The sequence below is a fragment of the Eumetopias jubatus genome, unplaced genomic scaffold (assembly GCF_037043125.1).
Source record: "Eumetopias jubatus isolate StellerSeaLion01/CBP00866 unplaced genomic scaffold, mEumJub1_p1.0 scaffold_6, whole genome shotgun sequence".
Taxonomy (NCBI): Eukaryota; Metazoa; Chordata; class Mammalia; order Carnivora; family Otariidae; genus Eumetopias; species Eumetopias jubatus.
In genome coordinates, this window is record NW_028274812.1 from 98207077 (window position 1) to 98310985 (window position 103909).

Below are 103909 nucleotides of genomic sequence, written 5' to 3' on the forward strand. Positions count from 1 at the left end.
CAGCCCTCTAAGAACTTAGAGATAAAGGGGAAAGACTGCCTTCGTAGAGTTAAACTATTATTGTGTGCAGATATTCAAGATGAGCTAAAAAAAGAGAAACTAGGGCACCTGGGTGGCTCAGTCGGTTAAGTGTCTGCCTTTGCCTCAGGTCATGATCCCGAGGGTCCTGGGATCGAGCCCTGCCTCAGGCTCCCTGCTCAGTGGGGAGCCTGCTTCTCCCTCTCCCACTCCCCCTGCTTGTGTTCCCTCTCTCGCTGTGTCTCTCTGTCAAATAAAAAAATAAAAATCTTAAAAAGAAAAGATTTTATTTATCTATTTATGTGAAAGAGACAGAGTGAGAGAGAGATCACGAGCAGGGGGTTGGGGTAGAGGGAGAAGCAGACTCCCCGCTGAGCAGGGAGCCTGAGGCAGGGCTCGATCCCAGGACCCTCGGGATCATGACCTGAGGCAAAGGCAGACACTTAACCGACTGAGCCACCCAGGTGCCCCAAATAAATAAAATCTAAAAAAGAGAGAAACTGTCTTCCAGGGTGGAAAAGTGGTTTCCAGGGAAAATATTTACATAATTTAAGAAGGAAAGTTGTCAATCGGAGACTGAACTGTCAGCAAGAGGAACATCATCATCATCACCTTCATTGTCAAAGTAAGGGGTAAGCTTTGTTGAGCTCAGACTATAGGATAAATATTCTTAATTATCACAATCTGTTGAGGGAGTTCCCATTATGTCCTTTTGCTTAGAAGGAAATTCAGTCTCCAAAATCCACACTCCTAACAATTATGATGTATTACAGGGATTGGCAAATGTTATCTGTAAAGCATCAGATAATAAATATTTTAGGGCTATGGTCTCTGGAAATTTCTCAAGTGTGCTGTTGGAGCAAGAAAGAAGCCAGATACAGCATGTAAATGCAGGTGGTGGCTGTGTTCCAATAAAACTTTGTGAATATATTTATTTATATTTGAAATTTGAATTTCATATATTTTTCATGTGTTATGAAATATTCCTATTTTTATTTTTTCCAAACATTTAACAGTGTAAACACTATTTCTTACTCGGGGATTTACCAAAACAGACATCGGGAGAGGTTTGGCCGGAGCCCTCGTTTGCAGGTCTCTAGTATATTACTGACCAACTTTAAAAAAGTAATCATAGACTCCCAACTTGTCAGTGTCCTTTCAAGTGCAGTCCCAAGGACGGGGAATCTTTCCACTGGACTAGTCTACGTGGACATGGACACATTAATACTTAATTAACTTAATTATTAAATTAACTTAATATCTAGTATCTACTGAAGACTAATCAGGTACCAAGGCAACACTGGTCTTTCTTTAGAATGACCCATGTCATCTTCATAGAAACTCCATGAAGTAGTTACCTGAACTTATAGATGAAGAAATGAGCCACAGAGAAGTTAAGTAGCATGTCCAAGGTCACAGAGCTAGGTTGTGTTGAGTGGGGATTTGAATTTGGGTAGCCATACATTAGCCTTCTAGTGAACATTCCGGTCTCCTATGCAGTTTAGTTATTCTGCATCTTCCCCAGAAGGTGTCTCTGGTCCTTGCAAAGGACCTTGCAAAGGTCCTATCTGGCCATTAGGCAATTAGGTGATAGACTTTCCTTCAAATAATTCCTCCTGGGAATATCCAGACAGAGCTGTGCTTACCAAACTTTCAGATTGGTGCCCCTGACATTCTCCCTTTCAATCTCTTTATTTCAATCTCTGGTTAAAGAACCCCCTACACCACCCCAGGCCCCGTCTCAGCTTCCAACCCTTGCCCGGTCCAGGACTTCTCAGTCCGGGGCAGCCACTTTCTGTGACCCCTGCTCAGCCTACCAGGCGCGCCCACATGTCCATTACATCACAGGGAGCCTACTCCTAGACACCTTCCCAAAACACACACAAGTGTGACAGATGATATTGACGTCATTCATAAATATATGTGAGGTTCTGGGGGTCCAGAGCCAACGGCCAAGAAAGAATTCTTGAGATGTCTTTGGTGCAAAATGGGTGGCTTAGCACGGGGACAGGACCCACGGGCAAAACAACTGGTAGCTTAGCCACCCAGGCTGGTAGGGAAGCCAGTTATGCAGGCCGCACCCAAGGTGGTGCAGAAACAGGAGGAGGGGGACAGGAAGGCAGAAGAGGCAAAGTGCTGCCAGAAGGCAGAGAAAGGGTTCCCGGTTCTAGAGCTCAGCAGCTCCAACAGAGGGGCAGACACCATGTTTTCCTGCCAACAAAAGGAAATAGTCCACGTCGGGCCAGAGAAGACGGGGAAGTTCCCTGAAACAAAGGGAGTTTTGGCAGCTGCTCGGGAATATTCCTTCAAGTTCCCGACCTGAAATAGACTAACCAGAGACCGTTGGTTCCAATTATAGCCATTAGCCCGAGAAATGAGTGAGGGAGAAGCCCCCACATACCACTAGAGTAACCTGGTCTATTAGGAGGAACACAGGGAGGGAGAGAGAGACAAAGACTCCCCATTGCTAGGGAGTGTTTCCTGTGTTTCCTCCAACCTGGGTTTATTCGGAGGAGGCCTATTTAGATAATTATCCAATACATCAGGAGGGAGTTGACTGGTCTGGTTACAACCAAGCACATTCTGCAAGAGGCCCTTACGTCCCAGTCCTGATTTAAAGCCCTGAAAGCCTGGGATGGACCTAGGGCACCTCCATCTATTGGCCTTGTTTCCTGTAGAAGAGATTAACAGATAAATCCTATTGAGGCCATGCAGTACCTTTCTTAAATTTTGCAGTCCTAATTGTTTCCAGTGGGTTAAAAGCCATCCCAAGGGAGAGTCCTGGGGGACTGAAGAGAGAAGGCCCATTACCAAGACAACCCCCCACCCCCCAACTCCTGGGTGGCATCCCATGTGCAGGATTATGTCAGAGGTTCCTGGTGTCAACGCGACCTGAGGCGTCCCTTGAATGAAATCACTATGATCACCGCCTGCCGTAAAGGCCCTATAGGAGGGAGACCTGCCCTCTCCCCGCTTCCCCATCACATTCTAGACTACGATGGGTGCTGGCGTATTGGACTAAGTTTGCCTTGGTGTGAAGGCCCGTCCGTGAAGGTCACACTGTGCCTTCACTTGCCCCGCTGAAGGCCACATAGAACTGGCTGTTTTTAACCCATGGAATACACCAGAGAAGTTTTCCAAGAGGAAAGTATCCAATTTTGTAACTTAGGTAGAGGACATTGACAGAAAACAGTTAAAGATGGAAATCCATCGTGGTCTAAGGGACATTCCAACACATGTAGTCCTTACAGCCAACTTCCCTAGGAAACGGTCCCAGGTTGGGTTTTTAATTCAATCGGGTACTAGTTCCAGCCATTTCCAGGTGGAGGTCCCGCGGCAGGAAGCGGCTAGACCAGGGATGTGGAGGGGATCACATTAGATCTATGAGGAGGAAACCTCACACGGGAGTCTTAAGACTGGCAGCCGTCCTGGTCATTTAGGTGGCTGTCCCGTGCCCAGACAGAAAACTTTGTATAAGAACAGAAATAAAGAGAGGGCATCAAGTTCCTGGATCTAATTACCATTCCAGCCAGGGGACTAACTTCCAGCCAAAAGGCAGGCTTTTTCCTCCCCGTAGAGTAGCCATGGGCTCGAGGATCGCAGCCTGAGCAATTGACATGAAGGTGTTCCAATAAGACCATAGTCCTTGAGGAGCCCCTGGAATGAGAGTAAAGGGAGAGCAAAGGACTCACCAAGTTTGCACCGAAGCTCAGGGTCCAGATGAAAAGACTGGAAGCCCACGTTGGAGCGCCAAATGATGTAGTTTTTGTATATAGGTGAGGTTGGGTGGGGTCCAGAACTGACAGCCAAGAAAGAATTCTTGAGACTTCTTCAGTGCAAAAAGGTGGTTTTATTAAGGTACGGGGACAGGACCTGTGGGCAGAAAGAGGGGCAGCTACCTGCGGCCCCCTCGTGCCCCGGGATTATGAGGAGCAAATGATCATATGCTTTGGGGTTGGGGGAAGTAAAGATATGGGAAGTTCCAAAAGGATCTTCATATGCTAAAGACACAGGATACCAGAGGCCTTGCAGTTTGTCAAACCAAGGTTGCTTTTCCCTCTAGGCAAGGTATTAACGCTAAGACAGTTAGGATCTTCCTGGAGGAACATTATATTCTGCCCGCCTCAAGTATTTGTCAATGGACTGCAGGTTATAAGGACGTCTAATTTTATCTACATTTCCTTCTGCCTTTGTTTCCCACATCAATATGTGTGAGCAGAAGGTTTATAGATGCTTTTTTTCCTGTTTCTATTTCTCAAACTTTCTCTGAATTGGTTACACTATTTTATAATTTAAAATCAAAAAAATTGGGCGCGTGCGTGGCTCAGTTGGTTAAGTGACTGCCTTCGGCTCAGGTCATGATCCTCAAGTCCCGGGATCGAGTCCCACGTCGGCTCCCTGCTCGGCAGGGAGTCTGCTTCTCCCTCTGACCCTCTTCCCTCTCGTGCTCTCTATCTCTCATATAAATAAATAAAACCTTTTAAAAAAATAAAAAAAATAAAATCAAAAAAACTTTTGAAGTTAGGCTAAGTTATTACTAGGTGAGGGATGACATCATTCTATGCTCATTTTTTGTACAGAGCCTTCCCGGGTTTTGCCATTATTGAGTACCACCTGCGTTATTACATACTTAATAACTTCTATTAAATTTACTCATATTCTTAAGAAGTTAAATAAATACATCTTAAAGAAAATCCCACGTGACATAAAATGGAAAATGCATCTGCCACAAATATAAAGTCACTAAAAGTAAATACAGCAGAAATAAAACAATATTCTCCAGTCTGCTTTAATGCTATTGTGGCTGGAGGCTGGGATCCTTTGTTAAAAGGGTAATTAGCAAGTGTTAGGGATCTTCTCTTTTACTTAATCAGTATGATTGAAGGAGCATTAAGTCATTGTTAATTAATACAATGGCCCTCCTATCTTTTATTGGCTCCATTTGCACTTTAATGAAGTAATCTCAGAGACAATACCTTGGTTGAAGGGGAAAGAATTCTCTCGAAGTTGTCTCTCAGATGGAGAGGACTGGTGGGGGTGGAAGGGGTCTGCGTGTGCGCACAGTAGGGTTAAGTTGAGTGAGCAGGTGGCCTTTTCCTGAAGGTCATGCATTCGATGACGACACACTACATTGTCTGCTCTTGGACACAGGCTCCACAGGCAGGGATTAAGGTACAGAGGTGACAGAGCCCTTATTCCCAGGCCTGGGTCTTTCAAGTCCTCTGCAAAGGCCTGACCACAGCTCCATGGCTATTCCTACAAATATTCACAGAGGGGAAAGCATGCATGTCTCTCTCTTTCTACTGGAAGCAAACTGGAGAGCAAACAAAGCTCCCCAGAAGTCAACTCCCTGCAACACTGGAGTTGCAGCTTTTTTCCCCTTTCGCTTTATTCTTTGCTCATCGCTGCACTTGCTGGTGTTACCGGACTCGGGTCCTTGGACCCAGCAAAGCTAGAAACGAGGCTGGACCCCAAATTTGAAAGCACAGGCGAGGCTTCATTGCGACTTATGCTCGAGTACAAGAGGGGCAGCAGGTTGACTCCGCGGACAGGTCAGGGAGAGTTTTTTAAAGAAACTTGGGTGGGGGGCGCCTGGGTGGCTTAGTCGGTTAAGCGTCCGCCTTCGGCTCAGGTCATGATGCCAGGGTCCTGGGGTCAAGCCCCGTGTTGGGCTCCCTGCTCAGTGGGAAGCCTGCTTCTCCCTCTCCCTTGGCTCCTTCTCCCACTCGCACGCTCTCTCTCTCTCTCTCTCAAATAAATAAAATAATCTTTAAAAGAAAAGGAAGGAAGGAAGGAAGGAAGGAAAAAAAAGGGTGCCGTCTAAGCATGTAAAGGTGGGAATTTATTGGCACCTTGCACTTCAAGGTCATGGTCTTTGAGTCTAATTAATGTGTCTAATTAACATGTTAAATCTCCACCCCTAGGCGTGATTTCTAATATTATAATGAGGGGGAGAGTCGGTGAAAGTTCAGGACTAGGGTTCATCTTGGTGCAGACTGGTTGGGACTGGTCCGGGTTTGCTCCTTAGCTGGTGCTTTCCTTTGCAAAAAAAGTGGTATTACAGCCGGCGGGCTGCAGGGAGTTTTTCCCGTGTTCAGGAGCTTGTGCCCAAGGTCCCCTACTGGCTCACTGTCACTACTTACATCTGAAGATTTAAGAGCACATAAATCTATTAACATGTAGTAAAAGGAGCTCTAGATTTGGAAGCAGGGAACCTGGGATCTGACCCTCTTTTCAACCCTCCTTTGCTGTCTGATTACCATGAGCGATTTATCCCATCACAGATCATATCTCTTCTTCAGTAAATCTTCAAGTCTCTTCCCCGTTGTCTGAATGGATTAGCCTCAGAGGGCCGCAGTTAGCTCCTGTGGAAGATGAAAACCGTAATACCTATCCGGTCGTGGAAGTCCAGGGTCTGGACGAGGTCAGCTCTTGCACCCACCAGTTTGATGACCACAGAATCTTACGAATCAGAGAAAACCAGCCATAAGCTGGTGCCTCATTCCTGAGCACGAGCTATACCAACGTTTGAGCAAGTGGCAGCCAAGAGGACGGTTATTTACAGAAAACCACTAAGCACGATAAGGATGCTGAAGATCATTTTTACCGAGTACGGTCACACCTCAGAAATACTGCAGATTCAGTACCAGACCACGGCAATAAAGTAAATATCTCAATAAAGCGAGCCAAAGGAGTGTTTTGGTTTTCTGGTACATGTAAAAGTTATGTTTACACTATTCTGTAGTCCATTAAGTTTGCAAAAGCATTAGATCTAAAAAAAAAAAAAGCCCATAACATAATTAAGAAGTATTGCTAAAAAATGCTAACCATTTTCTGAGGTTTCAGGGAGTCATAATCACTGATCACAGAGAGCGCCATAACAAATGTAATAATAATTAAAAAGTTTGTGGGGCACCTGGCTCACTGAGTCAGAAGAGCATATGACTTGATCTTAGGGTCATGAGCCCCACTTCATGTGTAGAGATTACTATAAATAAATAAATAAATGAAAAAACTTTTTATTTTATTTATTTTTTTAAAGATTTCTGTATTTATTTATTTGACAGAGAGAGAGCACGAGCACAAGTAGGCAGAGCAGCAGGCAGAGGGAGAGGGAGAAGCTGGCTCCCCACTGAGCAGAGAGCCTGATACGGGGCTCAATCCTGAGACCCTGGGATCATGACCTGAGCTGAAGGCAGACACTTAACCAACTGAAACACCCAGGCGCCCCTAAAAAAATTTTGAATACTAGGAGAACTACCTGCAATTTGTAAAAAATGCAATTGTCTGGAAAATGCAATAAAGTGCGACACAGTAAGAGTTATGCCTGTATTTACTCCTCACAACAGCGCCATGAATTCATGTCTATCACTACCCCCACTTAAAGGTGTAGAAACCAAGGCACAGACAATCTAGGTCATTGTTCCTAACTCACGATCAATAAGCAGTAGAGAAGATTTTGAACAGAGGCAGTCCAACTCAGGAGCTGTGCTCCTTGCACTAACTAACACACCACCTAGGGAAACAGGAGTAAGAAGATACACAAACCACTGCCTTGCCCTTGAAACCTTGCACCCTAAAGTGTGGGCCGAGGAAGGGGCACAAACACGGACACTAAACCAGGTAGAATGCAGTCAGAGCCCAATAAGGCTATTTATTAGGAGAAAGGGTTCCTTCTGCATGGGGATGTGTAGGCAAGAGCCGGGACTAGAGGGCCCAGGCATCCACATCTGTACAAGTGAATCCCTGGGAGGGAACAGAGAGGGTCAGGCAAACACAGCAGCACGGCTTCCAAAGATGGCTTGATGGTCCCTTTCATGCCTGATCTGCCATGTGTGTTCTGACATTGATCACATTCAACATCCCTAATAGGGGTCGGTGGACAGGGAGCTCCTGATGTGATGGAACAGGAAGCCCACCGCCCTCCTATGGAGGAGTCTTGCCCCTGCCAAATTAATTAAACAGGAAGGTCATTAGACAGCAGTGGTCTCCATTAACAAAACAAAATCTAAGCCTGAAAGTGCCTCCGGGTTACAAAATAGAAACCTAAGGACAGCCAATCACAAGCGGTCAACCAGACTTTAAGCTCTAGCCAATCAATAATTTCCTTGCTTTACTTTTGCCTTTTCTCTATACAAGTCTCTCCCCACCCGTACTAGTAGAGCACTCCTGACCACTTTCAGTTTGGCACTGCCCAGTTATGCCTCCCTTTATCTTTTAATACCCCAAGAATCTAATCATGTCCTCAGAACGAACTTACATGAAATGCAAGAAATAGAGGAGAAAGTTAAATGACTCCCACAAAGGAGGTAAAGAGACAAACCCAAAATATGGAAATGCTTTATAGGAAAACAGACCTGTTTTCTGTAAGTCGATGGCATGGGGGTCAAACACTAAACAGACAGAACCTCATGTAAGGTAGATTCTAGTTCAAAGAAACTGACTGTAGAAAGACACTGTTGAGAGAATCAGGGAAGTCTGAAGATGGGTGATTCAGTAGATTACACCAAGAAAAAGTCATTTAGTCGGGAGTGATAATGGCACTGTGGTTGTATGAGAAAATGTGATGCTGGAGAGATCTATCATGCTTTTAGAGATTTGATACGACTTCAATTACCTTCTTTAAAATACTTGAGCAAGGGGCGCCTGGGTGGCTCAGTCAGTTAAGCCTCTGCCTTTGGCTCAGGTCATGGTCCTGGAGTCTCAGGATCAAGCCTGGCATCCGGCTCCCTGCTCAGCGGGAAGTCCGCTTCTCCCTCTGCCTCTGCCTGCCGCTCCCCCTTCTTGTGCTCGCTCGCGCTCTCTCTCTCTCTGCGTCACGAAAGAAGAAAAAGAAAGAAGAAAGAAAGAAAGAGAGAGAGAGAAAGAAAGAAAGAGTCTTTACAGAAGACACAGCACAATTTTGTTTTTTTTTTTTTTTTTAAAGATTTTTTTTAAATTTATTTATTCATGAGAGACAGAGAGAGAGGCAGAGGGAGAAGCAGGCTTCCTGCTGAGCAGGGAGCACGATGCGGGACTCGATCCCAGGACCCTGGGATCATGACCTGAGCCGAAGGCAGACGCTTAACCATCTGAGCCACCCAGGCACCCGACACAGCACAATTTTGATACTGTTGAATTTTGGCAATGAGTATGGGCAGGGTTACTCTACTAGTCTCTTTCAACCTTTATGTATGTTTCAATATTCATAACTAACAGGAATACATGGAAATCTGTTTGCAAATGTTTATGACAGCCTCATTCATAACTGCTCCAAACTGGAAACAACCCAAACATTCAACAGCAGGTGAATGGATAAACCAACAACCATATGGTGGAATACTGCTCAGCAGTAAAAAGGAATAAAGTACTGATATATGCCACCGCATGGAAGAATTATAAAAGCATTCTGAGCGGAAGGAGCAGGCTGTATATTTATATGACATTTTGGAAAAGATTAAAGGGACAGGAAATTGATCAGTGGTTCACAGGGCCTGGAAGGAGGGTGACTACAGAGGTGAGGGGAATTTTGGGGGGGATAGTCTGTATCAGGGGCGCCTGGGTGGCTCAGTCGGTTAAGTGTCTGCCTTCGGCTCAGATCGTGATCTCAGGGTCCTGGGATCAAGCCCTGAGTCTGGCTCCCTGCTCAGTGGGGAGTCGGCTTCTCCCTCTCCCTCCACCTTTCCCCCACCCCCCACTTAGGCTCTCTCTCTCTCTCTCTCTCGTTCTATCTCTCAAATAAATAAATAAAATCTTTAAAAAAATGTTCTATATCTTGGTGATTACATAACTGTTTACCTTTGTCAAAATTCATAGATCTATGCAACAACAAAAAAAGGGAATTTTACTCCATGTAAATTATACCTTAATAAGCCTGTCTTTAAAAACAAATAAAACTGGATGAGACCCAGAGCTAAAGAAGAGAGGGAGGGACAGAGGGTGGGAGGAGAGGAGGAAGAAGGATACTCTGCAGAGCAGGCTTGGAACCTGGAGACCAAGAAAAACTCCTTGCGAACACTGACCTGTGGAAGGTCATAAGCCCTCTTGAGAACCACCACCTCCCCGTGTCTGTTTCCACAGCCTCAGGGGGAAAAACCAAAAAGATAAATTCTGCCTCCCTTTTCTCCCGGGTTCGTCCTGCTGTGTTTCTGCGTGCTCTCAGCTGTCTCCCCTTCTCCTCGCCTCTTTCAGACTCTTGGGAAGAGAGTCTCATTTCTTCTGGTTTCGGTGCTGGCTGCTGAAAGCAGGGGCTGAAATACTTGATATCACCTTGATATAGAACTAGAATAGCCTGTCCTGGGGAGAAACGGCTAGCAGTGACTCCGAGATTTTTGTTAAAGAATCTGGCGGTATTGATCCAAGTAAATGAAAGAATGGGTAAGTACTGGGCGCCTGGGCGGCTCAGTTGGTTAAGCGACTGCCTTCGGCTCAGGTCATGATCCTGGAGTCCCGGGATCGAGTCCCACATCGGGCTCCCTGCTCAGCAGGGAGTCTGCTTCTCCCTCGGACCCTCTTCCCTCTCGTGCTCTCTGTCTCTCATTCTCTCTCTCTCAAATAAATAAATAAAATCTTAAAAAAAAAAAGAATGGGTAAGTACTGTTGCTGCTGCCAATAGTCTGGCTAAGAAGTGATGAGAAAATATTCAGGAAGAGTTAAGTGGAAAACAGTGGGGTCCCCTTTCCAGCATCCTTCCCAGTTGGTGGAGACTTCTTCCTGATTTTCATTTTGGCAAATAGGTCTCATATCTCACTAGGGGGGGGTGCCCCAGACCCCCTCGGGACACCTCCCAGACAGGGGGAGTTACCTAATCACAACCTGCTTATTTCATCCTAAATTACATTATTAAATCCTTTGTGGAGCTGTCTTTTTCTTGAGAAAGTACATTTGTTAAAGAATGAACGTTGAGGGGCACCTGGGTGGCTCAGTTGGTTGAGCGTCTGCCTTCAGCTCGGGTCGTGATCCCGGGGTCCTGGGATTGAGCCCCACATCCTTGGTCTCCTTGCTCGGTGGGGAGTCTGCTTCTCCGTCTGTGTCCCCCCACTCCGCTCATGTTCTCTCTCTCGCTCTCTCAAGTAAATAAATAAAATCTTAAAAAAAAAAAAGATTTAAGACTGAAAGTTGATTAGTGGTAAAATAATCAACTATCTTGTCTTCCTATGTACACCTTCAATTTTCATAGTTAGTTGCTCATTTCTTGTAACAAGAGTTTTTGGGACTCAAGTAATCGAACTATTTGGATTTTGGAAGTGTTGTTTTCATTTCATATCTTAAATTTTTATTTTTATTTTTAAAGTTTACTTTTTAAATGTCAGAATGGGTGATCTATTCCAATGGGTCAAGAAGTAGGAGGTGTGCCTGGCTGGCTCAGTGGATAGAGCATGTGACTCTTGACCCCAGGGTTCTGAGTTCGAGCCCACATTTTGGTGTAGAGATTACTTAAATAAATGAAAGTAGGAAAAAATTAGAATGAAAGGTTTATCTCCCCATCTACCTAGCTCCCCTTCCTAAGAACAAGTTTCTTTGTAGTCTTCCAGGGATTTTAATGCATATGAATATGAATATTTGCTTACTCCATTTTAAAGTGTAAACTTTCTATCCCTGGAGGAAAAAAGTGCACAAATCATAAGTGATCATCAGCTCAATGTTTTTTTCCTCAAAGCGGACATACTCATGTAACCCTGGATCAACAAAGAAAACTTTACCAGAATCTCAAAACCATATCCAGTCATTAACCAGACTACGGCTCATACCCTCCCACACGCTATCCTAATTTCTACCACCGTAGATTGAATACAGTGTGTATTCCAATGTATCTAGTTCTTTCCTTCAACAGTATGTCTGTGAGACTCAACCATGTTGTTATACGTAGTAGTAGTTGATTTATTTTTGTTACTAAATAGTGTTCCATCTTATAAATAATATACCTCACTTCATCCATTCTACTATGTGTGGACATCTGGATATAGGGCTATAATGAATAGTGTTGCTATAATTGATCCTGTCTTTTATTTTTTTAAGATTTTATTTATTGATTTGTCAGAGAGAGAGAGCGCGCGCACAAGAGGGGGGAGGGGCAGAGGGAGAAGCAGGTTCTCCGCCGAGCAAGGAGGCCTATTGGGAACTCTATCCCATGACCCTGGGATCATGACCTGAGCTGAAGTCAGATGCTTAACCGACTGAACCACCCAGGCCTCCCTCTTTTTTTTTTTTTTATTAAAGATTTTATTTTTTAAGTAATCTCTCAACCCACTGTGGGGTTTAACTCACCACCCCGAGATCAAGAGTTGCAGGCTGGCTCCACCGACTGAGCCAGCCGGGTGACCCATGTTCTTGTCTTTTGGTGAATACCATGCAAGCATTTCTGTTGCATCCCTAGGAACGGACTCGCTGGATCACAGGATGCAGGTATTTGGCTTCCGTATATGTTGGCAAACTGGACCTGCAGTTTATTTATACAACCCATTAGGGCTGTATGCGTTCTAATTGCTCTATCTGCTCAACAATACTTGATGTTGATTAGTTTTTGCATTTTAGTCATGCTTCTGAGTGGTTTCCATACCTTTTCTTAAAGAATAATAGCCATGGAGCGCTTGGGTGGCTGTTGTTAAGCATCTGCCTTCGGCTCAGGTCATGATCCCAGGGTCCTGGGATGGAGCCCGGCATCGGTCTCCCCGCTCCGCGGGAAGCCTGCTTCTCCCTCTCCCACTCCCCCTGCTTGTGTTCCCTCTCTCGCTGTGTATCTCTCTGTCAAATAAATAAATAAAATCTTTCAAAAAAAAAAAAAAAGAATAGCCAAACAACTTTTCACATTTGCAGGTCATTTGGATAGCCTCTTAGTAAATAGGTATTTATTTAGGTTTTCCAACCATTAAAAAAAAAAAAGCTTTTTTTTATTTTATTTTATTAAACTGATCAGTTCTTTACATTCCTGGCTATGAATCCTTTGTTTCTTACATATCTTACAGTTTTTCTGCTCCGTGGCCTCCATCTTACTCACTTAACAGTGTCCTCTGATGAAGAAACATCCTTGGTTATAATGTGGTCCAATTGTAAATTTTATTATTTTGTAGTTAGCACTTTTCATTCCCTGCTTTAAAAATCTTTGCCTTACTGGGGCATCTGGGTGGCTTAGTTGGTTAAGCGTCTGCCTTCAGCTCAGGCTCAGGTCATGATCCCAGGGTCCTAGGATCGAGCCCCCCATCGGGCTCCCAGCTCAGCAGGGAGCCTGCTTCTCCCTCTGCTCCTCCCCCTGCTTGTGCTCTCTCTCTCTCTCTGTCAAATAAATAAATAAAATCTTAAAAAAAAAAACCTTTGCCTTCCCCAAGCTTATGAAGATATTTATGTGTTTCTTCTATTAGCTCAATTGTTTTCTTTTCAATTCTCTAATCTTTCCCAGTTGAGGAGGGGTTTTCCCAAGTTAATTTTTATGTATTTTTTTTAAAGATTTTATTTTATTTATTTACTTGTCAGAGAGACAGAGCACAAGCAGGGGGAGAGGCAGGTAGAGGGAGAAGCAGGCTCCCTGATGAGCAAGGAGCCCAATGCAGGACTCGATCCCAGGAACCTGGGATCAGGGCCCGAGCGGAAGGCAGCTGTTTAACCGACTGAGCCACCCAGGCATCCTGATTTTTATGTATGTTTTAAACTAGGCGTCAAGATTCATTTTTCTTTCCATCCGGTTAACTTAGCACCGTTTTTTGAAAGGGTTGTCTTTTTTTCTACCACGCTACAGCAACACCTTTGTTATAAATCAGTTGCCTGTATGTGTGTGCATTTCTGGACTCTACTCGGTTTTATTGGTCTATTTGCCTTTTGTTGCACCGATAACACAGGGATTTCACTACTGGAGTTTCACAGTAAGTCTCTTTTCCCCAGCTTTACTGAGGTATAATTGATAAATAAAATTGTAAGATATTTAAAGTGTGCAATGTGATGATTTGACATATATTGTATCAATTAGCACATCCATCCTCACATATTCACCTTTCTTTATTTGTTTATTTGGTGAGTGGTGATAACATTTAAGTGCTACTCTCTTAGCAAATTTCAATCATACAACAGAGCATGTTATCCACTGGAGTCGCCATGTTACACATCTGATCGTCAGACTGTATCCATCTTATACTGAAAGTCTGTATGCTTTTACTAGCCTTTCCCTATTTCCCCCACCTCCCAGCCCCTGGCAACCCCTTTTCTACTCTCTGATTCAGTGAATTGAACTTTTTTCCATAATAAGTCTGGATAGCTGATAGTTTAAATCCTTTACCTTTGTTCTGCTTCAGGGTTGCCATGGCTCTACTTGGCCCTTTGCATTTTCATATACATTTTAGAGCAGTTTGTCCCTTTCCCTGATCCCTTTTTAACCTAAATCGTAGCAGAACAAATATATAGGTCTGCATTTGGGGTTTTTTCCACTTACGATATGTCAGAGGTTTTTATATAACTACCTAACGAGCTTCCCTATTTTTTTTTTTGAAAGCTTAATAGTATTCTGTAGGATGGATGAGACATAATTTATTCTATCAACCCCTGTTGAGAGATAGGTTGAGTCCAATCTTTTGCTCTTATTCATACCTCCAATGAAAACATTTAGACTTTGTGTAAATTGTTTTCTTTGGTGGTCATAAACGTAAGTTCAAAGATATTAGTGAATTTTTCTTATTGTCGTTCTACTGGAAATAATAAAATATAACAATACAGGATATGGGGCACCTGGGTGGCTCAGTCATTAAGCGTCTGCCTTTGGCTCAGGTCATGGCCCAGGGTCCTGGGATCGAGCCCCACATCGGGCTCCCTGCTCCGCAGGAAGCCTGCTTCTCCCTCTCTTACTCCCCCTGCTTGTGTTCCCTCTCTCACTGTGTCTCTCTCTGTCAAATAAATAAATAAAATCTTTAAAAAAACAAAAAAGATTAGGTTAGCAAACTTTGAACAGACTTGAAGCAAAAATATTCTCTTGATCCACCGAGGGTCAAAATAAAGATATGTATTAAGGTTCTGATTCAATTAATATTTTCCACATCAAGTATAGAGTGGGCCAGAGCTTAGTTCTTAGATAACTACCCATTTATTTTGCTAAATAAATACTTAATTGTACTTAACCGTGTTTACGAGGTTGAGTGGCTTTAGCTTCTGTTGACTTTTATTTAAAAAAACACAGCGGACACACCAGGATCCTGGGTCCTGGGGCTTCAGTGGAGCTTCACCTTGGTTGAAGGAGTTGCGTAAGCATCTCATCCACAGCCAACTCCTGGAACAGGGGACTGGTTTTGCGTTCCATAGGGTCAGTAATAGACCCAGGCTCATTCCCTTGAGAATCACTTCAATTCTTTTTCAAAAAGTCCGTATTTAACAATTTCAAGGAGCCCTTTAAATGCAATTATCTTAGGCAGGTGGGGCAGTTCAGTCTAAATGGCCCTGACCTGCCCCCCAACCTCCATTCCATTTGGTTATATGACTGCCTATTGTTTTTGCCAAACAAGTAAGCTTGGGAGCAACGAGGAAGAAAGACAGCCAGGGGCTCTCCAGGCCCACTAACGTGTCCTATCTCTCCTTTTCCACAGTGCATTATTAATACAATAACAATGCTTACTTAGTTATCTGCAGCATACGATTTTTAAAAATGCATAATACTAATACCGCTGAATTGATGTTTCTTGTATTTAATTATTAACTAGTAGAGATTCTGCAGTTTTAATGAGAACTAATAGTAACATATGAAACTGTCCTCCTCTCTCCCTACAAATCTTAGGGCCAATTCCAGCCATATCCACCTATTGGAGGGTGAGTGTACCTTCGGGCCCGGCTGTCTGTCGGTTTATCAGGTTCCCCAGACTCCCTCCTCCAGAGCTCCTGATGCAAATTTGAGGGCTCCAGGGCGGAAGTGGGAGGACCTTGAGTTTGGAGTTAGTAGTGGCTTTTCTACTGGTTTTGTCCTGAACTTCTCTTCCAAGTAAGATCATCTTGATCTGGACTCTGGCATTAGGTTCTCCTGAAGGTGAAAGGCAGTGCAAGCCCTAAACAGTTTTCAGACTTGCTAAAATAAAGAAAGCTTCTCTGAGATCATCAGCCTCTCGAGGTCTAGGGAATGTGATCTGTCCAAATTATTTAGGTAACATTTTTTTCTCTATTTTTTCCATCTCCCTTCCCCTCTTTTTTATTCTCCAGCACTTTCCTTTGCCCCAAATCTCCAGTCAGGCCTCATGAAGTTCATCTCCAGTCTCTTCAACAACTTCATCCAGGAAACCTTGAAACCTGACAAAAGTAAGTGATTTGTTATATCTTCACCAAGTGAATTTTTTAAAAAGATTCCTGCCTATTTAAATAATTCCATTTTTTAAAAATAATTTTAAGTTAATGTTATGTAAAGGTGTGAATTATTTTAGGAACAAGTGGAATTATGAGCAAGGGTCCACTCCTGATTTTTCCTTTGCTCTTATTTTGGGAAGTCCTGCTTTGGTTTACAGAAATTTGCTTTCCTTGTGGACTCCAAGAGTGCATCTTGGGTGTGAGTGAACTTGTCATTCTTCGGACCCTCACAAATGGGAACACTGTGGCCAGCCACATGGAACGCTGAAAACAACACTGTCTGTGGGGTGAAAAAAAAGACTGAGGTTCTCAATTTCACTTTCAAACAATAACTTGTGATTCATGCAAGTTACTTAAACTTTTTATACATTGGTATCCTTACAGGTTATCAAAAGATAATTTATTTGACCAAAAATTGACTGATTTGGGCAGCCCCGTACCAGAAGTGTTTAGAAGTGCTCTGCTGACCTGAGTCATTAGAATGGCATATGCAGGAAAAGGGGCTGAAGCAAAGAAAGGAAATTATTTGATTGGCTATCGCTTAAAGCCTAGTTGGCTGTGACTGATTATCTTTAGGTTTTGATTTCCTAACCTCCAGGCAATACAGGCTTAGATTTTTGTCTGCTTCTGCAGGCCACCAAACCATTAGGGCCATTTTGATCCAATGACCTCCTTGTCTGATTAATTTAACAAGGTAAAAATGGAGAGAACACATAACTGTCAAGGTTATTGAAAAATTAAGTAAAAAAAAACAAAGAAGAAATCATCTAGTAAGGAGACATTCAATTCATTCGACAAATATTTACTGAGTCTGTGTTAGTTTCAAGCACTTGGAACTAAATAATTGAGCAAAACTGCAAAAAACTGCCTCGTGCAGTTAACATTCTAGTAAATTGCATAATAAGTAAGTACCTAGGAAAATATGTCAGAAGTTAATAGAGCGATGTCCTATAGTAGAGCAGGGCCGAAGGATCAGAAGATCAAGGTAGGTCACACTGAAGAGGCAACATCTGAGCAGATTGGAAGGTGATAGAGGTTTGCCATGCTACTATATAGGGAAAAGCATGGCAGAGAGAGCCAGCACAAAAGTCCTAAGTGGGAGCAGCCCTGTCTTGTCCCAGAAGCAGCAAGCAGACTGGTGTGTTGTACTGAATCAGGAAGAGACAACAGGAGATGGGGTCAGAGGTGAGGCGTGGGGCGACAGCGAGCTAGATCAAGTAGAGCTTTGTAGGCCATTAAGGGGCTTTGGCTTTTGCTCTGAGTGATATGGGGAGCCACTGGAGGGTTTGAGTGGACTTCCTTTGAAAAATATTTCCTGGCTGGGGCGCCTGGGTGGCTCAGTGGGTTAAGTGTGTCTGCCTTTGGCTCAGGTCATGATTCCAGGGTCCTGGGATCGAGCCCCACGTCGGGCTCCCTGCTCGGCAGGGAGTCTGCTTCTCCCTCTGCCTCTCCCCCTGGCTTGTGATCTTTCTCTCTCACTCACACACACTCTCTCAAATAAATAAATAAAATAAAATAAAAAATTTTTTTTAATTTAAAAAAAAAAAATTAAAAAAAAAAAAGTTTCCTGGCGGCTGAGTGGAGAGGGAGAGTATCAGACAAGGTTGGAAGCAGGGAGAGCTCCCAGGAGAGTTTGCCTCAATCTAGGTGAGTGATGATGAGATAGAGGTGAGGTCAGGTGAGAAATGGTCAGTTGCCAGACAAGTTGTGAAGGCAGAGCCAACAGACGTTCCGACAGATTCTAGGTGGAGTGTGAGAGACGAGTGGTTAAAGTGATGGCAAGGATTTAGGCCTGAAAGGAAGGGCAGGGTTGCCAGTCCCTGGGGGCAGAAAGAAAGGCTGGGGATGGACCCCCGTCTGACGTGCAGACTGCCATGTTGATGTCGCTATGTCCGTTAGATGCTGGCCTGGCCATGCCGGTGGGCAGTTAGATAATGAAGCTCAGTTCTTAGGACGGAGGTCTGGGCTGGGGGGTATGCCTTTGGGAACATTAGCATAAGAGCCTGCAGGAGCCTGCGCAGGAGAGAGCAGGGGTAGGAACAGAGGTCCTGGGGCTGCCGGTGATAAGAGGAACCAGGAAAAGAGATGAGGAAGTGCCCAGGAGGTGGGAGAAAAATCTAGAGGGTATGGTGTCTCCGAAGTAAAGTGAAAAGGAGCTTTGGGGCCGAGAGAGCGATCACCGCGTCCTGCTGCCCACCCACCAGGTAGGAGGCTCTGGGGATCCGCCACAGGTGCACCTTCGCAGTGGCCGTGGGGCCAAGGTGCGCGCAGAGCGATCTTGGTGGAGTGAAAGGCGAAAGTTTAAGTGAGATTTGGGGAAAAAGGAGTGTGGTCTTCACATGCAGATAATTCTTTGGGGATTTTTGCTGTAAATGAGAGCAGTAACCAGTAGGGGCAGAAGGAGGCCAGAAGAGGTTTTGTTTTTTGTTTGTTTGGTTTTGTTGTTGTTTTTTTGTTTTTTGGGTTTTTTTTTTTTTTAAGATTGGAGGAACAACAGCCTTTTGGTACGCTCATAGGCCTGATTTTAGCAGACGGAAAAATTGATGGCAGGGTTGGGTGGAATTAGCAAGGCCATATTCCTGAGTCCGAAGGAGGGATGGGATTAAGTGGTTTTGGTTTGGAGCGCAGCTGGATGAGGGGTCAGCAAACTTTTTTACAAAGGACCAGAAAGTAAATATTTTAGTAGTTGCGGACATACAGTTTCTGTTGCAACTATTCTTCTTGTCTTTAGAGCCGACACACAGCACATAAATGAGTGGGCGTGGCGTGTTCCAATAAAACTTGATTTAGGTTTGCTGAAATGTTAATTTCATATACTTTTCACATGTTACAAAACGTATTCTTGTGATTCCCTGTCCCCCGCCCTAATTATTTAAAAACTAAAAACCGGGCGCCTGGGTGGCTCAGGCTTTAAGCATTTGCCTTCGGCTCAGGTCATCACCCGAGTCTCTGTCTTTCTCAAATAAATAAATAAAATCTAAAAATAAAAATAAAATAAAAATAAATAAATAAAATAAAAACTAAAAACCATCCTTAGCCAGCATGCCGTACAGACGTGGGTAGTGGGCTGGATGGCCCACAGGCCATGGTTTGCCGACCCCCAATCTAGGTGACAGAAGGGAGGTTAACATGGATGAATACAGGGCGCCTGGGTGACTCAGTCGTTAAGCGTCTGCCTTCGGCTCAGGTCATGATCCCAGGGTCCTGGGATGAAGCCCCGCATCGGGCTCCCTGCTCGGCCGGAAGCCTGCTTCTCCCTCTTCCACTCCCCCTGCTTGTGTTCCCCCTCTTGCTGTCTCTCTCTCTGTCAAATAAGTAAATAAAATCTTTAAAAAAAAATGGATGAATACAAATACAGTGGAGATAAAGTGAGGGGAATCCAGGAATTCTCCCAAGGGCTTCGATCTTCTGTTCGGTTGGACCCTGAGAATGAGGAGAGAGAAAGTACAGTACCACAAGCACCTGCATGAATGGGACAGAGTTGTCAGAAAGTTGAGCCTTCCCAAGCTGTGGTCTTGCCAAGGGAGTTTCAAGTAGGAGGAGGCCAAAGAAGCTGCATTTATGTAGGAGAGTGATTATTATGGTTGTTGGGTTGTGAGGTCTAGCAAATAAAACAACAGGACTCCCAGTTACATTTGAATTTCAGGTAAACAACAAATAATGTTTTAGTAGAATAACGTCACACGGTTAGGAGGGAGGGAGAACATAAAGCAGATGAGGGAGTGTTACGGGGGGGGTCATGAGTGGATTGGAGGTTCTAATGTGGGGAAGAATGTTGGAGAGGGTTACTGGGAAGGGGAAGGTAGAATCAAATGCTTGACCTTGAGATTAGGAGCAGTTGCAGCTACTGGTCCTGACAAGGTTCAGGGTTCAGCTATTGGGATAAGCCAGTAGTAGTGGATGGAGGACAAGACCAGTGGGGGTGGCATACTGATGATGCCCTAAGAGGGCTGAAATAATTGTACTCTTCCCATGTATCCAGCACCGTGTTGGGACATGAAATAAAGATTAATCAGTGTTCCAGTCCAGAGTGACATAGAAAGGTCATTTAGAACTGGGTCAGGGAGGCCCTTGAATGTTACGCTAAGAAATTTAGGAACATGGGTTTAAGATCCCTCCCCTATGTTGAGAAATAGTGAAATCAGTACAACTCATCCATTTGACATACCTGAATATGGAGGTTTTAAATATAGACTTGAAACATATTATCTTACAGTATTATATAAACTGGGATTGGATCAACTGCAGTTGGTTCTTAAGTTTTCACAATCTTGTTACTTCTAAAATGAAAGTAATTTAGAAAATACTTTAAGGACTCCCCCCCTACCGCACCCCCCAGCAAGTGAGTAACATCAGACTGAATAGAAAGAGGAAGGTTGAGCTCTTAAAATATGCATTGGACCTGTGGTTGGTGCCTGGAGGTTGTCCTAAGGAGGGGTTAGGGAGGGGCCAGCGTGGGCTGGGTCGTGATCTGAACAGAGGTGTCAGGTCAGACCTTTGAGAAAGGGAAGGAGCCAGCAAGCACTTTTTTGCTAATTAATGTCTCTGTACTGCTTCAGTAAGCACACAGTCCCCCCCCACACCCCACCGTATAGTATGCACAAGCTGTAACTGGGATCTGGAAACTAACTGGAAGTCAGAGGAGACATAGAGAGGCCTTCCAAGGTGCCGGGTTCTCAAGCTACAGTCCGCCCTCCGTAAGATGCTGGCTAAGATGTACGGCCACTGCTTAAGGAAAAGTAAGCTCCACCTCGTTATCCAATCAGAAATGGAAAATGACTGGCTTATTTGCACAACTGGGATAGAGTAAGTTCAGGGGAAGACTGCGCTGTCTGTAGAGAAGCCGAAGCCGCAACCCAACCACATCTATACAGACCCTTATCGGGGACTGGAGGGGATGCCAAAGCCTTCAGTGAAAGGGAACAGGTCAGGCGACGGCTAAAAAGCCCTCTAACCAGGGGCGCCTGGGTGGCTCAGTCAGTTAAGCGTCTGCCTTCTGCTCAGGTCATGAACCCGGGGTCCTGGGACCAGGATCGAGCCCCGCATCCGGGCTCCCTGCTCGCCAGGGAGCCTGCTTCTCCTTCTGACCCTCCCCCCTCTCATGCTCTACACTCTCTCTCATAAGTAGAAGAAAAGCTTTAAAAAAATAAAAAATAAAAAGCCCTCCAACCCAACTCCCAAGGCTCAGTCACAGAAAGCAGAGAGAAGGGGTTTGTGTAGAGCATGTCCTCCGTTCCTAGCAGAGCTCCTGGCACACACAGATCAATAAATACTTGTTGAGTGAGTGAATGAGTACAGAACAACGAAAGACATTCTTTGGAACTTTCTAGGTTCTGTTTGACCACTTAACCAGATATGTGGCCTTGGGCAAGTTAATTAACATCCCTGAGCTTCAATTTCCTCATCTGAATAATGAGACTAGTTCTGGTCAACACCTCCACACCTTTTGCAAAGATGAAATGAGATAGCACTTAACAGTTAAAAGGAGTGATGGGTACCGTTGCCTATAGGAAAAGACATAGGGAGGAGTAGTCACTGTGAGGTGGGAGCAGGTTTTTAGAAATAACTTGAGAATTAAAGGGGGGAGGACTTTTACCATTTTTGGAAATTCTGGAAATTTTCTAGGAGAAAATTTTCCAAGTAAAGGTAGAAAAAAGTATTTGCTTTCTATTACATGTCAACTTGTATGGAAGACAGTGGTACGTATATTACCTGGAAGCAAATCCCTGGAGATAGATAACATCCTGCAAAAATAAAACAAGCATGCAAATAGCAGCAGGTAAACCGGGGAATAAAACTTCAACCAGACTGTCAGATATCAAAACCCCTATTACTGGAGCACCTGACTGGCTCAGTCAGAGCAGGCAATTCTCGATCTCAGGGTTGTGAGTTCGAGCCCCATATTGGGTGTAGACTTGACTTAAAAATAAAATCTAAAAACAAATCCATATTATTTCTGCTACACCAACAATTGAGGCTCAAGTATCTTAGAATGTTAAAGGTAACTTTGGAGGTTTAGTTCAGCCCCCAGTACAGAGCCCACATCTCAGCAAGAGTGACTTCTAGATTGGGGACCATAATGAGATCTCTTAAGACAGTCCCATTCTTTTTGAATGGTGCTGATTATTCAAAGGTTCTTTCCAACAAATTGAAATTAGTCTCTATCCACTTGCCCCACTTTGACACTGGCTCTGGCCTCCAGAGCTGCCCAGAGGAAATCCAGGCCTTGCTGAAGGACATGGGGTCACATCCTTATGGTCACTGTGTTACCACTCCCCATAGCCGTGCACACAGCGGGCACACAAAATGCTTACTGCATTGAACCTATCCTTGCCTTTTCTTGCAATGATTGCTAACAGAGGAAATAGCTTCCGTTTCAGTCACTCCCAAGATGAGAGCTGCTGGTGCACAGTGTGAGATGCTGGCTCCAAGCCCTGACCCGAGAACCCTCACGGGATAAAGTTATGCTCTCCTTAGTTCATTCAGTCAAGAAGCTTTTATTGAGTGCCTACTACATACCAGGCGCTGGGAACATGTCACTCAACAAAATAGGCAGCTGCCCTTGTGGAGCTTTTCTTGTGTGAGAAAATAGAGAATACTTAATGAATATGTGATCTTTTAGAAGGTGATAAGTGCTAGGGGAAAGAAATTGAAGCAGGTAGAAGGAATTGGGAGTGTCAGAATGGGAAGTGTGCTGGTTTCAGTTTAAGTGGGATGGCCATGTAAGTGAAGGCAAGGAGGTGAAAAGGCATCTGTGAGATTATCAGGGGGAAAGAGCAGGGATGGCAGAGGGAACATGGCTGTGCAAAGGTCCTGAGGTGCAAGCCTGCCCAGTGGGCAGGAGCTGAGTCAGCCAGGTGAAGGGGAGCCAGAGGCCCCTCAGAGAAACGTGGGCTCGAGCTGCATTGTCCGCCACGGTGGCCTCTAGCCACGTGTGACTCTCAAGCTCTTGAAATGTGCCTAGTCCAAACTGAGACGTGCTGTATGACTACGTGACCTGCCACATTTCAAAGACTTTGAATGAAAACAAGAACGTAAAAGTTCCCAATTTTTATATGGAGCCCATGGTGAAATAATAATACTTTAGAGATACCCCATTTAAAAATATACTGTTAAAATTCATTTCACCTGTCTTTTTACCTTTTTATTCATGACTACAGAAAATTTTAAATGTCACATGTGGCTCCTATTTCTGTTAGATAGTGCTGGTCATCTATACCTTTCCAAGGACTTTGCTTTTATTCTGATTAAAATGGGGAGCTCTTGGGGAGTTTAGAGCAGAGGAATGACATGGTCTGGCTTTTTGTGAAAGGATCGGTCTGGCTGCTATATTGAGATAAAATTGCAGAAGCTCATGCATGGAAGCAGGGAGACCATGAGGAGGTACTGGCAGTAACTCAGGGGAGGGGTGAGGGTGGCTTAGCCCAGGGTGCTAGTGATGGAGGCGGTGAGATGCGGCTGGGATCTGGATATATTTTGAAGGTGGAGACTGTAGGACTTCCTGCAGGAATAGACGTGGGATATGGGAGAAAGGAAGGAGTCAAAGATGTTTGAATATTTTGGCCTGAGAAACTGGAAGAACGAGGCTGCCATTAACTGAGATAGGAAGACCACGGACAGAGCAGTGGAATATCAGGATATCAATTGGGGTGTCAATTTAATGGTCATGGGGATGTTGAGTAGGCCACTGGATGTGTAAAGTATGGCACTCAAGGGAGAAGTCTGAGCCAGCGGTGTCTATTTGGGAGCTGTAATATCTAAGTGGTATTTAAAGTCAGGAGAGTAGAGGAGCTTGCCAAGGAAGTGAGTTTATGTTTAGAAAAGAAGACCGGGCGACTGGGTGGCTCAGTAGGTTAAGCAGTGGACTCTGGATTTTGGCTCAGGTCATGATCTCAGGGGTCGTCAGATGGAGCCCAGCATCCAGCTCCGTGATGAGCTTGGAGCCTGCTTAATTCTCTCTCTCTTGCCCTCTGCTCACCCCCCACCCCCGCTTGCGCACGTGCACTCTCTCTCTTAAAAAAAAAAGTGCAAGGACTCAGTTTAAGAATAAGACTGGGGAGAAAAGGTGGAAAACAGCAAAGAACTAAGAAAGGCAGAGGAGAAGTCAGATTATGGTGACCTCGGGAGCCAATGAAGACCGTGTTTCCAGGAGAAGCAAGTGACTATGTCAAGTGCTCTCTATAGGTAGAGTTAAGATGAGGACAAAGAGTTGACGGTTGGAGGTAGGTGATGTGCAGGTCAGGAGGACTTTGGAATGGTCTGAACAAAAAACCTGAGAGCAGTGGGTTTAAGGGAGAATGGCGAGGAAGGCCACGAGGGTCCTCGTGGTATTATGGACCTGGGTTTGAAGCCAGAGCGTTTGTTTGAAACAAACACGGGGGCATGTTTCCTTCTGCCACTTTTTGCTGCAATGGGCCAGGACTAGGGTCAGCGGAGAGTGGACTGACCCAGGGCTGTGCTATCTGCAAACGTGTCGAGGCTGTATTCAAGAGAGTGGTCTTAATGATTGCTCCTAGAGTTCGCTCGTTCAAACAGCTATTTGCAGAATGCTCATGGTTGCCACAGCAGCAAGGGACCAAATCTGCGCTTGCGGCTCAGCGCTGCCTCTGGGAGGACCCAGTCTGCACCCGCACTGCTCCCGCGGGGGCCCGACAGGAACCACGGCTGGGGCACCAGATAAGACAGGGCCGCCACCTCCTGGCCGATTGCTGCTACTGCAGACAGGCCAGCCCCCCCCTGCCCCCCCCCCCGCCTCTACGGCCAGCTTCTCGCTGTCCTGGGCTAAAAACAATGACCTGGCCAAAAGCTAGCCCTGGGAGGCCACCTCTGCCTTTCCCCCCACCCCTCAATTTTCCGTTCTCATTCTCAGTATCAAGCAAGGTAATGCCTACGAAGGGATGCTCTTTTCCTGAGAAAGGTTTCCATTTTAGCAGACAACTGTGAATATCGAAAAGCCCTCCCATGGTGGTTAACATAACATAATTAAAAAAAAAAGCCCTCGAGAATCAAGAAAATGAAATAGTCATTGAATTTCAAGTGTCTGTGGAAAACCAACGCAGGGAATATTCGAAATGCAAGGGTTTGCACTGTGACCATCCCTGCCCCCACAGAGAGGCACATACTACCTTGCAGATGGGGCACTATGCTCAGAGTAATCCCAGGCGTGAGTTTTAGTTCCTCAATCAGAATTCATATTTGATGTTTACTGAGACACCATGATGACCTAGGCCCCAAATAATGTACTCATCACCCAGTGGTTTGGTTTAAAAAAAACGTTTTTTCCCCTAAAGATTTCATTTATTTATTTATTTGACACAGAGAGAGAGGCAGCGAGAGAGGGAACACAAGCAGGGGGAGTGGCAGGGGGAGTGGCAGAGGGAGAAGCAGGCTTCCTGTGGAGCAGGGAGCCTGATGCGGGGCTCGACCCCAGGACCCCGGGATCACAACCTCAGCCAAAGGCAGACACTTAACAACTGAGCCACCCAGGCGCCCCTGGCTTAAAAAAACCTTGAATATTCCCCACTTTTCACACATATTTCCTGTCTCGATTAGAAATTTTACAATTACTCCTTTTAGTATAATAGCACTGAAACCTTTAAAAATTAAATAAGTTATCTGACAGGATTGGACAACATGTCAGGCTTTATTTTATTACTGTATCCGATTAGTTACCTGGCAACTGGGCCCAGAAGGAATGGAGCTGCAAGTGGGCAAGCATTTATCAGTTAATTTTAATTTTTATCAGAATAATACCTGCATATAAGTTCAAATAGTAAAAAAGGCTTATGATGAAACACGGCAAATATCTGATCTGCCTTTTCTTTTCTTCCTACCCTTGTACTCATGGAAAATTACCCTTATCTATTTTTGGCAATTTTTCTTAACATTCATCTCTGTGTTTCTGAATAGTATGCTTTTGTGTTTCTCCATTTATCAGTTTCAGATATTACTGATTCATTTCCCCCTCCTCAGATAATTATACAAAGATTTTTGGCTAGTCAGTCGTAGGCATTTACATTTCTTTGGCAAAACATTGTTCATTGCTGAGGTACAATCCTTTATTTTTCCTGGAATTAATAATTGCCTTAGTTTTTGTATTTGCCTCGTTTTCTGTTTACCCTTAATTACTTTACTGAATCTTTGCCACACACTAATTGATAATATTGCAAAGGCACTACTCATTTTTTCTTGTAGTCCTCTGTATTAGCATTCCCCAGGGAAACAGAATAGGGTGTGTGTGTGTGTGTGTGTGTGTGTGTGTGTGTGTGTGTGTGTGTGTGTGTGTGTGTGTGTGTGTGTGTGTGTATGTGTAGGGGGAGAGAGAGATTTCATTTTTAGCAGTTGGCTCATATGATTGTGGAGACTGGCAAATCCAAGATATGTAGGGTGGGCTGGTGGGCCAGACTCAGAGAAGGGTTGATATTGCAGCTCAAGTCTGAATGCAGTCTGGATATAGAATTCCCTCTTGCTCAGAGGACATCATTCCTTTTTCTCTTAAGGCCTACAACTGATTGGATGAGACCCACCTATATTGTATAGGGTAATCTGCTTGACTCAAAGTCTACTGATTTGAACATTAATCTCAGCTGAAAAGTATCTCCTCAGCAACATCCAGACCAGTTTTTAACCAAATATCCAGGATCTTGGACTAGCCAAGTTGATACATTAAAATTAACTAGCCCCCCCCAAAAAAGAAAAGAAAACCAAACACATAAATAAAATTTAACCCTCACAATTGCCTTCCCAGAATCCTCTGCTCATGAATATTGTCTCTGCTCATAATTATGGCCTTCTGCATATCTGCCCCAATGGACTTTTCTTCATTGTTCTCCTGGAACCCTTTCTCATCCAATTACCCCTATTTGGGGGGAGCATATCCTTCAGTAGCTTCCGGTGCACAAGAAGTAAAATTTTAAAGTCTTTGAATGTTTAAAACATTTTTATTCTTCCCTCACATTTGACTGATGTGGCTCACTCTAAAATTCTGGGTTGGAGATGCTTTTCTCTTGGAATTTTGGAGGCATTACTCCATCATCTGCTGATTTTCCAGAGTTGGTACCTTTGAACAATCCAGTAAAATTCTGATTTACCTGCTTTTTCTCTCTGGAAGTGTAAAAATTCCACTGTAAAAGCCTGGACCCTGAGGTCCTGAGCTTTTACAGTGATGTGGCTGGGTAGGGCTTTTTTACTCACCTTGTTGAGCATTCAGCACAACTTTCAGACTGGAGTCTTGTGCCTACCAATGCTGGCTGGAAAAATTTCTTATGTCACTTTGTGGTTTTTTTTCCTCTTTCCTACTTTCAATTATTTATTTTTCTGGTAGGTTCTAATTTTAGTTGGGTAGACTTTCTAATCTGACCCTCTAAGCTTTTGTCCTACTTCTGTTATCTTTCACTTTTTTTTTTTTTTAAGATTTTATTTATTTGACAGAGAGAGACACAGCGAGAGAGGGAACGCAAGCAGGGGGAGTGGGAGAGGGAGAAGCAGACTCCCCGCTGAGCAGGGAGCCGGATGTGGGGCTCGATCCCAGGACCCTGGGATCATGACCTGAGCCGAAGGCAGACGCTTAACGACTGAGCCACCCAGGCACCCCTCTCTTTCACTTGTGATTTAACTTTCTGGTTGGTAACTTCCCTGATTCAGTTTCCTAACTTTTTTTTTTTTTAAGATTTTATTTATTTGACACAGAGATCGCACAAGCAGGGGGAGTGGCAGGCAGAGGGAGAAGCAGGCTCCCCGCAGAGCAGGGGGACCAACTCAGGCCTGATCCCAGGACCCTGGGATCATGACCTGAGCTGAAGGCAAACACTCAACCTACTGAGCCACCTGGGTGCCCCAAGTTTCCTAACTTTTTATGATTTTTTTCATTTTGACTGTTATATTTATATTTCCCAGAGCGCTTTCTTGCTTTTTGATATTTTTTTCTTCTTTTTTTTTTCCTGTAACATCTTGGTTGTTCTATCCTCAGGGACTTCGGGGGCGTAGTAGCAACATCTTCCTGTACTTTCCTTCCTCCATGTCTTGGTTAGTTGGTTGATTTTAAATCTCTTTCATGTTGGAGGCTTTTCCCAAATGTGTAGTCATCCTTGACTCTTCATATTTAAGAGTGAGATCACTTTTTTAAAAGCTGATTTGTAGCTCTATGCATGTAGGTTAAACTTGTAGACTGGTGGATTCTCTTTTAGGGGACTAGTCCTTGAGCTGTCCTTTTTATTATGGAATGCTAAACTGTTTGCACTTCATTTTTCTAAGGCTATTCAATTTCTGCAGGAAAGAAGGGTCATCCATTTCCTACAGCCAGAGTGATATCCCCAAGCATAGGCCTCGTTGCTGATCTTCTAAGGGCAGGGTGGGGAAAAAAGGCTAAGGTCCCCACAGTTAATTAGCTGACTTTTATTTAATCAAGCTAATTTCAGCCTGATGCTCACTTCAACCTTCCCTTATTCTTTACGTCCCCAAGTGGCAAATGTCTCCAAATCCAAAGCCTCGGTTATTCAGTTTCCCAAGAGAACAAATCTCAGCTCTTCTATTGGCTGGGGAGGCATTATTATCTCACCAGTGGATTAAGGAAAACAACCCAACTGCTTGGTACTCGGACAGTCCACCAATGTTTTTGCCTCACTCAAGCCTGGCCTTCCTTAATCCCCGGGGTGTCCGGGCACTAAGCCTGTGAGTCAGTTGGCTTTCTTTTTTCTTCCACAACCACCTCCATTTAAGTTGGAATGTTGTCCCCTTCCTAAGTTGCTTCCCCTGATGTCTACTTTGTCTTTCAAAAAGTCATCAAAATCTCTCTTCTACTGTGTCCTCCTTGCCTCTTTTTGTTGTTATTGTTGTTGTTGTTGTTAATTTTTGCCCTAATATCATTTAAAATTTCTTTACAGGTACTCTAGCAGTGGGATTGGGGAAGGGGAGGGAATAAGTACCTATGAACAATCTACCAGTGTTAGCTAGAAGTTTTAAATAGGCAAGTTTTGATGAAGAGACAGGAGAAAGTGCAGAGGATGGGGCATATCCAGAAAAGGGGCTCAGAGTGTGCATGGTAGGGCTGGATATACAGGCATCTTAAAGGCACTGAGTCCCTGGGTAGAGCTGAGAAAGATACAGTCCAAGGGTTTGCAAGGAGACTGGAGCACTCAAGGGGCAGTAAATCTGACCACTTCATAGCTTTGCTCTAGGTATTCCTACTTGTGCCAACCATCACACTTTTTTTTAACCAGCCATAATACTTTGAATGAACTTTATACCTCTTTTTCTAAACTAAGCTTGAGGATCAGAGAGTAATGTTCTTCCTCTCCAACTTAAGGTACAACCTTACCCTCCCCCACCGCTTTCTGCTGATTTCCTCTCACTGTTGCAGGGTCCTTAACAGAACTCAGGATCATTTCTAATTAAATATATATGTTAGTAGTCCTGCTGTCACACAGACACATCATATTAAAAAAAAAAAAAAAAAGAGGGGCGCCTGGGTGGCTCAGTCGTTAAGCGTCTGCCTTCGGCTCAGGTCATGATCCCAGGGTCCTGGGACGGAGCCCCGCATCGGGCTCCCTGCTCTGCGGGAAGCCTGCTTCTCCCTCTCCCACTCCCCCTGCTTGTGTTCCCTCTCTCGCTGTGTCTCTCTCTGTCAAATAAATAAATAAAAAAGAAAAGAAAAGAAAAAAAGAAAAAGAACTCACCCTGATGGAAAACTGTCATGTTAAGTCATAAGATTAGAAGGATCTTAAGATGTTGCCCAGCTTATATTTCTGTGCTTCAGGGTGAAATGATACTGTACTTAGGAAGTGACTTTTTTTTTTTTTTAAGATTTTATTTGACACAGAGAGACACAGTGAGAGAGGGAACACAAGCAGGGGGAGCGGGAGAGGGAGAAATGGGCTTCCCGCGGAGCAGGGAGCCTGACGTGGGGCTCCATCCCAGGACCCTGGGATCGTGACCTGAGCCGAAGGCAGACGCTTAACGACTGAGCCACCCAGGCGCCCTAGGAAGTGACTAAATGCTCATTCACAACTACTGACAAAGTGGCAGGGGCAGAGGGACAGGGCTGGAGTTGTTGTAAGACCTCTAGGGGTGTCCCTATTCCATGTTGCCTGGTGAGGAGCTAATGGTTGAGATTCTCAGCTTCTTCAGCTACGAAATTACACAAATACCCTGAGTATCTTATAATAAGATTGTTGTAAAATCAAGTGTGATCATTCAGATCAAAATGTTTCCCTAATTGTACACTACATTGATATATCCAAAGATAAGTTCATGGAATTGGCCAGAAACTTTGCTACCTTTTCTGTGGAATGTGAAATTCAATGCAGTACATTCCATGATCTTATGACACTTAGAATTTAGTAACAGTTCTTTATAGAAGAGGGAAAAACAACAAAGACAAAAATCTGGCTTTTTTTTTCTTTTAGTGCTGGAATTTACATCTCAAATCTAAAATAATTCCGTGCATATTTTTCTGATCCATGCCTGCTACCATTGACTCTATTCTGCTTTCTTCTTTGTCTGTGTTGAGTTTCTCCAGCCTTTATTTTTTATTTATTTATTTATTTATTTTTTTGAGTTTCTCCAGCCTTTAAAGCAAGGCTGGGAAAGCTTCAGTGTGGTGGAAATGACCCAAATCTCCACTGGTAGATAAATGTATAAACACAATGTGGTGTATGCACACAATAGAATAGGATTCAGCCTTAAAAAGGAAGGACATGCTGACACCTGCTACAACATGAACCCAGAGGACATCAGGCTAAGTGAAATTAGCCAGTCACAAAAAGACAAATGCTGCATGATTCCACATATATAAGGTACTGAGAATAGTCAAATTCATAGAGATAGAAAGTAGAAGGGTGCTTGACAGGACAGGAAGGGAAGGGGAGTTATTTAATGGGTGTATTTTCAGGTTTGCAAGATATAAAGAGTTTTGGAGATGGATGGTGGTGATGGTTGCACAACAATGTGAATGTATTTAGTGCCACCAAACTGTACTTAAATGGTTAAAGTAGTAAATTTTGTTATGTATATTTAGCCACAATTTAAAAAATAGGAAAAATAAAGCAGCTTAAGTGCATGATAGATGTGTAAATCCAGTAGCATGTCCAGAAATAAAATCAGGTGTGCATGGTTCTCTAGAATCTTTTTTTAAATTTAATTTTATTTATTTATTTGACACAGAGAGAAAGAGAGAGAGAGAGCACAAGCAGGGGGAGTGGCAGGCAAAGGGAGAGGGAGAAGCAGGCTCCCCGCTGAGCAGGGAGCCTAAGTCAGGGCTTGATTCCAGGACCCTAGGATCATGACTTGAGCTGAAGACAGATGCCCAACCAACTGAGCTACCTGGTGCCCCAGTTCTCTAGGCTCTTACATGTCTGCAGCACAATAGTAGGTGTTCAGTACACTTGTGGGGCTTGTGGAATTGCACTGGATTTCTCTGTACCAAGTTTTCAAGTGATTTTTTTTTTTAAGATTTATTTATTTGAGAGAGGGAGCACGGGGGATGGGGAGGAGCAGAGGGAGAGAGAACCTCAAGCCGACTCCCCACTGAGCGAAGAGCCCCACTCGGGGACTGGATCTCACAACCCTGAGATCATGACCAGAGCCGAAATCAAGAGTCGGACGCTCAACCGACTGAGCCTCCCAGGTGCCCCTCAAGTGATTTCAATGAATTGTTTTCAAGGTTAGGTTTTCTGAATAAAGTTTGAAGAAATTTCAAGACAGGTGACTAAAACAGATTTCAAAAAATATCAAGTACCAAATATTACTCTAGAGAAAATGGAAGAATCACAGGCACTCTCAAAAGGAGAGTCCATTTCAGCTGTGTTGTATTGCTTCCAAATGACTGGAATTTTTGGTAAATGGCAGGCCTTCCACTAGAAGGACCTTGGGCAATCATCTGGTCCAGACCATGCCTTCAGGCAGGTAAGATATCATCATCCCATTTCGCAGATGAGGCAATCCTGGTGACCAGAGAGGTGAAGAAACTTAAGTCACACAAGAAGGGAAGGAATGGCGTCCCGAGCTCAGGGATCCTGCCTGCCAGGACCTGTGCTTATTTCTGTGCTGTCACGCTCTGTCTTCCCTAACTCCTCTGGATCCCTGTTTTTCCTACCACATTCTAGAGTTACTATATTAGCCATCCTAATTATTGTGTATAAAGTCTTTGAGTGTCCCAGGCTGTGGCTCTGGGAAAAGGCGGGCAGTTTAAAAGCTTTTCAGAGTTGATATGATAGATATCTGGAATTGAGTCCCAGATTCAGACTCTAAAGACAGGAATCCGTGTGATGGTGGATGAATTGGTTGACCTCTGTGACTCTCAGATTCCTCATCTGTTTAAAAACATGCCTGATTCAGTGTGTTTTTGTGAGTCAATGAGATTTGTTTGTGAAGGTTATTTTGTATGGTATAAAGCAAATGGTTTTTAGGGGTGCCTGGGTGGCTCAGTCGGTTGAACGTCTGACTCTTGATTTCAGCTGAGGTCATGATCTTGGGGTCGTGGGACTGAGCCCCACTAGGGCTTCATGCTCAGTGGGGAGTCTGCTTGAGATTCTCTCTCTCTCTCTCTCTGCCCCTCCCCCTCCCTCACCCCTGCCCAGCTCTCTCTCAAATAAATAAATCTTAAAAAAAAAAAAAAAAAGAACATGGTTTTTAAAGTGTGATCCAGTGAGTCTTGAGGGTACCCCAGACCCTTACAGGAGGTTTACAGAAATTAAAACTATTTTCATGAGTATACTAAGATGTTATTTACCTTTCTTTACTGTAAATCTCTTACAAGTATGCAGTGAGGTTACATGACATCTGCATGTACTGTAACAGATTGAATGCAGAAGCAGATATGAGATGTCCCACTGCTTTCTATTAAGTTAGATATTAGAGATTTGCAAAAAATGTTACTATGACTCATTCTATGAATTTTTGTTTTGAAGATAGTTATTTTTTATAAAAATGGCATTTATGTTAAAATGAAATGGGTTATTATACAGTGGCTAACTGAACATAATAAAAAATACTATATATAAAATATATAAATTAAATATTTATCCTTAAAAAAGGATAGGCTTATTACTATTATTTTACATCAATTAATAAATATTTCCAAAAATTTCAGTTCTAACTTCTAATATGGTAAACATTGACAGATATAACTACATAAACAAAAGCTTTTTGTGAGATTTTCATCATTTCTTTTTTTAATTTATTTTTTTAGTAATCTCTACACCCCACATGGCACTCAAACTCACGACCCTGAGATCAAGACTCACATGTTCTTCTGACTGAGCCAGCCGGGGCCCCAAGATACTCATTATTTCTTTCTTTTCTTTTCTTTTTTTTAATTTTTTTTGACAGAGAGATAGAGAGCACAAGTAGGCAGAGGGAGAGGGAGAAGCAGGCTCTCTCTCCCCTGAGCAGGGAGCCAGACGTGGGGCTCGATCCCAGGACGAGCCAAAGGCAGCCACTTAACCGACTGAGCCACCCAGGCGCTCCATACTCATTATTTCTTAACAGTGTAAAAATATGGATACCTGGGTGGCTCAGTCAGTTAAGCAACTGCCTTTGGCTCTCAGGGTCCTGGGATCGAGCCCTGCATTGGGCTCCTTGCTCAGCGGGGAGCCTGCTTCTCCCTCTGCCTGCTGCTCCTCCCTCTGCCTACCACTCCCCCTGATTGTGCGCCCTCTCTCTCTGACAAATAAATAAAATCTTTAAAAGAAAAAACAGTATAAAAATATTTGAGAACTGCTGCTATAAAGCACTGTACAAATAGTAGATATTTTTACTTTGTATCACTGACTTAAAAAAGAAATACCATGATAAAAAGCTTGCACTTTTCTTATGGGAAATGTAGAAAATTACAAATAAATATAAAAAAGGAAATAAACATTATCAATAGTCCCATAATACAAAGAACAATGGTTACCATTTTTATTGCATTTTTCTCAGTATTTTATTTTTAAATTTGTTTAACTGAGGTATTGTTAACACACGTTTCATTAGTTTCAGGTGTGCAATCAGTATTCTTTCATTACAAATACCTAACCTGTGAGTCTGCTAGGCTTCAGAGTTTTGGTGGCAAGAGTTGAGGCTGTCACGTGCAGGCCTGAGGCCCCACCTGCAGAATCCCAGCTCCGCGCAGTTCTCTCTGGGTGTGTTTTCTTCAAGGACTATCTCATGTGTGCTCGTCACTGAGTCTTCTCAGTTACTACATTCGTCCACCACCTTCTCCCTCCCCTCCTCTGCCCTCTTTGGGGACGAGCTGCTAGAGCGTCCCCAGCCTGCCGCAGGGGGCTACCCCAGTTGCCCAGTCCTTCATCTCCGAATGGGCACAGGTGGGCCCTCCCACTGCCCGTGAGCAAGAGCTCTCAGAGGCAGAGGTGGTGGGTGCTGGGTCAGCTTGCGGTGCTGGGTCAGCTTGCAGTCCTGGGTGCCCGAGAGTCTCGCTATGGTCAGGACCTCCCTCCTCCAGCAGCATTTCGACCTGTGGACGTTGGTGGTGCACAGTTCTACTGAAAGCATCTCTTTCTCCTTATCATGTTACCACCTCCATTCCTGCCACCTTTCTAGTCCTGAGATAGGAGCCCATGAAGGGCTAAGGATGGGGCAGGTCACACTCTGAGTGCGGAATATCACCAGCAACAGCTCCCCCAACCCCGTGACCAAGGTTCAGTATTTTAGAACTTAGTACTTATAGCAGCAGCTTTCAAACTTTTGGGTCTGTTTTCACTCTTCAAAATTAAGAAGAGCCTCCAACAGCTTTTGATTATGTGGTTATACCTACCAGTATTTACTGTGTTAGGAATCAGAACTGAAAATAGTTTGAAATATTTATAAATCCATCTAAAATAGCAGTAACAACTTGTTCCATTTTAACATTTTTTTTAAAGATTTTATTTATTTGACAGAGAGAGAGACAGCAAGAGAGGGAACACAAGCAGGGGGAGTGGGAGAGGGAGAAGCAGGCTTCCCGCGGAGCAGGGAGCCCAATGCGGGGCTCGATCCCAGGACCCTGGGATCATGACCCGCGCCAAAGGCAGACACCTAACGGCTGAGCCACCCAGCGCCCCTCCATTTTATCATAGATCGTAATCCTGCCTTCATTGTTCTGTGACTTTCTTTTTAATCTGTGATTCTTTTCTTGTTAAGATTTTATTTATTTGACAGTGAGAGAGGGAACACAAGCAGGGGGAGTGGGAGAGGGAGAAGCAGACTCCCTGCTGAGCAGGGAGCCCGATGCGGGACTCCATCCCAGGACCCTGGGATCATGACCTGAGCCAAAGGCAGATGCTTAACCGACTAAGCCACCCAGGCGCCCCTATTCTGTGATTCTTAAATTTTAAAAAGTTGGAGTTGATTTCCTTATTTGCAAAATTTTTTAAGAAACAATAGTTTTCTCAGTTCTGACTTTATTCACATTGTTATCAACCTGTAGGACATCCCATTTCTTGCCTTTTAGTACAAAACAGAAGAATAGCAAAATATGTATAGGAAACTGGAAACAATCCACTATTATGAATTTGAGAGCTTATTTGTTTTTTGTTTTTTTCTTTTTGGGGGGGTTGACACTGGGTTCATGGTTGTGACTTTGATATTACATATACATCTGTCAGTCATAGTTTCTATAAGTAAAACAATTCTCAAGACTTAAAGTATAAATATTTTTTTAAAGTAAGCTTTGTGTCCAACGTGGGGCTTGAACACACCACCCTGAGATCAAGAGGTGCATTCTCTACCGACTGTGAGCCATCCAGGCGCCCCTTAAAGTAAATATTTCTAAATTTCACAGTATTTTCCAGAGAACACCATGACATCTGGAGGTTTCCCCACCTGAACCACCAATTAGGGAACACTCAACCATGTCTGTCTTGTCTGCCCAGAGATTTATAAAGAGAAGACTAAGTTAGCCTCTTACTTCTCAGAACAGATGCAGCTCAGAATCCAATTTAAGATGATATAGGGTGGTCTTTAGAACTGAAATACATTATACAGAACTTGGATAGTTCTCCACATGAGAACCACAAATGGCTTAATATTTGAGAAACCCTAAAGGAAAAATCCAAAGTTCAGTTTTACAAAGCACAGAAATAGAGCTTTGAGAAGTCCCTAGATCACTTGCTTTAAGAACTGCATGTATTGGTTAAGGATCTAATTGGGCTGCTGCTGCTGCTGATTCTCTGTGTCCTGTGCATTGACTCAAGAGAGATACTATGAAGCATTTTCTGATTTTAAGGGCTGTCAGACAAGTTCCTTTGGGTGCCTGTCTTTAGAAGGATAAATAAAACGGAGAGTGGTTTATTATGAAATCTGGGCAAAATTTAGGCTTACCTAGGTGGAAGATGTGTCAGTAGATTTTTTTTTTTAAGAATTTTTTTAAGAGTTTATTTATTTATTTGAGAGAGAGAGAGCCCAGAAGTGAGAGGGAGAGGGAGAAGCAGGCTCCCCGCTGAGCAGAGCCCAATGTGGGGCTCGATCCCGGGACTCGTAGATCATGGCCTGAGCCGAAAGCAGACGCTTGACCGACTGAGCCACCCAGGCGCCCCTGTTAGTAGATCTTTAACAGGTGCAAGTTGAAGGACTCAATTCAAAGGAGTGAAAGTGTAAATGGTATTTGTGGATTGCATAATTCCAAAGGAGAAACTGGAGCTGGCCACAGGCTTGCCTGAATCCGGGTCTGTCTCCTTGCTCTCCCTTTGTCCATCTCTCTCTGCTTTTTGCTCCCTTGTTGGTTTCCGGGCTCAGATTCTATCCCATGACAGCAGAGATATGGCCATAGCAGCTCTGAGGCCAGGCTTACAATTTGGCAGCTGAAAGGAACACCTCTGACTTGGGAAATTCCAGGGAAGGACTGTGTAGGTCAGACTGCGTCCTGTGCCAGAAGAAACAGAAAGTTTTGATGGATGGCCTTGGGAAGGGGAGGAGGGACAGCAGTTTCCTTAAAAATGGTGAAGTTAGGAGGCAGGAGGAAGTTGGCACCAGAAAGGGCTGATGTGTCCGATGATTTACTCTGTCATGAAGGGGATGCCTTTTAACGTCACTGTTCTCTAGTTGAGAGATTGGTTACTTCATGATCTTACAAAGATTGAGTTACATAACCCCTCTGTACCTCAGTTTCTCATATTAATATAACTTAATAATGCTGTATTTCATGAGGTAGTTGTGAGGATTAAGTGTTTAGAACAGTGCCTGACACACAATAAGGGTTAAATACATGGCTTAGTTCACAGTATGGGGCCCAGACAATGGGTGGATCTGGGGCCTGGAACATCTCTTGAGCTGAGGGAGTCTATCCGGGAGATGCTGGAAAGTTCATCCATCTAGTATAGTGAGGTGTCTGAAGTCCATGAATTGGAAACCACAGGTGGCAGTCACTCCAGGCAAGCACCTCAGCATTGAAGGTCTGGCATACTTGTTCTGAAGCAGAGCAGTATGATGCCACACTCCCTGGAGCTCTCTAGACATTTGGAAATACAGGGGTAGGAGGTTATGGTTGACATTGTGACTTGGATGTGTTTCTGGCCTTTAGCATCTGGGGAAACAATGTGTTCATGGGACAGTCCTACACAGGGAAGAACTCTCCTTCCTAAAATGCCTAAAGCACCACCACTGATACAAGAAACTAGAATGACCTCAGTAGGCAGGCCCCGGAGTGACAGGGAGTGCAAGAGCAGAGGGACTGAGAAATCCAAGCTTCACTCATTGAGGTCAGTCACCAAGCAATAGGGCCCCTGGGCACCTGGCTTTTAGGGCAAGATTCCTGTCTTCAGGAAGGAGGCAGAGACAGAAAAAAGCAATGCAGAGGTCTGAGTACATAGCAGAGACAAAGACTCCAGACACTGAACAGCCCTGGGCAGGTCATGCAGGACCTCAGCCAGTAGGCTTCGTCAGTTCTACCACCTACATGCTTGTGAGGTACTGTGTCTTTTTTTTTTTTTTTTTTGGTGAGTTACTCTTTCTGTAAGCCCTGATTAACTCCTCAGTAAGGAGAGTATACTAAGGATAGCATCCACCCCATAAGGCTGCTGTAAGGATGGAGTTTTCAGCATGGCACCTGACAACACTGTAAGTGTTCGGCCAAGGAAAGTGGCCATGATGTTGTCATCAATAACAATGACAGAGATCCAATGAGGAGAATTTGGGTAAGAAGGTAGGATGCTGGCCTTACGAAAGCAAAAGTGCTGGTAACCAGTCTGGGACATAACGTCACAGCTCAGAGTGTGGAGACAGCTCCTCAGTTCCTTCCTGTGTCAGAGTAGGGTTGGTGGTTGGGATGAAGAGGGATGTGATGTTGCAGCCGGACCCCAGCAGATCATTGTGTGAGGAGAAGGGAAGTGGAAGATGCCAACTCCTTCAGGAAGGAACCAGCAGCTTAGCTGGGGAACTGGGACTAACACTCACGAATAGTTAAAGGAATAGCCTGTACATGCACTCTTATAATTATGCAAAGTAATATCTATGTTCGGTGATGTATGTAAGGGGAAACAAAAGTCTGAAAGGACGTGACCAAAATGTTCACGGTGGGAATCTCTAGGAGATGAGAACACGAATTTTTTTTTTTTAAATAAGGATTTTATTTATTTATTTTTCAGAGAGAGAGGGAGCACAAGCAGGGGGAGGAGCAGAGGGAGAGGGAGAAGCAGAGGGAGAGGGAGAAGCAGGCTCCCTGCTGAGCAGGGAGCCCAATGCGGGACTCAATCCCGGGACCCCGGGATCATGACCTGAGCCGAAGGCAGATGCCTAACCGACTGAGCCACCCAGGCGCCCCAAGAACAGGAATTTTTTTTTTAAAAGAGTATGAATTCATTTTGTGGTTAGAAAAAAATGTTAGTCCTGAGTGACATAAGACAGCCTATAATTCAGTTGAGAGTTCTGGAATACCACAAAAATGAGAAATCACAGGTTCTAGACTAGTGTGGGAAGATCCATGAGGAGGTGGCATTTGGAGGGTTGCTGACGGATGGACAGGATTTAGACATAGATGGGAGAAGACGCGCTAGAGAGGAGGCCTAAGTGAGTGGATAATCATGACGGGTGTTCCGTGCCAGTTACCAGCTTATTTCCTCTCAGGTCTAAAACCCATTTTTGGCCCTGCTTTGTGATTCTGGAGCTGGACCGTGTAGACCTTTCTCTCTTGCCGGTTGGCACAGTACTTGGCTTTGTCCTGCCACAGCATGTCTGGGGATGTTGAAAGAACTCCCTGCCAAGGAGAGACTACAAGGAGCAGATCAAGATTAGTCAGATAAAGCACCAGAAAATTTTTTCAGGGTCTCAACCTCTAGGCAGAAAAGAAATTCAGTCACGAACTGAAAGACTAGTAAGAAATCTTCTCAACATTGCCAACGATGGTTCAGCAACTGCCTGACAGAGCCATGAGTCTTCCCAAGGCTTTGCCCCCTGACCTGCTGCTCATCCCTTCCTCTGCAGCCTGTCTTCCATGGCCAGGGCCTTCCTGACGGGCGCCCACTTCTCCTAATGATGAGCGCACCACACTTTTCACACTACTTTACCTTTGCCCGCAATATTGCCACTACCTGGAACACCCTCTTCCATTCTTTGATGCCTTGACAAATATCCATTAGTCTGTCAAGAGGCTGATGGGGCATCACGATGCACGTCACGATGGTGAAAGAAGTTTCCCTATATTATCTTCCCTCCAGCTTCATACCTTCCCTTCCCCATTCCTTCTAGACTGCTTCAGTTCCATGCATTAAGTTATCTTTGGCTTATTTAGTGTCTTTGTTCATCTTTTCCGCTACGAAACTTAATGCTTTTTTTTTTTAAGGTTTTATTTATTTATTTGACAGAGAGACACAGCGAGAGAGGGAACCCAAGCAGGGGGAGTGGGAGAGGGAGAAGCAGGCTTCCGGCCGAGTGGGGAGCTCGATGCGGGGCTCGATCCCAGGACCCTGGGATCATGACCTGAGCCGAAGGCAGACGCTTAATGCCTGAGCCACCCACGTGCCCCGAAACTTAATGCTTTAATTCTCCCTTAGATCTCCAGAGCCTATCAGACAGCCTGGAATATAGCATGTGGACTGAACTGACTTGGGAGGATGGTATTATTTGAGGGGATTGGAACACTTAGAATTAGTGGGGGCATCATTGTAGGTGTAGAATAGCATTTTACAGTATTTCTGGTTTAGGAATGTTGGCCATCCAATATCTTTTCCATTAGGTTCCATCAGCATGGTATTTCTCTACCTCTGTTTGCCTCTCTCTTCTCTCATACACAGGCAGGGGTACGTGGTAGGAGAATTAGAATCTACTATTAAATCAATCTGCTTTGGGCTCAACCTATGAAATTCTGAGCAGGAAAACACCTATACCTCCTCATGAAGTTCTTTTTGCAATGTCCATTTCAGTTAAAATCCCCCTTTTTTTCAAAGATTTTATTTATTTATTTATTTGTGAGAGAGAGAGAGAAAGCATAAGCAGGGGGGAGGGGCAGAGGGAGAGGGAGAAGCAGACTCCCCACTGCGCAGGGAGTCCGATGCGGGACTTGATCCCAGGATGCTGGGATCATGACCTGAGTTGAAGGCAGATGCTTAACTGACGGAGCCACCCAGATGCCCCTAAAATCCCCTCTTAACATAAAGGAGGGGAAAGTTCAGAGGTGAACAATAGAATATCCCTCACATTGCTGGCATTCTGGGCTGGTTAAGTGACTCCTTGGATAGCTCTCTCGCCTATCCCAAGCTGAGAGCATCTAGATTTTGATTGGACTTTTGCCAGAGCTCATTAGCATAGTGTACCTTGACCTGGATTAGGGAAATGCAGCGTCTGTGTAGAAAATGACCAGAACCTGCTGGGACCTGAACCAGAGATGAGATTTTTATGACACAGTATTGTCTGCATCTCCATAAGAAGTCAGAAGGTAAGGAAGCCAGAAATCCGCAGGAGAGGCTAGTGTAAGGAATACGCTAATAGTCACCCCATTCCTACAGGGTTTCAGTTCTACTTGGTTCTCTATAGAAATGATAAAATTTGAATACATTTTGGCCCAAGTTGCTTAAAAAAAAAAGGGAAGTCTTTACAAATTAAGTTTTTTGATTCTGGAGGAAAACTGAGTTGTTTATTTTCAAAGGGCTGCATGCAGTCCTTCCTATGTTTTGTTCTTAACTTTCAGGAAATACTAAATTAACGTTTGTTCATTTGGCAACAATTTATAGCCAAGAAAACCAAAAGGGCAATGTAGCTTTTGTGCAGCAAGATTTTTTTATTCCCCTCCCCTTAATTTAAAAACAAAAGAATTATGTCTATGTCGCTTAAAACAATGCTTGGGAATTTTTGAGATGTGAATCTTGTTATTAAAGGTTTTTTGTTTTTTGTTTTGTTTTGTTTTTTTAAAAAAAGATCACTCTGTCCCAATTAGCTGTAACAAGTTTTAGACCATCTGAGTTACTGTTGTTAACGCTCAAAGAGGTAAGTGCATCCAGCTGCTGCCATCAGGTCGATACGTGATCTTTTTTTTTTTTTAAGAATTTTTTATTTATTCATTCGAGACACAGATACAGAGAGAGAGAACATGAGGAGGGGGAGAAGCAGAAGAAAGGGGAGAAGCAGGCTCCCCGCTGAGCAGGGAGCCCGATGCGGGGCTCGATCCCAGGACCCCGGGATCATGAACTGAGCCGAAGGCAGACGCCTCACCATCTGAGCCACCCAGGCGATCTTTGTGTCTCATAGACTTGTAATTGAAATCTGAATTCGGGTCAGTCTGTAAGAGCCTTTCTTTAGCAACTTAATGTCTATTTCCCAAGCGATTTTTGATTTAAAACTCCTGGGGATTTAACCTTGCATGGCAGTGTTTGAAACAAGGGTGATGGACTTCATGCCCTTTGAATCTTTGACCACTAGGTTGTAGGTGAGTGTGGTAGGGGGGATAAGGCACAGAGGGACCCCTAATTAGCTTGTTATCTAATGGTCATTGGTTCAGGTCAGCCGTCTTCTATATTCATATACTTGCCCTCAGATCTCAGAGACTGACAAGTATTAGGGTTTATATAAAGTCAAGTAACTAAGGAATGGGGCCCATGGCACTTCCTCAGCTGGAGACTATTAAACACATAGTTCAAGTTTACTATTAAGTTGTTTTATGTAACATCATTATGTCCCTTGTTTTTACAAGAGCCACCAGCAAATGGAGATGTCACACATGTAAACGTGTCACTTTGTGTCCTACTAATAAGCACATTTCATCTGCAAAATGATTAGTTTTTTTCCTCAGAGTAGAACATTTCCTTCCTTCCTCTCTTTTTCTTCCTCCTTTCCTTCTTTTTTTCTCTTTCTTTCTTCTTTCTTCTTTTTTCCTTCCTTTTCTTTTTTTGGGTAAATCTCCTTTAACCAATTATGATTAGAAACCAGAGTGGTATTTCTCATGGGGGAAGAAATGCAGTCTGCACAAACATTTTTGAATCTCTGTCATTTTTACATAATACAATTTAATCAAAGTAAAGTGAGATAGAAGAATCTTCAGTTGGGGGGCGGGGGGCAGGGAAGAGGGAGATTTCTATTAGAAAGCCTTGAGGGTGCTTTGAGTTAAAGTCAAGAAACACTTTTTATTTTTTTTATTTTATAACATTTTTTATTTTATTTTATTATTAACATATAATGTATTATTTGTTTCATGGGTACAGGTCTGTGATTCATCAGTCTTACAAAACTCACAGCACTCACCATAGCTCAAACCCTTCCCAGTATCCATCACCCAGCCACCCCATCACCCCACCCCTCTCCCCTCCAGCAACCCTCAGTTTGTTTCCTGACGTTGAGAGTCTCTTATGGTTTGTCTCCCTCTCTGGTTTCTTCTTGTTTCATTTTTTCCTCTCTTCCCCTATGATCCTCTGCCTTGAAGAAATACTATTCTAAAGTAGTAGTTCTCAAGGAGTTTTGCCCCCGCCAGGGGACATTTGGCCATGTCTGGAGACATTTTTATTGTCACAACAAAAGGATGCATTGCTACTGACACTTAATGGTCAGAGACCAATGATGCTGCTAAACGTTCTACAGTGCACAAGATAACCTCCCACAGCAAAAAATTACCAGGTCCAGGGGCGCCTGGGTGGCTCAGTTGTTAGGCGTCTGCCTTCGGCGCAGGTCATGATCCCAGGGTCCTGGGATCGAGCCCCGCATCGGGCTCCCCGCTCGGCCGGAAGCCTGCTTCTCCCTCTCCCACTCCCTCTGCTTGTGTTCCCTCTCTCGCTGTGTCTCTCTCTGTCAAATAAATTAATAAAATCTTAAAAAAAAAAAATTACCAGGTCCAAAGTGTCAATAATGCCAAGGTTTTAGAGGGAATCTGATTTGAGGATATCCACTGATAATATTTGAAGATACAGAGTACACACTGGATTTATTGAGGAGATACAAATTAATCTTTGTGGCAATTTAGATTTAAAAAATACTTCGAGATATATTTGGTTGTGATGTTTCCCACTTGTAACTTGAACCACATATTAGCCACTGTACAAAGGTATATCCATGAAAACACCTCCAAGCTAGCTCTCCCTCTTGCCCCAAGGTATATGGAGGACAATGTTCTAACCAACCATTGGCTGCAGGTGACAATGGTCCCTACTCCGGCTTTTCCAGCCTGGGCCTAGAAGGGAGAAAGGCAGCCCCAACCCAAGGATCATGGGTGCTTCTGATTCCCCGTGGTCAAGCTTTATTGCCACAAGATCACTAATGACTTATACATTGTGTTTTTATTTTGTCTGTTGGTGCTTGCAAAAATGTCAATGAAACAGGTTTTTCTGGCAGTCAAGTACTGATTTTTATCTCTTTAACGGTCAGTATTACTATCACTTATTTTTTAGTGTCAGAAAACAGTCTCCAGGTCTAAGCTGCTTGAGTCAAGAGTGGATTGATCCAACGGTAGGGAACACCTTTGAAAGGAAAATTCTCCACCACTTCTGCGGGATTGGACAGGCAGAAACCTATGGGTGACCTGACTGTCATGGAGCCTGAAGACTTTGATTCTGAGGACAAGGAGATGTTAAGCTGGGATATTAATGATATGAAACTGCCACAGGTATGTACTTACATAACAATCTGCCTTCAGCATTTGACTGTGAAGCCTTAACTTGCTAAAATCTGGAAGGAAATTGGTGAAGGTCCAAGCTGGGTAAATTCCTCTCCTGCAGAGCTTCAGCTGGGCATCCAACTGAGGAATTTTAAGAGGAGATGCCATTACCTAGAATTCAAGCAGGTTTTTACCTATCAGACACCACACCCTCCGCCCCACAACAGTTAAAGACTGAAACAAAGAAAATGCTACTTCCCTTCTCTTTCAAAATTTGACTTGGCTTCTGTTGTACCCACCCTAGCTAGCTGGTAGAATAAAGTCCATGATAAGGTATTTGCCAATAGATTGACTCTGCACAGTGCACAAATTCCCATACAGTCTTATTTGCTATATAGTAATGGTTTTATTTTTTTATTTTTTTTTGAAGATTTTATTTATTTATCTGAGAGAGAATGAGAGAGAGAGAGCATGGTGGGGGTGGTCAGAGGGAGAAGCAGGGAGCCCGATGCAGGACTCGATCCTGGGACGCCAGGATCATGCATGACCCGAGCCAAAGGCAGTCGCTTAAACAACTGAGCCACCCAGGCGTCCCAATATAATAATGGTTTTAAATTAAATCTGTAACTGGAATGTGCAAATGATAGTGCTCTTGTGGGATAGAGCAGCTCTTCTAGAACTTTTGTAAGTAATGCATTTCATATTTTCTTTACCTTCTTTTTTGGCATTTGACTTTTTAACTCTTAATTTGGTGGAAAATATTAGTTGTTTAAAACTGACCTCCCCTGGCTCCCTTTCTGGCATTCAAGGGATATGTTTTCATTGGAAGTTGTTGGAAGGGGTGTTGAGAAGGCTGACTGGAGATCACCAGTACCGTGTAATGGAAAGGTCAAGCTAGTCTGCCTGATTCTGGGGAACAAGAAATTTGGATTTTCCAAGGCACGGCAGAAGAAATGAGATTTCCACAGTCTTGATTTATAACCACTCCTGATTTCATTCTAATGAAGACTTCCAGATCATTCCAAATTGCACTCTAGTGAAGATTTTCTTTCTTTTTTTTTTCCAAAGATTTTATTTATTTATTTGATAGAGAGAGACAGATAGTGACAGAGATCGCGAGAAAGAGCACAAGCAGGGGGAGAGGCAAAGGGAGAGGGAGAAGCAGGCTCCCCATGGAGCAGGGAACCAGACATGGGGCTCAATCCCAGGACCCTGGGATCACGATCCAAGCTGAAGGCAGACGCTTAACGACTGAGCCACCCAGGCGCCCTGAAGATACTCTTTTGTTTCTCTTAAATTCCTGCCTACGTTACCTCTCAGTAGATCTTGGAAGAGCTGGAAAACACAAAGCATACCCTGCTTTCCACTCAGTGAAGGTGGTTAAATAAACCAGAGCTGAATCATATAAATATCTATTGTAGGGATTTGTCCTTATAGTTGCTCTTTTTTTTTTTTTTTTTTTTTTAGATTTTATTCATTTGAGAGAGAGAGAGAGCACAAGCAGTAGGGAGGGGCAGAGGGAGAGGGAGAAACAGGCTCCCTGCTAAGCAGGGAGACCCATGCAGAGCTCTATCCCAGGATACACGGGATCATGACCTGAGCCACCCAGGTGCCCCTTTATGGTTGCTGTTAATTGGTTTATGATTGCTGTAGCTGTTTTAGGGGAAACTTTAAGGTACTTTTTTTTTTTTTTTAAGATTTATTTATTTGAGAGAGCGAGAATGAGAGAGAGAGAGTACATGAGAGGGGAGAGGGTCAGAGGGAGAAGCAGGCTCCCCGCCAAGCAAGGAGCCTGACACGGGACTCGATCCCGGGACTCCAGGATCACGACCCGAGCCGAAGGCAGTCGCTTAACCAACTGAGCCACGCAGGCGCCCTTTAAGGTACATTTTAGTTATACCTGGCTCAGGGGCCTATATTGCTGCCTATTCCTAATTTCATGATTGTAGCTCACAAGTAGCTGTTGGGTAACCTAAACATCAAGAGTAGAAATAAACAAGTACAAGGAAGATTCGCAGTTTCACATCCTAGAGCAGGGGTTTTAATGGGGTTTGAGAACCTTCTGAAATGGTAACACCGTGTACTAACATGCATTTTTTTCTGGGACAGAGGATCCATATCATTCATCAGATCTGTAGACAAAAGAAAGGAAGCACCACTTCTCTGGAGGAAAACTCAGGGCTCATGAAAGTTGATTTTCCAACATGAATTTCCAAAAACAAAAGCATTCACAGCTACCCAAGACATTAAATTCAGAAATTTACAACAAAAATACACAGTGCAATTTTGAAAATGTATCATTTATAGTTAATCAAAAAGTTTAATTGCTCATGGAAATAACTCAAGTGCCCTTGTAAATAGGCCAAGGAAATGATTAGAAGTGCAGTGTCCCTTGGGGTACCTGGGTGGCTCAGTCATTTAGGCCCCTGATTCTTGGTTTTGGCTGGGGTCGTGATCTCAGGGTTGTGAGATCGAGCCCCACGTTGAGCCCCGCGTCGGACTGCGCTGGGTGTGGAGCCTGCTTAAGATTCTCTGTCTGCGCGCCCCCCCCCCGCCCCCGCTCATGTGTACTCTTCTCTCACTGTCTCTCTCAAAAAAAAAAAAAAAAAAAGGTGCCGTATCCCTTTAATATTTTCTGAGCAGAGACATCACCATCCTGATCTGGGTTTATGCTGGCTCTGGAATCGTATCAAGAACCAGTTGAGATACAAAATAAAAGGGTCTTGAAAAGATTTCCAAGCTAATTAGGTTGTGTATCTTGGGAGTATATCTGGTTGTGAGTATTACGAGGCTGAGAGGTTGCACTGTGTAAGCCAGGGTATGGGGACAAAACCCTGGCTTGGAATTCCAGTTCTGCCTCTTTTTAATCTGTAAAGCCTTAGGGAGTTGTTTACCTTTACTGAGACTCCATTTCCTCTTCTGGAAATGAGGTGGTTGCACTCACCAGCCTAGGCATTCTGTGACCTGAGATTAGGAAGGCAGCCTGCCTTCTGGAACTGTCCGCCGTGCTAACACAATACCTGGCATATATTAACAGCAGTTGATCAATGTGGAATTCATTAGTGGATGGCTCCACTGCTTAGAATCTGTGTGGCTTTAAACAAAAGGATTTTAAGTCTCCGTTACCTCCTCGGTAAAAGGAAAATAGTAATTCCTTATGCAAGCTGCTTAGGACAATGTTTCCCAAAGTATGTTCTGCAGAGTACAAGTGACATGGTATTTTTGTCGATATTATAGAGAAAGAAAAACAGAAACACTAGGTTCAACAAAGTTAAACAGAGTTCTCTGCTGCAGACGTGGAGACTTCCATCCGTGTATATGTTGGCGGTGCTCCCAAGAGGAGGCTTGTCAGGCACTGTGGCTCTGACTTGTTTTTGACCCTGGAGCTCTCTCTTTGGAGCCCCTCAGGCGGTTAATGTTCCTTAGACTACCTGTTTGGGCACCAAAAAAAATCTGGTTTGAAGGATCAAATGCAATTGCTTGTTATTGTTGTAAATTTCATACAAGAAATTTAGAGTTTGTTTTTCATAATTCTGTGTTCTTGCCAGGATGACTACTTCCACAATGTGTAGGCAAATTCTGGCAACTTGTAGACCCATTTCTTTCCTGCTAATCCACTCACATGCTTCAAGTTTCAAGATGGGCCCCGAATGCTGATTGCATGTCCCATTCCCCAAAATTCCATAGCCCCTTATACATCTCAGACATGTCACGATTTATGGGTTAATTTTTGGCAACAGTGAATGCTGATCTCCTCATTAAGACATCAAGCGTTTCATGGGGCGCCTGGGTGGCTCAGTCGGTTAAGCGTCTGACTCTTGATTTCAGCTCAGGTCATGATCTCAGGGTTGGGAGGTCGAGTCCCGCACTGAGCACAGAACATGCTTGGGATTCCCTCTCCCTCTCCCTCTGCCCCTCCCCTGCTTGCATGCTCTCTCTCTCTCAAATAAATAAATTAAATTTAAAAAAAAAAAAAAAAAGGACACCAAACATTTCTGAGTGACTAGAATGTGCCAGACACTACAGCAAGCTCTGGGGATACAGGGACCATTAAGCTATGATAACTTCAATGGAAGGGCTCATGATCTTTTGGGCAAATGGAGCAAGGTCCATGCCTGCACGGAGAACTATGTCATGCAGAAAAATGCTGGAGGTCCTTGTAAGAGGAAGTATGTAATTCAGCGTGCCTTGGACATGGGAAGCAAGGCAGAGCTTCTGGCAAAGGGCTTTCTCGGAGCAGTGCCTTGTAAAATGTAAAAGGATTAGGGCAGGGAAAGGGAGCAAACAAGACCGTCAAAGCAGAGCAGGGCACCAGAGTCCAAAGGCTATTCAGCCTCTACATTTGCGGGAGCTTGTGCACAGGCATTCAGCAGGGACAGCAGGGAGGTGGGGGAGGCTACTGGCTGGAAAGGTGGTTTGGAAGCAGGGTATCCCAAGAGGATTCAGTTATTTTCCAGGAAGCTGGCAGCCATTACGCTTTTGGGGCCGGACAGCATCATGATTGGATCTGGGGCTCAGAGTCCACTTGGCCCTGACTAAGCCATCCCTCCCCTCTATTTGTTTCATGTGGGCTTCCTCCTCCTTTCAGCTGCATGTTATATCTCTATAAATCTTCCTTTCACTTGTTTCTGGTCCCTCCTCTAACGTGTGGTTATTTTGACACCCTTTCCCCCCCGTAATCCAGCCCCCAGGGAGCCAGCCCCAATCCACAGGCACTCAACTTGCTCAAAACCACCATTGATAAAAATCTCTATTCCAGGCCAACGTACACCAGTTTGCTTTCCCTTTTTATTCACCTTAAATTACATTTTCATCTTAAAGATGCAAATATAATTGCTTTAGGGTTTGCCTGGCCCAAGCAGCAAATGTCTGGTGTTGGTTTAGTCTTCCCTACATTAAAAATGTTTATTACAAGTTCCTGGAAAGGGTCACAGTCTTCATTAATACTGTAACTCTTGACAGCCTTGAATACCTAAGAAAGTGCTTTTTTTCTTTTTCTTGTTGGAAAACTGGGGAGAGAATCACTCCTTTATCTTCCTAAGTAGTAGTAGTACCCACTTCAGCAGGGCACTAAGAGCACCTGCTCTGTTCCTCACACCAGACAGTTTCTCTGAGTACAAGTACGTAGTGTTCCAAAAGCACCACAGCAGACAAACCCTGAGTCATTTTGTTCCTAAGCATGAGTAGTTTTCAGATTAGACTTGTGGCCAGGGACGCCTGGCTGGCTCAGTCAGTAGAACATGCAACTCTGGATCTCAGGGTTATAAATTCAAGCCCCATGTTGGGCATAGAGCTTACTTAAAAAAAAAAAAAAAAATCCATGGCCAAAGCCACACCAAGACATTAACTCCCCAAAGTCCAAGGTTTAAGTACATTCTTCTATAGAGAAAAGATAAAAAAAAAAATACATAGGCTAAACATAAATACAGGTCAACCTAAAACCTGCTGAGTCAACCACAAAGAAGCCATGTCTCCAATTAGTTAATTCCTGGACCATGATTTTAGCCAGCAAGGTTGACTTGGCCTCAAACTTATAAGTGAAGGTGAATCTTTGAGCTCTTTCAGTGAGTTCATGTGGGTAAATGTAAATCACAATGAGCCAGAAGGAGTAATTAGATGTGTCTTGGTGCTAAAGAGCTAACAGGTAAACCAGATTCTGGATTTCTTGCAATTATTATCTGCCTGCATGATCAGGTCACATTGTTGTTGGTCTGACAGGTACACCTATGATTTTGTCCTCCTTGCCGGCGTTCCCCTTGATCTCAAGGTCATTTGAACTTCCTGGGACAGCTCCACCTATATTGGGCTCCCTTGGTCGTTGAATCTCCACTACTGGAGCCAGAATTATTCTGCCACCCCGTGCTCCTGGTGAGATGGGGTGGGGACATTACTGCATCTGTGGTAGGAGAAACTCTTCTGGGTGCCTGCCGGAAGGTCCCTTGCTTAGCCGGGTAGAGTGGAAAAGGGAAGAAAGAAGAGTAGAGAGGCAAGCGATGGAGAGTTTGGAAAACTGGAGTACCCTGGCCCACCTTAGTGTTGTCTGAGCAAATAAGGACATTTTTGTTTTGAATTTTGACCCTTTAACAAAGGTAGGAAATTGCAGTATTAGCCTAAGGAGTCACTCTTGAGTTAACTCAAAAGCATTTTGTTGAGTTGAATTTCTTCCTTTGATAACACTTGGGGTTTGTTTCTAGTTGGCCCAGAAGAGATAAGTTCCTGAAAATGTGTATAGATACCAAAATGCTGGTTGAATTGTTTTTCCTGTGTTCCATAAGTAACATCTCATTTTTTCCCTCTATCTGATTTACTTAAAGGTGTATCTGTTTGCTCTCCCTGTTTTATTTGGAAACATTTATTTATAAAGAATTAAGCTATTCCTAGCATTAAAGAAAACCTACAGATAACTGCTTTATATGTGAGTGGATTATATTCTATGTGAAATCAATTCTAATATAATAACTTGGTAATGTAGGTGTTTTTCATACCTTATTTTAAATTTTTCATTTTCATTTACATTTTATTTTATGTAATAGTATATATTTAGTTTTTAAGGGACCCCATTAGAACTTTAAGTAGTTAAGTAAAGCAGAATAAGGGAGGTTGGGTGCTCTGGGATTTCATGGAGTTGCAAAGATTTTGAGTGAGTTAGAGGATTAGGTCTCTTAGTAAAAAAATTACAGAAATCATAGAAATGTTAATTAAAACCCCAGTGATGTTACCCATGAGATTATAAGATATAAATTCATTAGATTTACCTGTTGGAAACCTGAAGAATATTCCCTTTAAATTATAAACTTCTTAACCGAGAGGAAAAACAAAGTTACTCATGAAAAGTTAGAAATTAAAATAAACACAAGATCAGAAAAGAAGAAACTATTTTATGGAGATCTGCTAAAGAAGATTAAGAAATGATTATTCTTTCTTTTTAAATGTTACCTCTCTGATGCCTTGAATTTACAAGGCTTTCAGAAATCACTATCATTCATTCGACACCTGGGTTCCTTTGCATTATGGGAATCTGGGTTTTGTCTTAATTTCAATGTCAAACATTGCCAAAGATTCCACTAAGCATCCAAATCTCAAAAGATTGGGCATAGAGAAGAGCTTGATAAGAACACATTTACTCCTAGGAATTTTCTCAAGTTAATACGTTGTCAAAATTATTACTGCATTACTGATGGGACTGGAAATGTAGCCTGACAATGAAGAGGCTGCTGGGGAAAAAAAAAAAAGGCTTAAAAGATGGTCAAATGTAGGGAAACCTGGCTGGCTCAGTCAGAAGAGCATGCGACTCTTGATCTAGGGATCTCGGATTCAAGCCCCACACTGGTATAGAGGCTACTAAAACAAAACAAAACAAAAAACAAATAAAGAAGAAGAAGAAAAAAAGACAGTCAAATGTAGAAAATATTATAAACCCTGGAGCACCTGGCTGGTTTAGTAGATTGAGAATGTGACTCTTAATCTCAGGGTTGTGAGTCCAAGCCCCACATTGGGTGTGGAGCCTACTTAAAAAATAAATAAATAAAATATTTCTTAAAAAGAAAAGAAAATACTGTAAGCCCTAAAACAAACCTCAACAATGTTAAAATAATTGAAAATACAGTGTTCTCCAACTGTAGTGGAACCAAACTAGAAATTAATGGTGAAAGGCAATAGGAAAATCTGCAAATACACGGAAACTAAACAATATATTTGTAAATAATCCATAAGTCAAAGAGGAAGTTTCAACGGGAGATCAAAATAATACATAAAACTGAGAGAAAACTGGGGGGAAAAAAGACGGTGGAGATAATTTCTTCCTCTGACCATCTGAGACACTCACATACACCTTCCCCACCTCCTGGTTCATGGGATTGATGGCACTGACCAGCCTGCAGGGCCCCCTCACCTTGAAAATGAAAATCTCTACTTTTCTTCAAGTCTGTTGCCCTTGTCTCTGCTACCCAGGCGGCTGTGCTTTGTGTTTGAGTTCTTTAAATGCACCAGGCGGGTCTTACAATCCAAATTGTTAAAGGTCCACGTTTTAGCGTTTTAACCTGCATTTTTCTTTTTTCAGAAGATAAAATATTATGCTTGCCATGACCTTTCTGTGACCACAGAAAACAAGAGGGCATTGTTTAGAGCCTTAGGTCAGAAGGAAAAGAATAGAAAAGGTGGGGGGGGGGAGGGAAGCAGGAAGGGGGCTGCCTGAGACAAATCTTACCAGATAGTCAATATTTTCAGTGTTATGGGCCATCCAGTCTCAGCTACAATGACTCGGCTCTGCTGTAGTAGTGTAAAGTATGCATAGACAACACTTAAATGAATGAGCATGGCTGTGTTCTAATAAAACTTTATTTACCAAAAAAAAAAAAAGGCAGTGGGCTGGATTTGACCCATGGGCCCTACGTTGCAGACCCCAGCTCTTAACTGTTAAGTAGCACTATCTCTACCTCACTTATGGTTCCTCAGATCCACCTTAGTTCCCACGACATGCCATTCAAATGGCAACTATCATTATATCAGACTTAGAATTTACAGCACATCTGCTCTTCATGGTACTTTTTTGAAGAATATTTTATCATTATGTCCATTTTGGAAAAGAGCAAAATGAGGCTTCAGAGACAGTCACTTGCCCAGAGTCTCATGTTAAAAACTTCTTTGGCACATTTTAAACTTGAAATCTAACTCAATAAACACCAACTTCCCCATGCTGCCCTTCCATCCTGATGTTGATGTTTTCTCTTTTCCTTCTAGATTGTCTCCCTCCCCCCAGTATTCTGTGCCTGGCTTTCTTGTTGGGGAATCAAAAGGAAAGCACCCTGATCTCTCCTTCTGGACCTTCTAGAATCTTCTCTCTGACCTTCTAGAATCTCTTTGATGAAAAATGTTCTTCTATGATGCCTGGTCTCTAGAGGCTGTGGGGATGGACACAACCTAAGTTTGAGTATGGAGACTACTTAATGATTGTCATTCTTGAGAATGAAGCAGGAACTGTCAAATGCAGGATCTATACACCAAAGGGCCTAAGGAACGTGAGCCTCAACATCAGTGACAAACATTTATTGAGAGCTTATTCCATGCTAGGTGCTGTGCTAAGTATTTTTTATATATTATCGTATTCTCAGAACCACACTTGGTTCTCATTATCCCTATTCTACAGATGAAGAAACAGAAGCACAGAAAGCCCAACAACAAAGGATTGATTGTACTGATGATCTTTTTAAGGAGAGCTTAGATGTTCACGCACAGGGAATAGTGCGAGTGCTAGGCAAGAACATAGAACTTTCCAGCCAAAGTAAACTCTTCCTTCCCCCTGCCTTGATGGAGGCCCATGGATCTGGAAGTAGAGAAAAAGGAAGAAGATCTCCCCAGGGGAGAAAGTGGCTGTCAGAACCCTCCCAAACCTGGGGTCTCCAGTTTTCCCACTGCTCAGCTCCGGTGACCACATAAACCCTTCGCCTTCCCAATAGGGTAACTACGGTGTGGTATGAGACATTATCTCACTACCCTGCCACAGTGTTTTCCACTGTGATTGTGTAAGAGCACAATCATATTACTTCACCCTCAAAAATTCTTTGTGAGAAATGGTCAGTAAGTCTTCTCACCAAGGGCTAGAGAAACATCATTGGGGTAGAACTCGGGGGAAGGGGGGGCACTGAATGACAACTCCTCTTGGTCCGGGGAGCAAACGTCCCATAGACTCAGCAGTCCTCTTACTCAGTGCTCAGATCCCGCTGCTGGAATGAAACCCTGGTTGGTCTTTGCCAAAGGTCTCCATAGCTCTTGGGTGCCAAAGCAAGCTTCACATCTATGAACAGTTGTATTGTTTTTATTTTTTAAGATTGTATTTATTTATTTGAGAGAGCGAGAGAGCACAAGAGGGGGGAGCGGGAGAGGGAGAAGCAGGCTCCCCACTGAGCAGGGAGCCCAACGCGGGGCTCGAGCCCAGGACCCTGTGATCGTGACCTGAGCCTAAGGGCCGAAGGCAGACGCTTAACCCACTGAGCCGCCCAGGCACCCCCACAGGTGTGTTTTCTCGCTTAAATTATAACGATATTCTTTGTGTTTCTATCAGAATGTGAAAAAGACCGACTGGTTCCAGGAATGGCCAGATTCCTATGAGAAGCACATCTACAGCTCAGAGGACAGGAATGCGCAGCGGCACCTGAGCAGCTGGGCCATGCGCAACACCAACAACCACAACTCACGCATCCTCAAGAAGTCCTGTCTGGGCGTGGTGGTGTGCAGCCGAGACTGCTCCGCCGAGGAGGGGCGGAAGATCTACCTGCGACCTGCCATCTGTGACAAAGCCCGGCAGAAGCAGCAGAGTGAGTAGGGTCAGCCTCCTCACCCCCCAGTATCTGCCCTGTGGTTCCCCCATGCTTCAGGGCACCCACCAACAAAACTGCTCCCTTGGGTTAAGGCACCTGACTCAAGGCCTCTGTTCAAAAGCAGATGGGTCACTTAGGGGACTCATATTAGTTCCTCAGTGCACCCACAAAGTCTAGGAGAACGTTGGATTGTTTTGTTTTTTGGTTTTTGGTTTTTTTTTGAAGATTTTATTTATTTATTTGACAGAGAGCACAGGTAAGCAGAGCGGCGGGCAGAGGGAGAGGGAGAAGCAGGCTTCCCGCAGAGCAGGGAGCCTGATGCGGTGCTGGATCCCAGGACCCTGGGATCATGACCTGAGCCGAAGGCAGCCGCTTAATCGACTGAGCCACCCAGGCGCCCCTAGGATAATGTTGTTGATCACACTTGGCCACTTGACATCTTGGGGAATGCCCTCCCCCCCCCCCCCCCCCCCCCGGAGCTCAGTGAATGCTTTGGTCTGGAGTGGGCGCATTGGGACGAAGTTTGAGATTAGACTCCATTCTGTGCCATTTAGGTCCATACCATAATCACATTCATTTTGTTTCTCTTTATCACGTTCATCGGATTGTGAAACAGATACATCCAGCATTCCCCATGCCTTGCTCACTTCAGACCTCAAGTTACTTCTTGTTCTTTCCTTGTAAGCCGTCTTGAAACTTGCTCTCAGGAAAGACTCTGGGCTCGGTCATTTACACCTTAATGAGAATTTAGGGGCTACGTACATTCTCTCCTGTGACTTGGCTCCTTGACCCTTAATTCTAATTGTGAAGTGAAAGAATTCTGTCCACTTCTCTACAAAGAATTTCAAGTCTCAGTAAATACGGAGGGAGGGATTTTCTGCTCAGGAGAGCTCTCCTTTGACCTGTGAAATCACCCACTCTGTAGGAGACCACTTCGTCTACCCCCGTGTGAGACTGGTCTGGGTCGCGTTGATGGCCAGGCCTCCTCAGGTCAAAGGCAATGCCCGGTGGAAGGGAGCCCATAATGCTGTGCCCAGGTCCATTCTCTGCCATCCTGGAGTCAGATGCAAGCTGCCAGGACTCAGTTGGCATGGTCACCTGCCTGTGCTCTCTTACAGGGAAACGCTGTCCCAACTGTGATGGGCCTCTGAAGCTAATTCCTTGCCGAGGCCATGGGGGCTTCCCAGTCACCAACTTCTGGAGGCACGATGGACGCTTCATATTCTTCCAGGTTGGATTTGAGTTAGAGTTATGAGATGCCATTTCTCTTTAATTCAGGAAGTGTGTACAGAGCACAGGGGGACGTTTCGTACAGGAGATGGACAGGGGAACGTACCAACCCTGAGACGTGCTCTGGGCAAGCAAATATCTGCACCCACACCTCTGCAGAGGCGCCAAGCACTAAAGCCCCAGGAGGGGAGCCGGCCTACCTCGCCTCGGGCTCCCTGGGGGAGGCAGCTGTCAGTAATCTGATCACACTCAGGCTAGTGCAGTGCTGTGGCATTTGGTCGGCTTCGGCAGACCCAAGGCTGAATACCAGCTCTGACCTCTCACCAGCTCTGTAAACCTCAGCATGTGACTGGACTCCCCTGAGCCCCAGTTTTACGTGAGACGTGGATATGAAGAAGTACTTGAGGGGGCGGTGGTATAAACAGGATAAAGTGTGGCCTCTGATGGCAGACTGCCTGGGTCTAGATCAGTGGTGTGCTAGTCAACCAGCCCTCCAAAAAGAAAATGTCCCGATTGCTAGGGTGGGCCAGCATCTGTGATAACAACAGTTCCTGCCATGGCTCATTTCCAGCTACCAGCCAGCTCCCAGAATTCCCGAATATCCTATAGTTAGCTCTCAGCTTGGCCAGCTAGCTCCAGCGTCCTTTGAATCCTGGCTCCCCACTCACTCAACGGGTGCAGGGGAAGGATGTTGCCTGGCTGGTGGAGTCTCCCCATGCTTCATTTTCCTACTGTGGAAGCTGGGGCAGTAATAATGGTGGCATGACTGATGGCGGTGCCGAAGAGTCTGTGAGATCATGTGTTTGTTGCAGCCTCCTCCACATACCGTAGGAAGCACTTCGTGTCACTTCTTATGGTTGTATGACTTCACCAGGTGGGCGAGGGGCACCATGAACAAAGGCAGGCAGGAAAGCACATGACGGGCCGAAAAGGTTTATGCAGTCTTGTGCCAGTCATCAGTAGCAACACCCAGGGCAGGGCACAGGGTAAGACTTAGCACACTGTGAGGTACAATCTTGCTATTTATTTTACCTCCTTGTCTCCTGTAAGTCAAAGGGAGAGCACGATCATCCAAAACCAGAAACCAAACTGGAAGCCGAGGCAAGAAGAACAATGAAGAAAGTACACACGGCGTCTGCCTCTGTCCCCTTAAAGCTGAAGGAGAGCCCAGAGACAAAGGTAACCTGTCATCCTGTGTGTTCAAAACATATGGCGACTCACCACCCCTGTGGTGGGGGCAATAAACGTCCCTGGTCCCTTCCCCACTGACAAATGAAGTCAAAATCATCCCATCTGGCTCATCTACAAGGCAGCATCCCCCAGAGAAAAGAAATGGAATCTGGGGTTTTCCTCTTAATTTCTACCATCTTTGTAGCATGCTCTCAAATGCTCTTAAATTCCGTATAATTTTAGAAACATCTTCCCTACTACAATTACAAGGAGAGACTTGGATTAGTACTTAACCTCTATTTGGCACTTTATATTTTGGTTCAGAAATGAACCTAAAATGGTCTCCGCAAAATATTAGCCTTGTGTTTTAAAATGTTTTTTCCAAAATTTCCATTCTTCCCCTAAATAGATAAAGCACACTCTACCAAGATGAAAAAACCAGGAAGTTTCTGAAAACACTGGACACCTGCAGTGTTGGGGGTTGGAGAGGCCAAATTGTGATGTGAAATTTATGGCTTTATGGGCATCATACCATAGGTTTGTGGGTTTGTCTGCTTAATAGTGATGCTAATTCCGGTATTTTACTACTGCTCAGTGCTCCGCATTTCATGAGGACAGAGATGGAGCCAGTTCATCCCTAGAGGTTCTAAAAGTGTCTTATGTAGAAAAAAAATGTCATTTGGGTCTGTTAATAGGGACATGTGAGCCCCTGAAACCAAATGGCTGGTTCCTCATCCCTTCTCAAAGCCCTGGGACAAAATGAAGGGCATTTCCTCCCACTCACTCTACCTGGTCATAGTCTCTCTACCCCCACCCTCTTGTTACATAAACAAGCAGATCACTTAATTCTCAGCCAGCTTCTTTCCCTGTGAATAACTGGAAGGTAATACGCTTCCTTTATTTATAGAAATAAATTTGCTACTTCATGTCCTAGAGGTCCTATTTATGATTCAACAAAATCCCCATGAGCTGGAGAAAAACAACAACAACCCTAGTCTCTCAGACTGCAAACAATGCTAAAAAATAGAAAAGTCAAGAAAGAAAATGATGTGTGTATGTGTGTGTGTGTATGAGAGACTGAGTGAGCGAGCAAAGCAGAGATCCACTGAGAGTTATACTGGATATAATAGAAATCTTTGAAGCTGTAGTTTGATTTTTCTTAAATAGTTTCTTACAAGTTTCTTATAAAGGCAGTTACCATATCAGATTTGTGTTTGAAGATGAAACATTTTAAACACACTCACTCTGCTCAGAGTCAAAGGGGTAAGAGTAACTCAGCTCTTACTGGTTAGTAGGCTTTACAGTGGAAATGGGCGCAACCTTTGATTCTTTCAGGCTTTAAGTGCTTGTGCTGAAACCGTGCTGTGCATTTGTGCTTCAAGTATGTAAGGAATGAGGAAAATCAGAGCACTTATTTGTACAGAGTAACTCTGGGTGCCTGTGGTAGTTGTGTCAATTTGCTTAACTTATTAATGTGAGCTTTTCACTTTCCTTTCTAGTCTCTTCCAGGTGAAACCCAAAGTTGGGGAAGTTTACCTTTAACTTGGTCTTTCCAGGAAGGCGTTCAATTGCCCGGTAGTTACAGTGGACGTTTAATAGCTAACACTCCCCAGCAGAAGTCACTGAATGATTGCTTATTCTTCTCCAAGAGCTATTGCTTGGGGGGAACCACTGATCTGGCAGACACTTCCACCTTGGGCCACACTAAGCTCTATGAGAAATGCAAACTGTCCAGTAGTTGGATCTGTAATAGTGGGGACCTGCTTCATCCTGTTTCTGGAGTCTTCTCTGACTACGATGATCAGCAAACATGGAATAAACCTTTGGGGAGACATTCTCTTAATGACAACTGTTGTCCCAGTTACCCTTTCCCTCTGACCAGCTGGCCTTACGACTTCTCCCCTTCCCAGAACTCTGCAGAACCCTTTCCCCAGCAGATTCCAGTGGAGCCACCTGCGGCCGAAAGTAGCTGTCACCCCTTATGGCCAAACCCAGGGGGTGATCTTTATGAAGAGAAGATGCATGTGGATTTTAACAGCTGCTACCCTTCTACCACATGCCACTCACCTCAGGAAGACCCCTTTCTCCTTACCTACACCTCCCATCCCCACCATCCGTACTCACTGGCAGGCAAGAGCCGCAAGTGGGATTTTGATGAAGAAATGAGGGGCGTGGGTTTGGATCACTACAACAGTGAAATGCTTCTAAACCTCTGTCCTTTAAGATGATCCAAATCTAAAACGTTGTACACTATTAGCGGAAATGGAATTTAGTGCAGACGCTCTGGAAAATAGTATGGAGGTTCCTTAGAAAATTGGCAGTAGGACTACCTGCACTCCCGTGGTCACTGCGGCAGCATCCACAATAGCCAAAGAATGGAAACTACCTAAGTGTCCATCAACAGAGGAATGGATAAAGAAAATATGGTTGTGTGTGTGTGTGTGTGTGTGCACGCGTGCACACACACACACACACAGACAATGGACTATTACTCAGCCTCACAAAAGTGAGGATATCTTAACCTTTGCTACAACATGGATGCACCTTGAGGGCATTATGCTAAGTGAAATAAGTCAGACAGAAAAAGACAAATACTGTGTGATCTCACTTACACGTGGAATCTAAAAAAACCCAAACTCATAGAAACAGATCAGGTCGGGGTTGCCAGAGGTGGGAGGTGGGGAGGGGTGGGGGGGGGGGATTTGGTGAAGGCAGTCAAAAGATACAAACTTCCAGTTTTAAGATAAATTAAGTTCTGGAGATGTAATGTACAACATGACTCTGGTTAACAGTATTGTGTTGTATATTTGAAAGTTGCTGAGAGAGTAGATATTAAATGTTCTTATGACAAGGGAAAAAGTTTGTAACTCTGTGAAACAATGGACATTAGCTTATTGTGGTAAAAATTTGGCAGTATATACATATATCGGGTCATTACGTTGTACATCTTAAACTTATACAATGTTATATGTTAATTATATCAATAAAACTGGAAGAAAAAAAAAGATGACCCAGATTTTTTACAACCATTCAAAAAAAACTGTTTCAGGAAATGGCTGAAAGAATTTCTTTGGGAAAGAGTTTTCAAAACATAACCACAGGTAAATCGGAACCATGGCAACAAGCAGAAGGCAAGACTTCCTCACACAAGTAATGTGGGTCCTCCTCCATTCCAGTCCTCCCATCCCTAGTGAGGAATGGAAACTTGTCTGGTCTGTGGCAGGAAATGTCCTCTGCTTTTTCTCCCCCCACATTACTTGGGGCTCTCAGCACCTCCACTGCAGTGTCTGTTACATTGTCCTTGAATCCTATCAAACAGCAGAGATGTGAAGAGCCCACCTACTAGGATCTCAGCTCTGCCTTCTGGGAAGCTGAAGCTGAAGCAACAGGGGTAACGGATAAAAGAGCTTCAGAGGTGTAGAAAGATGAAGATTCTACCACTGAGGTATTTAATGTGTTGCCTAGTATTAAACCTGTGGGATTCGTTCGTGAACTATGTGTTTTCTGGTTGATGACAAGGACTGTGACCTGATTCCGTCTAAGACAAAGACCAAGACTAAATGGCTGCAGGAAGAAAAATCCCCATGGTGCCAAATGGCCTCCTGCTCTTCTTCCTTCTCACTCTTCCTTTTCCTCACTGCCTTCCCCTTCCACGAAGGCTTAGATTTTTGTTCCATTTACCTTTGTTTTTATAGTGCCTAACTCAGTGCCAAGTTCCTAGTAGGTGCTTAAGAAAAATTAGCTCCGAAAAGTCCTTGTGTAATCAATGTGGCCATGGTTGGCCAGCCATATTTGAATGCCAGTTCGTTGCTAAAGTACTTGACAATAAAAGGTGAGCCTAGACATAAAATCTGGAAAGAACTGTGCAATAAACAAATATTTTCCAAAATTAGTTATTTTCCTTTCTATTTGAAGAATAACAAATGCACATAATACAAAATTTGGTTCCCAGTCTCCTCCTCATTTCTTGTCTATTCTTCTAGAGGTAGAGGTATTCTGTGTGTGTGTGTGTGTGTGTGTGTGCACGTGCGTGTGTGTGTGCGTGTGTGTGTGTAATCATACCAGATTCATTTCTAGCATAGCTTTTGTCATTTGAGGACACAATCTGGGCATCAGGTCCTTTAAGCGTATAGGATCTTATAAGCATATAGTTGCCTCATTTCTGTTTTACAGATTTTATTTGTTTGAGAGAGACCACAAGTGAGGGGTTGAGCAGAGGGAGAAGCAGAAGCAGACTCCCCGCTGAGCAGGGAGCCCAGCGAAGGGCTCAATCCCAGGATCTGGAGATGGTGACCTGAGCCAAAGGCAGATGCTTAACCAGCTGAGCCACCCAGGCACCCCTAGTTGCCTCATTTTTAATGGTACAGAATACATTCCATGACTGTATTATAATTAATTTAAATAGTCCCCTATTGATAGACTTTTAGATTGGGTTGAATCTACTTAATTTTTTTTCTAAGTGCATAAAACTTAAATGTTCGGTTTAGCAGAGTTCTAAAGCAAAGGCTATGTAAGCACCCTTCAGGCCAAGAAATAGAACTTCCTGTTAGTTCGGTAAATCAAGGTCCCCTGATAGGAGCCCCTAATCTCACCCACTCCTGATCTTAAACCCTTTCCTGCATTTGAAAGGTAATTGACTGGCTTTTTGTATTTTACTACCTTTGCATGTACTACTAAGCAATAGTTTGGTTTTGCCTTTTGGGGGAAACTTAACAAGTAGAATCATATGGGATACTGTAAAAAAGTATTAAAATATAATTTACATATAGAAGAAGGCACAGATCGTAGTCTACAGCTCAATAAATTGTCACAAGCACACGTCAATCTAGCCATCACCTAGCATCATATAGTCTGCTCAACACTGTGTCCATTAGAATCAGATTGTTGTGTGTAGTTGTAGTTTGTTATTTTCACTGTTGCATCAAATTATTTTTTCAAGTTTATTTATTTAAGTAATCTCTACACCCAACGTGGGGCTCAAACTCACAACCCTGAGATCGAGAGCCGTGTGCTCTACCAACTGAGCCAGCCACGCACCCTTAAATTTAAAGGTCACTTGTGCAGGCATCTGAACAGACACGAACCTCTTACTATTTCCCAAATCAAAGTTTATCCAGCATGTTTTCATTGCTTTGCAGAGAAGAGAAATTCTTTTCTTCAGAGCATAATCACCAAATAAAAACCATACAGTAGACTTAAAATGCACGTTCATGTGAATATTGTGATTTTTTCCTTGTTTTTCAAAGGGATAATTCTTATCATTCTTCCTGTTTCACCTCTGAGAGCAGGGATGGGGTAGATTAGTGTGTGTGTTCAACTTCTTTTTGAGATAAAATTGCCCTATAACATTGTATTAGCTTTAGGTATCCATACAACATAATGATTTGATATTTGTGTATATTGTGAAACGATCACCACAGTCAGGTTAGTCAACACCCATCACCACACATAACTACAAGCATCTTTTATTGTGATGAGAAGGATTAAGATCTCTTCTCTTAGTGCCTTGCAGATACATATGGTATTGCTTTGTCTTGTGTGCACGTTTAACTTTAGCTGTACCTGCCAAACTGGTTTTACAAAATGGCTCTATTATTTTGGTTTTTTGTTGTTGTTGTCTTAATTTTCTTTTTAGATTTTATTTATTTATTTGAGAGAGAGAGAGACAGAGATCGTGAAAGAGAACAAGTGGGGAGGAGAGGGAGAAGCAGGCTCTCCACAAATCAGGGAGCCCGATGCGGGGCTCGATCCCAGGACCCCGGGATCATGACCTGAGCCGAAGGCAGATGCTTAACGACTGAGCCACCCAGGCACCCTATTTTGTATTCTTGCCAGTAGCGTACAAGAGTTCCAGTTGCTTCTTGACCCATTCTTTTAAATTTTAGCCTTTCTAGTAGGTATGTAGTGCTATTTCAGTGTGGTCTTAAAACAGAAATTTATTGATTTTTCAAAGATTTTATTTCTTTATTTGACAGAGCGAGAGAGAGCACGTGCAGGGCAGCAGGGGGAGCGGCAGGCAGAGGGAGAGGGAGAAACAGGTTCCCCCCTGAGCAGGGAGCCCGATGCGGGGCTCGATCCCAGGACCCCGGGATCATTACCTGAGCCGAAGGCAGATGCTTAACCCACTGAGCCACCCAGGTGCCCCAATTTATTTATTTATTTTAGAGAGAGGGAGGTGGGGTAGAGGGAGAATGAGTAGAGCCTGACACAGGGCTCCAGGTCTCGACTCATGACCCAGAGACCAGGACCCCAGCCGAAACCAAGCATAACCAAGCGTTGGCCACTTAACTGACTGCACCACCCAGGCGCCCCTCAATGTGGTCTTAACTTGAATTTCCTCTGATGACTAATGATGTTGAACTTCTTTTTGTATGCTTATTTGCCGTTTGTGTATCTTTGGTGAAGTGTCTATTCGAAACTTTTTATTTTTAAGATTTTATTTATTTATTTGATAGAGAGCACACACACAAAGGAGGGGGAGCAGGAGAGGGAGAATCAGGCCCTGCTGGGAGCCTGATGCAGGGCTTGATCCCAGGACCCTGGGATCATGACTTGAGCCTAAGGCAGGTGCTTGACCGACTGAGACACCCAGGCGCCCCTATTCGAAACTTTTGTCCACTTCTTTATTGGGTTGATTTCCCAAAAAAAAGTTGTAAGAATTATATATTCTGGTTATAAGTCTCTTACCAGATATATGTTCTACAGATTTTTTCTTAAATCTTTTGGATAAAAGTCTATAATCGGATATATGTTTTATGAATTTTTTTTCCCAGCTCTTGTGTCTTTTCTGATCCGAGATCACAATTTTCTCCTGTGTTTTCTAGAAATTTTTTTTAAGATTTTTATTTATTTATTCATGAGAGACAGAGAGAGAGAGAGAGAGAGAGAGAGAGGCAGAGGGAGAAGCAGGCTCCCAAAGAGCAGGGAGCCCAATGCGGGACTCGATCCCAGGACTCTGGGATCATGACCTGAGCCGAAGGCAGACACTTAACCATCTGAGCCACCCAGGCACCCTGTTTTCTAGAAATTTTATTTGTCAACTCTTACATTTAGGTCAGTGTTCTGTTTCTAGTTATATGGTGTGAGGTAAGCGTTGAGCTTCATTTTCTTTCGCACATGGATATGAAATTGTTCCAGCACCATTTGTTGAATCAAAACGTAATTATGATCTATGGTTAAATGATTATTCAGAATTTCTGCTTTTATGACTATGTTACAGGTAGACCATTTGGTGTACTATACTTACATTACCCTTTTTAGACAACAGATTGTTTATTCTGCAGTTAATAATTGTCTCAGCTCATCACTTAATTTGCTATATTACTAACGATAGTTTATCCTTAACTGCTGTCCAAGCTATACAAGTCCTTTGTAGTAACTCATAGTTTTCTTTTCCTTTTTTTTTTTTAAGTTTTTATTTATTTGAGAGAGAGAGAGAGAGCACAAGCAGGGGGAGTGGCAGGCAGAGGGGGAGAGAGAAGCAGACTCCTGGCTGAGCAGGGAGCCCAATGTGGGGCTTGACCCCAGGACCTTGCGATCATGACCTGAGCCAAAGGCAGATGCTTAACTGACTGAGCCACCCAGGTGCCCTGTAACTCATAGTTTTCTTAAAGACAATCCTCCTAGAACCTGCCATCTCTCCTCAACCGTGGACGGATTGCACAGTAATCCTGGTGCTGTGCTGTTGTATTGTTTCTCTTCCCCATCATCTTTGGACCCTCTTCTCCTTTCTGTGGGATTCCACATCTTTCTCATTCTTGGTATAGTTCCTCATTTGGTGGAGCACACACTCCACTAGTTTCCTATGAAAAGACAGATTGGAGATAACTTTTGAACTCTCGTACATTTGAAAATGTCTTAATTCTATTTGCGTATTTGAGGTTTTATCTGAGAGTAGAAGTCTAGGTTGGAAGTGATTTTCACTCAAAAATTTGAAGTTATTCCTCCACCGTCTTGTGGCTTTCAATGTTGCTCTTGAGAACAGTGGGATGTTTTGATTTCTGGCCCTTTGAATGTGGCCTACTTTTTCTTTTTAGAAACTTTTAAGATCTTTTTTGTTTTTTCTGATTATCTGAGATTTCACGATAATGAGCTTTGATGTGGGTCTTTTTATTCTTTATTTGTTGTACCAGGCACTTACTGAGTTCCATTCCGGGGCATTTTCTTGTATTTAAAAAGCTGATAGTTTTGGGAGCACCTGCTGGCTTAGTCCATAGAGCATGTGACTCCTGATCTTAGGTTGTAAATTTAAGCCCCACATTGGGCATGGAGCCTAGTTTAAAAAAAAAAAAAAAGGATAAGAATTTTCTTTTTCTCATTCTTTTTTTGAAACTTCTTTTAGTTGGGTGTTGTGTTCAATAGTTTCTCAATGAGCACCTACTGATGTATTTGCCCTGGCTCTGGTGCTAGGCAAAATGTCATCAACTATGTTCACTGAGCATTGACTGATTACAAGAACCATACTTGGACCTAGAGAAAGTTACAAGTTGTAATACTTGATCAAAGGAATCCAAAACTATCGAGGTCAAGATAAAATACAAATAGAAAAATATAAAGCAGGTAAAGTGGAAATATAGATATTAACGGTTACTATAGCACAAATTTTACTTTTAATATTGTCATGCTTCATATATGTATCAGTAAACCTCCTATCACCTGGCTTAATACCAAGCTCCTGGAAATGACTTAGAATGGCTCAAATGTAAACAAATGTCAAAGGCTAATCAAAATCAGTGATCAAGACTATTATGCTGACTTGGATAAACATATAAGAACAAAGTGTCCAGAGTAGGAACAGTTCTCCTGTCTTTTCTTTTTTAATCTGACACAGAGAACTTACGTTTCTTTTGTTATAAAATAAAATCCAATAATTGGACAGTAACCTGGAGACCCAGGGTTCATTGAGCTGATGCACGGTGAGGTATAAATTTCTGGGAGCTCTTGCTCTGTCAAGCTCCCGTGTAACTTCATGCCAGTGGTTGCCTTCTTTTGCACACAGCAGGGACAGAGCAAATAGCTTGTATCTAGTTTCCTATCAGCTGGGCAGATCTTCCAGGGACTGTCCTTTTCCCACCTCTTCGGACCCATTTGGTTTTGCTCTGGTTATAAGGGAGATGGAGAACATCCCTTGGAGGAACTGAAGTGCACAAGCTGTTGAAACTCCATTCTGAGATGCAGAAAGTTTTTCATGAAGCCTGGAAAAGAATGTCCAATACTCTGATTCTTTTTATTGAGAGGGTTAGGACCTGCCAGACATTGTGCCAAATGCTTTCTGTACATTACCTTATTTAATCCTCAAAACGATGATGTAGACCATTTTCACTGTCTTCATTTCACAGAGAAGAAAACTGAACTCCAAGACATTAAGTAATTTACAAGGCTACCCAGATAGAGTACAGAGTAAGGGTTAGTTAAGAGCATGAGCCGTGGGGGTGGCGGGGGTGGGGCAGTGGATTGGGAAGAGGTTGATCAAAGAGTACAAATTTGGAAGTAGAAGAAGAATAACTTCTGGGGATCTCATACACTGCGTGGTCATAGTTTCAACACTGCATTGTCATAGTTTCAACACTGCATCATATACTTCAAAGTTGCTAAGAGATTAGATCTTAAATGTTCGCACCACAAAAAAGAAGTATGGGACATGACGGAGGTGTTAGTGGTAATTGGGTTGCCATATGTAAGTATGAAATCAACAGGTTGATGAAAGGTGGCCTTTTTACCATGTGTCTTTATTCCTCTGGGTTTTTTGAGCCATGTGAATGTGTTTCCTTTAAAATTCATTCCCAGTTCCCCTTTTCATAAGCACCATACTTTCATCCAGTCTCTTAGATCCAGTCTGAGTGTGTCCTGTAGTGGTCAAGAACCTCCTCACAAGACTTCACTTGTGAGAAACCACTCTGCCAACAGGTCTGAATCAGTTATCCTCATACGATTTCACGTCTGCATTCTAGCAGGGGCCTTTGTGAGACAACAATTTGGCCCAGGACTGACTTGAATCGCAGGAGGTATAGTTTGGCAGGATGGTGGGGGAATATTCTCGGACTGGTGTGTGCTCTGTGAGTCCACCTCAAACCAGAGTCCATCATTTTGGCCTTGCTTGTTTCAGAGTTAGTAGTTCCCTTTTACTGAGCACTTACTCTGTGCCAGGTTCTGTTTTAAGGGCTGTATCTTCATTTACCCATTTAAGATACACAGCAGGACTATGAAGTGGGTGCTATTATCCTCACTCTCCTAAGTGACAAGCCGTGGCTCAGACAGAGGTAACTTTCCCAGGGGCATTTAGTTGATCACTTGGAGGAGCCGGGATTTCGACCCAGGCAGTTCTGTTTCCGAGCCTGTGCTTCTCAACCATTCACAGTATTTGCCTTGGTCTCTCAAAGCTCAGTGATGCCCCAAAACCCAGAGAAGAAGGGCGACCAGCTAATGGAGTAAGGAGACCGGGCCCTCCCAACAGTTGCTGCTGAGTACAGGGCTTGCAGGGGAAGGCCCAGCAAGGGAAAATTCATTCCCCATCGTTCAAGAAATACCACACCAGTAAAAGTCCAAATGCTCCCCAAGCCCCACGTAACTCATTTGAAATAGAAAAAGATAAACCAACTTAATTCTGACCACCGCCCCTCCCCAAAAAATGTTTTCAGTGAAATAGAAATGATAGGAATGAATGTTTACTTCCTTGAAGACTTTTTTAAATCCACAAAGGACATGCCACACGATTCCTTTAAAAAAATAAGCTAAGATCCGCTATAATAAATGCAGCTTCAGTGAAACTTTGCCAAGAAAAGAGAGACGTGTGGGTACCATTCCTAGAGCTTCCTAATAACCCTGAACTGCAAAGTTCAGGGTCAAAAATGGTAAGGAGCTCTGCGGAAGGGCCCTGAGAAGTAGTCAGGAGGCCCCCGAACAAACCACGGGCTCCCCAGATTGTGAAGGCTGTTCTGAAACCCACGTGGCCGGGCTTCAGCACCCCTGACACCCTAGTGTAACCGAAACACATGCCCTGCGAGGATAAATGTCACCATGTTAATATGACAGAGTCACCTCAATTCTATACAAAGTTCTATTTTTTTTTACCATATTCTAATATTTCTGAAATATATATATATATCTAATGTAATAGTGTTTTTTATTCTGTCTTTTTAATCTCCCGAAAGCCTGTCATTAAACCAGTGTCTCATTTTGCAATAAACAGCACCTAGGTCCTAAGAATCTGGGCAAACTCAGTCCTTGAGCTCCCGGTTCATATGGGTCCCCACTGGAAGTGCAGTCCGGAGTGCCATTCCTTTTCTCCCATGTTCTGGGGGTCCCTAAGCGCTACGTGGCAGGCATCCCCTGGGGAGGCCTTAGGCTCACCTTCTTGGGGGTCCCTTCGTCCTGCCGTGTGCCCTGCCCTCTGTGTGGCAGTCCCTCTTCCTGTGGTGGGTGGGAGGGGACAGCTGCAGGACGGGCAGGCCACGGCTCCTGGCCCCTTCCTCTGGCTGCCCCTCGGCTCCCTGCTGCCCCGCCCACTCCCACGGACCTGGTTCCCCCGGCTGCTCTGCCACCCGGGGCCTCCGTCCACATCTCTGCCATTCTCCACAGGCCCAGCAGTGTCTGGCCGCAGGGCCCTCCACCTCGGACGCCTTTAGGGGGTGGCGCACGGATGGGCTCTTAGCGACCCTCACACCTGCTCTGGGTTTCCACCACCTCTCCTCCCATAGGGAAGTCCCTTTCCTCTCACACAGCTTCTCCCAGGGGGATCCCACTGCGGACGCACATTCTGGGCTGGAAGGCCGGTCGCTGGCTGGGGTGGTGGGTAGGTGTGTGCTGCCCTCGGGCCAGAGTTTCTCCCAGGACGCAGGACTTGGTGCTGAGTCTGGCCTTCCCGCCCTGCTCTTTAGCAGTTGTGACTGGTCCCCTAGGATCCCCGCTGTTCTTCCCTGCAGCCTCGCCTACAATAAGCCTCCCAGCCCCCCTCAAGTCTCTCAGCCATTTCTGAACATGCCTGTGTCCTGGCCGTGGAAGGATCACTCCCATTGAGCTCCTGATCCACCCTAGGAGTTCCTTGGCTCAGGGACAGAAGGAAGATGGACTGCCACATAGCAGGTGGGGCAGACTTCAGGATAGACTGCTAAAGGGACCGACCACCTCTGACACCCAAGCAGGTGAGCCTAAGGCGTCCCTGGTTTATACCTGTCACGCAGTGCCTAGGGACTGAGGGGCTGAGGCTAGGCACTCACAACAACCAGTGACATTTACTGAAGCTCCACCATTAGGGCTTGGCAAAGCTCCCTGTGCAGTACCTCAAAATAAGAATTTTTAAAATTCCATGGTGTCCCCAATGGTGCAATGCACAACATACACACACCTTTGCATATCAGTTGTCATTCTGCCTCCATCGGCCTGTTTCCTCAGAGTAGTTTTATCTTCTCCTGCTGGGTTTTGCTGGTTCCGTGGTAGCAAAAGCTGCCAGGGTTCAACTGTGAGATAGACCCCGCACTGGGGGTTGACGTAAAGAATTCCGGGCTTTGGGTGTGGAATCGTGCTTGGATGATCAGAGGTCACAATGCTGACTTTAAATGATAGCTTCCTTAGAAATGCTGGACATTTCTCAGAAACCATCAAAGCCTGCCACGGTTTGCATGACTAAGTGTATTATTAAGCAAAAAACTCTTTGATGCTCTCTCTGGCTTCTGGCTTGGGATAAGCCACATCATTACAACAGAGATGAGCAATGGGCAGCTTGCTCTGGGCTACCAAGCCTGAAAGATACCACTGAGGAACTCATGAAATGTGGACCACGAAGATTAAGATCTCCAGACTCGCCTCAAAATAAAGCATGCTTTAGGGAGGCAGCCAGGGTGGTGACGAGGTCAGCTGAAAGGAGCAGCTAAAGACTGAGAGTTGAGCTCACCTGGGAACTCTCCTTCACTGCTGATTTGGGAGTGTGGTGTCAGCATCACGAAGGGGAAAGGACACCAGACTAAATGCCAGAAGATGTTGTAGGGGAGGGACGCTGTCTCCTCTAGCCTCTCAGGTTCTGTGACTGAGGCGCTGGAAATTAAAATGCCGAAGGACAGATGAACAGGAGAAAAAGGTTGATTTCACATGCATACGGGGAGCCTCAAGAGACATGAAATGAGACCCCCCCCAAAGACATGGTCAGGCTTAAAGGCTTCTACAGAGGACAATGAATGTATAGAGAAGTGAAAGACATTTTAAAAGGGCTTTTGAGCTTCTAGGCCTGGTACATTGTGGGAAGGTAAATGTAATGACAGATGGATGTTCAGGAAGTTTTGTTATAGCACTTAACTCTCGGTGCCATCTTGGGACTGATGAGTCCACAGTCCTCTCCCATGATTTCGTTCTTCTGCCTTTCCAGGTACAAGAGAGGGGAGGGGGATCCCTTCACAATGGGAAGTCTGTGCCCTGGGTAGAGGGTAGAGAGCAGAGAGCTTTTTCTGTGGTCTGTTTCTCCGTTGCATTCAGCTCAAAATAATCCTTATGCCAAAGTGGCATATTTTGGGGTGACATATTCTATTAATGTTCAGTTTCATATAAGTTATCGACAGTCTCTCTCCTGCTAGGCTGGAAGCACTCTGAGGGTGAGGACTGTGTCCATCTTGCCCACCATTGTATTTCCAGAACCTGGCGCAGCACCTGGTCCACTTACTTGACTACAAATTCATGGACAACTGATTTTGAGCTGCTCTGGGCCTGAGTTTCCTTGTCTGTGGAGCAAAGATAATAATCTCATCTTACCATCACTAAATCTCTTCCTACACCGACACAGAGGTTTCCAGGGTGGGCATGGGAAGGAGACAGTATAATCTCTTATTTTGGAAAAAGTAGTGTTGAGTGTAAAAATTTTTTTTCGTCATTTAAATGGTAGCTCTTCCTTATTTGAATGTTCCCAGGGAAATATGGCAAGCTCTGATGGAAAGCAGATCAAGACACATCGCAGCAAACTACCCATGAGAGTTTTCTCATTTTGTCCCCTCCTGTGACACGTTTTGCTAGGAGTTTGAAATGTGTGGATGCACACCACTCTTACTCCTTCTGCTAAGGAAATTGCACCAAGGTGGGGATGACTGGAGGGGCAGCAAGCATTGATTTCCCAAGCGCTACATTCACAAAGGCAGGAAGGCTAAGAAATCAGAAGCCAATCTTTGCTTAGCTGCAAAATGGAGTTTTTGAAAAAGGTGGCCCTGAGCTATCTCCCCTGTAGTTTTAGCAGAAGAATGATAGCAGCAAGTCTATGTCTTAGTGGGAAAAGTCCTTCAGGTTGGAATTGGGTATTTCGGATCCTACCCAGGACACATACTGCCTTGTCCTTGGGCAAGCTGCAATTCTCTGGGGTTCCTTTGATCTTAATGTCTGTAAGGCCCCTCTGGGCTCTTAACGTTTTTTTGTTTGTTTTGTTTTTAAGATTTTATTTAGTTTAGAGAGAAAGAGAGCAAGAAAGAGCATGAGTGGGGAGGAGAGGAAGAAGCTCCCCGTTGAACTGGGAACGCCATGTGGGGCTCGATCCTAGAACCCCGGGATCATGACCCTAGCCCAAGGCAGATGCCCAACCAACTGAGCCACCCAGGTGCCCCTGGGCTGTAACGTTTTTAGGAGGGTAATACCAGTACTGATTTGGATTAGCCAAATCCAGGTGCTGCTCCCTCAAGCCATCTCTTCCCATTCCCAGGTGATGCTGTCATCCCCCAAACCAGGTCAGCAGGCTAGCACCTGGATCCACGCCCCCAGGGTGGGTGAGGCTGCTCGGCTCATTAAGAGTCCCTGGCCCGAGATCCCAAGTGACCAAGGACGCAGCTAGGAGATGCGGGGCATGCGGGGGAAGAATGGAGCCCTGGGGAGGGGCTGCAAGGAGAAGGGGGAGTTTTGCTCCCAGTGCAGTAGTTCCAAGGATTAGGCGCAGTCTTCCAGGTGTGAGTTTAGCTAGGCCAGGCAAAACTCAGCTTAGTTCCTTAAAGCTGGAGCTTTCAAGAAGCCCAGACATGCATCCAGGACCTACAAGGAGTATCCTGGGGCTTAGTGGGCAGCAGGATGGCGGCTGGGGAGGGGACTCTGCACACAAGTTGCTTACAATATAATATCACACCTTTTCTCTGAAGCCTTGTGATGGGTGGTGCATGCCAGGCAGGGGTGAAACGCAACCTCTAAGAGTGCCCCAGAGGCCCAGGGGGAGTAGATTGTATATAATTACTGAATTATTCTTTGGCTGGGGAGAATTCAGGGAAGGCCTCCAGGAGGAGGAGTAGAACTCTCAAGGTAGAGCTGGAGGAACTGGGAGAAAAGCATTCCAGAGCCAGCAGAGCGGAGGTGCATGGGGCAGAGAGTTGCCTCGGGCGTCCTGGGAGCCACAACTCCTCTTGGCTAGCTGAAGGCCCAAGTGAGGGGAAGAGACAATTGGAAAGGTAGGTCATTGCTGAATCTGAGCCTAGAATGCCATGTTCATGATTTGGGATTTAGCCTGTACAAAGTAAAAAACTGGCTGATTGCGTTTATCCTGCAGATGGCTTTTGTTTGGCCTGTATAGTGTGTGTGTTTAATTTGAGCCAACTTTTAAAAATAAGGACCTACATTTCACATACTACCCAGATTTCCAGCTTCTCCTTAAACATGGGAGGATCTGGCCTCATGGAGACAATCCATAGGAATGGAGTAGCTGAGTCCCTTTTGGACGAGAGCCCCATAGGGTGCAGCTCGCGTGTCTGCATACCTGCCCCACCTGGCTCGGCTCATCTGTGGCACCCTCCAGACCCAGGCCATAGAAGGTTGCAACTTGGGGTTAACAGCAGGGGTGGGCCTCAGTAAAGCTAATGGGGGGGGGGCGGAAGGGGCAGGAATGGAGGCAGCGTGCCCTCTGGAGACAGTTGCAGAGGTTCCAGCAAGAGCCTCGGTGGTGGCAGGGCATGAAAAAAGAGCTGGCATCCTGTGCTGAAGGAATAGGTGCTGCCTGGTGGTGTGATGTGGGGGCCGGTAAGGTCTCGGTCCCAAATTCACTCCCAACAAGTGTGAAGCCCATGCTCGAACCGTAATAATAACTTATACCAGATCATTTCACCTTCCTTATCTCATCTGATCCGCCACACCCCTGTGAGCACGGTATGGTTACTGTCACCCCCGTTCCATGGGTGAAGAGGTTGAGGCTCAGAGGTGATGGGTTATTTGCTTAAAGCCCCTCAGCCAGTAAACAGAAGAACCTGAACATACCTTTACCTTATTCAGGCTTCCAACCCAAATCCACCTCCATCGGTCGGGTGCCTGCCTCCTTATGTTGCACAAGGTACTCCTCTCGGGTTTTATCTTTTTTAAAAAATTAGGAATGCTTCACGAATTTGAGCGTCATCCTTGTGCAGGGGCCATGCTATTCTACTCTGAATCGTTCCAATTTGAGAATATGTGCTGCCAGAGTGAGTGCATCTCTCTGTGCTTTTTATTTTTTACCTTAATATTAGAGAGAGAGAGCACGAGTGGGGTGAAGGGCAGAGAGAGAAGCAGACTCCCTGCTGAGCAGGGAGCCTGATGTGGGGCTCAATCCCGGGACCCCAGGATCATGACCCGGGCCGAAGGCAGAAACTTAACCTACTGAGCCACGCAGGTGCTCCTCTCTGTGCTTTTTAAAAGTGCAAATCTGGGTAGGAGAAAGCACTCCCGTTGCCAGCAGAGCCTGATGGTCTCCTGACAGAGGAGGTACCGTAGCCTCGGGGGCCAGGCACAGGCTCGGAGCCAGCCTGCCTGGCCATGAATCCCACTGCTCCTACTCACTGGCAAGTCACGAAATACTGCTGCCTCAGTTTCCTTGCCTGTAAGAAGTGGTGGCAGCACCTACTTCGCAGGGTTGTTGTGAGGATTCAGTGAGCCATTGTGTGCTCTCTCACAGTTATCCCCATTTTTCAGAAGCCTGTCCCCAGCCCTGGGTGTCTTGTGCTGAGCAGAGAACAGCAGGGGCATCAGGCAGACTTGCGTGAATGTGGCCTGAGTACTGGTACACCCTCTCAGCACGGTGTTTGCCAACCCGAGGCTATATCGGTTGGTGCAGAGCCCTCTGGGCCATGATGGGTGGTGGGGAGAGAGAGAAAAAGATGGGACTTGCCCTAGCTTTTACGTCCTTCTCCTAGGGAGTCAGGCCCGGAGGCTTATGTTTCTGGGACAGCCAGAGGAAAGGGACCGGAGGAGGCTGATGGAAGCGGCAACACTCAGCTCTAGGCACCTGAAGCCTCAAGGTAGACTCCATGCTGCCTGGTAATAATCATGGGGCTAAAGAGCTGGTATTGTGCCAAGGGTGATAACCGCCTAGTAAGTAAACTACCTTCTGAAACCCCTGAGGTCACGACCTGCACCCCTCGGAATGGGGACACCGAGCCGGAGTGATGTTGTTAGAGGCCAGGTAGTTGGCCCAGGTGTGGTAGGCTGAACGAGGGCCCTGATACCTAGGACCTGTGACAAAACGTTACATGGCCAATCAACTGTGCTGATGTGATTAAAGTAAGGACTTCAAGATGGGGAGACTAGCCTGGATTCTCCAGATGGGCCCAATCTAATCACGGCGCTCCTTAAAAGCAGAGAAACTTGGCTAGCTGTGGTTCAAGAGAGAGGGAGGGGTGGCTAAGGAATATGCTTGCCACCGGCTTTGAAAAAGATGGAAGGGGGCCTTGAACCAAGAAATGTGGACAGCCCCTAGAAACTGGGAAGAGCAAGGGAATGGATTCTCCCCTAGACCTTCCAAAAAGGAATACCACCCTGCAGACACCTTGATTTTAGCTCAGAGAGACCCACATCCCATTTCTACCCTCCAGAGATGCAGGAAACTCTCCTGGAACCAAGAAAGACAGGAAGGGGCTCACAGAGAGGTTTCAGAGAGTCTAAGTGTTTGGGCCAGATCAATGGTGAAGGAACTGTAACTGGTGTCAAAGGTCAAACCTAAGGTAATACATTTAAGGAAATGTGAGCCGAGTTTTAGCTAGGCCTTGATGTGGAGTGAGTTTTGACCCCCAACCCCCTGAAAGAGACTGTCCCTAAAGCCATCTCTCTAACTACTGTTCAAGACTTCTGGTTAGTTCTTTCTCCTTCAGGATAACTCCGTTTTTCTCAATGAGGCAAGGACAGGGGTAATTCTTCCCTCAGTATAGCAATGTCTGAAGAAATTTTTGGCTGTCACAACCGGGAGGGAACATTGCTACTAGCACCTAGTGGGTAGAACCCCCAGATATTGCTAAACATCCTACAATGAGCAGAAACGTACCCCCCCACACACACAACTAAGAATGATTCGGCCATAAATGTCAACAGTAGGAAGTCTGAACACCCTAGAGGTAGACAAACTGGGAGGAATGGGTTCAAATCCACATAGCTATGGAGCAACCCTGCTTCTCTGGCTCCTCACTGAAATGCAGCCACCCCTCAACCAGTGCCCTGAGTCCTGCAAGTCTGGTTTGTTCCTCGGCCCACACATAGGACCAACCCCAACTCAGGCATTTATGACAGGCAGTAACTGGGATGACAAAAAGAAGGTAGTTTCTTTCTTTTCTTTTCTTTTTTTTCCAAAGATTTTGTTTATTTGAAGAGCAAGAGAGTGAGAGCTTGAGCCGGGGGATGGGCAGAGGGAAAGGGAGAAGAAGATTCCCCACTGAGCGGGGAGCCCGATGTGGGGCTCGATCCCAGGACCCTGGGATCATGACCTGAGCTGAAGGCAGACACTGGACCCACTGAGCCACCAAGGCTCCCCAAGTAGGTAGTTTCAATTCTGAGTAGCCACCAACAGCACAGGGGTAGTTGCTCTGTAAAATATCACCTCATCTCCTGGTCAGTATATCTACTGTTCCTTGGAGGTGCCTGTCCCGTTCCAGCAATTTATCCCCTTGACCATGTCTTTCCAGGACCGAGCAGAGAATTCAGGGACTATTTCAGTGATCAGGAGATAGAGCTAATCTCAGGATAGCCTCTGATTGACCCTGAGCTCTTCTCCCTCTGTATTTCCCCATCATCCCCGCCCATCAAGGTAAACCAGGTGGTCACTGCCTACCTTGGTCAGGCAGAGGGGTAGAACCCATGGTTAAGGTGTAAAGGCCCTGACCACAGATGCCGCAATAAGTAGGCTTTGAGATAATTGTTTCATTTCTAGTTTGCAGGGAACTTGACACAATTTATCTGGTATAAATAGAGGTCTCCCCACTGTACAAATGAGGAAACAAGGCTTTGAAAGACAGTGTTTCTCAAACGTGAGGGACTGTGGTTCTAGGTGGTGAAACCCCTAGCTACCACGAAATTTTTCCCCAGGCCAACAGTTAGTCTTACCACATCTACAGTCAAAATGCATTAAACGCACACTTTGCTCACACTTTCCATCACCCCATTTCTCACCGTTGTGATAACCACTATTAGTGCCCCTCACTTTCCCCATGCCAAACCCTGCCAGGTGAAAAACTGGCAAGGAGACAGTAAGAACATCTTCCCAACATACTGGGGTCCCACAGCACAAAGGTAACCGGGGTACGCATTAGTGAATGGCAGACGTGAGGCTGGCACATGCACAGTGGTTCTCTCAGGGGGCAGGCTAATTTCTTAATGCCTCTCTGTGTTTTCCAAAATGGGTATATTCATTCTATAATCAGAAAAAAAAAGTTTTGAAACCTACATTTCCTAAGAAATAATACAGGAAAGATGTGAGTCTAGAACCTACATCTTTTCAAACTGAGCCAGGCTCTGTCATCTTTACTTTTCAGTAACGTTTGCCAAAAAGTTTGGAAAATTCACAGGTGCTTCCCAGAGTGCTGTATCCTTGGGAAAATGTAGGATGAAAGGGCAAAGTATTATTGCCTGTCCTAGAAAGATTAGAGAGAGGACTGTGGCATGCTTCCTCCATGGTGGCTGACCCTAAGGGTCCAAGCAGCATGGTGGCCACACGGGCAACTCTCCTCATGCTCAGAGAAATCTGCTTAATGACAGTCTGAGTAGATAAGAAGCCTGTTCTATTATTTTTTTTTTAAGATTTTATTTATTTGAGAGTGAGAGAGAGAGCACAAGTGGGGGGAGTGGAGCAGAGTGGGGAGGGGGAGGAGCAGACTCTCCGGCCGAGCAGGAAGCCCAGTGTGGGGTTCGATCCAGGGACCCTGAGATCATGACCTGAGCCGAAGGCAGACGCTTAACCAACTGAGCCACCCAGGCGACCAAGATTTATGATTTTAGAATCTTCTTTCTAGGGGCTCCTACTTACAGAGCTATATTCCCCAGCCACCTGGGTGTTACTGTTCTTTTAGACAATCCCATGCAATAATAGTTTACATAGATAGAGGGCTGATCACGTGCTGGGGCTTAACATCTGTAGTCTCTTGTTGTCACAGCAACCCAGGTAGGTGGTCATCATCATCCCTAGTTTACAAGTAAGGGTCCAGGGGCTGAGTGAGATAAGTAATGCTAATAAGAGTGGGAGTTCACAGCCAAGGCTGTCTAACTCTGGGTCCAGGGTCATCTTCCTGTTTTCTGCTACTTTCTTCTCCCTTCATGTTCTGAGTTAGGGGAAGGCATTACTCCTTCCTGTCTGGGGGAGTAAGATCCTTTTTTTCTTGTTCAGTTCCCAGGGATTCAAAGGAATCATGTTTAAATTTTGAAAGATGTATAGATGAGAGCCCCTAGATCCATAGAAGCCCCAGTGTTAATCACTTGCTTTAAATGGTACTTGCCTCTACTACAATAGGCTTGAATTGGGGGGCACGCAGGCAAGGGACTCCTCCTCTAACACCCTGATAGTAGAGAAGATCACAGGCCTCCCCTCCACTGCAAGGGTTCCTGTGATGGTCAGACTTGAATCAGCTTGCATTTATTGAGCATTTACTATGTGTCAGGCTCTGAGCTCATGTCCTTTGATCCAATTTGTGGTCTTTGCACCACATTACGCAGCTGGCTCCTCGCAAATCACTTCACGTTGCGGTGCTCCAGTTAAGGTGATCCTACAGAGGAGGTGCCTCGCAGATGGGAATGAAAAATGATCAAGGCCGGAGCGGGTTGGTTTCTGCTATCTTAAGGGAATGTGAGTCATAAGGCAAGGGGAAGGTATCTCTCAGCAACTGTCCATATTAACCTGGAATTGTGGGTTCAGGCCTGCAAGCAACTAGCCATATATTAGAGAAATCAGACTGCACTCAAGAACAGATTTGAGGGAAGTACGAACTGGCATATCGATGCAGACTTTGATGCTGTTGGTGACTGCCGGCACCAGGCTCTGCTAGCCAACAGCGGACGGCGAGACTTCCGAGGGCAATGAGCAGTGTCCACCGGGAGTCACTCTTCATCCACTAAAGAAACCCCAAAGCCATTTTCTTCTTTGCTGTCAGGAGCAAGGGAAATAGCCAGATCAGGACAAATAACTTACATTCCAAGTTAAATCTGATTGAAAGCTGTTTGTAGGGTGGTGGTGCGCCTTGTATCTAGAGCGACCATTCATCCCAGTTCGCCCAGTTTAGCAGTGCCAGTTTATGCTTGTTGTCTCAGTGTAATGAGAAAACACCCTCCTCTTTCCACTAAGAAATAGACTGATTTTGTCGATAAATGGACGATATGGTCACCTGCTTATCTAGCGGGTTTCAACTTACTGTTCCTTAGTACTTCTCTACACAATAAAATGGACTGGATGGATTTTCAGTGTTTGAGGAAAGGTTAATCTGCACAGACTTCCATTTGGTGAGAAGGAAGCTGATGCCACTGATGACATTTCCACCCCATCCATCTTCAATCTGCTGTGCGTGCACGTGTGCATGAGTGTGCGCGTGTGCTCATGTACACACGCACACAGGGTCTGGTGTCAGTCGCCATTCTTTGAACAGTCCCACACGCTTTTGTGAATCTCTGTTCCATGGCCAAATGCCTATTGGAGGCACAAGAAGAAGGTATAGATAAGGAAGCCTTGAGTGGATTTAATAGGAATGCATATCCGACGGGAGACTCTGGGAGACAGGGCTGAGGGCCTCCGGATACAAAGTAGTCACAAATTGAACTGTGAAATGGGGACAGCTTGGCTCCTCTTCTGCCCCTCCCCATCTTTCTTACCCCCACCACTTTTTTTTTTCCCGAACCAAAGGGAAACTTTATTTACTCTTTATTTTTTTATTTTTATTTTTTAAAGATTTTATTTATTCATGAGAGAGAGAGAGAGAGAGAGAGAGAGAGAAGCAGAGGGAGAAGCAGGCTCCCAAGGAGCAGGGAGCCCGACGTGGGACTCGATCCCAGGACCCTGGGATCATGACCTGAGCCGAAGGCAGACGCTTAACCATCTGAGCCACCCAGGCGCCCTTTACTCTTCTTTTTAAAGCAGTCTAGTTTAAAAACAGGTCAAGAGAGAAGAGAAAAAACTTTCACAGACAGACAGACACACATGGGGTGGGGGCTTCTATGTCAGATCTTCTCCATCTTGGAGATGAGGTCACAACAGATTCGGGTCAGTTCCTCGTTTTCCTTAGTCTGTTGCTCGACTGCCTTCTCCAGCGAGTGGATGCGCATCTGCTCCTTCCTCAGGCTGGCCTGGAAGGCTAAGGCCTCCGCTTGGGCTTTGCTGCGCACCCGGGCGGCCTCCTCGCTGGCCAGCTGGAGCTTCTCCTCTGCGTGGGCCTTCAGGGCCTGGCACCGCTGGCCTTCCTTCTCTATCCTTGCTATGTAATCGTCCACACACTTCTTCAGCGACTGTTCATTCGTGCGATCCCCCTCGATCACCTCCTTCTGTTTCTCAAACCGCTTGAAGAGGTCAGAGAAGGACTTTTCCATGGAGCTCAGCCCTAAAGTCAGTTGGTCTTTTTCCTTCAGAATCTTCTGGATCTCCGCTTTTGCAAGTTCCTTCTGTTTCTGAGCCTCCTCCATCACCTGGTACACAATCCCCTCAAACCCGTCCATTATCTTCCCCATTTCCAGGTTCTTGGCGTGCAGCGCCTCACACCTGCTCCTCAGCAACGCGTTCTCCTCGCGCGTGGCCTCCACCGCCGCGTCCATGACCTTCTGGCCATACTGCAGCATGTCCACAGTGGGCCCCATGGGCAGCAGTGGACCCCCAAGCCCAAAGACACAGGGAGGGGGGTCCAGCACAGGAGCACCTGGGGCTCCTAGGAAGTCAAGTTCCACTAGCTTCACCTTGGGCGGGCTTCCTGAGGAAGGCACGGCCACGTCCTGTGCACTGCTGGTCTCCAGAGCCACAGGCACTGGTCTCGGAGGGCTGTCCTTCAGGAGCGGGTCAAACTTGAGGTACAAGGACTGTTTCCTCAGGGCTGACTCCTTAAACGAGGAACTCCCAAACTGCTCCAGATAATCCGCCTCGGCTCCTGTGCCTAGAACCTCAGCTGGGTCTCGGAAGTGCTCCTCATCCGGCTCTGAGACAGGCTCCAGGCCCCGTGGAGGAGTCGGGGACACAGGCTCACCGCCTGGGCTGCCCATGGGGGCGGATACACCTGCACAGTCCGGAGCTCCCTCCTTGCCTGCTGTGCCCGGGGTCCCTGCTGCGGTCTGTGCCACAGGCATGTCATCCGTGGAGGCTGAAGGCACCTGCTGGTTCGGACAGAAGTGCCCTGGGGCCTCAGGGCCAGCAGACAGCTCCTTGGCAACAGGCTCGGCTGACCTGCTCTGGGGGCATTCTGGGGGCGGGGCCTCTCCTCCACCTTCAAATGGGTTAAAGTTTGGGTCATCCAGCTTGTTCCAGTCCAGGTTGTAAGACCCCTGGGGAAGGGGAACGGGCCCCTCGCCCACCGCCTCGGGGGCCTTTTCCTGCCTCGCCTCTGATATCCTAGAGGGAGGTTTAAGGCTGGGTCTCTTCCCCATTTCCCTTAGTGGGGGCAACATTTGGCTGGTGGCATTGTCAGAGAAATCAAATTCTAGTTCTCTGGGCCCGCTGCTCCAAAAGCTGGCCCTCTGGCTTCTTTCTTCTGAGGACTTGGGGATGTGGCCCCTCCAGCCTTCAGAGGGCTGGCCAGGATGGTGTTCCCAGGACCAGAGGGGTCTTCAGGGCCGGCTGGGGCCTCGCCAGACAGGTCTGCGAGGGGCCCTTCTTCACATGCTCCTGTGGGGGGAGTACCAGGGGGCAAAGCAGCTCTGGCCGAGGAAGCAGGGACCTGGTTCGAGCTTTCTCTGGCAGCTCTGGGAGGGTCTTCTGTTCGGTGTTGGGGAGCCACCTGGGAAGGGTCTTCCAGGATTTCCAAGGTGGAGGTAACACTTTTTTCTAAGAAATAAGGGGTGCCTGGGTGGCTCAGTCATTAAGCGTCTGCCTTCAGCTCAGGTCATGATCCCGGGGTCCTGGGATCGAGCCCCGCATCGGGCTCCCTGCTCCGCGGGAAGCCTGCTTCTCCCTCTCCCGCTCCCCCTGCTTGCGTTCCCTCTCTCGCTATCTCTCTCTGTCAAATAAGTAAAAAAATCTTTAAAAAAAAAAATAAGAATGAACACTTTCCTCCAAGGCTTGCTCAGGGCTCACAGATGTTTGTCCTAGAGAAGCCACTTGATCTTCAAGGGTTTCTGGCATCTGGGGAGGGCTTGAGGGATCCAGGCTGGCCAGGTGAGCTGAGGTGGGCCCACTGGAATACTGCCTATCTTCAGAGGCTGGTCTCACATCTGCTGGAGGGGGGTTGGCATTGGCTGATGATGACTACTCCTAGGATCCATCTCCTATTCTTCCAAAACAGGTATTCGATTTCCTCAAACAGCCAAGATAAACTGACCGATAAAAACGGGCCAAGACAGGGCGCCTGGGTGGCTCAGTTGGTTAAGCGACTGCCTTCGGCTCAGGTCATGATCCAGGAGTCCAGGGATCGAGTCCCGCATCGGGCTCCCTGCTCGGCGGGAAGTCTGCTTCTCCCTCTGACCCTCCCCCCTCTCATGTGCTCTCTCTCTCTCTCATTCTCGTTCTCTCAAGTAAATAAATAAATCTTAAAAAAAAAAAAAAAAACGGGCCAAGACAACTGGGATTCCTTGGCTGAGTATTGAGGACTTCAGCATGGCAGGAGTCCGAGCTCTGTCCTCAAGATGGCATTTCATTTTGGATACACGCCTTAATTCTTGGACCCTATCATTTGCAGCTTTGAAGGCCGATCAGAAGGATTTAGAAATGCTCCTGTCTTCTTGTGAATGTGAAAAACAGCTCCCGGTAGCACTGACTATAAATAAAAGCAAAAATAATGGTAGGACAAGAGTGTCACCTAGTGGCAAAGACGTGCTTTCATTTATTTCTTTCAATAAAGCTAATATCAAAAGCCCATAGAATGACCCCAGTGCTTCTAGGGATTATTGTTATTATTTTAATAGAATATAGCTGGCACACAAGGTCACATTAGTTTCAAGTGTGCAACATAGGTGATTTCTGCAAGTCTATATGTTATGCTATGTTCACCACAAGAATAGCTACTGTCACCATACAGTATTATTGGAATACCATTGTATATCTTTCCCATGCTGTGTGTTTTATCTCCATGACATCCCATAGCTGGAACCGTATATCTCACACTCCCTTTCACCCTTTTTTTGCTCATCCCCCTACCTCTTCTCCTCTGGCAACCACCAGTTTATTCTCTGTATTTATGAGTTTGTTCCTGCTTTTTGTTTATATATTTGTTTTGTTTTTTAGATGCCACATATAAGTGAAATCATAGGGTGTTTGTTTTTCTCTGTTTGACTTACTTCACTTAGCATGATAACCTCCCACTCATCCACGTTGTTGCACATGGCAAGATCCCATTCTTTTTCATGGCTGAGTAATATTCCATTATATATATATATATATATATATATATATATATATATACACCATTTCTTTATGCATTCATAAGTCAACGGACACTTGGGTTGTTTCCATATCTTGGCTATTGTAAATAATACTACAGTAAACACAGAGGTGCATGTATCTTTGAATTTGTGTTTTTGTTTTCCTTGGGTGGTGAATTACTGGATCATATATTTCTAGTTTTAATGTTTTGAGAAATCTCCATGCTGTTTTCCACAGTGGCTGTACCAATTTACATTCCCACCAACAGTGCACAAGGGTTCCTTTTTCTCCACATCCTCATCAACACTTGTTATTTCTTTTTAATTCTATCCATTCTGAATGGTGTGAGGTGATATCTCATGGTTGTTTTGATTTCCATTTCCGTGATGATGAGTGATGTTGAGCATCTTTTCATATGTCTGTTGCCCATCTCTATGTCTTCTTTGGGAAAATGTCTATTCAGGTCCTCTGTCCATTGTCTAATAGGATTATTTGCTTTTTTTGGCATTGAGTTGTAGAAGTTCTATATATATCTTGGATATGAACCTCTCACCAGATATATCATTTACATATCTCTTCTCCCACTCAGTGGGTTGCCTTTTTGTTTTGTTGATGGATTCCTTTGCTATGCAAAAGCTTTTTAGTTTGATGTAGTTTCAATAGTTTATTTTTGATTTTGGTCCCCTTGCCTGAGGAGACATATCTAGAAAAATACTGCTAAGGCCGATGTCAAAGAAATTACTGCCTGTTTTCTTCTAGGATTTTTTTTTTTTTATGTAAGGTTTTTTTTGTTTTGTTTTTGTTTTTAAAGATTTTTATTTATTTAACAGAGAGAGACACAGCGAGAGAGGGAACACAAGCAGGGGGAGTGGGAGAGGGAGAAGCAGGCTTCCCGCGGAGCAGGGAGCCCGATGTGGGGCTCGAACCCAAGACCCTGGGATCATGACCCGAGCCGAAGGCAGACACCTAACGACCGAGCCACCCAGGCGCCCCTCTTCTAGGATTTTTATGGCTTCATGTCTCACGTTGAGGTCTTTAATGCATTTGAGTTTATTTTTGTGTGTGCTGTGAAAAAGTGGTCCAGGTTCATTCTTTTGCATGTAGCTGTCCAGGTTTCCCAGCACCATTTATTCAGAAGACTGTCTTTTCCCCATTGTGTATTCTTGCCTCCCTTCTCGAGATTCATTGACCATAAAAGCATTTTTTGGTGTGTGGGCTCTCTATTCTGTTTCACTGGTCTTTGTGTCTGCTTTTGTGCTGATACAATATTGTTTTGATCACTACAGGTTTGTAGCATATCTTGAAATCTGGAGTTGTGAAACTTTCAGCTTTGTTCTCCTTTCTCAAGATCGCTTTGACTATTTGGGTTTTTTTTGTGGTTCCATATGAATTTCAGGACTATTTGCTTTGGTTCTGTGAAAAAATGCTGTTGGTATTTTGATTGGGATTGCATTGAATCTGTAGATTGCTTTGGGGGGCATGGACATTTTGACAATAGTAATTCTACCAATCCATTAGCATGGGATATCTTTCCATTTGTTTGTATCATCTTCAGTTTCTTTCATCAGTGTTCCAGTTTTCAGAGTACAAGTTGTTCACCACCTTGGTTAAGTTTATTCCTAGATATTTTATTCCTTTGGGTACAACTGTAAATGAAATTCCTTTCACAATTTCTACTTCTGCTACTTCATTATTAGTGCATGAAAACACAACCAATTTCTGTGTATTAATTTTGTAGCCTGCAAGTTTACTGAATTCATTTATTCTAATAGTTTTGTGGTGGAGTCTAGGTTTTCTATGTATAGTATCATGTCATCTGCAAATAGTGACAGTTACACTTCTTCCTTGCCAATTTGAATGCCTCATTTCTTTTTCTTGTCTGGGATTGCCATGGCTAGGACTTTCAGTACTATGTTGGGTAAAATTAGTGAGGGTGAACATCCTTGTCTTCTGATCTTAGAGGAAAAGCTCTCAGTTTTCACCATTGAGTATGATGTTAGCTGTGGGTTTGTTATATGTGGCCTTTATTATGTTGAGATGTGTTCCATCTAAACCCACTTTGTTGAGAGCTTTTATCATGAACAGATGTTGAATTTTGACAAGTGTTTTTTCTATATCTATTGAGATGATCATAGGATTTTCATCCTTGGTTTGTTGGTGTGGTGTATCACGATTGATTTTGTGAATATTCAGCCATCTTTGCATGCCCAGAATAAATCTCACTTGATCATGGTGAAAGATCCTCTTAATGTATTGTTGAATGTGGTTTGTTAGTAATTTGCTAAGGATTTTTGCATCTATGTTCATCAGGGATATTGGCCTGTGGTTTTATTTGTTTTAGTGTCTTAGTCTGGATTTGGTATCAGGGTAATGTTGGTCTCATAGAATGCATTTAGGAGCTTTCCTTCTTCTGTTTTTCCTCCATCCTTCCCCACAATAGTTTGAGGAGAATAGGTATTGACTCTCCTTTAAATGTTTGGTAAAATTCACCTATGGGTACATCTGGTCCTGGACTTTAGTTTGTTGGGAGCTTTTGATAACCAATTCAATATCGCATTATAAGGAATCAGTCTGTTCAGAATTTTTATTTCTTCCTGACTTAGAATCTTTAGAAGATTATTTGTTTCTAGGAATTTATCCATTTCTTCTAGGTTGTCCAATTTGTTGGCATATACTTTTTCAGAGCAGTCTCTATAACCCTTTGTATTTCTATTTGTGTTGGTTGTTATCTCCCCTCTTTCATTTCAGATTTTGTGCCCTCCCCCTTTTTTTCCCCTTGAGTCTGGCTAAAGGATTATCAACTGTGTTTATTTTTCAAAGAACCAGTTCTTGGTTTCATTGATCTTTTCTATGTTTGTCAGGTTTTGTTTCTTTGTTTTTAGTCTTTATTTATTTCTGCTCTAACCTTTTTATTTCCTTCCTTCTACTAACCTTGGACTCTGTTTGTTCTCCCTTTCCTAGTTCCTTTAGGTGTGAGGTTAAATGGTTTATTTGAGATTCCTCTTGTTTCTTGAGGTAGGCTTGTATTCCTATAAATTTTCCTCTTAAAACTGCTTTCACTGTGTCCCAAAGATTTTGGACTGTTGTGTTTTCATTTTCATTTTTCATCAGGTATTTTTAAATTTCCTCTTTGATTTATTGCCCATTGGCTCTTTAGTAGCATGTTTTTTGGCCTCCACATGTTTGTGCTTTTTTTTCCCTTGTAAATCATTTCTTTTGATTCATACAGCTGTGGCTAGAAAAGATGTATGACATGATTTCAGTCTTTTTAAATTTATTGAGACTTGTTTTGTGGCCTAAAATTTGACCTCTCCCAGTGAATGTTCCATGTATACTTACAAAGAATGTGTATTCTATTGGTTTTGGGTGGAATGTTGTGTATATAACTGTTAAGTCCATCTGGTCTACTGTGTCATTCAAAGACACCATTTCCTTGTTGATTTTCTGCCTGGATGGTCTATCCATTGAAGTAAGTGGAATGTTAAATTGCCCTATTATTGTATTACTGTCAATTTCTCTCTTTATGTCTGTTAATATTGATTTATGTATTTAGGTGCTCCAATGCTAGGTACATAGAAATCTATGTTCTCTTGTCATTTTAATTCCTTTATCGTAATGTGATGTCCTTCTTTGTCTCTTGTTACAGTCTTTGTCTTAAAGTCATTTTGTCTGATCTCAGTATTGGTACATCAGCTTGTTTTTAATTTGACTTTTTGTTTTTTTTAGTATAGTTGAAACAAAATGTTGCATTAGTTTCAGGTGTACAATTTAGTGATTTCACAAGTTTATGATATGCTATGTTCACTGCAAGTATAGCTACCATCTGTTCCATTACATCACTATTATAATATAATTGACCGTATTCCTTATGCTCTGCTTTTTAGTCCCATGACTTACTCATTCCATAACTGGAGGTCTGAATCTCCCCCTCACTTCACCCATTTTGCCCATAGCCCCACCTCCCCCCTGCCCTGGCTATCATCTGTTTGCTTTCTGTATTTATAGTTCTTTTTTTTTTTTTAAGGTTATTTATTTATTTGAGAGAGAGATAGTGAGAGAGAGCACAAGTGGGGAGTGGGGAGAGGGCGAAGCAGGCTCCCGGCTGAGCAGGGAGCCATATGTGGGGCTCAATTCCAGGACCCTGGGGTCATGACCTGCTCCGAAATCAGACAATTAATTGACTCAGCCACCTAGGCACCCCTGTATTTATAGTTCTGATTCAGCTTTTTGTAGATACCCGTTTTTAGATTCCACATATTATGGGTAGAATCATGGTATTTGTCTTTCTCAGTCCAGCTTACTTCATTTAGCATCATAGCCTCTAGGACCACCCAGGTTGACTCAAATGACACCGTCTCATCCTTTTTTATGGCTTTGTAATATTCCTTGGTGTATATATACCACATTTTCCCTTCTATTCATCAATTGGTGGACACAGGTTTCTTCCATAGAAGGAGCAGGGGGAGGGGCAGACGGAGAGGGAGAAGCAGACTCCCCACTGAGCAAGGAGCCCAACATGGGACTCAATCCCAGGACTCCAGGATCATGACCTAAGTCAAAGGCAGACACTTAACCAACTGAGCTACCCAGGTGCCCCAGGTTTCTTCCATGTCTTGCCTATTGTAAATAATGCTGCAATAAACATAGGGTGCATATATCTTTTCAAGTTAGTGTTTTCATTTTCCCTGGGCAAATACCCAATAGTGGAATTATTGGATCATATGGTATTTCTATTTTTAATTTTTTGAGGAAACTCCATACTATTTTCACAGTAGTAGCACTGTTTTACATTCCCACCAACAGTGCACAAGGGTTCCTTTTTCTCCACATCTTCATCAACACTTGTTGTTTCTTGTCTTGATTTTAGGCATTCTAATAGGTGTGAGGTGATGTCTCATTGTGGTTTTGGTTTCCATCTCCCTGAGGATTGGTGTTGTTGAGCATCTTTTCATGTGTCTGTTGGCCATTTATATATCTCCTTTGGAAAAATGTCTACTCAGGGCCTCTGGCCCATTTTTGGGTCAGATTTTGTGTGTGGGGGGGGGTAAGAGTTCTTTATATGTTTTGAATGTTAACCCCTTATTGCATATATCTTTTATAAATATCTTCTCCCATTCAGTGGGTTATTTGTTGTTTTGTTGATGGATTCCTTTGCTGTGCAAAAGCTTTTTAGCTTGATGTAGTTTCATTTGTTTATTTTTGCTTTTGTTTCCCTTGCCTTAGGAGATGTATCAAGAAAAATGTTGCTATGGCTAATGTCAGAGAAATTACTGCCTGTGTTCTCTTCTAGGATTTTTATTGTTTCAGGTCTCATGTTTAGGTCTCTACTCCATTTTGAGTTTATTTTTGTATATGGTGTGAAAGTTGTCCAGTTTCATTTTTTTACAGGTAGCTGTCCAGTTTTCCAAGCACTATTTATTGAAAAGACTGTCTTCTCCCCATTATATATTCTTGCCTTCTTTGTCATAGATTAATTGACCATATATCTGTAGGTTTATTTCTGGGGTCTCTATCGTGTTCTGTTGATCTTTGTGTCTATTTTTGTGCCATACCATATTGTTTTGATTACTACAGCTTTGTAGTATATCTTGAAATCTGGAGTTGTGCTACCTCTAGCTTTGTTCTTCTTTCTCAGGATTGCTTTGGCTATACAGGGTCTTCTATGGTTACATACAAATTTTCAGGTTATTTGTTCTAGTTTTGCAAAAAATGTTGGTATTTTGTTAGAGATTGCATTGAATCTATAAATTGCTTTGGGTAATGTAGACACTCTGGCAATATTAATTTTTCCAATCCATGAGCATAGAATATCTTTCCTTTTGTTTGTCTTCAATTTTTCTCATTAGTGTTTTACAGTTTTCAGAATACAGATCTTTCACCTCTTTGGGTAAATTTATCCCTAGGTATTTTATTCTTTTTTTTTAAGATTTTATTTATTTGAGAGAGAAAGAATGAGACAGAGAGAGCATGAGAGGGGGGAGGGTCAGAGGGAGAAGCAGACTCCCCGCCGAGCAAGGAGTCTGATGCGGGACTCGATTCCAGGACTCCAGGATCATGACCTGAGCTGAAAGGCAATCGCTTAACCAACTAAGCCACCCAGATGCCTGGTATTTTATTCTTTTTGGTGCAATTATAAATGGTGTTGTTTTTTAAGTTTCTCTTTCTGTGATTTTGTTAATGTATAGAAATGCTACCAATTTCACTGCATTAGTTTTGTATCCTGCCACTTTACTAATTTTTTTTACTACTTCTAGCAGGTTTTTTTGCTGGAATCTTTAGGATTTTCTATGTATAGTATCCTGTCATCTGTGAATAGTGACAGTTTACCAATATGGATGGATGCCTCTTATTTCTTTTTCTTGTCTGATTGCTGTGGCTAGGACTTCTAGTACTATAGTAAATAAAAGTGGTGAGAGTGGGCATCCTTATCTTATTCCTGACCTTAGAGAGAAAGCTCTCAGTTTTTCACCATTGAGGATGATGTTAGCTGTGGGTATTTCATGTATGGCCTTTATTATGTTGAGATATGTTCCCTCTAATCCCACATTGTTGAGAATTTTCATCATGAATGGATTTTGAATCTTGTCACATACTTTTTCTAGATCTATTGAGATGATCATATTTTTTTTTCTTGATTTTGTTGATATGGCATATGTCATTGATTGATTTGCAAATATTGTACCATCATTGCATCCTAGGAATAAATCCCATCTGATTGTGGTGAATCATCTTTTTAATGTGTTGCTATATGTGGTTTCCTAATATTTTGTTGAGGATTTTTGCATCTATGTTCATCAGGGATATTGGTCTGTAGTGTGTGTGGGGGGGGGGCGCTTTTTGTGGTGTCTTTGTCTGGTTTTGGTATCAGGGTGATACTGTCCTTGTAGAAGGTATTTGGAAGCTTTCCTTTCTCTTCTATTTTTTTCTCCTCTGAATAGTTTGAGAAGAATAGGTATTAACTCTTTTGTAAATATCTGGTATAATTCACTTGTGAATCCATCTATTCCTAGACTTTTATTTTTTGGTAGTTTTTTTATTACTGATTCAGTTTTGTTACTTGTAATTGGTCTGCTCAGAGTTTTTATTCTTGGTTTAGTTTTGGAAGATTGTATGTTTCTAGGAATTTATCCATTTCTTCTAGGTTGTCCAATTTGTTGGCATATAATTTTTCATAGTATTCTCTTGTAATCCTTTGTATCTCTGTGGAATCAATTGTTACTTTTCCTCTCTCATTTTTTATTTTATTTGGGTCCTTTCTCTCTTTTTCTTGTTCAGTCTGGCTAAGGAGTTGTCAATTTTGTTTATCTTTTCAAAGAAACAGCTCTTGGTTTCATTGATTTTTTTTTTTTTTTTTTTTTTTTTTTTAGTTTCTATGTCATTTATTTCAGCTCTGATCTTTATTATTTCCTTTCTTCTACTGATCTTGAGCTTTGTTCTTCTTTTCCTAGAACCTTTGGGCATAAGGTTAGATTGTTTAAGATTTGTCTTGTTTGAGGGTACCTGCGTGACTCAGTTCTTAAGCATCTGCCTTCAGCTCGGGTCATGATCCCAGGGTCCTGGGATCGAGCCCCGCATCAGGCTCCCTGCTCAGTGGGAGGCCTGCTTCTCCCTCTCCCACTCCCCCTGCTTGTGTTCCCTCTCTCGCTGTGTCTCTCTCTGTCAAATAAATAAAATCTTAAAAAAAAAAAAAGATTTGTTTCTTGAGATAGGCCTGTATTACTGTATATTTCTCTCTTAGAACTGCTTTCTTTGGACTGTTGCATTTTCATTTGTCTCCATATATCTTTTTTAAAATTTCTTCTTTGATTGCTTCATTGACTCCTTGGATTTTTAGTATCATGTTGTTTAGTCTCCATGTGTTTGTGTTTTTCCAGTTTTTTTCCTTGTGATTGTTTTCTAGTTTCATACTGTTGTGGTCAGAAAAGATGCATATGATTTCAATCTTCTTAAATTTATCGAGGCTTGTTTTATGGCCGACTATGTGATCTATTCTAGAGAATGTTCCATGTGTACTTGAAAAGAATGTGTATTCTGTTAGTGTTAGTTTTGGATGGAGTGTTCTGTAGGTATCTGTTCATCTGGTCCAATGTGCCATTCAAAGACACTCTTTCCTTACTAATTTGGTCCAATGTGCCATTCAAAGACACTCTTTCCTTATTAATTTGCTGTCGGGATGATCTATCCATTGATGTAAGTAGAGTGTTAAAGTCCCCTACTGTCCCCTACTATTATTGTATTACTGTCACTTTCTCTCTTAATGTCCATTAATATTTGCTTTATGTATTTAAGTGTTCCAATGTTGGGTGCATAGATATTTACAACTGTTATATCCTCTTGTTGGATTGATCCCTTTATATAATGTCCTCCTTTGTCTCTTGTTACAGTCTTCATTTTTAAGTCTACTTTGTGTGATATGAGAAAGCTACCCTGGCTTTTTTGTCACTTCCATTTTGATGGTGAATGTTTCTCCATCCTTTCCCTTTCAGTCCGTATGTGTCTTTAGGTTCTCAGACAAGTCTTTCAAAGTCAGGTATAGATGGATATTGGTTTTTTTGTTCATTCCACCACTCTGTCTTTTCATTGTAGCATTTAAATTTACATTTAAAGTAATTATTGATATGTGCCATTTTTAAAATTTGTTTTCTGGTTGTTTTTGTATTTCTTCTTTGTTGCTTCTTCTCTTGCTCTTTGTGATTAATGAGTATTTATAGTGTTTTGTTTGGCTTTCTTTGTCTTTAATTTTTGTGTATCCATCATAGGTTTTGGGTCTGTGGTTACTGTGAGGTTCATATATACCATCCTAAGTAAATAACAGTTCATATTAATTTGTTGGTCATTTAAGTTCAGACACATTCAAATAAATTTTTTTAATTGGAAAAGAAAAAATCTTTTTCCCTTTCTCTTTCCTTTTTCACTCTCTTCTCCACATTTTATGTGTATGCTATCATATTTTACATCTTTTTGTTCATATTTTTCTTATGTCTTATTATGGACATTTCTTTTCCACTTGAAGAAGTTTATTTCACATTTCTTGTAAAGCTGGTTTAGTGGTAACAAACTACTGTATATTTTGTTTGGGAAACTTTTTATTTTAAAAAATTTTATATATTCTCATTAGTTAACATACAGTGTTCTATTAGTTTCATGTGCACAATATAGTGATTCAGCAATTCCATATATCAGACTTGTACTCATCACAACAAGTGTACTCTTTAATCCTGTCACCTATTTAACGCATCCCCCCACTCATCTCCCTCTGGTAACCATTAATTTGTTCTCTGTAGTTAAGAGTCTGTTTACTGGTTTGTCTCTTTTTCCCCCTTTGCTTGTTTGCTCTGCTAAATTCCACATACGAGTGAAATCATATAGAATTTGTCTTTCTCTGACTTATTTTGCTTAGCATACTACTCTCTAGCTCCATCCATTTTGTTCCAAATGGCAAGATTTCATTCTTTTTTTATGACTGAGTAATGTGTGTGTGTGTCTGTGTGTGTGTGCACATGCACGCACCTCATTTTCTTTATCCATTCATTAGTCTATGGACATATGGGCTGTTTCCATAATTTGGCTGTTGTAGATAACACTACTATACACACCAGGGTGCATGGATCCCTTTGAATTAATATTTTTGTATTCTTTGGGTAAATACCTAGTAGAGCAATTGCTGGATCATAGTTCTGTTTTTAACTTTTCGAGGAAACTCCATACTGTTTTCCAGAGTGGCTGCACCAATGTGCATTCCCAGTGCATAAGTGTTGCTTTTTCTCCATATCCTTGTCAACACCTGTTGTTTCTTGTGTTGTTGATGTTGGGAGTTTTTTGGTTACTGATTCAATTTCTTTGCTGATTATCAGTCTGTTCAAATGTTCTATTTCTTCCTGTTTTAGTTCTGGTAGTTTATATGTTTCTAGGAATTTATCCATTTTTTTTCCAGGTTGTCCAATTGTTGGCATAAAGTTTTTCATAATATTCTCTTATAATTGTTTGTCTTTCTGTGTGTTGGTTGTTATTTCTCCTCTCTCATTTGTGATTTTATTTATCTGAGTCCTTTCTCCTTTTTTTCTTGATAAATTTGGCTAGAGGTTTATCAGTCTTATTGATATTTTTCAAAGAACCAGCTCCTGGCTTCATTGATCTGTTCTATTGATTTTTTTTTTTTTAGTTCTGTATCATTTATTTCTGCTCTAATCTTTATTATTTCCTTAATTCTGATGGTTTTGTGTTTTGTTTGTTCTTCTTTGTCTAGCTCCTTTAGGTATAAGGCTAGGTTGTTTATTTGAGATTTTTCTTGCTTCTTGAGGTAGGCTTGTATTTCTATAACCTCCTCTTAGAACCACGCTGCATTCCAAAGGTTTTGTACTATTGTGTTTTCATTTATTTCCATGGACTTCTTTTATTTCCTGGTTGACTCATTCATTATTTAGTAGCATGTTATTTAATCTCCACCTATGTGGTCCTTTCATATTTTTTCTTGTAGTTGACTTCTAGTTTCATTGCCTTGTGGTTAGAAAAGATGCATGGGATGATTTTGATCTTTTGGAATTTGTTGAGGCTTGTTTTGTGGGCTAATATGTAATCTGTTCTGGAGAATGTTCCATGTGCACTTGTAAAGAATGTGTATTCTGCTGCTTTAGGATGGAATGTTCTGAATATTGCTGTTAAATCTGTCTAGTCCAGGGTATCATTCAAAGCCATTATTTCTTTGTTGATTTTCTGTTTAGATGATCTATTCATTGAGGTAAGTGGGGTGCTAGTCTTCTATTATCATATTACTATCAATTCATTCCTTTATGTTTGTTATTTACTGTTTTATGTATTTGGGCGCTCCCATATTGAGTGCATAAATATTTAGAATTGTTCTATCTTCTTGTTGGAGTGTCCCCTTTATTATTGTGTCCTATATCTCATAGCAGAACACCTATAGCTAGAGTGGGTGCATGCTGCGGTATTCCAGAGTTCTCAGTGCATGGGGTGTCCTGGTGGGGTGGTTAGAGTCAAGGCCAGCATGGGCCAGGGTTATCCTGAGGTCCTCCAACACTGGGGGCAGACACCCTGGTGGGGTGGCTGAAACTAAGATGGGGAGCAGTCCAGGGGTTCTGGGGTTCTCTACACAAGGGGAATCCTGGTGGGGCAGCTAGAAGTGAGGCAGGCACTGGCCAGGGGCTTTCCGGGGTGCTCTGCACAGGGGGTGCCTTGGTGGGGCAGCTAGAGCCAAAGCAGGCATGAGCCAGAAGGTCCTGGACCTCTGTGTGCCAGAGGTGCCCTAGCAAGCTGTCTGGAGCCAAAATGGTGTGGGCCTAGAGTGTTCTGGGGTACTTCGCCCCTGTGTCACCTTGGTGTGACAGCTAGAGCTGTAGTGAGCACTGACCAGGGATTTCCCAGCGTGTGCTGTACTGGGGCTGCCTTGGTGGGGCAGTTGGGGCCGGTGTGATTGAGGGGCCTAGGGCTCACCGAGGTGGTAAGCCAGCCATGGCACCCAGACCTTGTTCCTGTCGGTTTGTGGAGTGGGAACGTAACCAGTGGTGTTCACCAGCCCTTCAGATCCAGAGAGCATTCCAGCAGCTACCCCACCTTTTGGTGGAGTTTTATGACTGGCTCTTTTATATTCTAGTTGCTTTTCTATTTTTTTATTTTATTTCAATTTTTTTTAAAGATTTTATTTATTGGGGTGCCTGGGTGGCTCCGTCATTAAGCGTCTGCCTTCAGCTCCGGTCATGGTCCCAGGGTCCCGGATCGAGCCTCACATCGAGCTCCCTGCTCGGCGGGGAGTCTGCTTCTCCCTCTCCCACTCCCCCTGCTTGTGTTCCTTCTCTCGCTGTCTCTCTCTCTCTCTCTCTCTCTCTCTCTCTCTCTCAAATAAATAAATAAATATTTGAGAGAGAGAGCAAGCGCGCGAGCGGGGTGGGGGGGCGCGGGGTGGGGGAGAACCGCCACCCACTTGGTCTTTTAAACGTGGCTTTTTTCCTGTGCCCCAGGGCATTAGGGGCTGGTATGGGCTAAGACCCAGAGCTCACTGAGGCAGCTCGTGCTGGTTATGGTGCAGACACCCTGATCCCATGTGCATCATCAAGGTGAAGGGGGAGCATAAATCCCGGCACTCATGAGCCCCTCAGACTTAGACAGAGTTCCAGCAGCTCCCTTGCCATTTGACAGAGTTCTAGGGCTGGTTCCTACATATTCTAGTTGTCCTTTTAAAACATAGCTTTTTTTTTCGGGTGCCTGAGTGGCTCAGCCGGTTAAGCGTCTGCTCTCGGCTCAGGTCATGATCCCAGGGTCCTCGAATCGAGCCCCGCATCGGGCTCCCCGCTCCGCGGAGAGCCTGCTGCTCCCTCTCCCTCTACTTGTGCCTCCCCCTACCTGTGCTCTCTCTCCTCTCTGTCAAATAAATTTTAAAAATCTTAAAAAAAAAAAAAACCCACACAGCTTTTTTTTTTTTTCTTCCCTGTGCCATAAGGAAAATAAATCTGCTTATGATCTCTCAGTACTGTCCCTCCTCATTGACGTTTGCAGCATTGGGGGTAATGGCTCCTTTCATAAGCGTGTCTCCATCTCCCATGCTCTTCTCAATGTGGTCTATTCTTTTTTGTTTTGTGTGTGCAGAAGTTGTTCAGTCAGCCATCAGTTCTTCTTTAGGAGGAATTGCTTTATAAACAGGTATAGATTTGATGTGTCCATGGAGGAGGTGAGTTCAGGGTCTTCCCGTGTTACCATCTTGGATCAAAACATAGGGTTTACTTAATGTACACTGCACAGATGTGCTTCGGAATCAGGAATTTAAAAGGAATGGGCCCAGACCTCAAGGAACCCAGACTTTAATAGAGGGAACTTGATATGTAAAACCTTTAGAATTGTCTGTGATAACTAATGAGGAGAACAAAGGCAAGAGAAATGCAGCTAAAATTAAATTTCCTTAGAATTTTGAGCTCACTGATAAATACCTGAGACCTACAGAGCATGACATTCCTCAAAGAACTCACGGCTGCCTTAATGTTAATTTTTTTTTTAAGATTTTATTTATTTGAGAGAGAGAGCACACAAGTCAGGGGAGGGACAGAGGGAGAAGCAGGCTCCACGAGGAGCAGAGAGCCCGATGTGCGACTCCATCCCAGGACCCTGGGATCATGACCCGAGCTGAAGGCCTACTGAGCCAACCAGGTGCCCCAATGTTAATGTTTTGCTAGAGACTAAAAGCAACCTTATCTTGACAATAATAGTTAAATCTCCAGGATCCTATCATTCTTCTTTAACATGTGGAAATCCCTTTAGAGACTTACAGTATCTCTGTGAGCCCCCTCCCCCAAACTTAAAGTATATAATCAGTCGTTCCTCACAATCACAAGTGTGGCTGTCTGCCCCCGGGTCCTGGGCCTGTGCTATAATCATTTTTTTGCACCATAAAATGTCTCAAGAGTTCTTTCTTGACCGTTGTGCCTGATGGCCCCACATCATTTTTGGTGGCCCATACATATAGGGATTCTGCATCTTCCTTCCTCTGGACTTCGAGCCTTGGTGCAAACTTGGTGAGTTACTGATCTTAAGACTCCCATGGGAGGTTTCCTCCTCATTGGTCTAATGTGATCATTAGACCCTCCACATTTCTGTTTTAGCTGCTTCTGGCCAGGGGACCTCTGCCTGGAGCTGGCTAAAACAGGTACCCGACTGAATTGAAAACCCAGCCAGGGACCATTTCCCGGGGAAGTCAGCTATTAAGACCACATGTGTTGGAATGTCACTTAGACCATGATAGATTTCCATCTTTAGTATTCTCCATCAGTGCCCTCTACTGACAACTTAAATTGTAACATTAAGTATTTCCTCCTGCAGATTCTTAGCATCTCCATGGGTTAAGACGACAGGTTCTCTTGGTCCACCTACTGGGTGCACCTATTGTGTCCTGGGAAAAGCAATAGGGAAGCAAAGGGATGTTGACATCCCTTCAGTAAACAAGTCAGTGTTCTTTTTTTTTTTTTTTTAAAGATTTTACTTATTTATTTGACAGAGAGAGACACAGCGAGAGAGGGAACACAAGCAGAGGGAGTGGGAGAGGGAGAAGCAGGCTTCCCGCAGAGCGGGGAGCCCGACGCGGGGCTCGATCCCAGGACCCTGGGACCATGACCTGAGCCGAAGGCAGACGCTTAACGACTGAGCCACCCAGGCGCCCCAACAAGTCAGTGTTCTTAACAGCTATTTGAGGGATGCCTCTGGTCTCTTTGAACACTAGGAACCCTTGACATAATCCTGAATGGGATGCCACCAAGCAATCCAGGGGAGATTATGATAATGGACTTTTCTTCTTTTATGGGAATGGGATCTTCCTCTTGGGGGTGTTTTTCTCCCTTGGGGTGTCTCTTAACCCATTGGAACCAATTTGGATTGCAAGATTTAAAGAAGAAAAGACTCATCGTCTGCAATAATGCATGGCCTCAGTGCTCCATAGGAGATGAGGAAAAAATAGCCCGTTAATGGGACAACAAAATTCAGTACTTTTATACCTGTTAGATCTCTTCTGCAGGAAACAAGGCAAAAGGATTGAAGTGACCTGTGTCCAGGCCTTCATGGCCTTAAATCAAGATCCTGACCTAAGGACTTTTTGCAAAATTTGTTTAGCCACTAACCAAGCTAATAAACTCCCTCCCAAAATATTGGATGATGATTGTCTAAATAGGCCCCCTCCTCCCAACAAATCTGGGGAGGAATCACCAGCCAATTCAAACAAAGAAGACATTGGATCTGTTACTGTCCCTCCTCCTTACAAGCCCCAAGACCCTTCTGCTCCAGCTGGACATACCAGGAGTGGAATTCCCTGTCTTCCTCCTAAATCGGGACTCTATCCTCTTAGGGAGGTTGCTGATGGAGACGGCGCTATTCCAGTCCATATCCCATTCTCCGTGGCAGACTTGGCTTAGATAAAATAATTAGGACGATATTCTGAAAACCCTTCTCAATTGCTGAAAACCCTCAATAAATTCTCTGTCATGTTTGAACTCGTTGTATCCCTGAGGAAAAGAACCATATCTGGGTGGGGGCTCAAGATTTGTTGATGAACCAGCAGCCAGAGACAGAGATCGTTATCAGGTAGGAGGTGTTGCTATCTCAAATGCCCAACTACATTGGAATTATCAGGAGGGCAGGCGAGGAAGGGAAAGATAAGACCATACGATCACTTGTTTAAGAGAAGGAATGGGAAAAAAAGTATTTTCTAAACCTGTAAGCTTTGTTAAAATTCAGGCAATTACTCAAGGAGCTGATGAAAATCTAGCTGTATTTCAAGGTCATTTGATAGAAGCCATCTGTAAATACACAAATCTGGACCCCACATCACTTGAGGGAACAATTAGATTGTGCATGCATTATACAAGGCAATTGGAGCCTGACATCCACTGAAAATTGACTAAAGTGACTTTAGGTCCTCAAACCTCCACCTAGCACCTAAAGGTCGCTACTAGAGTTTTTAATAATAGAAAGTTTTAACACAGGAAAAGGACCAGAGAGCTAAATTGCAGGGTAAAATACAGGCTCAAATATTGGCTGCCGCTCTCGCGGATTCCCCACAACACCAGACTAACCAGGGGCCAAAGAAAAAGCCGGCATCAGACCGAGGACCAGGTAAGACCCATGCTATGGGTGTGGCCAGATCGGACATTGGAGCAAGGAATGTCCAAACAAAAGCTCTCCACCAGGGCCATGTCCTGTCTGTAAGGAAGAAGGACATTGGAAGAGAGACTGTCCTCATCTCCAGAGAGAGAGAAAGACAGGAACTCACTTCCTCGCCTGAGAGCAGGAACCTGAGGATCTGGCATGACGGGGCCCTGAGGCTGGTCCGGCTGCCTTTGACATCAAGATGACTGAGCCCCAGGTTACCCTGGATGTGGAAGGTAAGTTTATCAATTTCCTTATTGATACAGGAGCCATTTACTCTGTTCTTATTCAGCACTCAGGCCCTACTTACCTTTCTTTCTTTCTTTTTCTTTTTCTTCTTTTATTTTAGAGAGAGAGAGTGGTGGGGGAGGGGGAGAGAGAGAGAGAATCCCAAGTAGGCTCTACGTTCAGCATGGAACCCAACGCAGGGCTTGATCTCATGACCCCAAGATCGTGACCGGAGCTGAAACCAAGAGCTGGATGTCTAACCACCAGAGCCACCCAGGCACCCCAGCCCTACTTGTCTTTCTAACCATAACATTGTTGGCATAGAAGGGGAAACTAAAATGTGCCGTCAGATAATTCCTTTAACTTATAAATACAAAAGTCAATTGGTGACTCATGTTTTTCTAGTCCTTCCATCTTGTCCCACTCCATTACTTGGATGAGACTTAATGCATAAACTAGGAAGCAGGTTTGCACCTACTAAAGAGGAGAATGGCTTATTCTCTTTAACTCTTGGAGAATTAAAACCTTACCATTATCCCTTCTAATATTTGGAAGGAAGTAAATCCACAGGTCTGGGATTGCAATGTCCCAGGACAGGCTCTTAAAGACTAACTAGTTAAAATGACCTTAAAGGATCCAACCACTATACCTCATAAAATATATATATATATCCCTTAAAACCTGCGGCAAAAGCTGGGTTATAACCACTTATTGTTAAATTTCTCAAACATGGTATTTTAGGGCCTTGTCAATCTCCTTATAATACTCCAAATTTACCAGTTAAAAGGCAAATGGAGACTATTGAATGGCATAAGATTGAAGAACAATAAATGAAGCAGTTGTACCTTTTCATCCCATAGTCCCAAGTCCATATACTATTCTCACCCAGGTCCCTGGTGACGCTAACTGGCTTACGGTACTTGACTTTAAAGACACTTTCTTTTGCATCCCGCTAAGTGAAGAAACACCGCCATTACTTGCTTTTGACTAGGTCTCACCTTCAAGCCCAGAGGATGCTCAATTAACTTAGACAGTTTTGCCACAAGGATTTAAAGACAGTCCTCACCTATTTGGGGCTGCACTTAGTAAAGACCTCGGTGATATATCCTTGCTTCAGGGGACAATAATTCGATATGTAGGTATTTTAATCTGTAGTCCCACAAAGAAACGTCTGAGAGTAATTCTATAACTTTTTATTTCTTGGCAAACAGGATAGCCTGTCTCCCTTAAGAAGCACAAATATCTAAACAAAAGGTACGATATCTGGGATATGAATTAACACCAGGTCACCATACCCTGTCTACTGGCAGGAAAAAGGTATATTAGGTCTTGGACCCTCAACTACAAAGAAACAACTCCATGCTTTCCTAGCTAGGGCAGGATTTTGCCACCTGCGGATTCCTGGATTTGGGTTCTTCAAATCATTGTATGATTCGGTTAAAGGCCCTGATAAAGAACGTTTACTCTGGACTAAAGCCCAGCAGGCAGCCTTTCAAACATTAAAAGCTAAGCTTCCATCAGTCCCAGCTTTGGCTTTACCAAATTTAGAAAAACCTTTTGCTTTGTTTATAGCAGAAAAATAGGGACAAGCTTTGGGGCTTCTTATCCAAAAATTAGGGAACATAACAAGACGGGTGGGCTATTTTTCAAAGGCACTTGATAATGTAGCATAAGGGTGGCAAGCTTGTCTTCGAGTGGTGGTTGTAACAGCCCTGCTGGTAGAAGCAGCTTCAGAACTTACTATGGGACAGTCCTTAACAGTGATGACTCCACATCAGGTTCAAAGAGAACTGGAGACCAAAGGCCACCAATGGATGACAAGAGACTGCTTACTAAATTCCAGGCTATGTTTTTAGATATGTCTGAAGTAATACTTAAAACCTGTCAGACTTTAAACCCAGCTACCCATATGCCTGGATCTGACCATCATACTTCTATGCTAGGACATGACTGCTCAGAAATTATTGATCTTGGTTATTCTAGCTGGCCAGACTTAAAAGATCCCGCTAACTGAACATGCAGATGATAGTAGGTTTACTGATGGCGGTAGCTTCATGGATAAGGGAGAAAGAAAAGCCAGATATGCTACAGTTAGCTTAATTAAGACCATTGAGGCAAAAGCCCTTCCAGTAAATACTTCTGCCCGAAAGGCTAAATTAATAGCACTTACCCATGCTTTTTAATTGACAGAAGGCCTAAAAATTAATATTTATACTGATTCCAATTGTCTTTCCTGGTGCTACATGCCCATGGAGTAGTGTGGAAAGAAAGGGGGTTACTATCAAGTCATAACTCCCCAAATAATGACCCTTCTTGAGACCATAAATCTACCTACAGAGGTGGCTATAATTCATCTCAAAGGACATCAAAAGGATATGACCTTGGAATCTAAAGGAAACCATTTGGCCAACCATGCAGCCACACAGGCAGCACAAAATCAACAAATGCTAGGTCTTACACCAGTTTGAACTCCAATTAAGTCCATATCTCCAGTTTGTTTATTTATTATTTATTTATTTATTTAAGCGTGTGAGTGGTGGGGGTGCAGAGGAAGAGGGCGAGAGAGAATCTTAAGCTTGGGGGCTTGATCTCACAACCCTGAGATCATGACCTGAAGTGAAATTAAGAGCACTTAACAGACCGAGCCACCCAGGTGCCCCCATATCTCCAGTCTATTTAGACTGGAGAAATTTACATAGCCCAGGAACAGGTATATCTTAAAAAAATGCACAGGACTGCTTTGTTAATAATGACAGGAAAATCTTCATACCCAAAAATAACTGATGGCAGGTAATAGAGGTTTACACCAGACTACTCATTTGGGTAAAAAAAAACAAAAACAAAAACAAAAACAACTTTAGAACATTTAATAAAAAATATATTTGACGGAGTAAATTTAACAACTCTAAAACAGGTCTGTTGATCCTGTATCGTTTGTATACAAGCAAATCCGGAAAGCACTGTCCATCCCATCCCCCCACCCTTTTGAAACCAGTCCAAAGACGTGGAACATATCCAGGAGAGGACGGGCAGCTTGATTTCACACAAAAGCCTCCTTGCAAAGGCTAGAAGTTCCTACTGGTGTTTGTTGATACTTTCACGGGGTGGATCAAGGCCTTTCCATGCAAAACTAAAAGAGCCATGGAAGTAACCAAAGTTTTGTTGTAAGACATTGTTCCTATATCTGGCCTTCCACAGTCCCTTCAAAGTGGCAACAGACCTTCTTTTACTGCACAAATGACAAATAGCACGAGCTTTGAAAATTAAGTATTGTCTACATCCACAATCCTCTGGAAAGGTAGAGAAAGCTAATCCTACTTTAAAACAACACCTTACTAAGTCTAGAGACCCAGGAAAACTGGGTTACTCTCTTACCAGTAAGACTTCTCAGAATGAGAACTGCTCCAGAAGAACCTATAGATTATGAGATATTATATGGAAAACCATTTCTTACAGTGGACCTGTATTTAGATAAAGATCATAACACTTTATTTATTCATTCAAGGCTGGTTTAATTCATAAGTTACTTAATGAATATGCTGATCACATGCTCCCCAAACCTGATTTAATTATAATTGAAAGTCCAGCCCATGTCAGCCCTGGAAACATGGCTTATTTATAGAATTAGAAGTCAAATACAGCAGGGGACTTACGTCCAGAATGGAAAGGTCCATATCGGGTCATATTATGTCCTTCTACTGCAGTAAAATTAGGGAGACACTCTTCTTGGACTCCTAGATCTAAAATAAAACGTGTACTTCCTTCACAGGAAACCAGTGAACAAACTAACATGCCTTCCTACTCCTGCGAACCTTTAGAAGATCTGAAACTCCTCTTCAAACGACTATGAAGGTTGTATATTTCTTTGTTCTTTGTTCACCAATTTTAACAGACAATGCCTTTCTCCAATGGGCACAACATTATGCTGAACTTCAAAATCGAACAGCTTGTTGGATATGTGGAATTGTGCCCATGTCAAGTACGTCTGAGTTACCCTGGTATGTTTCCTCTTTACAAGGTACTGACTGGCACTACTTATACACTTATATTTTAGATATGATAGATAATCCTAACACTAGCATATATTGTGATAATTCTATCATTAGAAAAAAAAATGTTTCTTCTTGGCCCATGATCAGTATGACTTGGAACTTTCTAGGTCATAGCCAGACTTTTTCATACCCTCAAACTATAAAGGTTTTAACTGAATTCACAAGCCTGTCCATGAGTGCCTAGATTACAAAACCCTACTTCCCAGTATACCCAGGATGGTATATTTATGGTTCACACCAACTGCTGGACAACTCAATCAAAAGGCAGTTTTATGCTGAGAACAAAGAAATCATACATATGATACCTGGACAAACAGCACACGACATTTGGGATGGGTATGCTAGAAATATGTTCTCAAACCATTATATTCCGGGTTACTGATTGGTTTGCTTCTGGCTGGGCAAAGCAACCCAGAATTAGATGGCTAGCTCCAAATGGCCCCCAGTGGTTACATGGATCTAACCTATGGCCCTGGCTTCCTCCAGGATGGACAGGTTGTTGGGTTTTGCTTAGATTCATGGGCTCATTATCAAAACCATCACTACTCTGGCTAATCTTCCAAATTTAAAATGATAGACACAATCATATTTCACTGGCATGATCATTTAACGTCCATCTTTGTTCCCTTGATGAAATTGGAGGATGTCATCTGGCATATGGAATTCCTTAACAAATGCACTATAAAAGCACTAAATGACTCACAAAACAGTATTTCCTTACTTAATGCTGAAGTTACGCAGATGCTCAAAGCAGTTCTACAAAATCAAATTGCCTTAGATATTTAACAGCTGTACAAGGTGATACCAACCCCCTTATTAAAGTGGACTTCTGTGTATATATTTCAGATAATCACAAAAATGTAACAGGATTGCTAAAAGATATGAATACTAAAATTGGCACTTTGCATGATCCCTCCCTCTCCTTTTTTTTTTTTTTAAGATTTTATTTATTTATTTGACAGAGAGAGACATAGCGAGAAAGGGAACACAAGCAGGGGGAGTGGGAGAGGGAGAAGCAGGCTTCCTGCGGAGCAGGGAGCCCGATGCGGGACTCGATCCCAGGACCCTGGGATCATGACCTGAGACAAAGGCAGACGCCTAACGACTGAGCCACCCAGGCACCCCCCCCCCTTTAATGATTGGTTAAACTCCTGGACTGGAGAAGGATTTTGGTCAATTATCAAAGGTCTTTTTATTGGGCTTCTTTTTCTCATAATAATATTAATCTTCTTTTGTTGTTTTTTTCTAGTGTCTCCCCGGCTGGTGTTGAGAATCTCTG

The 103909-nt window shown here is 43.9% G+C and overlaps 1 protein-coding gene, 1 non-coding gene and 1 pseudogene across 2 annotated transcripts; 1 reads left to right on the plus strand and 2 right to left on the minus strand.

Moving 5' to 3' along the window:
* The first annotated feature begins 18423 nt into the window (after positions 1-18423).
* Positions 18424-59583, plus strand: GCM1 (GCM transcription factor 1). The gene is made up of 6 exons (XM_028097879.2): positions 18424-18506; positions 44079-44293; positions 54345-54597; positions 55719-55831; positions 56881-57009; positions 58500-59583. Exons 2-6 carry the CDS (start codon positions 44201-44203, stop codon positions 59226-59228), a joined length of 1317 nt encoding a protein of 438 aa, XP_027953680.2. The 5' UTR covers positions 18424-18506; positions 44079-44200; the 3' UTR covers positions 59229-59583.
* Positions 59584-73298: 13715 nt separating this feature from the next.
* Positions 73299-73405, minus strand: LOC114204687 (U6 spliceosomal RNA). Its single transcript, XR_003608215.1, has one exon. It is a non-coding gene; the product is annotated as a U6 spliceosomal RNA (small nuclear RNA).
* Positions 73406-79374: 5969 nt separating this feature from the next.
* Positions 79375-82671, minus strand: LOC114204614 (transforming acidic coiled-coil-containing protein 3 pseudogene; annotated as a pseudogene).
* Between the last annotated feature and the right edge of the window lie 21238 nt (positions 82672-103909).

What these genes read in the sequence shown, in the direction of transcription:
- GCM1 (XM_028097879.2), top strand. Translation starts at nt 44,201, where the DNA reads ATGGGTGACCTGACTGTCATGGAGCCTGAAGACTTTGATTCTGAGGAC. An exon ending in AGCCCGGCAGAAGCAGCAGA is followed by an intron (nt 54,598 to 55,718) that starts GTGAGTAGGGTC and finishes GCTCTCTTACAG; the next exon opens with GGAAACGCTGTCCCAACTGT. An exon ending in GACGCTTCATATTCTTCCAG is followed by an intron (nt 55,832 to 56,880) that starts GTTGGATTTGAG and finishes GTCTCCTGTAAG; the next exon opens with TCAAAGGGAGAGCACGATCA.